Here is a 115,665-nt window from a genome sequence, read left to right as displayed (position 1 = left end):
TGTTATAGCATTTTTCTCAACGGTATAATAAAACACTTATTGAATGGGTTTATTCGGGAAATTGCACTTTTATTGTCCCCCGAGACATAAACTATTTCCCGAGGCTATTTCTCTCATACCCATTCAATAACTGTATATTAACATTTATACCGAGAGTTGGGTTACAAAAACAGTTGATCGGTGATTTGTCCGTCCTCAATGGTCCTAGGACGACAGAAACAGTTGTTTGGTGACTTGTCCATCATCATGGTCCCAGGACAGCAGAAACAGTTGTTCGATGATTTGTCCATCATCAATGGTCCTAGGACAACAGAAACAGTTGTCCGATGATTTGTCCATCATCACTGGTCCTTGGACGACAGAAACAGTTGTTCGGTGATTTGTCCATCATCAATGGTCCTAGGACGACAGGAACAGTTGTTTGGTGATTTGTCCATCATCAATGGTCCAAGGACGACAGAAACATTCATCAATGATCCTAGGACGACAGGAACAGTTGTTCGGTGATTCGTCCTCAACGCTCCTAGGACTACAAAGTTGATCGGTGATTTGTCAGTCCTCAACGCTCCTAGGACGACAAAGATGATCGGTGATTTGTCAGTCCTCAACGCTCCTAAGACGACAGAAACAGTTGTTCGGGGACCCATCAACAATAGTCATATAACAAGAGATGCAGTGCTTTTGTATTGCTAACATTACCGATGGTCCATATAAGCTGCATGTAATAGCTGTTGGGTACAATTTTGTCACTTACTGTCAAGGATGGGTCCCCCAGAGAGACGGACTAGCCACATGACGGCTTTCACCTATCACCAACAAGCTCCACTAAAACCCACTGGGTAGTGTCTCTAATGTTGTAGAAAACCAAATTCCAGAATGACGCCCCTAACATGATTGACGAGGTCTTAAAGGGATGAATACTAACAAGTCCTTAAAGGAGGAAACAACTTTATAGTGTCCTTACATCTTTAACGTGCAGCTTATGTTAAAGGTGTTCAATATCTCGAGTGTTATTTTTCGAAATCCTTGCTGTGTTTCATACTCCTTATTGCTAACGACTGTTTATTATTCAGAGTTCATAAAATGTTTACGTAACTGATGATTCAGTTACTACTTGCTCATACAGATTAAAATGATTTAAAAAAAAATCATTGCATACCGATGAATTCAACAATATATTAACATTATTTATACAAAATCTTCTAAGCATATCATAGTCTAATATTGCGTCTATGTAAACATCAAACAAATTCATTTGATGCATGCAATACACGGCAAAATGTTTCCCAAATATCACAAATATATTTTGAAAGGCATCACCGATCCTTTGGAAGATCAGTCATGCCAATGCCTTCATACTAATTGATGATAACCACTGGCAGAGTTGTCAACATTTAATATGCCGATGACCAGTCTTGTTGCTGATGTGCTGTGATCCCTCGACCGGTCGTACATTGGCTTCTGTTATAGAGGAGGGGAGTATGCCTGTCTAATGTAAAGTCATGGGTTGGGGTGACTTATATAGTGTGACAATAAAAAAATATGGAGGTGGGATAGCACTATACAAGGGCAATAACTTCACATACTACTGTCTACCAAAACACACAAATGCAAAACCCGGCATACACGAGAGGTTGTTATTAACATGAGCCTAGCTGTTAATAGGACGTTCATTAAACCCACTAAATAACCACAACTATTGAACATGCTTGGTATTCCGTCACTTTACGATGCCTTTTTTTGTATTACATCCTATTTACCGCAAGAGTTATCGCTGCTAGAGAACCAGTACAATGTATACTTTAGTGCATCTATAGGCGTGTAGGATTTGAGAAGTGTTTTAGGGGGAAAGTTGATAATCGATAGATTGACGAAGTTCTATGACATAGATTTAATTGCCAATCGAACGAACAAGCTACAAAATCAAACTGATTTTCTATCTTTCATATTTTTTTTTTGCTAGCATGATTTCAAAGACTGGCGTAGCAGCAGTTTGTCTCTCATCAATTACATTATTTGCCACGAATTAGATTAACACATGCCACAAATCATTTAACAAAATAAAATATGAAAAATAAAAAAATAAAAAACCGGCACGAATGACCTGATTTGGCTGAAAGTGTCTATGAAGGAACGCTCTTTTGAAGGAACTATCGATGGTTGTTTTCAGTCCCAAAACAGTCGACTGCGTCATCGACGTGTTAGATTTTATTTCAGACGTGGTTGCTGATGACTTATGATTCCATGGTCATACATTGTCTTCTGTAGAGTATGATTGTCTGTAATGAGACAATCCAAAAATTAATAATATGGAGGTGTGTTGTAAGAATGTAGTGAGACAATCCAAAAATAAATAATGTGGAGGAATGTTGTAAAAATGTAGTGAGACAATCCAAAAATATATAATGTTTAGGAATGTTGTAAGAATGTAGTGAGACAATCCAAAAATAAATAATGTAGAGGAGTGTTGTAAGAACACAGGACGCGTTGGTTTTCCTGATATAGGGTCTTAACTATCTATCTGATGTCTTAGATATATGGAACTTTGTGTGTTTTAATGGCATATATGAGATCAGACGAGAGTCTTAAATATGGCTTCAGACGAGAATGTTAATTGTGACTTTTCATCCACATTTTAGATTAGACAATAATGTTATATGTGACTTTTCATCCACATATTTGATTAGACGAGAATGTTATGTGTGACTTTTCATCCAGATATTAGATTAGATGAGAATGTTAAATGTGACTTTTCATCCAGATATTAGATTAGACGAGAACGTTAATGTGACTTTTGTTTTCCTGCATATATCGGTTCAAACGAGAATGTTAAATGTGACTCTTGTTTTCCTGCATATATCAGTTCAAACGAGAATGTTAAATGTGACTTTTGTTTTCATCACGAAATAGCATCGTGTTTTCACAAAATTTATTAGATCGAACGAGAATGTTGTGTTTTGATGTATTATTTGGGGCAGTGGAATATAAATCGATACAGGTCATTCACCACCGGAACTTTTGCCTGCGATATCGTTATTCCAAGGGCCCGAGAGAAAACAATGACAAATGCTGTTTTTATGGTAATCCGGCATGATGATCCTACTGAAGCAGGTGATAGTGTTACTATATTTAAACGACGCGACGTGATAGAAGCCATGAAAAGATTTTCCCTGACATTTTCAGTAATATATAAATATTATTTTGTATATAAATGATTACTTGGAACTCGTTACTCACACGATCAGTGCGATATGCTTGTTAAATGGTTGGAAACTTGCCATCCACAGGATTCTTCAGATATACAGTACCATTTGAGGATGGTTCGAAATGTATCTGTCGGTTTGGTGCTTGCCACCCACATGTTCAAATATGCATTGCTATATATACGTATGATTGGAATTGTAACTGTTCATTTTGACGTGATGGTATTCTTAGAAATATAACTGTTTGTAAGGATCTACAATGACATTGCAGTAATGTTGGACATGTAACAACCGCCATTTTTGCTTGAGATGTTGAGGACATTGTATGTAGTTGTTGGCTATACGTAGATGGTACTTGTGTGTGGAGACTACAGGCGTGGGAGTGTAACACCTACCGCCCGTACAGGTAGGCTCTAGTGTGGAGAAACAGCTGCTGACACACGCAAGGCAAAACGTCAATGCTGTTTGCTTCTCTGAATGGGGCTGGAGACACGCCAATGTTGACCGTGACTTAGTAGAGACGGAATAACAAAAAATAATCAACATATACAACAGACGTCCTTCTAACACAATGTCTTTTCTTCCTGGTATAGACGTGTGGAGACCTTCTGTTGTGTAGAAGAGGTTCAGCAACCTTTCTCCCCAGTATTGGAGTGTATAGCAGTCACAGTACACTGACATCGTGAAATGTTCTGGGACTAACGAACGATCGACATCCAAGTACTAACAAACCAAGGTAAGCTTTACTATGGGCTTGAGAAGTACTGTGGTTTCATTTTCATTAGGGTTTTACCTCGTACTAAAACAATTAACATATATTTCGTGCTTCATATAGTCAAGTTTCACCTCGCACCAAAGCATTTAAAAATGAATCGGTGTCTTATTTGGTCATATTTTAATTGTTGTTTTCTGTCAGTCATATCGAGTACTATAACAATTTTTCGCAACAAAACAATTAAGAACGAATTGATAGTGTTCAGTCAGGACTTTTCTCACAACAAAACAATTTAAAGCGAATTAGAGTTTTATTTGATCCGGTTCTAGTGTATCTTAAATAGAAACACTAAATATACAAAAATATGTATGCTTCATTTTTGACAGGCGTTGTTGCCAGTTATTAAAATAATCAACATTGAATAGTTTTCCTTAAATCATATCTCGCCACTTATTTAGTTATTTAGCTTTAGTTATGATGACGGGTCTGGTCAGGGTTTACTCTACGGAACATGATTAACATGGAATGGTCGCTTCATTTATTTCATGTTACTCTGTATCAAAATAGCATAAAATGGTGCTGTATTAAGTCTGGTCTTTCAATTATTAAAATCTTTAACATAAAATCTTTTGTTAAAGCTGCTCCACCGCCAACAGAGCATAAACGATACCCATAATTTGAACAATAAATGATTGTACATTGTATAATCGTGTTTATATGTGTCAAATCAACACAAAAATGCATTTGAAATAATTCCTTATAGGGCATAGTGTCATAGGATTTTTCTGGACGCAGTTTTTTTTATCTTGAATTAAAATAAGAAGCTCAAACTTTTCGATGGTGATAATAGTGTAAAGTAAGTAAACTTTTGTAACTGAAGAAAATCCTAATTCGTCTGTTCCTGTTTTTGGTAGAGAAAAATATCATTCGTCGGCGGTGGAGCATCTCAGTTTTCCAATTCAATGACGTAAGATAGATCCGGTGCCGCATTTAGGCAACGTTTTCACGTATTTTCTACGATGAACGGTTGTTATTCTGTGGTATTCTTATTAATATTAGTGGACGGGTGATCACGGGTCTATGTAGGGTTAATGCGACAGTGGACGGGTGATCACGGGTCTATATAGGGTTAATGCGACAGTGGACGGGTGATCACGGGTCTATGTAGGGTTAATGCGACAGTGGACGGGTGATCACGGGTCTATATAGGGTTAATGCGACAATGGACGGGTGATCACGGGTCTATGTAGGGTTAATGCGACAGTGGACGGGTGATCACGGGTCTATGTAGGGTTTATTCGACAGTGGACGGTGATTACGGGTCTATGTAGGGTTAATGCGAAAGTGGAGAGGTGATCACGGGTCTATGTAGGGTTAATGCGACAGTGGACGGGTGATCATGGGTCTATGTAGAGTTAATGCGACAGTGGACGGGTGATCACGGGTCTATATAGGGTTAATGCGACAGTGGACGGGGTAATATATCTCAATGTTCTGTCTTGCTTAAGTGTGTTGGCAAATTGATGTTTAAACGTAGTTTTTAGACAATTAATTCTAATGAAAAGACTTACACTCAGTTAATAATTTATAGTATCTACATTCGTATACTAGACGATTTCTGATTTTTTCGAATAACTATCATGTCTATAAATGGACTATATATATGTAAATCAAGACGCAACCAGAAGGTGTTTCTAAGGTATCACGTTGTACAGTAAATTGGCAGTAGCTCTAGACAATGTCTGAGGATGTAGTTCTGTCTGGAAATGATAAAAGTACACATTGTACACTAGGTTTCATGGAAGTTGGTCCGAAGCTCCTATATTTAGCCAGCCTTATGAAGGTGTTAACAAAGATAGTCCCGATGTCCATGTTTAGACTGATTTGGTACGCATGTACTCGTTTACGTAAGGTGATCGATGGATCGTCGGTGTTACCATCTCTCGCCAAAGGATCCGCTAATTAAAAGCGTATCCATAAACAGATATGTTCGGGAATGATTTTATAATTATCTTAAATCCGGCCTATCAATATACAATCGGATTAAGCTACTCACTGTTTTAATGAAGTTAAATACCACCCAGTAATTAACACTACTGGTACTCACACGTCACAGCTGTGTGAAGTAGGACAAGCACCGCAATTCCATACAGGTAAGGGATAGTCACACATTCATCGGTCGTGTTCTTTATATGTTCAAAGAATGCGGGACCTCAATGTTTTTCGTGTTGGAATTTTTATTTTAGTTTTCTGATTATATATTGTTTAGAAGAAGGTTTCATAAATTCACGAACGAAATACTCTTCGTCTGCTAAAACTCTGCTAAGTATTGACCGATCTCCGGACAGATTGTAACAACACTCATGTATACTTATTTGAATGTCATAGTATTCACAATACAAAATCTAAAGTCACGTGGGATACCTGTGTGGTTTGATTGACAGCTGGCGAACCGTCAATTCTCATTAAAAAAGAAAGGTTTATACATGCCTTGTTGTCCTCAATCAGTTGTTGAATTGTTGAGTAGAGAACCGGCTTACCTATAGAGAAAGGTATGGTGATTGTGATGGGTGATATGATGAGTGCTATTTTGAATTGTGGAGTAGAGAACAGGCTTACCTATAGGAAAAGGTATGGTGATTGTGATGGGTGATATGATGAGTGCTATTTTGAATTGTGGAGTAGAGAACAGGCTTACCTATAGGAAAAGGAATGGTGATTGTGATTGGTGATATGATGAGTGCTATTTTGAATTGTGGAGTAGAGAACAGGTTTACCTATAGGGAAAGGTATGGTGATTGTGATGGGTGATATGATGAGTGCTATTTTGAATTGTTGAGTAGAGAACCGGCTTACCTATAGAGAAAGGAATGGTGATTGTGATTGGTGATATGATGAGTGCTATTTTGAATTGTGGAGTAGAGAACAGGTTTACCTATAGGGAAAGGTATGGTGATTGTGATGGGTGATATGATGAGTGCTATGTTGAATTGTAGAGTGGTGAACCGGCTTACCTATAGGGAAAGGTATGGTGATTGTGATGGGTGATATGATGAGTGTATACATATCAATGAGATCTCATGGTAATGTAGTCATTAACTCAAATAGTAATGCAGACCTTAATGACGTTTAAGTATTGACGATTGAGATTTGTATGCTAAAGTCACTCAGGGAATTCCATATCATGATATACCACTGCAAACCAATGTTTCCCATAAAATCCCAGTCTGATTGACAGTCAAGTCAAGAAAATGTTTTCAGTTTTTCGTCTCGGGCGAGCTGTTTCTATCAATTACCAGGTCATGTCAGTATTAATGTCATGCGTAGTCCAATAGCAACAATAAAAGTTAAAAGCAGCAGTTTGCTTTGTCTTTAGGGCCCGACATTAACCATGATAAGTATTGATAAGTTAAAACTAGAGACCAGGAAAATATCAAAACCTAATAGATTTAAAGATGAAATCGAAATGCGAGCAAGAACAACTAACCAAGAGAATTGCTGCATATCCTTTATAACGCAGGTTAATGATAATGTGATAACGCAATTTCTTAATGTGTATTATATCTAAAAATATCATTAAATTGACCGAAACTTTACATTTGAAATAGAGATAGAATCCATGATTATTTGTACTTTGTTTGCTGAGGTGACGAAAACTGAGCATTCCATGCACATCAGCGAGTTGTTATGTACACGGCCAGCCTTACACAACACACTGCAGCAATTCAATCACGGAATCAATTATTCAAAACCTCTCGTTACGCACCATTTATCAACTGATTATTTACTTCTCAGACGTGTAAGAGTGCATTAATATTTCAAACTGTTGAAATGAAGCTGTTGTTTCTAATTGCAAAGCAAACAAATGGAACCCTCAGACCAGAGTAGCACTTACATCACGACATACCTGCTAGATTGTCCTGGCTTAGCTCCTCGTTCATTACTCTCACATTTGATGATACCTTCAGACCTTCATTTATTGTGTTTTGATATACTCAGGTGTCAACGAGTCTTTTCTCTTGTATTGGATGCTATTCATTCCCTTTGTTTCCCAGGTATAACTAAGCCTTGAATATGCTCTCGACATTGCTGATAATTATCATGCGTCTGCTAGACTTCTTTGTGCACTTGACATTACTAAAAATAATCAAATGTCTGCTGAAGTGTCTTTGCCATTTTCCAGACTGGTTATTTTATCCACCTAATCGTGACCTTTCGTTACGTTTCTATAACATCATACTACGGTTTGACAAATGCTCACAAGGGGTACGGTTCCAAATATTCGTTTTACAGACATTTAATCAGTATGCTTTTTTTTATCTCGATTTCAGTGTCAAAGTGGTGTCAAAACATTTGCTGACAATTTTCATATTTTCCGTTGTAAGCGTTTTATATTGTTCGTCTGCTGACCCTAGAACAAATTCTCTTGTACACAAAAATCATAACCCTATTCTTTCAGATCTGCATAATATGGCAACTATCGAATGGAACCTTTTATTTATCATGTTTTAAAAATATAAATAAAACCCCCTTAATTTCCATGTTTTTATTACACACTTAATACATATTTAAACATCATTTAGAAATTCTTATTCCTTTACATAGTGCCGAGGAATAGTGTTCAAATAATGAACAATAATACATATATACGTAAATGCATTATTTTTAGATTCTTGAATAATTTGACAGCTTAAAATATTTAAAAAAAAATATAAAGTCAATGGTATGTCTAAATTGTTGGAATTGCGACAGGAAGTACCGATTTTGACACCATCAACTTTACATGCAGTCAAGCTATGAAAAAATATATTAACCTGCTTCATATAGGTTTATTTAGGTTTTATTTGTACAAGCTGTACACTTTCGTAATGTACCGAATTCATTAAGGACTTTTATTCAATAATAATAATACAAGAAACATAATTAATATAAGATATTTTAGGGAATGCAGAATTTTTGGCTAGTCTAGACACAACAGCCTTATGCCAGCTGTAACATGTAAAAAACATCACTGGTTCTAGATTCACTTAGACAAGTACAGTTATATGGTTGAAAGCCATAATTACTAAACAGTGATAAACTCAGCCCTGTTATTAAATCTCATATGGACTTGGTTCAAAGAGACTCCGATCGATTGATACTAATTATATTAACAGTACTGGTGCCCGGGGCTCGTGTAAACAAATGATCAGTACCTAATCAAACACAATCAAATTGGGTTGCCCTGTTTAGTGGATTTTCTAGATTTTTGTTAATATTCTCTAATCTTCATGAAAAAGAAATTATGAAAAATGACAACTGCCAACCCTTGTTGATTTTAGCCGACACTGTGTTTACTGTGATTAACTCTGGCTGGATCTGTCAGAATAAAGATCGATGGTGCGTTACACAAGTGACCAAATAATCTATGTTTTCAGTGAGCAGCTTTAAAAAGACGACAGTATAACATGACGAGGGTAATGGGTTTTTATTTTCGATTTTTGTGCTTCACTTGTCATCATGTTAATTTTGATACATTTTTATCATGTGTTTTTATTTTCGATTTTTGTGCTTCACTTGTCATCATGTTAATTTTGATACATTTTTATCATGTGTTTTTATTTTCGATTTTTGTGCTTCACTTGTCATCATGTTAATTTTGATACATTTTTATCATGTGTTTTTATTTTCGATTTTTGTGCTTCACTTGTCATCATGTTAATTTTGATACATTTTTATCATGTGTTTTTATTCCAAAGAGATGTGCCCAACTAAAACACAATAGTGGTTCATTAAACAAGTAACCGAATCCAATTGACAATTTATTGAGCAGATGGAATAGAGCTAACTAGATACTTTGACGGTTTTTGCTAATTACTATACGCTAGATCTTGGTATTAAGATCAGTATCTACCGTGATAATGATAGAATCAAAGAATTAAAATAAAACTGAGTATTTCACGATGATATCACTTATCTACACAAACTGTTCCCTAACCTTACAGTACCCAACTTGCACATATTCAGCCCGTCGTTAGCCGTCTAAATCAACACGTACATTACTATAAAATTACTTTGGCATATAAACACAAAGTATTTAGGAGGCAGGTGTATATTTCTATCTAGCAAAGGAGCATTAAAAATATAAAATATGTTGTTAAACGTTTCAAAACGCTTTAAGCCACAACGCGTATTATTGAGTGAACGACTTGTAATCTTCGAAGTGATAGTAAACAATGCCATGCATCTACAGAACAAACAGGTGGGTAAAATTGAATGACTATATCAAGACACACGTAGTCTGTTCTAGTATGGTTTCAGAAAAACATGATGCTTGGTATGAGACAAAAAGTCAACAGACAGAGTAGTATAATTCATGAAACCGATATATTATGACCTGCTTGATTTGCAAAACTCACCAAAGATAAAACAATCGATCAAACTTTCATAACAACAGGTATATTTTTTATGTTTCATGTTGTGAGTATATGGATAACGAGACAGGAAGTGTTAGTTTATTTATAAATGATATAGTTCGGAGAAAATATAATTAATGAAAAGTTTGTTTTGAAATATTTTCCTTCGTTAAAGATGCTCCACCGCCGACAGAGCATAAATGATATTCATCATTTGAACAATAATTGGTGTTTAATCGTGTATATAATAGTCTAATTAACACAAAAAATAATATAAAATAATTTATTTTGCCTTTGGTGCATGCACATTCAGTACTTCATTCCATATAGGATATAGTGGTACGGAATTTTTTCGGGATGCAATTAATTGTTTTTTATATTTCTAACCTGAAGTTAAATTAGAAGCTCAAACTTTTCAATGGTGGTAATGGTGTAAAGTAAGTAACTTTTGTAACTGAAGAAAAATACTAAATCGTCTGTTCCTGTTTTTGATAGTGAAAAAATACCATTTGTCAGCGGTGGAGCATTTTTAAATATCTTTTTGGTTTCCATATTTTGGAAAACGTATACATTAAAAATATCTTGGTTACATACTCTGAAATAGCATGGTATCAACACTGCGTCGATGCTAACATGACGGCAATGGTGTGCTGACTTAAAATTAATTACTTGGCGCCACATTTTACAAGAGGCCCAAAAGGCCTTAACGGTCATCTTATTACCTTGGCAATAGTGAAATTAATTATAAATGGTGTCACTTTGTCAGGACCATTCCAGGATTATTTTCAATTTCTTTCAACAAATTTTATTTCAAACAAGAGGCCCAAGGGCCTTAACATATAGGAAATTAATTAGATATAGTGTCATGGTAGCCATCTTCGATTTGGGATCAACCAGAGATGTAACAATACTTTGTTGAGACCATGTCAGGATCATTTTATGCAAGTTTCAGCCAAATCGCACCGGTAGAACTCGAGAAGAAGTTCAAAATGTGTTTTCAAGATGGCGGCTGTGGCGGCCATCTTGGATTTCGGATCGACCCGAAATATAAAAACACTTTGTCTGGACCATGTCAGGATCAGTTCATGCAAGTTTCTGCGAAATCGCAAAGGTAGAACTTGAGAAGAAGTTCAAAATGTGTTTTCAAGATGGCGGCTGTGGCGGCCATCTTGGAATTCGGATCAACCCGAAAAATAACAATACTTTGTCGGGACCATGTCAGAATAATTTCATGTAGTTTTCAACTAAATGGCACTGGTAGAACTTAAGAAGAAGTTCAAAATTTTGAAAAGTTAACGCAGGGCGCACGGCGCACGACGGACGGCGGACGGCGGACGGCGGACGACGACGGACGAAACATGACGACTATAGGTCATCCTGACCCTTCGGGTCAGATGACCTCATAAAACATGATGACCATTAGCATCCTCGATACTCCAGGGGTTCCAATCACTTACGATTTGAACATCCCTGGGCTATCCCATAGTAAAAATGGAGGCAACAGAACAGAACAGGTGTTTCAGTGCTTTGATGTACATCAAAAGATCCGTATAACGGTGCACTATGGTCGACTGTGTGGCTTTGATGTAAGGCGTCGCTCTCTCTGTAATGTTTGAAAGAAATCTTTGCTGGCCTGTGATTGGTCAAATATTTTCCGCTGAGCTGCCTCCAATTATGCTATGAGAGTCCAGAGGTGTAGAAATCGTAAGTGATCGGAACCCCTTGAGTATCGAAGACGGATCGTTAGGTAAAGTTGTATTTTTCCTCTTGTTTAATTTTTCATTATTATTCTGGACAAATGATGCTCTTTCACATTTTTCAATAATGGGTTTCCTGATTCATTTTTGAAGCCACGTTAACTTTTGGACAAAACGTTCTTGTAAAGTTTGTAAGCAATTTTAACCGGAAGTTGAATCACCATGCGTAATATTGGAAAAATATTAACATTTGACTTGCCAATCCCTCTAAAAGGTCATCGCGGTCCCCACATTCACCTCTGTCAACGACTCACACAGTGGCCGTCTGTTGACCTTGGGTCACAGAATACTACTACGTCAAGACTAGTTGTTTAATACATTGCGCCTCCTGTATACATGACGTCACAGTGATTGTTTTTGAAATGGCGGACGTCGTATGCAAATCATGACTATTTGCTTACAAGTAAATATATTGTTTCTGCAAAATAATCCATAATTGTTTGGTTTGATATTGAATGATTAAATTATATTCTGTCTGAACTAGCAGCCGTTTATAGGCAAATGATAAAATAGGAAACTTAAAATATGCATAAAATAATTTAGTATGCGCCCGAAATTCATTTATCAAGAATCTTGAAATTTTGACGGGCCGTTTACAGAGGTGAAATGTGGGTACTGCAATGTACTCTGGGAGAGATTGTTGCATAATTTCGTACAGTGGTAATGTAACGGTAGTTAATATAACTGGTTATTGTTAGCGAAGATACACTTTATACGAAGTTAGTGACTTTTCAACTGGGCATATCTATCCTTCATCATTTCAATATAAACGTATATAGTCGTGTCAATGGTTGGTCCTAATGCAGTTCTATATGGGATTGATTAAGCTATTCACCTGCTGTTATTAATATTAACGTTATACTAAGACTAATGGATAAACGGCGTGATATAAGGATACCGGAAGTGAGAGAGGGCGTAGTAAATAGCAGGCCGGCTGACGTGATACGGATTCCTAAGCTGGAGAACATAGGTCTTTAGCATGGTTTAACGTTAGTTAATTTCCGTCTGTCCAACCGTTGTGCAGATTCAGCATAGATTTTCTCACTTTAACGAGAAAATCGTACATTATAAATCACAACATATGCATCGTTAGTGGAGAGATCACTTTCCGAAAACGTCCATAAGGTCAAACACGAATCCAGGCTTGAGAAATATCGTTTGCCAGCTAGACAACATTTGATGTTATCCTCTTGATCTATTAGCGCTGTGACGAAAATAAGTACATTACTCAACACATAGTGTACTAAATGACATAATAACGTATTTTATATTACGATATGCAAATTAATAATTACAATAATTTACACTAATAGCAACATTGCCTTTCTGTATTTATAATTCTTTGAGTGTTTGAACCAATTCGAAGCATGCAATCACAGTTCGGTATATCTAAGTTTATATGGAGACCGTCGTTCTATTTAAATTGTTTATTAAAGCGTAAAACTAAGACCAACAATATAGTATAAAACATTTTTATATCACCAATTAGAATAGGTGATTGTTTGTTTGTTTGTTTGATTAATTAACGTCCTATTAACAGTCAGGGTCATTTTAGGACGACCTCCCATGTATACGGAGTGTAGCGTGTATGAAGTGCGAGGTGTGTTTTGTGTCTTCTTGTATAGTGGAACTGTTGCCCTTTTTATAGTGCTATATCACTGAAGCATGCCGCCGAAGACACCAAGCAACACACCCCACCCGGTCTCATTATACTGACAACGGGCGAATCAGTCGTCCTACTCCCTGTATGCTGAACGCTAAGCAGGAACAGAAACCACCACTTCTGTAGACTCGGCCAAGGGTCAGAACCCAGAGACTACCTCACAGGGGCGAGCGCTACACAAACGGCCTAAAGGTGAGGCGGCGCCAAGGGAGACGTTAGGAAAAATAAAGTCAGTTAGGAAGAAGAGAAACGATAAGATCCTAAATTTAGTCGTCTTTTATGATCATGCAATAGGGGCAGCACGCACAATTCTAACACTCTACCTGCAAGGCAGAATATGTGATACCACTATTCTAACTGGTTAGATCCTCTAATTCATATGAGTGGTATCAGTGTTATCACTTAAAAATGAATAGGTGATATCACTTTAAACATTTTGCAAAGTGCTATCACTCATTCTAAAAGATATCCCTAATTCCGTTTTTCAATTGTTTGCTATCACTATTTGAATAAAAACGGCACCCCATATTGATCACATGTCGACTATCCAAACCACATTGTATTATACCTAGTATGCAAACAAACTCTGACGAGGCAAGAGCTGAAAGGAGAGCATTGCTACTGAATTGACAGGAGAGCATTGCTACTGGATTGACAGGAGTGAAGTATTACATAAGGGGAAGGACTTCCGACGGGGAGCCCGATGTCGACATTTAATCTAATCCCTAGTCTTTTTGGTTACATCTCTCAGAGTCTTATGCTAATATTATATTCATAAGACATATGTTACGTTATGATGATGGGAATTATCTTGAAATTCTACACTATTAGGACAAGTGAACAATAGGAATAACAGATGAAGGGGATGGGATAGGGTTTTTGATGATTAGAATCATGTAAAATAATTACGAAAAACATGATATCATATCGCTGGGACAATTGATGGTTCTTTGACTCCTAATCTATGTTGACTTAAATTTCTGTTTATCCGCGATGATGCAGAGAACGCCGTGCCCTATTATCTTTGTACGCTATCAGGATTCCATGAACAAATTGGTTTATATTTCGCCTTATGTCCCATGTTTGAGTAGCTATGTCAGACTTGTTTTTTCTAATCAATATTTTGTAATCGATAGTTTAATTAAGCTTTAGTACAAGATAATGATCTGATCCATACAGAATTAATACAATGTTAATAATTCATCAACAGAACTAACATGTATTGTAGTCATCATTGTGAATTCATGTGGACACTCCCCGAGCTAGATTTAAAGGGTTTGTTTTGTATAGTATATTCCCGGTGCGCTCTTCTGGAACAGAATTTAAAGAAGAACAAGGTATGGGGTACGCTGGGTGATTGATGACTGCCATTTGCTTCAGTTTCACATTATTTAATAAATGAAGTTAGATGATTTACTAGAATAGAGTACATACATTGATAGGTTTACATCCTAGTATATTTGGCCAGCTGAAGGGGCCTTACTGCACTAGAATGGTCATCACCCGCGGCGTCTGCATCATCTATGTATATGTATGTAAACTGTTATATAAGAAGCTTTGTGGCGATTTTAAAGCCACACCTTCACTCATAGTTGTTGGAAAGATATCATTGTATAGGAAACTTTTAAATGAAATATAAAAAAGTACTCAAACTTTTACATAACGATGAGCCAACTTTCCTTGAGTGAGCAGAGCTTTCTACTTGATAGTTTCTTGCATATAGCACGAACAAGGGATGTTGTTGCCTTTTCGAAGAAGTGGAAATATAACCTTATATCGTTCTCTGTCTCTGCAGGTACGAAGGACTTGTTGTAGACTTTCTGTACAACAATATATATTGACCACTTGTCTCAGTTTGTAGAGTGGTTGTTTTAATACCTGGTCGGGGTACAGGATAGGAATATGTGTTTCTTTGTTCCATGTGGCATAAAATGACAGACAAAACGTACTAAAAACGAAACTTTCAGGTAATATGTCATCATGTTTTCATAGCGAGCATGATGATATCACAATGTGGACTTGAGGATATGATATACACTACATAACGGCACATACAATTGGATTATTTTAAGAGCAAGATAGCTTTTTTGAGAAGTTCGCTAATGCACAAAGTTCATTTACCTAAGGGTAATATGAATGATCCACAGGAGACCGACTCTGAACTTTACGGTATTACGTAAAATAACATTGGTTATTGATGGGTCTACCATCACTTTTCTCCGAATTAATATTGTAGGCACAGCCAGTGTAGATAGCAATGGTATAGTAGAATTGTCATCTATCTTTCATTCTAATATGTACCGCTGTTCTTTAACAGTGAACTGTCGATCCCCCGTACCGCCTCTTCACAACATTTCATATCTCCGGTATGATGATCTATCCAAGACATTGCCAATTATTCACAACATTCCAGACCCCAAGCAAATATAACCCAATTATTGGACCTGGTCTCCACTGACTAGCCATGCCATCAGGACAAAATCTACCCTTTCTTATTGGATTGTACATGTTTTATAAAAAAGACTCCGTATTGACGAACACAAATAAACCAGTATACACCTTAGACCTTGTATTGCTTTGATCCCCCACTAGCATTGTCCTTGGAAGCGTGCTCTGCTGACCTTTCGTATAGATAGAAACTTGACCACTTTATATAAAATTGAATAAGATATAATCAAGTCGAGGTAGACTCTGATCTGTTGGATCTTTGTTCTTAAACGTACATAATGCTACATGCATGAGCTCCACGTTGATGTAAGAACCACCACACCGACACCAATGGTGATTATATAGGTTTGTACAAAGTTACGACTGTTATCGTCAAACACTGGTGTTAAGACGGGAATAGATGGTAATTATCTAAAAATAGCTATGTTCACGGAAAAACTAGTTATATACGTGGAAGTATGTGATCTAAACTTCAAAGCCATGTAATTAACTGTTACCGATGAGGAAACAAACAATTACATGTCATTATGACCTTATATGGTAACAGTTTGTACTGTACAGCTGGTGTTTATAGCGAATGTGTAATGCGATCATCCTTTTGAGGTTATAAACATCGAATAAAGTTCCGACAACACGAACTATCGGTCTGGTAGGCACTAGAGAAGAAGTCCAGATTTGAAGAGGTAATATTAGTGATCAAGATGTCTATGTTTGTTTGGCTACATGTGTCGTCGGCATGGTTCCAGAGAATCAGATTTGCTCTATACCCCCATAGCGAGTCTACAAGTATATTGAATATACATAGAGAAAGAGTGATACAGATACTTCACGATACCAACCTTAATGTAATACAGAAATGTGTTTGATAATGTGTTTATTAAAATGAACTATCAAATTAATATCACATGTTTCAAAGTGTTTAAATATAATATGCATGAATAAGAACAAAGGTAACATATTTTAAATAAGGAAATAAAAGTGGCATAGCAACATGTTGAAACTAAGGCAAGGTTATGTTGGTATGGCAACATGTTGAAACTAAGGCAAGACAACTGTTTGTATGGCAACATGTGGTAGATATATAAGGCAATGGTAACATGTTGTATAATTTGTTCTCTCTCTATTGGTATCGCTATTTCATCCTAATGTAAAAAGAAATCATAAGATATGTGATAACGAATTAATTTGTAAATGTATACTATGGTTAATAAGGGTATAATGTGATGGCGGGAGACATTGCATGTCATCGGTGTGTCTGGTTTGGTATCTAAGCAGCCATGTTCTCTATCGGTATGGCTGATCATTGTCTCCCAGGGGTCCCTTCGTCTACCCTACGGTCATATCATCTCCTTACATGTTGCTAATGCTCGTGATTAATTCCCACAACAACTGTAGCCATCTAGGGCCTGCCAGTGCTTAGTAGGGGAGATAAATCGGAGTGGAAACTTTCAAGCCTCGCATTAATTTAATACTAAGTACAACTATGATGGAGGACACTTTGACATACCTGGGGTAGGGACCGATAGACATCTTGCTATACTGATAGAACTGCGCAGAGCTTTATTGCAGAGATTTAATAGTGGAATGGTTGAATCAGTGACAACTTGGCGTCCACAGTCCAAACTGGACGACTGGTGGAGTGGTGGATTAGTATGTAAATAAACGTCCAGGCTGGAGTGAAACAGAGGTACATAAATGTACTTAAACGTCCAGGCTGGATTGAAACAGAGGTACATAAATAAACTTAAACGTCCAGGCTGGAGTGAAACAGAGGTGCATAAATATACTTAAACGTCCAGGCTGGAGTGAAACAGAGGTACATAAATATACTTAAACGTCCAGGCTGGATTGAAACAGAGGTACACAAATATACTTAAACGTCCAGGCTGGAGTGAAACAGAGGTACATAAATATACTTGAACGTCCAGGCTGGAGTGAAACAGAGGTACATAAATATACTTTAACGTCCAGGCTGGAGTGAAACAGAGGTACATAAATATACTTAAACGTCCAGGCTGGAGTGAAACATTGGTACATAAATATACTTAAACGTCCAGGCTGGAGTGAAACAGAGGTACATAAATATACTTAAACGTCCAGGCTGGAGTGAAACAGAGGTACATAAATATACTTAAACGTCCAGGCTGGAGTGAAACAGAGGTACATAAATAAATATCAGCCACCCCAACCACATGGCACCTAGAGGGATAGTGTTAGGATATCAGACACCTCTCACATATTGAAAATATACGCACGAGTTTGGTCTAGCAATGCTGTTATGAAACCAGTAACATATGAGCAAAAAAATGAGTTGAATTATGGAGCGACGATCCAGTTATATGCATCTACCTGACTTTGATGCTGTGCATTGGGATGATTCGGATAGCGATTGTATGAATAATAGATACAGAACTTCATCACACTGGTATCTCTGTAACAGATCATTGGGACAAAATGTGATTTGTTTAACCGCTGAACAGCAAAGACAACAAGAAAAAACATTTAGGTCACACACGTACGTACCGGAATAATTAGTAAACAACAACCAGGTAAACTTAAGTAGTTTGTCAACATTATATTACATTGTTGGTAATGGGATAAATGGATATCGATACAGCAAACTGTATTGATGTATACGGAATATCTATGCTACATAAATGGCAAATATTATCCCTGCTGGTTAGTGATACAGATTCAGCAGTGACAATTCCCTTTAAGGAAGGACGTGCTTTGGCTTCCAAGGGATCAAATTAGGATCGAAACTGTTAAATAACGTTCAGTATTTTTACCATACACGCACAAATGTATACGACTGCGTAATATTCCTGGTTAGAACATACAGTATACAACTGTACAAGGTGTCCAAAGTAATATTAAATATACTGATATGAAATTAAAGACCGAATCTAAAAACCAGTTACAAATAATATATCAAGTTGTTAGAATTTTAACGGTGTTTTTGTCAATGACATAGCTATTGAGCATGCCTTTTTTAATATCTGAAGTTCAGTAGTATTAAGATATAATATTTCAGTGTGAAGGGACTCTTTTTGTGATAAAGTTAATGCTTCATATTCCTAATCTATCAATCGGATAGAATAATTAACAATGCATTCGGACAACATGTTTATACTGACAACATTAAATCATTTTGATCCATTTTTCAATGAACATGAAATCTGCGGTCCTGCTCAGCAAATGTCCTCTGGGACTATCAGAATAGATTTATTACGTTACGGGTGCTGAGGATGTGTACACAGCCAATGTTTGTATAAGTTTTATTCCGTAATTTAATCTACCATATCTGTCTTGTCCTTGGTGGGACGGGACATCGTCTAAATGTTAACAGGACAAACAAGACGAATTTACATTTATATAATTCGATGTTGGGATTAAGTTTAAACACATATTGACCTGCTTTTATGTAAATATAAATTCCTTTTCATAAAGTGCTTCATTCTGTTTCGTAGTTGACATATCAATAATTGCGATAATTAATCAATACCGTTTCCTTGACAACAAACAAACTATTTATATATTTCGTGGTGCTGTCGGGATTTCCTAGGAATCGATGCTGTATTATATTAGGTAGATTGTGTGTTTTACAGTGTTTCCAATCAATTATGATTAATCCACTCTGCATAACTTCCTGACATATCCCCACAATGTATAAGGTACACTATTGAATAATCTCCAACTGATTAACTAATGAGAAGCCAGGAACAATACAGAAATCGACCAATTCTCACACTGTACAAATTCTAAACAGTTGTTGGTAGGTTTCTGGGAATGAATTATTGCACAAGTCAGTACAAACTTTGGTCCATTAAAATCAATTAGACATAACTTACCCCGGTACTCAAAGGATTCAAACTTCAAAAGAAGATATTTGAAAACGAACAGCTATATGTATAACGAAGTCTCAACCAGGTCGATCTATAGATATCACAATACCTGAAGCCTCGGCTATTCTTAAATGTGTTTTATTCCGTTGATCTCTTGGAGTTACCAATCGCCAACAGGTATTAATGTTTTATCAGAGAGGTATTCAAGAACTCATGAAGCCGTTGTGACCTCAAGCATTGCAAATATGTGTGATAATAGATCAAGAAAACATTTGCTAAAATGGTATTATAAAAGTCATTTTCTGAAAACATAATAACAGCGAAAGTATGACAACATATAGGTTTTTGGTACCTACCATCACAACATAGATACGGTGACCCTCTCGAGTCACGACATGATCCTTCTGCAATACAGTAAGAGAAGTATTAGAGTATCAGAGAGTGTGGTTTTAATCAAATTGGCAACACAAGACAAGTAAAGGTATTTTTTATTGTTACAATCGAAAATAAAACATATCTTGTCACCTTTAGTATTTACCAGTCTCATTGGAGAGCATTAACAACATTTCCTTAAATTCTCTATATTATCTATATAACTTTGGCCCTGGATGTTATATGAGGTTATGCATTTTCTCTAGAAGATGTATAAAGTTGTATCCGGTTTGACTTCATTAACAAGTAGCACACAAAATGGTATTGGTTTTAATTTTGCTGTTTTACACTCTGATGCCACACATGCATTTAGGCCATGCCAATTTGAAAAATCGTTCTTCGGGAATTTGAAATTAAAAATTGGAGTAAGAGGGTGGATTTTTAAAAAAAAAATCATTTGTATTCCTCATTTTGTGAGAAATCAGAGTGAGCGGGTTGTAAATTGCTATATTTTGATATATGTAGGACTTAACATGTCCCAATTCATAATAGCAGGGTAGTTTATAACCGTCTTGTGAATTTTGTATGTTCACATCATATAACATTTACATTGTCGATAATATCAGTTTTATATAGCATCTAATTAGTATGAATTTGAAAAAAAATTAGGATGAGTTGGTGATTTATGTTTTATTGCTAAACATCATTAAATAAATCGGATGCAAGTCATAGGAAAAGAAAGTTGTTTCAGTTAGAAAAAAACAGTAACAACCAAATTAGTATACATGTTATCCTAGAACTCCATGCATGGACTGAAAATGATTCTAATACCACAGCAACATCAAAATATTATGAAAACCACCATTAACTAGTCTACAATTTTGATATTATATTTAAATGAAAAATAGCACAAACAATTAACACTTAAGAAAAAAAAATGTCCATTATACCAGAAGGCTTCGAAGGAAGTGAAATTGTTTTTCGTGCGTTAATCACAATATCAAACGTTGATTTTCTACAAGATTCCGGGCCTAAAAATATAGTTATGGCTTTCTCCCGGTCACGTAATGATTTCCGTATATTCAATTAATTCCATTCCTAATTCACCATAATCATTTAACGCCATATGATGAGAAGCTATTTCGTTACAACCTTTAATTGGTGGTTTTGAAGAATGTAATGTTAATTATGTTTTCAAAATATAACCGTCAACCACTAACGTCGACTCTAACGTTAACTCAAGATATTACAAGACCAATCTCACAATATTCTGTTGCCATGCATGGGACGACTCCTGTTCCTTAATTAACAATCACAACAAACGATTCAAGCGTTTGTGCAACTAAAATGCGAGAAGATAATATTTTAAAAAAACCAACATGTGTGGCCTGCGAGTATGTTCAAATTCACTACGATTCATATAAATATATACAAAAAGGTAATCAAAGGACCGTTAATGCCATTCTATGAAGTTATCTCTTGGAAAACATATCATAACGTAAGCAATATTCGAAATGTGTTAAAAAGGCAAAGACATATAAAACTAACCAAGTATAAAGAAGGCAATAAAGATAACATCGTGTAATCAACAACATGTCCAGGCCCATATAACTTTCTTTGTAGTTTCAACACCAGCTTAAAGGTCTTTTTAACTCAAGTTGTGAGAACTTAATTTGATATTTTACGCTTCACGTTTCCATGGTAACGCGCCGACGATAGCAACAATCATTGCTCAATAGCAACAGAAGCAGAATGACTTATCTACTGAACTTGAAGTTATACAATCAATATAAACAAAGTTTGGTTCCATACAATTATATACTGATAGTATATCGATATTGGTAAGGTATACTTAGGTGTTATTATAGTCTAAACCTAGCCGATTATATTTGTGACATTCTAAATAATTTCCTTTATTAGAATGATATATGTTGTCTTTATAAAGGCGATATAGAAACACTGTTATAATAAAGATGTCGTCTGGCGTTTTATAACAAACCTTTCACCTCTTGCTCGGTGCGTTAGATGGTTATGAAAATGCCTGATATTTTATCAACAGGTCTCCAAATCTGGTTCATTGCTGTGTAGCACTCGTTTGGTCGGTATCTGAAAGGAAATTTTATACCTTAAACGAACATTATAACATGTACTGATTGACTAAAGTCGACATGTTATGCCGAATCTGTTTAGAAGTAGTTACACAATTTTTATATCATTGCTGACTATCATTTATCGTTGTATAGGCTGCCCAATGAAGATGACAGTAGGACCGATTATTCACAGAACAGTAATTAAATGGCGTTTCATTAATGAAAGTGACCTGCGGGTCACGAGTGGGTCTGATATAAATCAGGATATCAAAGGAACGTCGCTGTGTTATAGACATAAAAAGACATCAGTTGTGGTCGCCATTGTAAAATGCACGAACTCTATAATGTATTAAATTGATATTTTGAATGAAAGATCCACTGTATTCTTTTATTTTTGACAAATCGAATTACATTGTGTACAAATTAACATTCATGATGGTCAATCGCATTTAAAAAAGCCCACCCTGCCAAACACTAAAAAACCGTAACATAACATATAAAAGAACTGTCAGACTCATTGCCTTTGAAAAGCAATTGCGTTTTGTACAATATCAACAACATTTGTCGACCTAGTGTCATTTGGACATTAATTGTAGTACTATATGGGATCAATAAGGGATATTTTACTCTCGCACCACAAACCATCACTATTGTCACCGTGAACGATCAACGGACACCATCGAAATATGATATTTAACAGTCAAGTGATTCCAGCGTTTTAGCTGTCATGAAATATTCATGTAAGGTAAGCGCGACATGAAGAGAATGTGGCGTCGATTGATGAGAGGACCCAGTTTCTGTGTCTCCCTCTATTTTCAGCACACTTAACATCTTACTTAATTCCACATTACTGGTAATGGTACTCAAAATGTTCACAATAAAGTAGTTATAGCTGAACTGACATCATTTACCTATTTTGCCTTTCCACAATTTTTCACGGCTACCAAGTTTCGTCCTTTATGTATCATGTGCAGTACGAAACCTTGAAACACACACAGTTGCGCCTCAGTCAAGTCTAATGCACTTTCCATTCAGTCGCTGTGTCAGTTATGGTAGGTACACAACTGATCCATCGTTCAAGAATTTGTCAGTGATATTGGGGAGACACCATACAGTTGTTATTTAGTGGCTCTCTGTGGACTACCCATCACTGATGTTGAGAAACCATACAGTTGTTATTTAGTGGCTCTCTGTGGACTACCCATCACTGATGTTGAGACACCATACAGTTGTTATTTAGTGGCTCTCTGTGGACTACCCATCACTGATGTTAGGTAAGGCATCTAATTGTTGTTTTACGTTTAGACTCGTAAGTTATTTTTTTATACTATATAGTTCGCCTTTGTGGACTTCTCATCAATGAATAGATTTGTTGTGAACCCGTTAACATGTTATCGTTTTGCTTTATCAATAAGTTCCAGATATATCAATCGTGGTTTTGAGTTTGGTGTATTTTATCTAGACCCAGTTGAATGTTTTAAAGACTGCACCAGTGTAAGTACGCACTGGCCTTATTGTTAAGTCTACGTTTTCACAATCGTTTGTGAAGCTGTCTTCATTATTGTTTTAAGGCTGTTTTCACTTTCGATTTTAATCATTCGTCATATTAACACTGACTCTACTTTGTTTGGTAAATATTAACACATTCGTCGGTAAAAGATACATTCGCTGTCGATATCATGTTTTATTCGCAATTGTATGATAATTATGTAGTCGTTTGACAAGGCAGCATTCACTGTAGAAAATACAACGTCATTTAGTAAAAGCAGATTTGAGTTTCAAGAGACTCTTCATTCACGATACATCGGTGGTACTTATTTCACTGACGTTCAAAGGCTGCCTTTATCGTCTGTTACATATACCTCCGTCGTAACTTAGACGTTATGTACTCATTGTAGTCCACGTGATATTCTTAAGAATCCTAATTATCTTAAATCTTCCATTGATGTACTGGGTTCTTTGGCGGTGTTGCGTGAGTGCCTTTGGATGGCCTGAACCTGTGATGTGCAGGTGATAAGTACCTCAATATAGAACAGTGATAAGTCTGAGTCCACGGCTGATCACGGATACTACAACACGGGAACCTAATTAGGCAATAAAACATATGGTACAAGACGAGAAAGTACACACTGGAAAGAAGACATAATCCAAAGCATTTTCCACAAATGCAACAAGACGTATTCGAATTAAGATAAACTTCATCTCGACACGTGTCTGGCTCTGGAGATTAAAGTATAATGATAGTGTTTCACCTTGGTGGTATAAGTATAATGATAGTGTTTCACCTCGGTGGTATAAGTATAGTGGTAGTGTTTGACCTCGGTGGTATAAGTATAATGATAGTGTTTGACCTTGGTGATATAAGTATAATGATAGTGTTTGACCTTGGCGGTATAAGTATAATTATAGTGTTTGACCTTGGTGGTATAAGTATAATGATAGTGTTTGATCTCGGTGGTATAAGTATAATGATAGTGTTTGACCATGTTGGTATAAGTATAATAATGGTGTTTGACCTTGGTGGTATAAGTGTAATAATGGTGTTTGACCTTGGTGGCATAAGTATAATGATAGTGTTTGACCATGTTGGTATAAGTATAATAATGGTGTTTGACCTTGGTGGTATAAGTGTAATAATGGTGTTTGACCTTGTTGGTATAAGTATAATGATAGTGTTTGACCTCGGTGGTATAAGTATAATGATAGTGTTTGACCTCGGTGGTATAAGTATAATGATAGTGTTTGACCTCGGTGGTATAAGTAAAATGATAGTGTTTGACCTTGGTGGTATAAGTATAATGATGGTGTTTGACCTTGGTGGTATAAGTATAATAATGGTGTTTGACCTAAGTGGTATAAGTATAATGATAGTGTTTGACCTTGGTGGTATAAGTATAATGATATTGTTTGACCTTGGTGGTATAAGTATAAAGATGGTGTTTGACCTTGATGGCATAAGTATAATGATAGTGTTTGACCTTGGTGTTATAAGTATAATGATAGTGTTTGAACTTGGTGGTATAGGTATAATGATAGTGTTTGACCTTGTTGGTATAAGTATAATAATGGTGTTTGACCTCGGTGGTATAAGTACAATAATGGTGTTTGACCTTGGTGAGATAAGTATAATGATAGTGTTTGACCTTGGTGATATAAGTATAATAATGGTGTTTGACCTTAGTGGTATAAGTATAATGGTAGTGTTTGACCTCGGTGGTATAAGTATAATAATAGTGTTTGACCTTGGCGGTATAAGTATAATGATAGTGTTTGACCTTATTGGTATAAGTATAATAATGGTGTTTGACCTTGGCGGTATAAGTATAATGATAGTGTTTGACCTCGGTGGTATAAGTATAATGATAGTGTTTGACCTTGGCGGTATAAGTATAATGATAGTGTTTGACCTCGGTGGTATAGGTATAATATTAGTGTTTGACCTTGGTGGTTTAAGTAAAATGATAGTGTTACCTTGGTGGTATAAGTATAATAATGGTGTTTGACCTCGGCGATATAAGTATAATGGTAGTGTTTGACCTCGGTGGTATAAGTATAATAATAGTGTTTGACCTTGGCGGTATAAGTATAATGATAGTGTTTGACCTTATTGGTATAAGTATAATAATGGTGTTTGACCTTGGTGGTATAAGAATAATGATAGTTTTTGATCTTGTTGGTATAAGTATATGGATAGTGTTTGAACTTGGTGGTATAGGTATAATGATAGTGTTTGACCTTGGTGGTATAAGTATAATGATAGTGTTTGACCTTGGTGGAATAAGTAAAATGAGAGTGTTTGAACTTGGTGGTATAGGTATAATGATAGTGTTTGACCTTGGTGGTATAAGTATAATGATAGTGTTTGACCTTGTTGGTATAAGTATAATGATAGTGTTTGAACTTGGTGGTATAGGTATAATGATAGTGTTTGACTTTGGTGGTATAAGTATAATGATAGTGTTTGACCTTGGTGGAATAAGTATAATGAGAGTGTTTGAACTTGGTGTTATAAGTATAATGATAGTGTTTGACCTTGATGGTATAAGTATAATGATAGTGTTTGACCTCGGTGGTATAAGTATAATGATAGTGTTTGAACTTGGTGGTATAGGTATAATGATAGTGTTTGACCTTGGTGGTATAAGTATAATAATGGTGTTTGACCTTGGTGGAATAAGTATAATGATAGTGTTTGACCTTGGTGGTATAAGTATAATAATGGTGTTTGACCCTTGTGGAATAACTATAATGATAGTGTTTGACCTTGGTGGTATAAGTATAATAATGGTGTTTGACCTTGGTGGTATAGGTATAATGATAGTGTTTGACCTCGGTGGTATAAGTATAATGAGAGTGTTTGGCCTTGGTAGTAAAGCGTTGTAGCACCAATTGACGTAATGATTAGAAAGGTTGATCTCTATGTAAGCTTGGTCTCGTCTGGAAAAAGAGATCGACAAGTACTCTCCTGTCCATGACACAAGCTTTCATTTAGCGGAAGAATCTATCACTAAGATAGCAGCCATATTTGACATGGATAATCGAGCACATTTATTAGCGCGTGAAATTATTACGTTGATTGAGAGAGTTCTGCCATGTCATGTTTCAATGGCATTTTCTACCAATACGATTAGTTCCACTTGGAGCCTTTTCGTGTAGTGATCTACGTGTGATACGTTTCTATAGGGAGGGGGTCGATTTCCTATCACTGCCCAGCGGAGGTCGATATCCAGTCACTTACAATATAAGTGTCCGATGAATGTATCCAGATTGATTCAAAGGTCACATTAAACCTGAACAGACCTGGTCGATAGATGGTGATCTCGTACACTTTATCCTCTATATCACGGAAGTATACCGCTGTATATATTATATGGTGCCGAAATTGGCGCATTAAAATGATAATTTTGATTAGAAAGTGATTAAAAGTTACGTCGATCGAAGTGACTTTCTTGAATTCATCTGTACCTTAGAGAATTGACATTTTACACTTTTTTCACACCATAAGATCTTTAGGTACCCAAAGGAAGCGTTTAACAAATGCATACGATATAATTATATAAAAATTTACTGTTTTCACGGTGATGTGACAGATACCAAGAAATGCAGCAAATTGTCTATTTAGTACACCACGTGACAGAGTATTGGATTCTGATTGGCTACACACATGAGTACTATTTGCGGACAATCGGGCACTATCGAAGTGGCGCGAAATTGAACGTGAATGTATTATGACGTCACAATTACATGACGTCATTATAACGTTGCGCTTCGACCAAGACGTCAAGATGGCGGACAGGCTGTTGTGTGTGCGGGGATGTAAACAAAAAAAGTATTGCTTTTATACAAAAGATAGTTCACTCATTGATCTACTTTTAATTTTCATGAAGCTGAATCCCGTTTTATAGAAACAGATTTCTGCGATAATTCATAATGTTGTACTTTTAATGTAACACTGTGGCGTGGAAATGAAGATAACGTTAGTGTTGCGAAGTGTCGCTTGACGTGCTTTTGATAAGAAGACATTAGAACGGGTCCCATGTGAGGGTGATGTACTTCGGCTCGGGCACTATTCCATCCCTCGACAATACTATGAGGCAATAGTGCCCTCTCAACCAGGCCATAATAGACTAGTTATGCATCCTCTATCTTGTCACATAAACAACAAAATTACATTTGTGTGACATGGCCACCGAATTATGATCTACACATGTACATAAATGATATCATAGACAAACACATAAAATGTCATACTAACTATGACATAGCATTATACATGTCAAACAAAGGATACGATTTGTAAAATAAAGAAAAGCATGAGTAGAGTTTACCAGAACTATGCCTTATACAGCAAAGAGGTTTAGGTGTGGATTCACAGCTTTGTTCATCCACACACTTGTGTGGTTTATTGAAGGTACATTTTGTATATGCTTTCGATGGCGATGGTGATGGTTTTTGTGGGCGGCCATGTTAGGTATTAGGGCAGTATTTAGTTGTTGTCCCAGAACAGGAACGGCTCATAGTCCTCTCACTAGTCGTGAGACATTATGCGACCGTAAACAGAAATAAACAGCTCGGAATTACTAACATGTTCCAGGTCAATACAGCTAACCAATAACCAACATTAGGAAACACGTCCTATTGTTGAGGTGATTGTATTGTATAATTTTCTTCGGTGCCATCTTTTCCCCCGTTAGTACAGAAGAAATTGAATACACTATTCCTTTACATACGGTGTCATTCCCACACTACATCATCATCATCTATAATTGACGACAATGTAGCCCCATGACCAAGAAGCTACATTGTACCCGACTATCAGACCGTGACGACGACTCTCGACAGAAGTGAATGATTACTGAACCATTGAACGTAAAGGTTACTATATGGTTATAGAGTAGTAGGGAAAGGTTACTGTATGGCTATCAAGTAACATTTATATATTATTGCCTTCTTTTGAGGGCACTATGGTCTCATAGTGTTGTCGAGAGATGACATAGTACCCAAGCCGGAGGCGAGGGTACTATGTCATCACAGGTGAAGGATAAGGCACTCTGGACCTCTTGTTTTCGTAAACACGGGTTGTTTTATGTTTCTCACCGTCGTTCTAATTACCACGCGTTGGTTGACTATCACTGCGCGAGACGGCAAAAGCAGCGAAATGACTCTCCGTTGTTATCATATATTACGCTTGAAATCTTGAATATGTTTGGTGTTGTAACCTCATCTTAGGCCATCGAGTCAAGTTTATTTCATGTTATTATTGTTTTTAAGAAAACCTTTTATTTTGCTCCGGAAAGGTAGTGGGCCTTTAACGAAAACTGTTAATGAAAAAGATATGTTCATCTAAGAGGACTGTTATGACAATCAATTTCTACTGTAAAGATGAAATGCATACTAAATCCTATAACAGATAAGAATCACATTGGTATCGAGCATGGTTATGGAACTTGACGCGACACAGGGTTAGCGTGTATGATGCTATCCCACAATGCGCAGACATCTCCTGAACAACTACGATCCTCCATTACCAGGATGTCTGCATCGCCAATTTAAATAGCACTTCCGCTTCCGGTACCTTAATCAGTGCATTATGTCAAGCACAGAGTTACAGCTTAGGTCCAGATGGGAAGGGAATGCCTAAAGGATATCAAAGGACAAACATAAGCCTCAATGGTGATGACTCGAGGCAATAGGTAACGAGGTGGTTAACCTGATGTTATCCAATCATCGAACATTGGAATTTACTGCATGTGGTTGTCGGAGAGCTCACTGTGAACGGCGAACTTGGATTTAATCATTTTATATTCAACCTCAGCAACAAAAAGCGGAACGTACAAAAAAGAAAAGTTAAACTAAAAGTAACACTTTTAACAAAACATATCCTTCATGTATAAATGATCAATGATTTGTGTTTAACCTGTATCAGTCCTGCAGGTAGGACATTAGAATATTATACTTGCTGCCCCATTGCATGATCTTACTCCTTCCTTACTCACTCTTTACTTCTCCCTTAACACAACTCACGTTCAGTCTCTTCTGTCTCCTATCATAGTCTACAAAAGTGATACAAGTTTCTGTCCCTGCCTAAAATAAACTATAGCGCGGAGCACAAATGGAGTGGGGCGACTGGTTTGCAAGTTTTCACCAGTATAATCACAGGTTTACGACGCGCGCAAAAAAAAACCTAAAAATACTGAAAGGTTGTTTACTTAGCCCTGTATCCCATTTCTAGAAAATGGGGTAATTAATTTTAAAATGCTCTGAACACCACAAAAATTATCCGATCTGAATATTTTTAGCTTACATTGAAGACAATTCCTTACTGGTCACCATGGTATATGATATGATATCGAAATTTCATATCGAAAGTTGAATTACGAGGATTCGTGTAAAAATCGTTAGTCGAAAAAGTACACGCTACATCCCCAGGTCACGATTCCCTAATGAGGGATACTTATGTGCAATTTTTATAAGTAAGTGAGTTTATATTGAGGATCTGCAATTCAGGGATACATTCGTTGAATAGATGGCGATTTTATTCGGTCTGTATAAAAATATTCATGAAATTCCAATATTGATTATAAAATTACTTTCCCCTGTCAGAAACAGATTTGACAGAATTTTAAATTTTCTTTACATATTTTACATCTACATATATTGCCCAACCCACACATTAAACATTTGTAATTGATGCCCCCTCAGCAGGCTCCGAAACATTCACCTCACTATGAAATCTTTGGTTTGAATCTGCGGTCCCAATATGAAGTTTGAGAAGTTAAGATCTTATAACAATGATAATAAATGGCTAATGACGGAGATTAAATAGAACTACCTGCCGGTCGATATAACGGCAATTTATGTTGACTTTACAGAGCTGAATACCGTGGTACTGGTGTACAGGGTCGAGCACCTCAAGTAACAAACCTAATTAATTATTGTAGCTGTATATAGGGGTTAATTAGTGCGGATATTGTCCAAATACAAGCGCAGAAACTGACAGTAATGTAGACGATTGTAATTTTTACCTGATGTATGAGATGACGTGTGTTTGTATATGCAATACATGTTCATGCGTGTGTCTGTGTGTCGGGCTCGTGCATATGTTCGTATGTTAGGTCTGCGTGTGTTGACTGAGACGAGGTCGATGATTTTATTGAGACCTCATACCTTGTATTGTTTCCAGGTTAAGTAACGAGACCAGTTCTCATGCACTTTGTGTAATAGTTAGCGTCTAGACGTTTGACCAGTAACTCTACACGCCAGGATATATCCGCTTTGGTAAAGACTGAATTAGTACCGGATAATGTAATTATTACAATAAAGAGAGTTTATCGACCAGGCATGCTCAAGCGCTTCTGTTATATGTATCATGACAATGTACATGTATAGTCGTCAGAGCTTCCGACGGAGGCAGACCTCTGCTACGTCTAGGCGACATCAAGGCTTATAAAGGAAATATCTCAGCTACATGTAAGAAGGACAATATAAGGGGGGGGGGGACTTGCCAGATTGTTTTTGCCATTTATTGAAGTAAAGAGAATGCAAATATAGACTTAGATCCCGCATTAAACGCATTAAAACAGAAAACACGGCTAATTTATATTGAGAAAACTGCTATTTTATTATTTCAGCAAGGTCGTATGATGATCGAAGGCAAATTGTGGTCACAGGATGGGATGTGATGTCAGCAAGAGCGTGGAGGTGAATGATGTCAATGGCGCTGAAGACGAGGCTGCAGATTTCTCCGACAACCAAATAGACACTATCCGGAGTACCTGGCCTATCCTGTCACGTGACATGGCTGGTATCGGAGAGAAGGTTTTCCTTAGGATATTTCTGGAGGAACCCAAGATCAAAACGGTCTTTAAGAATTTCTCGTAAGTTGTGTATCCATTTCAGCCACAGAGAGCGATTACATTTAAGACCCGTAAACAAGCACTTCTAACATTTATGGGATTAACTTGACATGCAGATGTAATGAAAAATACTCATGTCATTGCTTTAGTGACATCAAAACAGAAATGGTCAAACATGATAATTGTAAGAATCTTACCATGCAGAAACACTGAGGTAATATTGGAACCAATTTAGTGTTGATGTGCCATTTTATCGTTCGATATGGTTGTTTGCGATCAAAAGCGAGATTAAGGATGATAACTTAAGAGAAAAAGACACATCGGAAGATAGTCACTGACGTTATCATACAAAATTAAACTATGTATAATGTATACGAACTACTAATTGTAATGTATATAAATATAATATATTGATGTCTCACAATGTCCTTTGTGTTTGTTGCAGGTACATGGACGAGAATAATCTAAAACAGTCCAAAGTGTTTCTGGATCACGTAACGAAGTTTATGCAGGTGGTCGATTCTGTTGTGGATAGTTTGGAAAAACCTAAAACCGAAATTCAACAGACGCTGCTGATGCTTGGGGCGCGTCATGCTACTTTTGACGGATTTGACATTGAATATTTTGCTGTGTATATAAAAGTGTTAATGAGCGTCTGGGAGACAGAAATTGGCGAGGAGTTTATACCGGAAGTGCGTGAAAGTTGGAATATTGTATTTACGTACATTGTGCGATATCTCTGCCAAGGTTATGAACTTTTTGTCCTTGAGAGTGAACACGATAAATCCTGTAATGGCAATTCAAGTGTGACGTAACCCTAATATGTGACATCACCATTTTACGTGTGTCTAATTAGGTCTGATTAGATAACTAAGTCGGTTACACGATTAATAAAAGAATATTATTTTTGAGACAAATTAGATTATCTACAAATATATTTCTACGGTATCTCGACGGGCAACAGTATTCTCACATACGTAGTAATTCTGGAGGGCATATTTTAGAATTACCAGAGTCTACCATTCTTTGAATAATTAATATGATGTCATTGTATTGGAGCTGTATAAAGTTTCTACTATAAAATCTGACAATTTCCTCTCTTCTTTACTTTAATTTAACGTTATACTATGTTAATTTTACAAAAATAATTTTTAGCACTTTCTGTAAAACTGTGTACCTTATTTGATGCATTTTGACACATTGGCACAACTAGTACATGCCATGGAAACGAGGCTGATTGTCATTGAGGGAATAACAGTACTCTCCGTATCTCAATGGATATATTGGAAAGTCCATTTTAAAACAAAATCGGTCGCTTGAAACATACAAAAAAGATTAGCGAATCAACGAAAGATATATGGGAGCATCCACGAAAACTATTAGATAAGATTAGTAAAGATGATTAATGCAGTATCTTCACAGTATGAGGTGTTTCTCATAATTAAAACATGACCTTTATAGCTTCAGGTAACCTTCACTACTGCACGGGATAGTCTTTAAAATTTTCAACAGCTTAAGTAAATTCTCACTACTAATTTAATTCTTTAGATCTGTTCATTATGAATTTATTGTCTCAATAAGAGAGAATACATCATGCTTTCCATGAACATTTTGAAATGAAAAATTCACAGATATAAAGTACGAACATTGAAAGCTTTCTCAGTTTAGGTTCCATTGTAATATGGAGGACCATATAGTACTGCATACAATATCAGTGGTAATGCAATTTTCAAGCACTCCAAATACTGGGGTTTTATACGTAAGTTTAAAGATCTTTACAACAAAACAATGTCCTGCTACTGAGGAAAAAAGAAACAAAAGATAAACCTAGATCCGCCTCGAAATCATTGGCACAGTATAATCTGTGGCACGTAAGACTATAATACACATGTATACGGAATAAAATGGGCGAAAAGTGAAAGAAAATATTTTTCCATGTCTAACAAAGGCTTGACTAAGAAAGATGTGTTTAAAGAAAGCACTATTTAAATCAGCTATTGCCTTATTGTAATGAATAGTAGTGACATGGAATGGTTATTAATGACTTTTATTGAAAAAAATAGATAACTGGAAATAATCAAGTATCTAGGATTTCTTTCTTAACATAAATAGAGTTACTGAATAAAGTTACTGCCTCTTGAAATAAAGGGATTTATATTTCTCGCGAATACTTCCATGTTCCTTCTCTTCCTTTTCTGGATTTAATGAATGCGAATTTCCTCATGGGTTGTGATTGTGGATATAGATACCGTGAAGTGCTATTTTTATTGGATGTCTAGTAGCTGCTGACAACTCACTTCACCTTTGACTGTGGAATAGTTATGTGTTTTTTCCTGTGTGGGAATAGTTTCAAACTATTCCACAGGAAGGGTAACTATTGTATAGAAATAGGTGATACAACAACATATTTTGGTCTCGAGAGAAACAGATGGCATTAGAGCCAGGAGTCCCATACCATTTCGTCACGAGTTTCAAAGTATAATGATCCTCCGTAGTTTAAGGTTTCTAGTGGTGGGGCGGCGGAGACCGTGCAACGTCTGTACCTTGCAACTCAACGTACCTTTCATTTAAAACAAGAAAAGGTAGTAGATAAAGGTGATGTGAATGATTTGAATATTTGCTTTGAAATTTAAGTATCTTTACCAGAGCATGAAACATCTCTCATATTGAATTGATGTGAAGAACGGTAACGAAACTATAAAATGTCGCCTTCCTCCATTGGACCCGCAATCGACATGAAAAATTCCAGATATTTAAACAACATTTATCACGCCGCTTGTCCTCGTCTCTCCGTCATTGAAAAGAACGACACTAAACAAAGACAGCAGCCTTGACTTGAAGTCGTTCTAAAACAAGACAGGAGAGAATCTAGAAAATCTAATCCAAACAACTGCCTGGATGGTTAACACAGATTTACATAGATTTGTATACAGAATGGTTAGTATTGTAGTTGATTCTATTACCAATGTACTTTGTCAGGACCCCTACGAGATGGTATTCATGACATCATGATCATTCATGAATGATTCATGAACTTTCAAGAATATTAGCAGATTGTGGTTCATGAAAAAAGTTCATGAATATTCATCAAATGACTCTCATGAACTATTCATGAAGTTTTATGAATCCATGAAACGTTCATGATTGTTCATGATCAATGTGTCAAGAATTATCCATGAAGTTTTATGCATGACTTATATTCATTAAAATTCTTCAAAATGAATGAAAATGACCACATGAGTCACGACTATATATTGTAACGCACAATCGCGTCACGTCCGGATTCTCTCGTCAATATAACGAGTCGTAGTCACAGACTACTACCCTTGAAGATGTACGTAGGACACTATGTCAGCTGGTACCAAATATCAGGAATAGCTATAGAGGTTCTGCATCCCGAAGCTTGTCAACACAGCCTTTAAGGAAAGAGCTCAGTTATCTCCACTTTATAATAACTGTCTCAGCAAGCTATAGGTCAATATTTGGTAGAATGAGAAACTATGTATCTCAATAGCTTCTCATAATATAAACTCAATGCAAGAACAACCAGTAACTCCAATATAAAAGACAAATGTTGATTATTGATAAAACAGTAATAAATTAACAAGATATATTTACAGAATACTCTCACATTCTTATTATCACTCCATAACTATGATTACAGAATATACAACAGATCAATCCTAACTATTCCCACAATATGCCATATACTCCAAATAACAACTGGCCTAGTTAATTCTAAAGGATGCCAATAACGGTTGGTGATGCCACCAATTCCCTTAGTCTGTCCACACTTGGCCAACTATATCGGTGATTACACCGAATGTCCACAAAACAAACACGTGTACAAACGACACGCCCCCAATGAATGTAAACAAACAGTAGTGATGACACCAACTGCCGACCGACTCTCTTGAGATCTAAATTATTCCAAATATACATTAAATAGCATTGAATTAATATCCACAAGACTTTTGCCTTATTAAATGTTTCCTAATAATAATAGAATAATTCCAAATATTGACCACAGAGACCCAGAACCCGTGTGACCCGGAGCAGATCTAATGCAAAACTGATCTCCGGCGCGGAAGTCCGCCTTTTATAGCCTTCGATCGTATCCCTCGCTCCGCCCCTTTTTACCATATATGGAGCATCGTATCCCAAATCGTATCCCTCGCTCCGCCTCTTTTACCATATTTGGAACATCGTATCCCACGAACGTATCCCCGGACCGAAGCACTCCGCTTCTCCAATACAATTCTATAGTAAAAGAGTTCGCTGCCGCTATACAATATAGTTATAACAAATCCATTCTTAATAAACCTTTAGTAAACCATCCTAATCAGAAACATCGTTTCAATACTTATAATAATAGATATAAACAATATTTAAATTTATTTCAGCTTATTAACATGCCGAAATCGACAAATAAATAAGTATGTCACTGGTTCACTCGCTCCGCCATTTCAGAGAGTTGACCGAGGGAACGAGATGAACGCTGTGCAAACCTTCGCCCAATACGGCGCTATTAAACTTATACTGAAAGACAGATTGAAACAGTTATGTTTCTGATAAGGTATTGTTACAATATTAACTACTATACAATATCTAAAACCTTACATTTTCTCTCCAGTGAATGTTCACTCTTAGCCTTCTTGCCGTCAATGACAACAAAGATGGCGGCGATACTAAATTTAGTACGACTCGTCAAAACTACATAAAATACAAGTTAACACAGAAAACCCGTTACAATTTAGCGGAACCTTAGCCAATATGGCAATTACACCTTGTTCTCGCTATTACTTGTTCACATTTAGAATGAATAACGATATAAACTCTTAAAACACACAACGTACATGCCGTACAATGCAGTCAAACATCAGCTGATTTTACGATCAGCTGATCAGCTACAGAACTCGTAAACAAAACCAGGTATTAGAGAACTATAACCGGTTTCTAGAATAACCATTACCAGTACATAAATGCAACATAGAGCGTAAAAGATGCTCTCAATATATTCAAATAATGAATTTACAGGATATAATTAACATTATTTAGCATCATAAACTATATGATCTATAAAAATCCCTGCAAGTGTTGTACAATATTATAACAATTTTCTAAATTCGTTACAATATATTTCTCGCCAAAACAGTCACAATCCAAAATGGCTGCTGTATCTGCTGGCATGTGGAAGGGGATCAAAACATTATTCATCTTAAAATGGAAGTTTTGGCACATTAATGAACGGATTATTTCATTCCTGAATTTCTTTAAGCACAGATGAACATTTTCAGTAAGTTTTGATTTATCTGCAGTTCTTTTTCAACATGAAATTGTTGCACACTGATATTGCCATAGTGATTATGCATAGATATTTGTTTGTGAAATTATGTCAAATGTTATTGAATTAAATTGTCCATATAAAATATCATGCTTTACAACTATAGGTTTATTTTTGACAAATACTAATTAACTGGGAATGTAATATGAAATTGATTGCTGTGTATCAGTGAAAACAGATTTTGTTAGCACTTATCTGTGGCAGTATGAAAATATAATGAACACAGTAAACTGTTGATGATCTTCTGATGTTATATATTAATATATGGATTATACCTAATGCATAAGAATTTGTTTCAACAAATATTGAATTGATTCCAATAGAATTGTCATTGGTTTGATAGAAATTTTCAATTCTGGACCCCCAGAAGAGTAAATAAAATTTAGATGCCATTGACTCCATATTGCATTCATTAAACTTTATGAACCCGACTCAAGTTCATGAATAATAATGAATTGTTCCAGTTCATGAAGTTTCATGAATATTCATGAATTATTTCTGTCAGTTGTAGTATAACATAATAAGTTTTATTTCATAAGATACTGATATAGACTTACAGCTATTCGTGTGTGTCCCAGGTCTAAACGTATATATACTGTCAGTGTCATGCGACAACTGGCCAGGCCTATACATAATAGTCTGGGTTATAGCTATAAGTTTCTCGTTGTTGTGTAATGGTATGTGGTGCCTGAACATCTTATATGTAATGCTAATTATGAAACTGGTCAGTATTAATTGGTTCAGCGTGTTACTTATGTTATGCAGTAGCTATCCATGTATCAGATGTTTCAGGTGTTGGATATCATGGCCAAATACTGATCCCCATGCTCTCGTTGTTATGTATAAATAGAGCTGACCACTTATTGTAGGGAGAGGGAGAAACATAGATGAGCACACACCTTGTGTGTGGTCCCATTTTGGGCCACATGTATCAACAATGACTCTATGTAACGTATGAAGTACAGCAGAATAAAATGTGAACCAAAACATCAGAGTCAATCATCATTTCAACGACAATTCTCAACGCACAAGAAGTTATACGGACCCAACAAACGAAGACTACATATACCTGATGGCCACCAATACAACAGCTAAATAATACAACTTTACAAAACAAGATTCAAAAACCATTTTATCATACTGGCGCTGTGACGTGCGATGGGACCTGGGTTTAGCAGAAGGACACCACTTTATTAATACCAGACCATTGGACACCTCGCGGAGCTACTCCACTATATGATCACCAGCTACAAACAACACATCAACAACAAGTTTTTGACCAGCAGCCATATTCCATTCCATTCTACGATCATCAGTGCCACAAGAACACAGAACACACTTACAATAAGAATCTTCAAGGAACCAACGCTAATGACCACAACCACCATACACCAACCAGTAAGAAGACAGAAGAACGAAGAAAGAAGAAAGAAAATGAACTCTTTATAATAATTGTGATTTCTTAAAAAATTTGCACATTGATCAGTGTTTTGAGATATTGGAATTTAGTGTTCGGTAATGTATTATGTTTATTTTTTTTTCTAAATCTATATTTACATCTTTTCTTAATTCTTAATTTGTTCTTCGTCTAATTCTTACAGGATCTCAATTTAACGTTACTATTTACTACAGGTTTTAAAAACAATGTAAAACTAAGTTTATTATTTGTACACACACGCAAAAGGATGATAGTTGTTCTAAGCAAATATTTATCTAATAATGTAGTGTAATACATACTATTCTAAATTCTGTATGTTTACTATACACTCCTTTCTTTTACTTCACCAAGTTGTTATTACAATAATTCTGTAATTTATAATTTTTGTAATATCATTTTTTTTCCTGAACTTAGATTTTTGCTAAAGTTATATTATGTTAAACTAATTATATTGATATGTTCATGACTTGTGCTCTTCATTTTCATCATTCTCAGAGAAGGTTCCTTAACATACTTTTTGTTTTAAACTATTTTTTATTGACACAAATACAATTTCATAATATAAAACATATATTTAAACGTCTGGAAATGTTCTGCTGACATGGTCTAACATGCAGTTTTAAAAGTAATTGGAACTTCCAGTATGTCTGAGAACAATAGGGTGGTGAGCTAATTCATTAAGGCCCATTTTCTCGATATTAATGACATATTTACGTTTATGTATATTATTTCACGTGAGGAGGAATACCCGATGCAGTTTAATGCCGGGCACAAACAAGTTTTTTATGTTTCTCTCAACGTTTACATGCACACACAAATACACAACATGGAACTTTCTTTGTAAGATGATTTTCATTTCATTTTATTGATTATAAGATCTTAGCCTGATTGGAGTGCAAGATTTCACGGCTTGATTGTTAAGACGGCATGACGTCAGCACAAGCATTTTTTTTCTTTTCATTAACTCCATTTTTATAAAGCACAAGTTTGAACAGTACTAGTTCAGGTTAATCATTTTTTTTATCCTTTTTGGATTTATGAACTAAATGAAATTTCTATGCTAATGAACTCTATCATCCTTTATTTTACAAAATCATGATATTTAAACATTCTTAAAAATTACTATTAGTCTAAGATATTTGAAATACAATACAACAAAATTCTGTTTTACATATGTTGTTACTCTGAGCAAATGTACAATTACTTTTTTATAGCATTTTCATTTTTACTGGTTGGTTATTACTTAAATATCATTCACAATACATTTGTAACCATGCACTTGGTAATTTCTATATATTGGTCATTTTATAATTGATTTATCAACTAACGTTTAACAGATATACAAAACACTGTGCCCAGGTCAAATTATTCAATTAATTATATTGCATCATGTACATTTATAACTGATAACTAACAAGAAACATATTATGTTCTAATGTAGCTACACACTGTAATATAAATACCTATGATTAATTAGAGAATATTTTTCCACTTTATTAATAGTACAGATTTTCTTAAAGCAATGTAACAATTTATTGCTAAATTTTTATATACTCTGTGACTTATCCATGGTTATGCTGTTGTACTATAATTTTTCATATGGAAGTTCTTTTAACATTTTATATTGTGACATTAATATACATGATATTCATATTCACTTAAACATAATGTAAGATATACAAACACATTAAATTAGAATAATTTGGGGAATGCCCAATGCAGTTTTATGCTGGGTTCACATAAGTTGAAATATGTTCCTCTTGCGTTATTTACACAACTTTGCTACATTTATTACTTGCACAACAACAAAGAACTTCCTGTGAATTGTATCATTACATTAATTGTTTACCAGTCTTAGTCTAATTAAAGACGAGGCATCATGCTAGTGTTTTAAAACGATATGACGTTGACCTAGCGCTATTCATTTGCTTTCATTTTCATTTTTATTTTAATAACAGCATAATTATCATGAATATGTCGAAGTCCTGTAATTATTTTCGTATTTTGCTTACACAAACTCTAGCTACAAATATAGAATCAGTTCTTGTACGTTCTTCAAGTTGATTTACATTGTACATCATTTATAATTATTAAGTACATAATCTATAATTATCAAGCTTTATATAAATTCTTCATATGATAATGTTTAAGTCTTGTATCAATTTAGATTGTATTTCGGAAACATAGCGGAATATAATAAGTTTTATTTTAAATTTATTATTATTATTTTCAAATTATAACTAATTTTAAATAATTACTAACAAGGGGACGTAATATAACATAATAAGTTTTATTTCATAAGATACTGATATTGACTTACAGCTATTCGTGTGTGTGTCCCAGGTCTAAACGTATATATACTGTCAGTGTCATGCGACAACTGGCCAGGCCTATACATAATAGTCTGGGTTATAGCTATAAGTTTCTCGTTGTTGTGTAATGGTATGTGGTGCCTGAACATCTTATATGTAATGCTAATTATGAAACTGGTCAGTATTAATTGGTTCAGCGTGTTACTTATGTTATGCAGTAGCTATCCATGTATCAGATGTTTCAGGTGTTGGATATCATGGCCAAATACTGATCCCCATGCTCTCGTTGTTATGTATAAATAGAGCTGACCACTTATTGTAGGGAGAGGGAGAAACATAGATGAGCACACACCTTGTGTGTGGTCCCATTTTGGGCCACATGTATCAACAATGACTCTATGTAACGTATGAAGTACAGCAGAATAAAATGTGAACCAAAACATCAGAGTCAATCATCATTTCAACGACAATTCTCAACGCACAAGAAGTTATACGGACCCAACAAACGAAGACTACATATACCTGATGGCCACCAATACAACAGCTAAATAATACAACTTTACAAAACAAGATTCAAAAACCATTTTATCATAGTAGTTCATGAATAACTCCTGAATTATCAAGAATAAACATTCATGATCATTCATGATAGTTTTAAGTTCATGAATATTCTTAAATATTCATGAACTTTTTATGAACTTCCATGAATAGGCTGTTCATGAATGTTCATGATTTCATGAATAAAAGAGTTTCAAGAACGTTCATGAATTCATGAATGAAATGATTCATGAATGTTCATGAAATTTTTTCCCCTAAATTATTCATGAAATTTTAAGTTCATAAATTGCAATGAAAATATTCATGATTAATTGAAGAATATTCATGAATTTTATTCATGAATAATTCACGAATGTTCATGAATTATTCATCAACGTCTCGCAGGGGGAGTTTTCGTGCAGTCTAGTTGTGTCATTATATTTGAATTCTGTAAGAAAGAAAGAACATAGAAATATGGAAACAATCTTTTGTCACTATTTTGTTGTATTAGTTAAAATGGAGTGTTGCTTTGGGAAATGGTGAGACGACTGGTCTTCTAATATGATCCGATTATCTCAACTAACATCACACAAGGAAATAATATTTTAACCATACAACATCCACACGGTCTTCCACAAACTGTGCTGCTCTTAAGCGTGTCACGTTGCCTTTTCCGATACCATTGGCATGTTATACTGACTTTCATAACCAATGCTTAGATTAACAATCAAACGCAGGACATATAAATATGCAGTATATAGATATAATTAGTCTTTTGTAAGCGACAAGAGGAGGCATATTAATCTAAAATATTTGAACCACAGTTAAGAATTAACAGAGCAGTTTAAGAAAAAAAAATCACAAACATCGACGTCGACCAGAAAAACGAACATATTAATAAACTATTTGAAAGAAGATTTCTGATTGAAAAAAAAGCACAGCTAGACATCCTGATTGAGTGACCATTGTCTTCGTCAACGGCAAACGGTTATAAAAAAAACCTAGTTATTATCTGGGTCAAGTCAAAATATAAATTACAAATAGATGAAAAGAATGATCCAAAGGACACATTGAGAAACACTTGCAGTCTGACCTCATGGAAGAGGTGACAATCAGGAATGTTCTCCGAGAATGATTATATTGGATGATTTTATTTGTTATATCCGTATGATTTTGTACTTTGTGCCATCTGTCAATCACGAATAATTTATTTTATTTGTAATATCCGTATGATTTTGTACTTTGTGCCATCTGTCAATCACGAATAATTTATTTTATTTGTAATATCCGTATGATTTTGTACTGTGTGCCATCTGTCAGTCAGGAATAATTTATTTTATTTGTAATATCCGTATGATTTTGTACTGTGTGCCATCTGTCAGTCAGGAATTATTTATTTTATTTGTCATATCCGTATGATTTTGTACTGTGTGCCATCTGTCAGTCAGGAATAATTTATTTTATTTGTAATATCCGTATGATTTTGTACTGTGTGCCATCTGTCAGTCAGGAATTATTTATTTTATTTGTCATATCCGTATGATTTTGTACTGTGTGCCATCTGTCAGTCAGGAATAATTTATTTTATTTGTAATATCCGTATGATTTTGTACTGTGTGCCATCTGTCAGTCAGGAATTATTTATTTTATTTGTCATATCCGTATGATTTTGTACTGTGTGCCATCTGTCAGTCAGGAATTATTTATTTTATTTGTAATATCCGTATGATTTTGTACTGTGTGCCATCTGTCAGTCAGGAATTATTTATTTTATTTGTAATATCCGTATGATTTTGTACTGTGTGCCATCTGTCAGTCAGGAATAATTTATTTTATTTGTAATATCCGTATGATTTTGTACTGTGTGCCATCTGTCAGTCAGGAATTATTTATTTTATTTGTAATTTCCGTATGATTTTGTACTGTGTGCCATCTGTCAGTCAGGAATTATTTATTTTATTTGTCATATCCGTATGATTTTGTACTGTGTGCCATCTGTCAGTCAGGAATAATTTATTTTATTTGTTATATCCGTATGATTTTGTACTTTGTGCCATCTGTCAGTCACGAATTATTTATTTTATTTGTCATATCCGTATGATTTTGTACTTTGTGCCATCTGTCAGTCAGGAATTATTTATTTTATTTGTCATATCCGTATGATTTTGTACTGTGTGCCATCTGTCAGTCAGGAATTATTTATTTTATTTGTTATATCCGTATGATTTTGTACTGTGTGCCATCTGTCAGTCACGAATTATTTATTTTATTTGTCATATCCGTATGATTTTGTACTTTGTGCCATCTGTCAGTCAGGAATTATTTATTTTATTTGTCATATCCGTATGATTTTGTACTGTGTGCCATCTGTCAGTCAGGAATTATTTATTTTATTTGTCATATCCGTATGATTTTGTACTGTGTGCCATCTGTCAGTCAGGAATAATTTATTTTATTTGTAATATCCGTATGATTTTGTACTGTGTGCCATCTGTCGGTCACGAATAATTTATTTTATTTGTTATATCCGTATGATTTTGTACTTTGTGCCATCTGTCAGTCAGGAATAATTTATTTTATTTGTAATATCCGTATGATTTTGTACTGTGTGCCATCTGTCAGTCAGGAATTATTTATTTTATTTGTCATATCCGTATGATTTTGTACTGTGTGCCATCTGTCAGTCAGGAATAATTTATTTTATTTGTAATATCCGTATGATTTTGTACTGTGTGCCATCTGTCAGTCAGGAATTATTTATTTTATTTGTCATATCCGTATGATTTTGTACTGTGTGCCATCTGTCAGTCAGGAATAATTTATTTTATTTGTAATATCCGTATGATTTTGTACTGTGTGCCATCTGTCAGTCAGGAATTATTTATTTTATTTGTCATATCCGTATGATTTTGTACTGTGTGCCATCTGTCAGTCAGGAATTATTTATTTTATTTGTAATATCCGTATGATTTTGTACTGTGTGCCATCTGTCAGTCAGGAATTATTTATTTTATTTGTAATATCCGTATGATTTTGTACTGTGTGCCATCTGTCAGTCAGGAATAATTTATTTTATTTGTAATATCCGTATGATTTTGTACTGTGTGCCATCTGTCAGTCAGGAATTATTTATTTTATTTGTAATTTCCGTATGATTTTGTACTGTGTGCCATCTGTCAGTCAGGAATTATTTATTTTATTTGTCATATCCGTATGATTTTGTACTGTGTGCCATCTGTCAGTCAGGAATAATTTATTTTATTTGTTATATCCGTATGATTTTGTACTTTGTGCCATCTGTCAGTCACGAATTATTTATTTTATTTGTCATATCCGTATGATTTTGTACTTTGTGCCATCTGTCAGTCAGGAATTATTTATTTTATTTGTCATATCCGTATGATTTTGTACTGTGTGCCATCTGTCAGTCAGGAATTATTTATTTTATTTGTTATATCCGTATGATTTTGTACTGTGTGCCATCTGTCAGTCACGAATTATTTATTTTATTTGTCATATCCGTATGATTTTGTACTTTGTGCCATCTGTCAGTCAGGAATTATTTATTTTATTTGTCATATCCGTATGATTTTGTACTGTGTGCCATCTGTCAGTCAGGAATTATTTATTTTATTTGTCATATCCGTATGATTTTGTACTGTGTGCCATCTGTCAGTCAGGAATAATTTATTTTATTTGTAATATCCGTATGATTTTGTACTGTGTGCCATCTGTCGGTCACGAATAATTTATTTTATTTGTTATATCCGTATGATTTTGTACTTTGTGCCATCTGTCAATCACGAATAATTTATTTTATTTGTAATATCCGTATGATTTTGTACTGTGTGCCATCTGTCAGTCAGGAATTATTTATTTTATTTGTTATATCCGTTTGATTTTGTACTTTGTGCCATCTGTCGGTCACGAATTATTTATTTTATTTGTAATATCCGTATGATTTTGTACTGTGTGCCATCTGTCAGTCACGAATTATTTATTTTATTTGTAATATCCGTATGATTTTGTACTTTGTGCCATCTGTCAGTCAGGAATAATTTATTTTATTTGTAATATCCGTATGATTTTGTACTGTGTGCCATCTGTCAGTCACGAATTATTTATTTTATTTGTTATATCCGTATGATTTTGTACTTTGTGCCATCTGTCAGTCAGGAATTATTTATTTTATTTGTCATATCCGTATGATTTTGTACTGTGTGCCATCTGTCAGTCAGGAATAATTTATTTTATTTGTAATATCCGTATGATTTTGTACTGTGTGCCATCTGTCGGTCACGAATTATTTATTATATTTGTTATATACGTATGATTTTGCCCTCATTGATATTTTATCATCATCATATCGAACCGAGCTCGGTGTTTGATATCTGATACCTTATTGCTAAGTTCACACATGAAATTATCATCTGCATTTTGTTTCGTTGACAGGAGAAATATTTTGTAAATGTCACCATTTAAGCAGTTTATCATCACTTTCAATCATTCCCCGTATCACGCGACTTGTATCATTGAGATGAAATGTCGGGTAATTATTTTCTCATATCTCAGCTAGGTTCGCTTTTAAATGTCACATACTCAATCAAACAAATGACCGATTTAAAATATCACCAGAATGAAACGCTTACCGATATCTTCGCACTATACGTGTGTCTATGCAATCATGGCAAGTATACATCACCTTATCTCCATGGTAATATATCTTACTTGTGTGAGAGTTGTGACGACACGGAAGTCGCCGTTAGCGACAGAGGTGAGTGGGGTTTAATGGCACTACTTGGTATTGTATAGGCGAAATCCTAGACAGTTTAGGAGTTGAGTGTCTTAACCAGATGTAGATAATGATCGCCTAGCATGTATTGTTTCTATTTACTGATACTGCAGTGCTTTCCTGTTATTCAACTCCAACTAATAGCTGCATTCTCATTCATGTCACGATACAATCTTAGTAGTCCAAAGTAAGAGGTGCACACTAGTTTGATATAATTTGATGTGTCTCCACCATGGAACAGATTCAATTTTATTTTACACTACAATGTATCATTACGTTAAAATAAAGTCTGTGTCGCTACAACCAGATAGATATATCACACGTTTTATTCCCGAAATTGTTTGGGAAGAAAAAATACAGGTGCTTCAGTTTTTGTTGATAAATGAAACTTGTGTGGTCACTGTTAATGCTACAACTTTACATATTTAGTTTTTCAAAAAGCGTTTGACACCGTTCCACATAAACGTCTGCTGTCCAAAATGAAAGCTTTGGGAATTAATGGTGAAATGGGCGCGTGGATAAGGCGTTTGTATCGGACAGAAAACAACGGGTTGTTTTAAACGGAACAATATCATCCTGGATAACGGCGATAAGCGGAGTACCCCAAAGTAGTGTGCTCGGACCTGATTTTTTTTATATATATTTATCAATGACCTTCCAGAAACAACAAATTCTATAACGAAACTTTTCACGGATGATAACAAAGTGTATGGGACAGCCAACAACATCGATGATTCGGAAAATAAATACTGAACAACACTGAAAACGAGTATATTATGTTGGGGAATAACGAACAAACCACATTAAGTAGTGCCCGAGAAGAAAAGGATTTAAAGGCGAGATCTGATCCAACGCTCAAATTTAGCATACACGTATCAACTTGTGTCAAAAAAACAAATCGACTTCTGGGGATGATTGGGAGAACGTTTGGACCGCTCAGGAAAGATATGTGTCTGCCATTATACTAGAAAATGTACAACGTTCGACTTGTTCGACTTATCCTCATCAAACCGATTACGTAAACTTGGATTACCATTTCTAGAGTTCAGACGTAAAAGAACTGATGTTTTACAAGTATTCAGAATTAATAATGGAATTGAAATAACCAGTTATAGAGGTTGTAGCATGCTTACTGTGCACACACTGGTGACCGTTATATATATTACGGTCATCAAAGATGGATTGCGGCGAAATCGGTAAGTTGCGGTTTTTGGCTGATTTTGATGGTCAAAGTATGATTTTCAGAAACAGCAGGTTAAACTCTTCCTTCATCGAGCAAAAGAAAACCTTCAAAGTCATCTTAAACCATCAAAATCAGCCCAAAACCGAAACTTACCGATTTCGCCGGAATCCATCTTTGATTACTGTAACTTAACCGAGACATACTGCCACATGTATCACAAATGAAAGAACAACAGAATACAATATTTACATTTATTACAATTTACAGCATAGACTTTAAAAAATATACAATATCCAATAGCCATCCACACTCCATATACACTCCCAAAATACTCCCACAATACTCTTTCAGTGAATCACACTTTAAGAAGTATATATTATATATTTATATTACAATACTATATATTACAACAACTTTAGAATTGCACCTATCTAATATAATAATACAACAACACTAATTTATTCCCTCTATATAAAGTTCATGAGCTCCATACCGCTACACTGTACACTGCTGCTTCCACTAATCCCATACACAATGTCAATGATATCCCGGTGTGTTCCCTCTGTCGTTCCATATACTCCTTATACAGATATGGCAAGTCTTACAGTACAGCGCCTGATGTCAGACCGGCACGGTCTGACATCAGGCGCTGTACTGTAAGACCGTATCCAGGACTAACAACAGACTGTACATGTATTTATACATGTGTAATACAATTTAGTTCTCGAGCGCTCCTAAAGGTATAGGGTCGTGTACCAATCATCAACGACCTAGTACGAATAATCTCACTGCCGCAACACACAGCTGGGCCTCCATAGGGTATAATATATCGTACAAGTAGTCACCATAATTCCTGTAAGGGTCTCAATCCCTCACCAGGAGTCATCTCACCAGGCATCAACACCAAATGTCATATTTCTGGGTAGTTGTGTAGTATGGGGAACACCATATGTATATGGCTGTTCAGGCTCCATATAGTTCACATACAGGTGGTTAGCGTCACAGGGACTTGTAACGTAGGTTGTGAGAAAGTATGTTGTGTATACATGTGTACTAGGCCTATATACTATATAAAAGGACAAGGGAACCAACGGCTCGCTTGGAAGAGGTACACCTGCCTCTACAAAAGTCGCCGGTATTCCGTCAAACATGGATAAATATGTATATATTTAATACTAATGTATTCTTAAATAAATTTTCGATACGGAAAACACAACTTCAGACACGAAATAATATATTAACATACCTTTATTTCACTATGAGCGCGGAAAATGCAGTCAGATTCCCTCACTGTCGTTTTGCTTGTCCACTGAAATCTAGGTCAAAGGCACTCATATTCCCTTGTAACAAATTTTGTGTGCATTCATTTCACTTTCTGGTGATATTTTCCCATTGCAAATACAAATAGGCTATCTCCGATAAGTCTTTCATTAATCCAATCCAACAACCGTTGGTTCCCTTGTCCTTTTATATAGTATATAGGCCTAGTACACATGTATACACAACAGACTTTCTCACAACCTACGTTACAAGTCCCTGTGGTTAGCGTACGTATGTGTAGATGATATGGCGTAGACATGGGCATGGAGCTACAATATATAATTAATAAAACCTATCAGAATACTAACTAACTTTAATATAGTATAATTATACTAGAATAAATACAGGTATTGTATACCAAACACGGCAATACACACCATCGCTCTCTACGTCGCATACGCGTACCTGTTAGCTACTGTCAACAAAACATCATGCACGAGCTTATACACCTTTACGCCCACGGTCGTTCATATACACGACATAAACAGGTAAATAAAACATATATTGACTTACCGTCACGCTCCTTATGACTTTAAGGAATACAAAATACCTCCTAATCCATCAAGATGTCTGCCGTATTGCCCATGCTAAGCTTACCTTTCTGCCTCACGCATGCGTAGTTTCTATTATGAAGTTACGCGTGAGAAATGGCGCGTAATTTAAATGTGCTAACAACTATACTTACCAAATACTTAACTAGACATATGTACACGTCTCGAGGCGGTATGTGACATATGCCCTGGCATTGAGAAATAAAATTGGGTATCAATTTTTATTTCCCCACACATCACATACGCCAAAGACTCATATACAGCTAATAGCTATCCTATAAGTAGGATTAACACCAATGACCAACTTACAGTCTACTCAAACAATCGGCCCCAACGTTTTCTCTTCCTCGGATCGCTCTGATGGTGAACCTGTGTGGTTGTAACACCAACGCCCACCTCATGAGACGAGAATTGGTTCCCTTCAGTTTGTTGAGATACAGGGGTGGCTGGTGGTCTGTCTCAAGAACAAAATGTCGTCCATAGAGATATCTTTGGAACTTCAGCACTCCCCAAACAACAGCTAAGCACTCCTTTTCCACTACTGCGTAGGCGGTCTCTGCCCCTTTGAGTTTCCGACTGGCGTAAGCAACTGGAAGACGATCTCCAGCCTCTTCCTGAAGAAGCACTGCCCCAATGCCATAATCAGAAGCATCAGTCTGTAGGATAAATTCCTCTTCTAAACTTGGCAATTTCAGAATAGGAATTGAAGATAAAACTTTCTTCAACGTCTCGAACGCTGTCACTTGTGCTTCGCCCCAAACAATCTTGTGCGGTTGGCCTTTCCTTGTCAGGTCGGTCAATGGTTCGGATATCGCTACGAAATCCGGTATAAGTTTCCGATAATATCCAGCCATCCCTAAGAACGAACGTACCTGCTTCGCGGAACGCTAAGTATAGCCTTCACCTTGTCTAGGTTTGGTAAAAGACGCTGGTCTCCCACAATGTGGCCTAGGCATTCCAGACTTCCATAACCCAAGGCACATTTAGAAGGTCTTGCTGTGAGATTAGCTTTCCGTAGACGAGTGAACAAATCCCTCAAAACACGTATATGGTCGTTCCAGTTCCTAGAGTAGATGAGAATATCATCAATGAAACTTTCAATGCCGTCCATACCTCGCAGGAGTTTCCTTATAATGCGACAAAATGTTGCCGGAGCGTTTACAAGTCCAAATGGCATCACTGAAAACTGGAATAGTCCGAATGGCGTAGTGAAAGCTGTTTTCTCCTGTGCGGACTTTGACATCGGCACCTGCCAGTACCCTTTGCTTAAATCTAGACGTGAAAAGTATTTGTGTCCAGACAGCCTTGCGAAAATATCATCTGCAATAGGCATCGGCTCTGCGTCAAAAATTGTGACGCGGTTGAGTTGGCGGAATTCGATACAGAAACGGCTGGTTCCGTCTTTTTTTCCGTACAATCACTACGGGCGCCGCGTACGGAGACTGACGGCTCGATGACACCCATTCGTAACATCTTATCTAGTTCTTCTTTAATTGTGTTCTTCATACTGTATGGAATACTATGACTCTTCACTCTGACAGGTTCACATGTTGTTGTCTTTATGTCATGTTTCCCTAGGTTTGTCTTTCCTGGAACATCAGTGAGTACATCTTCAAATTCCGCTAAAATATTCCTGATATCCGTTGTCTGATCTGAGGTCAGTAACTCTGATACTGCGACGTCATCTATCGACTCTGTTCTCGTCGGTGGCGGAATAGTGATGATATTCCCAGGAGGAAAATCATCATCTTCACTTTCGTCCTCCTCTGTTACCATGGCATTACATACCACTGACAGTACTCCAAAATCTTGTCCCACCATCACCTGACATCTCCGCTCAACATACAACTTCAAAAGGTTGGCGTGTAACGTCTTCTTCTTCCCTTCAACATTCACCCTGTAATCCATTGAACCCCTCTTTTCCTCAATCATGTATGGTCCTCTCCACTGCATCAAGAGTTTGTTCCTTTTGGTTGGTAGAAGTAATAATACATTGTCTCCAGGTTTCATGTCACGAGCTTTTGCTGTCCTGTTGTAGTACTTTGCTTGGCGTGACCTTGCTGATCGAAGTTGCTCTTGTGCCAACTTAAAAGTCTCTTCTAACCTATCCTTTAGGTCCACCACGTACTGGTATGTGGTCTTTGTATCTGGGTCTGGAACTTCCTTCGTCCAAAGTTCCCGGAGAATCATCATCGGTCCTCTGACCGTTCTCCCGTAGAGCAACTCAAAGGGCGAATAGCCAAGGCTTTCTTGGGGTACTTCACGATAGGCGAATAAAAGCGCACTAAGGTACTTGTCCCAGTCTCGCGGACGTTCAGCACACATCTTACGTAACATCGCTTTAAGTGTCCCATTGAATCGCTCTACTAAGCCGTTGCACATAGGGTGGTAAGGAGTTGTCGATAACTGGCGTATTGACAATAATCTGCTGACCTCTTGCATCAGTTCCGAGGTAAACTGAGTTCCACAATCTGTCAGTACTTCAAGTGGAATTCCAACACAACTATAAACATCTACCAGGGCCTCAGCCACATGCTCAGACTCGATTCCTTTTAAGGCGACGGCTTCCGGGTACCGGGTCGCATAATCTACTATAGTAAGTATATAGCGATTTCCTCGATCAGTAACCGGTTGTAACGGTCCCACCAAGTCTATGGCAACACGCTGGAATGGGGTATCTATAAGTGGCATTTGTCCAAGAGGTACCTTGCTAATCCTACCTTTGGGAATAGTCCTCTGGCACACATCACAGGACCTACAGAACCTAGTAACGTCTGATGCCATACCCGGCCAAAAGAACTCGGTGCGGATCCTATCCATAGTCTTCTTAGCTCCCAAATGTCCAGCCATCATGGTATCATGAGCGAGTCGCAAAACTGTAGACCGCAACTTCTCAGGTATCACCAACTGCTTGAAAACCCGTCCTCCTTCAACACCTGGACTATGAAACTCTCTGTAAAGCAACCCTCGTAAAATATATACATAAAATCTAGACGACCCACCATCTGTTCCTCCCTTGACACTACTTTCCTTAGCGAAATGCCAGTACTTCGACAGCGACCCATCAGTCATCTGTGTCTCTTTAATCTCATCTGGGCTTCCGATATCCTGCATCACTTTTGGCAGCTTCAAAGGACGATATTGCTGACCATCTCTCTTCACTTGCGCTCTTGTCTGTACAGCTTGTACGACTTCTTTTGGTTTCCAGTCCTTATCTGGTCCATTAGCATGTCTTACCCCTGGCATATTCCCCAGTATTACATCATACACGGGATTATCCATACACCAAGCACATAAACTTCCGACAAAGTATGGCGAGTCTACAAACACCTTTGCAATGGGCACCACCACTTTATCACCATTCGCCACGACACAGGTGTGTCTCACCTGTCAAATCCTCATCAGCCACCAGACTTCTACGAATAACTGCTCCTGAACATCCAGTGTCCCTAAGCACCATCACAGAGTGATTCCCAATGCGTCCCTTTATCACCGGCATACCACAGCTTATATGACGGTCACATGATGTTGACAATATATTCGTCCCTGATGCCTCTGGTTTCACTTCCTTCCCTACCTTCTCCATATCACAATCTCCAGTAGGCTTGACAATAACCTTTTTACCTCTGGCCGAAATACACTGAACCTGGCCTTTCTTCGGCTTCTTAGGACAGTTATACGACAAGTGGTCAGTTTTATTACATATAAAGCAATGCTTCCCTGATCCTGACCGTTTGGACCTAGAACTGTACTCGGTCGATGACTGCTTAATAACTTGGCTGTCTCCGCACTTACCATTTACCCCATTGAACTGCTTCTTATGTCCATCATGACGAAACTTTAGTAGATTTGCCGTATTCCCTCTAGCATCTGCGAACTGATCCGCCAATTTAGCCATCTCGGTAATCGTTGCTGGAATACGCTCCTTCAGGAACAATGTCAGTTCGTTGCCACAAGCTTGGATAAACTGGTCTCGAATTATCAAGTCTTTTACACCCTCAAACGTTTTCGGTGAATTCTCCATCTCCAACCATCTCAAGAAATAACTATCTAACCTTACGGCAAACTGCACAAAAGTCTCACCAGCTTCTGGTCGGCCCGTCTTAAACTTCTTCCTAAATCCTTGCTCAGTTGTCTCAAATCTTTTTAACAAAGCATCCTTCAATACGGAATAATCCAGACTCTGATCTACTGGTAGTCGGCTAAACACATCCAATGCCCTTCCTTTAAGCAATACACTCAAATTTGATGCCCAATACAAAATATACAATATCCAATAGCCATCCACACTCCATATACACTCCCAAAATACTCCCACAATACTCTTTCAGTGAATCACACTTTAAGAAGTATATATTATATATTTATATTACAATACTATATATTACAACAACTTTAGAATTGCACCTATCTAATATAATAATACAACAACACTAATTTATTCCCTCTATATAAAGTTCATGAGCTCCATACCGCTACACTGTACACTGCTGCTTCCACTAATCCCATACACAATGTCAATGATATCCCGGTGTGTTCCCTCTGTCGTTCCATATACTCCATATACAGATATGGCCAGTTGTGCCTGACATCAGGCGCTGTACTGTAAGACCGTATCCAGGACTAACAACAGACTGTACATGTATTTATACATGTGTAATACAATTTAGTTCTCGAGCGCTCCTAAAGGTATAGGGTCGTGTACCAATCATCAACGACCTAGTACGAATAATCTCACTGCCGCAACACACAGCTGGGCCTCCATAGGGTATAATATATCGTACAAGTAGTCACCATAATTCCTGTAAGGGTCTCAATCCCTCACCAGGAGTCATCTCACCAGGCATCAACACCAAATGTCATATTTCTGGGTAGTTGTGTAGTATGGGGAACACCATATGTATATGGCTGTTCAGGCTCCATATAGTTCACATACAGGTGGTTAGCGTCACAGGGACTTGTAACGTAGTTTGTGAGAAAGTATGTTGTGTATACATGTGTACTAGGCCTATATACTATATAAAAGGACAAGGGAACCAACGGCTCGCTTGGAAGAGGTACACCTGCCTCTACAAAAGTCGCCGGTATTGCGTCAAACATGGATAAATATGTATATATTTAATACTAATGTATTCTTAAATAAATTTTCGATACGGAAAACACAACTTCAGACACGAAATAATATATTAACATACCTTTATTTCACTATGAACGCGGAAAATGCAGTCAGATTTCCTCACTGTCGTTTTGCTTGTCCACTGAAATCTAGGTTAAACACGTTTGAGTGGATATTGTGTACCCCATACCCGGACCCGAACTGGAAACCCCATATACACAGTGCCTGTATACTAAAAGCTACAATATTAATGTGGTAACGGTAAAGTAAAACATTAGAGTCTCGACTTATGTTAGATTCTTCAATTAATGATACGTGTATTTCAAATAAAGGTACTTTTAAGAACCTTAACCATAAAACTTAATTTATACAAAGTCTGGGTACAGAATTCCAGTGCAGTATCGGGTAAGGGCGGGTACACTAAAAAGGTACCCATCATCAATTACAATATGGCGGATTATACGAACAAGAGTCGAGTGCTGGATAAAAAAAGTGTGATTCCTCGCTTAGTTGTTGGATTGGATTAATGAAAGAGTTATCGGAGATAGCCTATTTGTATTTGCAATGGGAAAATATCACCAGAAAGTGAAATGAATGCATACAAAATTTGTTACAAGGGAATATGAGTGCCTTTGACCTAGATTTCACTGGACAGGCATAACGACAGTGAGGAAATCTGACTGCATTTTCCGCGTTCATAGTGAAATAAAGGTATGTTAATATATTATTTCGTGTCTGAAGTTGTGTTTTCCGTATCGAAAATTTATTTAAGAATATATTAGTATTAAATATATACATATTTATCCATGTTTGACGGAATACCGGCGACTTTTGTAGAGGCAGGTGTACCTCTTCCAAGCGAGCCGTTGGTTCCCTTGTTCTTTTATATAGTATATAGGCCTAGTACACATGTATAGACAACAGACTTTCTCACAACCTACGTTACAAGTCCCTGTGGTTAGCGTACGTATGTGTAGATGATATGGCGTAGACATGGGCATGGAGCTACAATATATAATTAATAAAACCTATCAGAATACTAACTAACTTTAATATAGTATAATTATACTAGAATAAATACAGGTATTGAATACCAAACACGGCAATACACATCATCGCTCTCTACGTCGCATACGCGTACCTGTTAGCTACTGTCAACAAAACATCATGCACGAGCTTATACACCTTTACGCCCACGGTCGTTCTTATACACGACATAAACAGGTAAATAAAACATATATTGACTTACCGTGACTGTATTTCACGCTCCTTATGACTTTATGGAATACAAATACCTCCTAATCCATCAAGATGTCTGCCGTATTGCCCATGCTAATCTTACCTTTCTGCCTCACGCATGCGTAGTTTCTATTATGAAGTTACGCGTGAGAAATGGCGCGTAATTTAAATGTGCTAACAACTATACTGACCAAATACTTAACTAAACATATGTACACGTCTCGAGGCGGTATGTGACAATTACCCTAATATATAATACGGTCACCAGTGTGTGCACAGTGATGCTGTCCAAAAGGGACCATTACAGAACAAGGGGACAGATACAAGATTACTGAAACCTCACATGAGACTTAACATTCGGAAACATTCATTTACAATAAGAGTAATCAGTGACTGGAACTCCTTCCCTTCGGAAATTGTGAATGCCAAGTCATTTAAAAAATTCAAGATCCCCATAAACAAGTATTGGAAGAACTGTGACATTAAGTTTTAACTTAGCTACTATTGAAGACATTACTATAAGCAGGTTAGAGAACCAAGGACATACCGTTATATGTTATAAATGATGTGTAGTACTGAATGTGTTCAAGATTTTATTAGTTCAAGTTTTTTGGTTTTTTTTTTGAATGAGTATTGCGCAATTATAATTATATACAGACAATATATTAAGGAGGTTAAGAAGCATTGCCTAATATAGACCGAAATCGGGTATATATCGGGTATATAACAGCATCTTTACCATTACGTAACGATATACATGTTTCTAGCAAACAATGGGGGCTGGCAATCACTCATGACCCTAGTTAAAATATTACGGCTTGTAAAGGTTATTGCATGGCTTTCGAGTAATAAGTCCCGAGTGACGAGAAATCATGCAATAACTGACTTACTGCATGCTCGAACAAAAAGACAGGTTGATTAAAAACCCACACTTTTCCATCCCTATACTTTCCCATTGTTCTGTGTTTTGATTTATCTGTACCTATTATGCTTGTGAGTACTTTTCAGTATTAGGGGTTCTTTGCTCAATGTTAATACATCGGTTTGTCATTATCCATCGTAAAGAGCACAAGGAAATTTGCCATGTGAAGAGATAAAAAATTTGATTTTCAGAAATACTGCATCAAAAATGTTTTAAGAGGATATGTATAGTATGAAACAATTGGATTATTATTAAGCTCTGTTCAGCAATTGCAAGAAAAATAAGTAAATGAGAAAAGAACTTGTCGGAAACTTTAAATGTAAGTAAATTTTATATAAAATTAATTCCATCTGTGCTTTTAATTGATAAAATGCATATATATAAAGGTTCCTGAAGTGTTAAAACTTCCTTACAATACGAAGTCGCTATCGTATAATACTTGAATTAATTGAAAGAATCATTAATGGAGTTTTTTGATGTGCATTTAAATAAATGTGATTTTCTTATGGCATTGCATTTTTAAAAATCTTGTCAGCATTAGTTAAAGGGACGATTCACTCAGGCTAATTCTTTTACATAACCAAGAAGCAAAATATGGCTTAAATGTCTTGTTCTACATTTCTTACGAAACATATAACATAAACTATTGACAAAATCCAAGTCATTGTTTAGTATTTCAATTGATACCGTTGTAATTACAAATCGTTGATCAATACGATTAAGCAGGTACAATATGTACGCTGTACCCATATCCGAGTCAAAGTCACGCACGTTAAACAAATGAACTACATAACCACTGTGGAGGTGATAAAATGATAAAATGATTTTTAGGCAATACAATACCCCTAATAGGGTAAACACACTACTGTATGAGTGATTTGAGCAGTTCTAGACAAAAGTTGCATTACTCTACGAGCAAGGGACAGGGTTCGGCATACAAGATGTTCGACCACAATGTGTAATGGCGGACAGCGAGCGAGTTTGAACATTTCACACGCTTTTCACCACCATGGGCTTTTCTGGCATATCACAGTAAAACTGACTGATCTAATTTCCGTTAGAACTGGGTTATGTACAAATCTTAATGTTCTTTTAGACCGAATTGTCCCTTTAATAATAACAATAATTGTAATAATTGTCTTTAAATAAATCGATAACACTTTGAGTCAGAGACTCGTCTTCCAAGTGGTCGACATAAAATTATACAATATTTACGACAAAAACATTGATTAATCATTAGAACAAGATGAGGAACAAAGTGAGTAAGTAAAGGTTATTGCATGGCTTTCGAGTAATAAGGGATTTATTACTCCCGAGCAAAGCGAGGGGGTTATAAGTCCCGAGTGACGAGAAATCATGCAATAACTGACTTAATGCATGATTCTTAACATCGAACAAAAAGACAGGTTGATTGAAAAATACACACTTTTCCAATATACCCCCACTCTCCCATTGTTCTCAGATTTGATTTACCTGTTATGCTTGCGAGTACTTTTCAGTATGAGAGGTTCTTTGCTCAAGGTGAATACATCAGTTTGTCGTTGTCTATCGTAAGAAGCACAAGGAGTTTAGCCATATGTAGAGATAAAAACTTTGATTCTGCAAAATGCTGCATCAATGTGGTTTTATGAGATATGTACAGTATCAAAAAATTGGATTATTATCAAGCTCTGTTCAGCAATTGTAAGAAAAATAAGCAAATGAAAAAAAAAATTGTCGGAAACGTTCAATGTAAGTAAATTTTATTAAAAATTAATTCCGTTTGTGCTTTCAATGGATAAAATGCATATATATATTAATACCAATGCATATAAAGGTTCATGAGGAGTTAAAACTTTTCCCTACAATACGAAGTTGCTATCATATAATAATTAATTGAAATAATAATTAATGAAGCTTTTTGATGTACATTTAAATAGATGTGATTTTCTTATTGCATTATATTTTTAAAAAATCTTGTCAACATTGGTTAGATGGTCTATTGATTAATCTTATCATTAAAACAAGGATAGTAATGGTTATCCCCACTCTCTTACAGCATTTGTTACCATGGTTGACTGCACACATGTCCAGCTCCTTTTATGATCATGTAATAATCCTGATTGGCCATGAATGGAGGATTGAGCCCCTTTCATGGTCAGGTAATCCTTATTGGCCATGAAAGGGGGTTATTTCGGAGTCAGCTGTGGTAGCAAGACATTTATTGGCCACACTTTTCCTTTGTGAGAGGTTGAAAGTATGCAGTAATGATTATCTCCCCTCTCTTACAACATTTGTTACCATGGTCGACTGCACACATGTTCAGTCCCTTTGATCCTGATTGCATGGCCATGAATGGGGGATTCAGACCCGTTCATGGTCAAGTAATTCTGATTGGCCATGAAAGGGGGATATTGTGGACTCAACTGTGGTAGCAAGACAAATATTGTCCATTTAATTTCTTTGTGAGAGGTTAGAAGTATGCAGCAACAGGAATAGTAGAATTTAAACAGCAGTTCCACCATTCAAAATGTTGCTTGCCAGATATGAAATGGGGAAGTCGTTCGGTCATTAGAACAATGTCTACATATATTCATTATTTATCTATTTTAAGCTTGATTTGTTATGGGACAAATATGGAGAGATCAGAGGTCAATTGGCAGTGCTGGAATCACAAGGGATATCGGACAGACAAAAGGTGAGAACGCTTCACCCTGGTATCGTTATTGTAGCTTCTTTAAGTACGCTATTGATTGCTCTATATTTTCTTTGATATTACTGCATATCGGCCTAGTTGCTCTTTACACAGTGTTCATAATCTCATTTGAAATTTTGGCTTTAGTCAAACTAAATTATACATACATGTAATTAGTATTGTTGAACTAAACCTTCACCGCTTCGATGAGACGAAGTCTGATTGCAGGATGAAACAATGGAGTTCTGCATGCACAAACTTATATGTGTTGAAGTATTTATATTTTGATACGTGATGTATATGTCAATAACTCTGTTTAACATAATAAAATAATCACATTTTTCTTACTGTCAGATCGAAGACATTCATCAGTTACTAACAGCGATACAGGGATATGTAGAAGACGCACAAAGGGAGATAACGCAGATAGCAGACGACCTGAGGAGTATTATGACAACAGATAAAGCACAAGACGACGGCGCAGACGTAAATATAGTAAATAATACATTTATAGTTAATTGTATTATATCTTGTATTTCTACAATTTAAAATATACTTGCATTTAAACATTCATTACATACATTTTTGTTTTAAAAGCGAAATTCATGTTTCTTTCCTTATGCGAACTTCAAGTGTTAAAAGTACGAAAAAAGAAAGATTTTTTTTAATTTCTGAAATAGATAAAATACGTAAAACGGTAAAGCCCAATATGCAGTTGATCCCAGCACATACTATCTGAGCATTTATTCTTCCTTTATTTCTGAAGACAGTATTTGGTATTCTATACTCGTTATCAAATGTGTATAATGGTAATATTAAATGTTTGATCTCCACAGACGTCAGAGGGCTGGAAGGAATTCACATTTACCTTAATGAGGGGCGCCGTTAGGATAAATATGTCATACGTAGTGTTCAGTGTAGACGTAGATACCACAACTCAGTTTTCCTACATCTGGTTTGAGAATGGTATTCCTATCCTAGGTATGGCTTTTATTTTTGTAAGTCTGTTTCGGGAATTATAGAGTAAAGATTATTAGAAAATTAGTTGCTTTATTTACGCCAATGTTTAGATGTATTTTCGACATTGGTCTATCTTATTTCTGTCCAATACCTGTGAATTGCCTCTGTCAAATTATTAAGGTTGGTAGGGTCTTAGTGCAACAGTTGCCAGGTACCGATAAACAGGGACATGATCTTTGTTATTCGAAACATTGGCAATTTATTTAAATGTAATATTCATACCGTATGATAGTGTGTGTTTCCCTTTCAGATGACGATTTCTTTACGCGTGTTCAGTCCGTAGCAGGGAGTGTTCACACTTTGGAACTTCAGAGTAACCAGTCATCCACGATCTGGAATGGAAGCAAAGTCGTTTCCCTTCAAATACAAAACCACTTCAATGCTATGTTACTTCAGTTCAGTGAGGCCGAACACAGTGCCGATCATGAATATGGCCACCTTCTTTATTACAGAGTCGGAACATTACATACACAAAATGGCGTTTCCTCGGGTGATGTTGATTTGCGATCTAAATTACTTCTCAACAGAGAGCTGAGGCCATCTTTGGGTTTTCTTGGGGTTAATGGAAGTGACGCTCCCTATGATCCTGTATCGGTCGGGAGTGTGTTTGGGTCCAATGGAGAACCAATAGGACATGGAGACATACTCAACATCACCGGTAATTCTACGGATGGACACATTTATACGATCACCTACGACCTTCTCACAACGGCTCATGCTAACGGAGGTATACTCTGTTACACTGTCACCATCACAAAGTTTGATGACGTTTTCAACAGTGTCAAGTACGTCATTTATGATACTGATGTATTTCAACAGAACGATGCTACGTTACCAAAGGGCTCGATGGCTTATCTCAAAGACTTATTTCCCAGAGAATTTAAACTTAGCGTTGGAGAGAGTAACTTATTGTACTGTTCGGCAATGGGCAACCCACGGCCTAGACTGTCTATCCTACAGCTAAATACAGACGGCCGTGAGACTGTCACTAGGTACCGCTCAGATGTATATAACATGGAGTATATATCAACTGTCATGCTGGTTATAAAACCCACCAAACCAGAAATAGCCAATGTAAGCTTCGTATGTGCAGCAACTTCCGGCAGCATCGAACGAAGACTTTCTCTGCCAACACGAATAGTAGTTCCACCAAAATTTCTCAGATTCGAGGTTCTCAGGGGAATGGATGAAAATGTTGGTATAATTAGTAATTTTATTTTTCAAAGCATAATTGTTTTTTTACACTCCTCGAATAGTAACCGACTGGCAGCAGCCATGCATCGAACAACTCGTCACAACTATGAAACAGTATTAACAATTGTTCTGATTGACTTATGGAGCTATATGAACCATGGCGCTATTATGTCACTATATATTGTTTCAGCATGTTTTTTGTTGTTGTAAACTATGGAAACTATGTAAATTATGAAATCATTGACCAACACATGCTAAGCCCAAGACTATTTGTGACTAATTGTAACCGACGACGGCGTGTACCTCTCTTCATATTTTGATCAAGATGTAATTTTAATTCGAATTATATTCTAATTGATTAAGATATGTCAATGGGAATGAGTACTTAGGTGTTTCCAATACTATTCCAAACCCTTGTCAACTATCAATATTGTATTTTGTTGTATATGGTCATTTGGAAAATATCTTTAGATAAAAAAAATCATTTTAAGTCTGTACTTCAAACTACTATGTTATGACTAATCCTTTTCCTGTAAATGATTTATGTGAGGACATTCTCATTTGTCTTTTATTACAGGTTATAGTGCGTTTGTTCGTTGAACACTCCGGCCTGCCAAAACCTTTCGTCAGCTGTCGGGAAAATGACGAATGGGGAGACTTTATCTGGGGCAAAAGTCCTATGTACTCGGCAAACGAGACTTCAACAAGAACAGGCTACATCGTAACCTTCAGCGTCAACATGGCGGCTACCACTCATCCACCCACAAAATTTGTCTGTCGAGTGGTCAATGTGGATGGAATGGACAGGATTATTGTACCGATCCATATGTGATTCACAACGAACTTCATCTATAAAGTGTTTTGTTAAATTAGACTGTGACATTGGGTCAAGTGATCATATTGCACTAACTGTTAAAGGTAGCGCTATATTATGCATTTATGGCCCCGGTGACAGTGTGATATGAAGGTTTATTTACCCAAAGGTGTGATATTTCCCGAGGGCTTGCTCGAGAGAAACATTGCAGCTAACGGTAAATAAACATTCATATCACACTGCCACCGGGGACATAAATTGTTTACAATACCGAAAATTCACAGAGTAAAAAATGTCGTTTGACGCTTCGTCCGTCATTGTTGTACAGTCGGAAGGAGAGATAACTCCGTGTGAAAGACGGGCGGTCACCATAGGGGTACGCGCCACAGGGAAATAGAATGTTTTATAGGTCTCTCAGTGATCTCCATAGATTGTACTTCCCGGATAATATGTGCTGTGATTCCATGTAACCAAACGAATATATATATATAATTGGTGTGTTGATGCCGTCATCAAACTGTAGTAAAACCGATTACATCAATGCTCTCGAAACGCTAGAATGTCGCTACGACAAATACACAAATGACGGTACCGTACTCATAATAGGAGATTTCAACGCCCACGTCAGTAAAGATTTTGGGACAAAAAACCATAAAAGTGCAAACGGAAAAGGAATTTTATTACAATCATTCATACAACAAAGACAACTGTGTTCAATAAATAGTCAAACTTGGTCTTTCGGACCTGATTACACATATATGACAAAAAATGGAATTTATAGAACATTTATCGACCACGCCTTGTTTCCAAAGTACGAAATGGATATGGTTAACAGAAGTGGAGTAATCGATGAGTGTGTTCTAAATACGTCCGATCATTTGCCGATTGGCTTGACACTTACTCTTCCGCATTATAGAGCAAACGCGATCCCTTACCGATCGGACAGTTTTGTTGTTAACTGGAAACGAGTTTCCAAGGACCAACTCGACACTTTTCGTCTAAAAGTGCAACAAGAAGTCAAAGCGCTAGACGACGCTATATCGGCTGATCTCAGTGACAATGATATGCTTCTGAAAAGGTTTTGTAAACAAATTGATAAGGCTGCGAAGGAGTGTTTACCGCAAAAAACGCATAGACCTTATTTGAAACCATATTGGAAAGACGGTAATGTAAAATCAGCACACAAGCTTATGCGAGAACAACGTATCATATGGATCGCACATGGTCAACCGCGCGGATTCTGCTATGCATCATACGCTAAATATAAAGAAGCAAAACGAAACTTTAGGAAAGAGATGAATAAGGCAAGAGAAGCTTACTTAAACAAGCAATATGAAGACCTTATGACGGCCGCAGAACTAGACGTCGGAACATTTTTCAAGGTAGTGCGCTCAAAGAATATCCGAAAAGAATCATGTAACGAGCTGCGTGTTAATGGCGAGATAGTACGAGATCCTGATACACTCAGATATATCTGGTACCAACACTATAAGCATTTAAGTAGTCCTATAAGCAGGGCTCACTTTGATGAAGAGTTTAAAACCCATATTGAATCAGAAGTGGCAAATCTTCATGTGCAGTCATTTGATAATGTTGATACAATCTTGGATACACCAATTACTAGTGAAGATATTTTGTTTGAACTGAAATCAATGAAAAGAGGAAAAGCGGCTGGACATGACAAGATATCTGTTGAACATCTTCAATGTTTGTCAGACATTACTGTGGAATTATTGACAAAAATATTTAACAACATTATACGAACCGAAGTCTGCCCGGATCATTTCAAGTTAGGAATAGTTATAACGCTATATAAAGGAAACAATAAAGACAGACTTGACGTCAACAGTTATAGGGATATAACCTTAATGTCGGTAATTCAAAAGCTTTTCGAGAAAATAATTTACAGACGTTTATTTATATTTTCGGAGATTAACAATTTTCCCTCTAAATTCCAACAAGGATTTCGCCGGGGATGTGGTAGTATTACGGCAGGATTCATTCTAAATGAAAGTATATCTAGCTATATGGAAACGTCATCTCCGGTATGTGTAGCATTTTTAGACAATCAAAAAGCCTTTAACAGTGTTTGGATAGCAGGCCTCTTCTACAAGCTATACCAGCTCGGAGTCAACTCGAAAACATGGAGACTTTTGTATAACTCCTTTCAAAATATGAAAGCTATGGTACTATATGGCGGGAAAATGTCGGACACCTACTTCGTCAAACAAGGCGTCGGTCAAGGCCGCATCATATCTGCCTGGATGTTTCTCGTCATGATTGACAGCTTAGCGCATGAATTGGACGTCTCTCGAAATGGAATAGTTGTGGAAAATATACATATTCCATGTATACTTCTAGCGGACGACACTTGTGTCATATCTGGAAGCAATACCACACTGCAACGACTCCTCGATATCGTATACAACTACTCACGGAAATGGCGGCTCAACTACAATTCAACTAAAAGTGCAGCTGTAATATTTCGTACAGAGAGAAGAAGAGTCGATTTAGGAAAATGTAAAGTATCACTTGGTGAAGAACAACTTCCTACGGAAAGATCGAAAATATACGCGGGCATTACTTTCAACGAAAACCTCAAAAGCGACCTCGCTATGCAGGAGGCGACTGCCAAGAATAGGAGGAAATTGAACAGCTTCATTTCGATAGGAATCCACAAAAATGGAATGAACCCTATCTCAAGTGTTTCAATATGGAAAAAAGTGATTTTACCATCTCTCTTATTCGGATGTGAACTGTGGAGTAATTTTTCCAACACCACGTTAAACGATATGGAAATATTTCAGCGTCAAGCCGCGCGCAGAATACAAGGATTCGACACCCGCTCTCCGAAAGCTGTAACTATATCATCATTAGGCCTTTGCGAGATAAATGCAGAAATTCAGAAGTACAAGCTCTTCTTCTGGAATAAGCTATATACAGGGGATGACGTCTTTCTATGGAAGCAATTATTTGATGTCAGACTGAAAACATATACGACAAACAACATCAATTCATTGGGATTTATACCGGACGTGCACAATATAATGAAAAATTACAATATCGAGATTTTCTTTGGATTGGACAACACTGACGACGATATTCCTTCAAAGGGACGATGGAAACAGTTCATAAAACGGATAGTACAAAATCGCGAGGAGGGGAAATGGAGAGAATCTTTGGCTGCTAAAGAAAGTCTACACATTTTTGCTAGCATACACACTAAGCTGGATACACATCCACTGTGGAAGATCTCTAAATTAAGTGTTAAGGATACATGGTAGATGAGTGATCTTATACACCTATCCTTTGTCTGGGAAGTTGTTCCTGTTATTTGCAAATTATGTGGTAAAACGGTAACTGATATAGTAGTACATTTTCTGATAGAATGCCACATTCTGTTTGCTGAGAGGGATCTAATCCTGGAAATCATTGTTAATTTTCTTCATGTTAATGACTATGTTACATTTACGAACATGAGTGAAACTGATCAAACAAAATTTATCCTTGGCAGGCGATCACAAGATATCGATTTGTCAGACGAAAACTGGACAGAAATGATGAAATACATCTCAAAATTGATACCAAAAATGTATGCAAAAATTGATGAATATTTATAGTGACGAATCTAAGAAACAACTAGAATATGAACAATATGAACAATCAGTAAACCAGACATAACGTAGCAACGTTGCTCGAACTTGTAAATATTAATGTTCAAGTATTTCACATGAACTGATTCTACACTGCAATTTTTTTTCTATGTTCCTTGCTGTTGTAATCTCATAAAAATGAGGAAATAAAGAATATCTATCTATCTATCTATCGATGGTCAAAGGTTATTACAATCACTAAGCAATTGTAAGATTCCTTGTGCAATCTATGTTATCAATGAAGATTCATTCCGCTGTTTTTCCATCTAGCGCAGTGATAGTCAACTAACACGCGGTAATTAGGATGACGGCGGGAAACATAGGACGACTCGCGTTATGGAACTTGACATTTAATTTATATAAATTATGTTGTTCTGCAAGTGACATTAATCGTAGTATCAACGGGAAGCTCGTGACTTTTGCGACGCTTCAAAATTAATATACTAAACAATGTACAGCTGGTTCAGTTACGGCATTTACCTATAAATCATAAACATGATTTCTGTTATAAAATCAAGTGTAGCATCACTACATGTGTCATAATTTAAGATTGGTCCCCGAGGTTTAAGAGTTTAAACTGATAGAGGATGAAGCAAATGTTTTGTAAACTTAATAGTTCAGACACATAATAAATGAGCAAAATAGCGGAATGGTTTGGATCTTACAACGCCGCAGAATTCGTTATTCCCTCATCTGAAATACATTCGATTAGCCTCTACTTTCCATAACACCAAATACTCGTTCAGTCCAAGATTTCAACAAATCATGATCACTATACCACGATCTTCTTCAGTTGAGAAAGAAACTCGTCGAAAGAATGTTTGGGACCAGTATTTATGACGTCAACGATTAAGCGCGTGATATTGACCGATCAATAGTTTAAAAATGCAACGATTTTCAAGAATTATATTTGCAAATAACCGAAAATATTTCATTTATATTTAAATCGGTAATAACAAATAGTGTTATATAGTACCTTGACGGATAGGTTCAACCCTGAAATAAAAAAAGTGAAATCAGAGCCTTGGACTGCATGGTCGCCACAAGTGATCGCACAGATCAAGTCATGTAACTTAGTGTTATAAAATTACTTAAAAACCTAATTAAATTGATATATTAAAACAGCTTGGTATGATCGCACAGATCTAGTCATGTGGCATAGTGTTATAAAATGACGTTAAAAACTAATTAAATTGATTTATAAAAACAGCTTGGTATGATCGCACAGATATAGTCATGACGCTTAGTTAAATAAAATAACGTTAAAAACTGATTAAATTGATTTATAAAAACAGCTTGTTATGATCGCACAGATCTAGTCATGTAACTTAGATTTATAAAATGACGCTAAGAACTAATTAAATTGATATATTAAAACAGCGTGGTATGAACGCACAGATCTAGTCGTGTAACTTAGTGTTATAAAATGACGTTAAATACTAATTAAATTGATTTATAAAAACAGTTTGGTATGATCGCACAGATCAAGTCATTTGGCTTAGTGTTATAAAATGACGTTAAAAACTGATTAAATTGATTTATATAAACAGCTTGGTATGATTGCACTGATCTAGTCATGTGGCTTAGTGTTATAAAATGACGTTAAAAACTGATTAAATTTATTTATAAAAACAGCTTGGTATGATTGCACAGATCTAGTCATGTGGCTTAGTGTTATAAAATGACGTTAAAAACTGATTAAATTGATTTATAAAAACAGCTTGGTATGATCGCACAGATCTAGTCATGTGGCTTAGTGTTATAAAATGACGTTAAAAACTAATTAAATTGATTTATGAAAACAGCTTAGTATGATCGCACATATCTAGTTATGTAGCATAGTTAAATAAAATGAAGTTAAAAACTGATTAAATTGATTTATAAAAACAGCTTGGTATGATCGCACAGATCTAGTCATGTGGCTTAGTGTAATAAAATGACGTTAAAACTGATTAAATTGATTTATAAAAAACAGCTTGGTATGATCGCACAGATCTAGTCATGTGGCTTAGAGTAATAAAATGACGTTAAAAACTAATTTAATTGATTTATAAAAACAGCTTGGTATAATCGCACAGATCTAGTCATGTTGCTTAGTGTTATAAAATGACGTTAAGAACTGATTTAATTGAATTATAAAAGTAGCCTTGTATGATCGCAAAGATGTATGCATGTATCTTAGTGTAATAAAATTGCGCTAAAAACTGATCAAATTGATTTATAAAAACAGCTTGGTGTCCTACCTAACTAACACATCCAATGATAGGTTTATATGATATTTAACTATAAATTCATACATGCACTTTCTTGTAGGTAAACAAATGCCACGTCGTTTACAATGTTCACTGGAATTTGAGTAAACTCATTATTTTCAATTTTCATATAAATGTCATGACCCCAATTTTGATATATCCGTTTGAAAATGTCAGAGACGTTAATGTATAGGTAGCGTTAGACTGATCCTAACAAGATGATGTTCCGGCTGGTTGTACTGACTATCACATTGATTGTGGCCCCAACTAAGGCTAATAAGTCCGCAGACATTCGGGGCGAGGTAAGTAAAATTCACGTCAACAAACAACCGATAAATATTCTATGAAGAACCGAAATATCAATTGTATATAAATATTGGTGACAAAACAAGTTTTCGCTTTTAAAATAAACAAATGAAATGTAATGATCGCAGTAATTACTCGATGTAATCGACTTAGATTTCTTAGATGAACTATATAGGACAAGGCACTAATACCGATTTGCTTAAATATTATCTACTACAAAGTTAATATACCTACTTTCCACAAAGCTGTCAAAATAAACATGCTTAGTTGTGTACACTATAAAACGCAAAGTAACAAATAGGTATATGTTGACGGAATGTTAAAATTCAAAGTACATTTGGAATTTTTGTGTCAAATACTAAATGCGTTAATATAGTCTATTTATAATATACAAGGTTAATAAGATATGGATGACTTATGGTGAAGTTAAGTCTGGAATGGAAGTTTTGGAGTCACAGGTGGGACCACGGCGGAACCAGGTATAGCTTATGTTACTGTTGTTCAATACTAGTTATATTTGTTAACCTAGAAAGTAATTCAATGTAAACATTTCATGAGTTCTGTCAGGGTAACATCACCATTGCCATTGTCTGACGTTGTTTGAGGAGATTTCCAATGGTATCTATGAGATCCTTAAACAGGCGTTTAATTTCAGAGACATGTAAGTTTATTCATTCCTACTATATTGTATTAATTTACAATAATTACAGATTCGGAATGTTGAAGTGGCGATGGACGACCTTAAACAAACGATAGCTTCTCTCAGGCGTGAAGTGTCTCGTTTCGAGTCTTCAGTAAGACGACTTAAAGGAAAAAGCTCCGTTTAGAGGACAACAACCAATCTAGAGACATTGTTATTATAAGGTGTTAGATAAGTCTATCTACATTTTATATTTCATTCATCACGTAAAGTTAAAACGAAGATGGAGAATGGGTGTGAAGCTATGCCTGTATTTCTTAATTTGTAACAAGTAGAACTTGTTGATAATCATGTTATTACCTGCTAACATTCTTGATAACTCTCATTTGCGCTGTTTTAGAAAAAAAAGTCATTGGTTTCATTTGTTATTAAAATGTAGTAAAATTATTTTATATTATTATTACATCGACATATTTCTCATTACACTGAGATATGTGTGTAGTAATTAAGTTCTGCCATACCTGTCGTGGTAGGGGAAATAAGTCTTACACATCTACCAACACAGTGCTATAGAAAGAAACACTATATATTCTCTTGTTCTAAAATGGGTAAATTGATTTCGATTTACTATTTCTATTTTTTTTTCTATTTGTGCTTTGTGTATGTGTGTCACCTGATTGTAAATCTAATTTTTATTTGTTAATAAATCGTGATTTTATTCGCTTCAAAATTTCGTAATTATTTAATTTTTCAATATAACTGCCATTCATCATGCTTATGTCATTATCAATAAATACTGGATGAATTATAATGAGGATTCATAGAACATTTATAGGTGCTTTTTCTCTTCATATTGTAATACAAGTATTGCAATTAATATCATGATTATTTTTCATCATTTATTTAGCTCTTTGTTTTTCATCGAATTATAACAAAATGAACACGATCGGAAATACTAATAAATACTTTATTATAATGTTTTAGACTAAGTTGAAGAATGCAATGTAAAATGTATAGTTTAAGGCAATTAGTATGCTAATGTTCCTATTATGACGGCACACGAACGTTGTGATATTTACGTTTACTTCTGTGAGGAATAAAACACCTTTCCAAGAATCAGAATGTTGTATTCTGTATCTAATAAAATAATTAATGCATAAATGAATAAAATTGATGACTTAATTGATATGAAATTATACACTTTGGTAGCAAACGCTATAAAATTGAATATGAGTCTATGTTTGTATGACTATATATAACAACTGCCTACTGCCGATCACTTCATTGAGATAGTGTCATTGCTTAACAAGCAGACGACACACGTTTTCACTATCAATACGTACACCATGTTAGGTATACACTTTGGTACAAACTTAAAGGTATGATCAAATCTTAATTGGGCAGACAAAATAATAAGTATTGATGCCTTAATTAAAAATTGGAAAGAAAGAAAACTGTCCATGTCAGGAAAATCTGTTGTGGTGCAGTCTTTATGATACCACAAATTACGTACTTAGCAAGTGTCCAATATGTAAGTAACGATCAATTTAAGGAAATTGAAAGGAAGATTTATCGATTTATTTGGAACGATGGACTAGAACGTGTTAAACGTAGTGTAATGATTGGTGATAAATCGGAAGGTGGTCTATTTATTCGGGATGTTGAATCCCATATTGATGTTTTAAATGTATCTTGGATAAAAAGGTTATTATTTTCTGAAGATTCGTCTTGGAAAGTGATTCCAGATTATTATTTGAACAAACTAGGTGGAACCAGAATATTGTTTCAAATGTTTCAGGGACACATACGCAATCTTCCAAAAAATGATGTTCCAAAATTTTACATCAATATATTGCAATCGTGGTTTAAACTCAAGGAAAGTAATAAACCACTCGTTGATTATAATTATCGAGATATTTGTAGGGAGGTCATTTGGGGAATCAGATACATCAAAATTAATGGAAGTTCCCTTATCTACAATACATGGATTGAATCTGACCTAATCTTCATTAATGATATTATTGGTAATGACGGAATAGATGAATTGAAAATTTATCGAAAATTAAAAGAAACAAGAAATTGGATAAGTGAGGTAATTCAGGTAAAGAAAGCTATTCCAAAAGAATGGAAAGATAAGCTGAAGGGAGATAATGCACGTACGACTGTACAAACATGTTCTGATATTCTGGTGTTTGATAAAGATGTTGGTTTTAAATTTCAAAATGTGAATAATAAATTTCTTTATTCTACTTTTATTAAAAAAAGAAATCTCTTTCGTACTGTAGAGGTATGCGGGAAGGTATTTTTCAGCTAGAAAATACTGGTTCGATTTATCATGGATTATTTGAATTTATCAATAATAACATCATAGAGAATGATGAAAAAATATACAAATGGAAACTATTTAATAATATCCTTCCAAATCGAATTTTGCTGAAAAGGTGGAATATTATTGAGGATGATACATGTTTGATATGTAAAATCAAGGATGATTATAAACACTATTTTATTGAATGTCAATGAGTAGATGCTTTGTCGAATTTAATCCATATATTTTTAGAAAAATATCACTACAATGTACAATTAAGGAAAATGATGTTCATTGTTATAGGTTATAAAATTGCTGATCAAAATTACAGCGAATTTAATGTTCTTTTGTCCTTAATTGGCTATACAATATACAAACATTATCATATTTCTAACATAAGATTTGACAATTGTTCTATTGTCTCCTTATTGAAACTATATCTCGATAGAAAGTTACTGTTACAACGATACAGATATATGAAATTATTAAAGAATATGTCAATGTAATTAAATGAAGAACAAAATAATTAAAAAGATTATTAAAAGAATAAATGAATAAAACATTGTGCAATGATGATAAACCTTGGTGGTCTGAGCCGTTCGTGCTTAAGATTTTAAATGCAAAAGATGGTGGTCGAGATAAGATCGTAGTTGTTGATAAGAGATAGTTGTAAAGGAGAGAAGGTGGTTGAGGTGAAACGGTAGATGAGACGAGATGGTGGTAAAAGTGAGATAGCGGTTGTGACGAGATGAGTCTCGGTAGAAGTGAGATGGCTGTTGAGACGAGATGGTGGTAGAAGTGAGATGGCGGTAGAAGTGATATGGCGATAGAAGTGAGATAGCGATAAAGACGAGAAGGTGGTAGAAGTGAGAGAGCAATATAATTGAGATAGCGGTTGGGACGAGATGGTGGAGTGATATTGCGGTTGAGACGAGATGGTGGAGTGATATAGCGGATGAGACGAGATGACTAAAATGAAATGATGAGATGGTGGTTGATACATATACGAGATTTTAGTTTGGATGAGCGGAGAGAGATAAGTAGATATCATGCTGGGATGTATGCATAATACTTATAATAAATGTGTAAAATCCAAGATTCAAAATGGAAAATATAATACTTTCTTTCTATACGCCTGAGAAGGTGGTTGAGGTGAAACGGTAGATGAGACGAGATGGTGGTAAAAGTGAGATAGCGGTTGTGACGAGATGAGTCTCGGTAGAAGTGAGATGGCTGTTGAGACGAGATGGTGGTAGAAGTGAGATGGCGGTAGAAGTGATATGGCGATAGAAGTGAGATAGCGATAAAGACGAGAAGGTGGTAGAAGTGAGAGAGCAATATAAGTGAGATAGCGGTTGGGACGAGATGGTGGAGTGATATTGCGGTTGAGACGAGATGGTAGAGTGATATGGCGGATGAGACGAGATGACTAAAATGAAATGATGAGATGGTGGTTGATACATATACGAGATTTTAGTTTGGATGAGCGGAGAGAGATAAGTAGATATCATGCTGGGATGTATGTATAAGAATTATATTGAAAATGAATGTGTAAAATCCAAGATTCAAAATGGAAAATATAATACTTTCTTTCTATACGCCTGAGACTATATGAATGAGATTAGATACAGGTGTAATGAGCCAATATCTGAGCACAAAAAAAACAACAACCGTACGCCATGTTACCTATATCAAACACATTTAGACCTTGGTGTTTTTTTGTATTTTGTTTCCATAAAAAACAGGAGCAGACGATTAAGTTTTTTCTTCAGTTCAAAAGTTGATCTGATGCCAGGTTTGACGAATTTTGTATTGTTAGAGATTTATAGGAGCAAAGATAGCTCATCTTTGAAGGCCAGCCTACACGGTTCTGTGTGTTATCTAGACTATGTCTATCCATGGTAGATTCCTCGAGTTGGTATCTTACAGCGTTTTTACGCTGGCAGAGCCTGGCCGAGTGGCTTGATTGTGTTGAGCTATATGACAATTTTGTGCCCATTACGCATGTCTTATATTTCTTATTTGGATAAGTATAGAAAATAAGATAAGATAATAATGTAAAAGAATCCACTGGTATATTTTTCATGTAATAAACATGGTATATTCATAATATCATAATAAACAAAATGAATATATCATATCATAAACATAATTGATATATATTATAAGACTCTTTTATATGTGGATATGAAGGATAGGGATATTCTACCCGAGGGTCACAAAGTGTAGTAAAACCCGAGGCTTGCCGAGGGTTTTGCAACATTTTGTGATCCCGAAGATAGAATGTCCCTATCCTTCATATCCACTTATGAAAGAGTTTTTTTCTTTCATACCTCGACGTTTTATTGCAATTTTAGAACTATAATATCTCACCATTTTAAAATAAATTCGAAGAAATCCACGGCTGAAAAAACATTTTTCATACATGAAAAATTACGTGATATTTAATACAAAAATTCCGTTGTTTGCATCTTTTATAGTAAAACCAGTCAAGATTGTGAAAAAAATGTTAAAAATTTACCGAAGAAATATAATTTTTGTTGACGCCGTGACGTCACGAGGCTTTATTGCATAGGTAGCCACGCAATACAGCCTCAGGCGGCATGACTGTATTGCCCTGGACCAGCCAGTATTACACCCGAAGGTATGAAAGAATAATATATATATCATATGATTCACATAATTAATATATTTATCCTATCATAAGCATAATTAATACTCTACTCATCGCCAATGCTGTTTTATGCTGATGCAGGTGGTACTCATTTCCATTTACCTTTTAATTGCTTATCATTGTAACTATGGTATATGTTGTATCACAAAGACTTTCATATGAAAAAATACTTGATGGCTATATAACATCGATACATTTAATGTGTTAATAATATAATAATCTGGTTTAGTATATTATTATGTGTCGAGTAAAAAATCGTAAAACTGTACTAATTAGTTAGTTGTGACTTTAACCTCCTTCCTATAAACACGATATATATAGCGGTAAATATATATTCTTCTGCAAATAAAGATTTGTCGGTTTTAAAGTCTACTACTCCTTTATATAAAAGCTTACCAGCAACGACTTTATCGACCAAAACTATAAATGAAAAACGGTAACCTTTCAAGTTAACAATAGGCATTGATTTTCATGTTAACGTATCAGTTTATGTAGATACTGAACGCCTAATCATTTTAGTGCCGTAAAAAGTTTTGAGAAGTAGGTCAACGCTTTCAACATGAACTTCTCAATATAACCGAATTATAGCTAGAGGACCTTACATGAGTGGCTATGTAATATGAAATTTATAATGTATCCACGAGTTTAGGATTATATTTAAACAAAACTTTTAATTCACTGTTCGCCAGGTGCCAATCAAACAGTACATCTATTCGTACTTTGTATTGGGTAGTTTGCGACATTTTCCCGACATGAAATAAGTACACGTGCGTGTGCGAGCACGTGCCACGGCAACATACTGCTTGGCGATCTCACAAATTCATTTCTATACTAGAAATTGTCACCGGGACAATTTGACGGGCTTTTCACCTAAAAGCTACTTCGTTTAAGGTCATTTATAAAAAAACTTGATAGCGCTTAGTTTCAACGTACCAAAAGTCCAATACCAGGTCTTAGGCCTTTCAGAACTTTACAATAAGTCATTTGAAGATTTTAGGATTGTTAGCCCGAGTGCCCTTTGATATAGGTCAAGGTCAATCACATTAACAAACTTGGTAGGCATTTATGTCAGCATGCTCCATGCTTAATATTAGGTCTCTAGGCCTTCTAGAAATTGAGGAGAAGATTTTTTAATGATTTTGTCAAAAAATTGCATTTTTGAACTTTGTCCCTTATTTCCAACCGGAAGTTGACGTTTTACAGAAAAGTTGTAATTAAATGAATTGTTTCATTTTCGATTCTACATAACATATCCAAAAATGAAAGTAATTGGCTGTGTGGTTAACGAGCTACCGCTGTCTCAATGAGCTGAATTTTCACAGGATTATTTTCATAACTCTACAATCAAACGCACTCTGTGACCTTGGATGATGGTCAAGCTCGTTTATTTTTTTCAAATCCGATAGTCAACTACCTAAGCTTACTTCATGCAAAACGTGAAGCCTCTATACTATGTAGAACTTGAGAAGAAGATTTTTTCGTGATTTTCACCGAAAACGGCGATTTTGCACTATGAGTCAATAAACAACCGGAAGTTGACATTTTAGAGAAAAATGTACAATTACAAAGTTTCTCAGTATGCTATTCTACACAACATATAAAAAACTGAAAGAAATTGGCTCAGTGGTTAACGAGTTGTGGCTGTCTAGGTTGAACCGGAAGTGACGTCATTTCGGCCATATTTGAATTTGAATCAACACCATATTAACAAGAATTAGTCACGGTAATCAGTTGAAGATCTTGTGTAAGTTTGGGCTTGATCGGACTGGTGGAATCAGAGGAGATGTTTAAAATATAATTATCGAAATTTGCAAAAAAATCTTAGTTAAATATTAATTACGTCATAAAAAATTAATTAGTGGACTAATTTTTAATTTGAAGACATCAAAGCCTTCAGAATGAGATACTGCATCGATGCAATGGAAAAAATTTGGAAAAAATTGAATAATAAAAAAAATTCTAAAAATAGTCACTTTTTTGTAAACTTTGACCTCTAGCGAGCTTTTTAAAAAGACATATTTTGTGGAAACATGTCATGGGTAAAAGTTAGATATGTTCATTCCCTACAATAAAATACTTTCAGATTTGCAATAGCTTTCATATTTTTTGAGTTATAGCAGTTTTTGTGGTTTTAAGGTTTTACGTCATGGCGGCCATTTTGGAATTTTTGACCTACTTAATTTTGTTCATGGAACACCTTCAGATACATGGTTTAAACATACTGAAATCATTTTTATCCTATGTCTTACCGTTTGACCGATAGAGCGTTCACAAAAACAGGAAGAAGAATAATAATAATAACTAGAAATTGTCACCGGGACAATTTGACGGGCTTTTCACCTAAAAGCTACTCCGTTCAAGGTAATTCATAACACACTTGGTAGCGCTTAGTTTCAGCTTACCAAAAGTCCAATACCAGGCCTTTCAGAACTTTACAATAAGTCATTTGAAGATTTAAGGATTGTTAGCCCGAGTGCCCTTTGATATAGGTCAAGGTCAATCACATTAACAAACGTTGTAGGCATTTATGTCAGCCTGCTTCATGCCTAATATTAGGTCTCTAGGCCTTCTAGAAATTGAGAAGAAGATTTTTTAATGATTTTGTCGAAAAATTGCATTTTTGAATTTTGTCCCTTATTTCAAACCGGAAGTTGTCGTTTTACAGAAAAGTGATAATTAAATTAATTGTTTCATTTTTTATTCTACATAACATATCCAAAAATGAAAGAAATTGGCTGTGTGGTTAACGAGCTACGGCTGTCTCAATGAGCTGAATTTTCACAGGATTATTTTCATAACTCTACAATCACACGCACTCTGTGACCTTGGATGAAGGTCAAACTCGTTTATTTTTTCAAACCCGATAGTCAACTACCTAAGCTTACTTCATGCAAAACATCAAGGCTCTATACCATGTAGAACTTGACAAGAAGATTTTTTCGTAATTTTCACCGAAAACGGCGATTTTGCAGTATGAGTCAATAAACAACCGGAAGTTGACATTTTAGAGAAAAATGTACAATTACAAAGGTTCTCAGTATGCTATTCTACATAACATATAAAAAAATGAAAGAAATTGGCTCAGTGGTTAACGAGTTATGGCTGTCTAGGTTAAACCGGAAGTGACGTCATTGCGGCCATATTTGAATTTGAATCAACACCATATTAACAAGAATTAGTCACGGTAATAAGTGGAAGATCTTGTGTGAGTTTGGGCTTGATCGGACTGGTGAAATCAGAGGAGATGTTTAAAATATAATTGTCGAAATTTGCAAAAAAATCTTAGTTAAATATTAATTACGTCATAAAAAATTAATAAGTGGACCAATTTTATTTTTGAAGACATCCAAACCTTCAAAATGACATCCTGAATCGATGTATTGAAAAAAGTTGGGGGGAAAATGAATAATAAAAAAAAATCTAAAAATAGTCATTTTTGGTAAACTTTGACCTAATAGCGAGCTTTTTAACGAGACATATTTTGTCGAAAAATGTCATGGGTAAAAGTTAGATATGTTCATTCCCTACAATAAAATATCTTCGGATTTGAAATAGCTTTCATACTTTTCGAATTATAGCAGAGTTTGTGTTTTTAGGTTTTACGTCATGGCGGCCATTTTGGAATTTTTGACCTACTTAATTTTGTTCATGGAACACCTTCAGATACATGGTTTAAACATACTGAAATCATTTTTATCCTATGTCTTACCGTTTGACCGATAGAGCGTTCACAAAAACAGGAAGAAGAATAATAAGTAATAATAATAATAATAATAACTAGAAATTGTCACCGGGACAATTTGACGGGCTTTTCACCTAAAAGCTACTTCGTTCAAGGTCATTTATAAAACACTTGGTAGCGCTTAGTTTCAACGTACCAAAAGTCCAATACCAGGTCTTAGGCCTTTCAGAACTTTACAATAAGTCATTTGAAGATTTTAGGATTGTTAGCCCGAGTGCCCTTTGATATAGGTCAAGGTCAATCACATTAACAAACTTGGTAGGCATTTATGTCAGCATGCTTCATGCTTAATATTAGGTCTCTAGGCCTTCTAGAAATTGAGAAGAAGATTTTTTAATGATTTTGTCGAAAAATTGCATTTTTGAACTTTGTCCCTTATTTCCAACCGGAAGTTGACGTTTTACAGAAAAGTTGTAATTAAATGAATTGTTTCATTTTCGATTCTACATAACATATCCAAAAATGAAAGTAATTGGCTTTGTGGTTAACGAGCTATGGCTGTCTCAATGAGTTGAATTTTCACAGGATCATTTTCATAACTCTACAATCACACGTACTCTGTGACCTTGGATGAAGGTCAAGCTCGTTTATTTTTTCAAACCCGATAGTCAACTACCTAAGCTTACTTCATGCAAAACATGAAGTCTCTGTACAATGTAGAACTTGAGAAGAAGATTTTTTCGTGATTTTCACCGAAAACGGCGATTTTGCACTATGAGTCAATAAACAACCGGAAGTTGACATTTTAGAGAAAAATGTACTATTACAAAGTTTCTCAGTATGCTATTCTACATAACATATTCAAAAATGAAAGTAATTGGCTTTGTAATTAACGAACTACGGCTGTCTCAATGAGCTGAATTTTCACAGGATTATTTTCATAACTCTACAATCACACGCACTTTGTGACCTTGGATGAAGGTCAAGCTCGTTTATTTTTTCAAACCCGATAGTCAACTACCTAAGCTTACTTCATGCAAAACATGAAGCCTCTATACTATGTAGAACTTGAGAAGAAGATTTTTTCGTGATTTTCACCGAAAACGGCGATTTTGCACTATGAGTCAATAAACAACCGGAAGTTGACATTTTAGAGAAAAATGTACAATTACAAAGTTTCTCAGTATGCTATTCTACACAACATATAAAAAACTGAAAGAGATTAGCTCAGTGGTTAACGAGTTGTGGCTGTCTAGGTTGAACCGGAAGTGACGTCATTGCGGCCATATTTGAATTTGAATCAACACCATATTAACAAGAATTAGTCACGGTAATAAGTGGAAGATCTTGTGTGAGTTTGGGCTTGATCGGACTGGTGGAATCAGAGGAGATGTTTAAAATATAATTATCGAAATTTGCAAAAAAATCTTAGTTAAATATTAATTACGTCATAAAAAAATATTTAGTGGACCAATATTTAATTTGAAGACATCAAAACCTTCAGAATGAGATACTGCATCGATTTAATGCAAAAAGTTTGGAAAAAATGAATAATAAAAAAATTCTAAAAATAGTCACTTTTTTGTAAACTTTGACCTCTAGCGAGCTTTTTAACGAGACATATTTTGTGGAAACATGTCATGGGTAAAAGTTAGATATGTTCATTCCCTACAATAAAATACCTTCAGATTTGAAATAGCTTTCATACTTTTTGAGTTATAGCAGTTTTTGTGGTTTTAGGTTTTACGTCATGGCGGCCATTTTGAAATATTTGACCTACTTAATTTTGTTCATGGATCACCTTCAGATACATGGTTTTAACATACTGAAATCGTTTTTATCCTATGTCTTACCGTTTGAACGATAGAGCGTTCACAAAAACAGGAAGAAGAATAATAATAACTAGAAATTGTCACCGGGACAATTTGACGGGCTTTTCACCTAAAAGCTACTTCGTTCAAGGTCATTTATAAAACACTTGGTAGCGCTTAGTTTCAACGTACCAAAAGTCCAATACCAGGTCTTAGGCCTTTCAGAACTTTACAATAAGTCATTTGAAGATTTTAGGATTGTTAGCCCGAGTGCCCTTTGATATAGGTCAAGGTCAATCACATTAACAAACTTGGTAGGCATTTATGTCAGCATGCTTCATGCTTAATATTAGGTCTCTAGGCCTTCTAGAAATTGAGAAGAAGATTTTTTAATGATTTTGTCGAAAAATTGCATTTTTGAATTTTATCCCTTATTTCCAACCGGAAGTTGACGTTTTACAGAAAAGTTGTAACAAAATGAATTGTTTCATTTTTAATTCTACATAACATATCCAAAAATGAAAGTAATTGGCTGTGTGGTTAACGAGCTACGGCTGTCTCAATGAGCTGAATTTTCACAGGATTATTTTCATAACTCTACAATTACACGCACTCTGTGACCTTGGATGACGGTCAAGCTCGTTTATTTTTTCAAACCCGATAGTCAACTACCTAAGCTTACTTCATGCAAATCATGAAGCCTCTATACTATGTAGAACTTGACAAGAAGATTTTTTTCGTGATTTTCACCGAAAATGGCGAATTTCCACTATGAGTCAATAAACAACCGGAAGTTGACATTTTAGAGAAAAATGTACAATTACAAAGTTTCTCAGTATGCTATTCTACATAACATACAAAAACATGAAAGGAATTGGCTCAGTGGTTAACGAGTTATGGATGTCTAGGTTAAACCGGAAGTGACGTCATTGCGGCCATATTTGAATTTGAATCCACACCATATTAACAAGAATTGGTCACGGTGACAAGTGGAAGATTTGTAGTGCGTTTGGGCTTGATCGCACTGGTGGAATCAGAGGAGATGTTTAAAATATAATTGTCGAAATTTGAAAAAAAATCTTAGTTAAATATTAATTACGTCATAAAAAATTATTTAGTGGACTAATTTTTAATTTGAAGACATCAAAGCCTTCAGAATGAGATACTGCATCGATGCAATGGAAAAAATTTGGAAAAAAATTGAATAATAAAAAAATTCTAAAAATAGTCACTTTTTTGTAAACTTTGACCTCTAGCGAGCTTTTTAACAAGACATATTTTGTGGAAACATGTCATGGGTAAAAGTTAGATATGTTCATTCCCTACAATTAAATACCTTCAGATTTGCAATAGCTTTCATATTTTTTGAGTTATAGCAGTTTTTGTGGTTTTTAGGTTTTACGTCATGGCGGCCATTTTGGAATTTTTGACCTACTTAATTTTGTTCATGGAACACCTTCAGATGTTTGGTTAAAACATACTGAAATCATTTTTAACCTGTGTGTTACCGTTTGACCGAGAGAGCGTTCACAAAAAACAGGAAGAAGAATAATAAGAATAATATAATAATAATAAGAAGAATAAGAAACTTAACGAAAACAATAGGTCTTTTCACCAAAAAGTGAAAAGCCCTAATAATAAGAATAATAATAATAGAAATTGTCACCGGGACAATTTGACGGGCTTTTCACCTAAAAGCTACTTCGTTCAAGGTCATTTATAAAACACTTGGTAGCGCTTAGTTTCAACGTACCAAAAGTCCAATACCAGGTCGTAGGCCTTTCAGAACTTTACAATAAGTCATTTGAAGATTTTAGGATTGTTAGCCCGAGTGCCCTTTGATATAGGTCAAGGTCAATCACATTAACAAACTTGGTAGGCATTTATGTCAGCATGCTTCATGCTTAATATTAGGTGTCTAGGCCTTCTAGAAATTGAGAAGAAGATTTTTAATGATTTTGTCTAAAAATTGCATTTTTGAACTTTGTCCCTTATTTCCAACCGGAAGTTGACGTTTTACAGAAAAGTTGTAACAAAATGAATTGTTTCATTTTTGATTCTACATAACATATCCAAAAATGAAAGTAATTGGCTTTGTGGTTAACGAGCTACGGCTGTCTCAATGAGCTGAATTTTCACAGGATTATTTTCATAACTCTACAATCACACGCACTCTGTGACCTTGGATGAAGGTCAAGCTCGTTTATTTTTTCAAACCCGATAGTCAACTACCTAAGCTTACTTCATGCAAAACATGAAGCCTCTATACTATGTAGAACTTGACAAGAAGATTTTTTTGTGATTTTCACCGAAAACGGCGATTTTGCACTATGAGTCAATAAACAACCGGAAGTTGACATTTTAGAGAAAAATGTAACAATTACAAAGTTTCTCAGTATGCTATTCTACATCACATATAAAAAAATGAAAGAAATTGGCTCAGTGGTTAACGAGTTATGGCTGTCTAGGTTAAACCGGAAGTGACGTCATTGCGGCCATATTTGAATTTGAATCAACACCATATTAACAAGAATTAGTCACGGTGATAAGTTGAAGATCTTGTGTGAGTTTGGGCTTGATCGGACTGGTGGAATCAGAGGAGATGTTTAAAATATAATTGTCGAAATTTGCAAAAAAATCTTAGTTAAATATTAATTACGTCATAAAAAATTAATTAGTGGACCAATTTGATTTTTGAAGACATCCAAACCTTCAAAATGACATCCGGAATCGATGTATTGAAAAAAGTTGGAGAAAAAATGAATAATTAAAAAAAATCTAAAAATAGTCACTTTTGGTAAACTTCGACCTAATAGCGAGCTTTTTAATGAGACATATTTTGTGGAAACATGTCATGGGTAAAAGTTAGATATGTTCATTCCCTACAATAAAATACCTTCAGATTTGAAAAAGCTTTCATACTTTTTGAGTTATAGCAGATTTTGTGTTTTTAGGTTTTACGTCATGGCGGCCATTTTGGATTTTTTGACCTACTTAATTTTGTTCATGGAACACCTTCAGATACATGGTTTAAATATACTGAAATCATTTTTATCCTATGTCTTACCGTTTGACCGATAGAGCGTTCACAAAAACAGGAAGAAGAATAATAATAATAAGAATAAGAAGAATAAGAAACTTAACGAAAACAATAGAAATTGTCACCGGGACAATTTGACGGGCTTTTCACCTAAAAGCTACTTCGTTCAAGGTCATTTATAAAACACTTGGTAGCGCTTAGTTTCAACGTACCAAAAGTCCAATACCAGGTCTTAGGCCTTTCAGAACTTTACAATAAGTCATTTGAAGATTTTAGGATTGTTAGCCCGAGTGCCCTTTGATATAGGTCAAGGTCAATCACATTAACAAACTTGGTAGGCATTTATGTCAGCATGCTTCATGCTTAATATTAGGTCTCTAGGCCTTCTAGAAATTGAGAAGAAGATTTTTTAATGATTTTGTCGAAAAATTGCATTTTTGAACTTTGTCCCTTATTTCCAACCGGAAGTTGACGTTTTACAGAAAAGTTGTAACAAAATGAATTGTTTCATTTTTTATTCTACATAACATATCCAAAAATGAAAGTAATTGGCTTTGTGGTTAACGAGCTACGGCTGTCTCAATGAGCTGAATTTTCACAGGATTATTTTCATAACTCTACAATCACACGCACTCTGTGACCTTGGATGAAGGTCAAGCTCGTTTATTTTTTCAAACCCGATAGTCAACTACCTAAGCTTACTTCATGCAAATCATGAAGCCTCTATACTATGTAGAACTTGAGAAGAAGATTTTTTCGTGATTTTCACCGAAAACGGCGATTTTGCACTATGAGTCAATAAACAACCGGAAGTTGACATTTTAGAGAAAAATGTACAATTACAAAGTTTCTCAGTATGCTATTCTACATAACATATAAAAAAATGAAAGAAATTGGCTCAGTGGTTAACGAGTTATGGCTGTCTAGGTTAAACCGGAAGTGACGTCATTGCGGCCATATTTGAATTTGAATCAACACCATATTAACAAGAATTAGTCACGGTAATAAGAGGAAGATCTTGTGTGAGTTTGGGCTTGATCGGACTGGTGGAATCAGAGGAGATGTTTAAAATATAATTGTCGAAATTTGCAAAAAATTCTTAGTTAAATATTAATTACGTCATAAAAAATTATTTAGTGGACCAATTTTTAATTTGAAGACATCAAAACCTTCAGAATGACATACTGCATCGATTTAATGCAAAAAGTTTGGAAAAAATTGAATAATAAAAAAAATCTAAAAATAGTCACTTTTTTGTAAACTTTGACCTCTAGCGAGCTTTTTAACGAGACATATTTTGTGGAAACATGTCATGAGTAAAAGTTAGATATGTTCATTCCCTACAATAAAATACCTTCAGATTTGAAATAGCTTTCATACTTTTTGAGTTATAGCAGTTTTTGTGTTTTTAGGTTTTACGTCATGGCGGCCATTTTGGATTTTTTGACCTACTTAATTTTGTTCATGGATCACCTTCAGATGTTTGGTTTAAACATACTGAAATCATTTTTATCCTATGTCTTACCGTTTGACCGATAGAGCGTTCACAAAAACTGGAAGAAGGAAGAATAATAATAATAATAACTAGAAATTGTCACCGGGACAATTTGACGGGCTTTTCACCTAAAAGCTACTTCGTTCAAGGTCATTTATAAAACACTTGGTAGCGCTTAGTTTCAACGTACCAAAAGTCCAATACCAGGTCTTAGGCCTTTCAGAACTTTACAATAAGTCATTTGAAGATTTTAGGATTGTTAGCCCGAGTGCCCTTTGATATAGGTCAAGGTCAATCACATTAACAAACTTGGTAGGCATTTATGTCAGCATGCTTCATGCTTAATATTAGGTCTCTAGGCCTTCTAGAAATTGAGAAGAAGATTTTTTAATGATTTTGTCGAAAAATTGCATTTTTGAACTTTGTCCCTTATTTCCAACCGGAAGTTGACGTTTTACAGAAAAGTTGTAAAAAAATGAATTGTTTCATTTTTAATTCTACATAACATATCCAAAAATGAAAGTAATTGGCTGTGTGGTTAACGAGCTACGGCTGTCTCAATGAGCTGAATTTTCACAGGATTATTTTCATAACTCTACAATCACACGCACTCTGTGACCTTGGATGACGGTCAAGCTCGTTTATTTTTTCAAACCCGATAGTCAACTACCTAAGCTTACTTCATGCAAATCATGAAGCCTCTATACTATGTAGAACTTGACAAGAAGATTTTTTTCGTGATTTTCACCGAAAATGGCGAATTTCCATTATGAGTCAATGATCAACCGGAAGTTGACATTTTAGAGAAAAATGTACAATTACAAAGTTTCTCAGTATGCTATTCTACATAACATACAAAAACATGAAAGGAATTGGCTCAGTGGTTAACGAGTTATGGATGTCTAGGTTAAACCGGAAGTGACGTCATTGCGGCCATATTTGAATTTGAATCCACACCATATTAACAAGAATTGGTCACGGTGACAAGTGGAAGATTTGTAGTGCGTTTGGGCTTGATCGCACTGGTGGAATCAGAGGAGATGTTTAAAATATAATTGTCGAAATTTGAAAAAAAATCTTAGTTAAATATTAATTACGTCATAAAAAATTATTTAGTGGACTAATTTTTAATTTGAAGACATCAAAGCCTTCAGAATGAGATACTGCATCGATGCAATGGAAAAAAATTGGAAAAAAATTGAATAATAGAAAAATTCTAAAAATAGTCACTTTTTTGTAAACTTTGACCTCTAGCGAGCTTTTTAACAAGACATATTTTGTGGAAACATGTCATGGGTAAAAGTTAGATATGTTCATTCCCTACAATAAAATACCTTCAGATTTGCAATAGCTTTCATATTTTTTGAGTTATAGCAGTTTTTGTGGTTTTTAGGTTTTACGTCATGGCGGCCATTTTGGAATTTTTGACCTACTTAATTTTGTTCATGGAACACCTTCAGATGTTTGGTTAAAACATACTGAAATCATTTTTAACCTGTGTGTTACCGTTTGACCGAGAGAGCGTTCACAAAAACAGGAAGAAGAATAATAATAAATAATAATTAACAAATAGTTAAAAGTCACCGGGACAATTTGACGGGCTTTTCACCTAAAAGCTACTTCGTTCAAGGTCATTTATAAAAACACTTGGTAAGCGCTTAGTTTCAAGTACCCAAAAGTCCAATACCAGGTCTTAGGCCTTTCAGAACTTTACAATAAGTCATTTGAAGATTTTAGGATTGTTAGCCCGAGTGCCCTTTGATATAGGTCAAGGTCAATCACATTAACAAACTTGGTAGGCATTTATGTCAGCATGCTTCATGCTTAATATTAGGTCTCTAGGCCTTCTAGAAATTGAGAAGAAGATTTTTTAATGATTTTGTCGAAAAATTGCATTTTTGAACTTTGTCCCTTATTTCCAACCGGAAGTTGACGTTTAACAGAAAAATTGTAACAAAACTAATTGTTTCATTTTTGATTCTACATAACATATCCAAAAATGAAAGTAATTGGCTTTGTGGTTAACGAGCTACGGCTGTCTCAATGAGCTGAATTTTCACAGGATTATTTTCATAACTCTACAATCACACGCACTCTGTGACCTTGGATGAAGGTCAAGCTCGTTTATTTTTTCAAACCCGATAGTCAACTACCTAAGCTTACTTCATGCAAATCATGAAGCCTCTATACTATGTAGAACTTGACAAGAAGATTTTTTTCGTGATTTTCACCGAAAATGGCGAATTTCCATTATGAGTCAATGATCAACCGGAAGTTGACATTTTAGAGAAAAATGTACAATTACAAAGTTTCTCAGTATGCTATTCTACATAACATATAAAAACATGAAAGGAATTGGCTCAGTGGTTAACGAGTTATGGATGTCTAGGTTAAACCGGAAGTGACGTCATTGCGGCCATATTTGAATTTCAATCAACACCATATTAACAAGAATTAGTCCTGGTAATAAGTGGAAGATCTTGTGTGAGTTTGGGCTTGATCGGACTGGTGGAATCAGAGGAGATGTTTAAAATATAATTGTCGAAATTTGAAAAAAAATCTTAGTTAAATATTAATTACGTCATAAAAAATTATTTAGTGGACTAATTTTTAATTTGAAGACATCAAAGCCTTCAGAATGAGATACTGCATCGATGCAATGGAAAAAAATTTGGAAAAAAATTGAATAATAAAAAAAAATCTAAAAATAGTCACTTTTTTGTAAACTTTGACCTCTAGCGAGCTTTTTAACAAGACATATTTTGTGGAAACATGTCATGGGTAAAAGTTAGATATGTTCATTCCCTACAATAAAATACCTTCAGATTTGCAATAGCTTTCATATTTTTTGAGTTATAGCAGTTTTTGTGGTTTTTAGGTTTTACGTCATGGCGGCCATTTTGGAATTTTTGACCTACTTAATTTTGTTCATGGAACACCTTCAGATGTTTGGTTAAAACATACTGAAATCATTTTTAACCTGTGTGTTACCGTTTGACCGAGAGAGCGTTCACAAAAACAGGAAGAAGAATAATAAGAATAATAATAACTAGAAATTGTCACCGGGACAATTTGACGGGCTTTTCACCTAAAAGCTACTTCGTTCAAGGTCATTTATAAAACACTTGGTAGCGCTTAGTTTCAACGTACCAAAAGTCCAATACCAGGTCTTAGGCCTTTCAGAACTTTACAATAAGTCATTTGAAGATTTTAGGATTGTTAGCCCGAGTGCCCTTTGATATAGGTCAAGGTCAATCAAATTAACAAACTTGGTAGGCATTTATGTCAGCATGCTTCATGCTTAATATTAGGTCTCTAGGCCTTCTAGAAATTGAGAAGAAGATTTTTTAATGATTTTGTCGAAAAATTGCATTTTTGAACTTTGTCCCTTATTTCCAACCGGAAGTTGACGTTTTACAGAAAAGTTGTAACAAAATGAATTGTTTCATTTTTGATTCTACATAACATATCCAAAAATGAAAGTAATTGGCTTTGTGGTTAACGAGCTACGGCTGTCTCAATGAGCTGAATTTTCACAGGATTATTTTCATAACTCTACAATCACACGCACTCTGTGACCTTGGATGAAGGTCAAGCTCGTTTATTTTTTCAAACCCGATAGTCAACTACCTAAGCTTACTTCATGCAAATCATGAAGCCTCTATACTATGTAGAACTTGACAAGAAGATTTTTTTCGTGATTTTCACCGAAAATGGCGATTTTGCATTATGAGTCAATGATCAACCGGAAGTTGACATTTTAGAGAAAAATGTACAATTACAAAGTTTCTCAGTATGCTATTCTACATAACATATAAAAAAATGAAAGAAATTGGCTCAGTGGTTAACGAGTTATGGCTGTCTAGGTTAAACCGGAAGTGACGTCATTGCGGCCATATTTGAATTTGAATCAACACCATATTAACAAGAATTGGTCACGGTGATAAGTGGAAGATCTTGTGTGAGTTTGGGCTTGATCGGACTGGTGGAATCAGAGGAGATGTTTAAAATATAATTGTCGAAATTTGCAAAAAAATCTTAGTTAAATATTAATTACGTCATAAAAAATTATTTAGTGGACTAATTTTTAATTTGAAGACATCAAAACCTTCAGAATGAGATACTGCATCGATGCAATGGAAAAAAATTTGGAAAAAAATTGAATAATAAAAAAAAATTCTAAAAATAGTCACTTTTTTGTAAACTTTGACCTCTAGCGAGCTTTTTAACAAGACATATTTTGTGGAAACATGTCATGGGTAAAAGTTAGATATGTTCATTCCCTACAATAAAATACCTTCAGATTTGCAATAGCTTTCATATTTTTTGAGTTAAAGCAGTTTTTGTGTGGTTTTAAGGTTTTACGTCATGGCGGCCATTTTGGAATTTTTGACCTACTTAATTTTGTTCATGGAACACCTTCAGATGTTTGGTTAAAACATACTGAAATCATTTTTAACCTATGTCTTACCGTTTGACCGATAGAGCGTTCACAAAAACAGGAAGAATAATAATAATAAAAAGAATAAATAAGAAACTTAAACGAAAACAATAGGTCTTTTCACCAAAAAGGAAAAGCCCTAATAAGACGGGCTTTGACCGGTTCCTTTTCACCTAAAAGCTACTTCGTTCAAGGTCATTTATAAAACAACTTGGTAGCGCTTAGTTTCAACGTACCAAAAGTCCAATACCAGGTCTTAGGCCTTTCAGAACTTTACAATAAGTCATTTGAAGATTTTAGGATTGTTAGCCCGAGTGCCCTTTGATATAGGTCAAGGTCAATCACATTAACAAACTTGGTAGGCATTTATGTCAGCATGCTTCATGCTTAATATTAGGTCTCTAGGCCTTCTAGAAATTGAGAAGAAGATTTTTTAATGATTTTGTCGAAAAATTGCATTTTTGAACTTTGTCCCTTATTTCCAACCGGAAGTTGACGTTTTACAGAAAAGTTGTAACGAAAATTGAATTGTTTCATTTTTGATTCTACATAACATATCCAAAAATGAAAGTAATTGGCTCTGTGGTTAACGAGCTACGGCTGTCTCAATGAGCTGAATTTTCACAGGATTATTTTCATAACTCTACAATCACACGCACTCTGTGACCTTGGATGAAGGTCAAGCTCGTTTATTTTTTCAAACCCGATAGTCAACTACCTAAGCTTACTTCATGCAAAATCATGAAGCCTCTATACTATGTAGAACTTGACAAGAAGATTTTTTCGTGATTTTCACCGAAAACGGCGATTTTGCACTTATGAGTCAATAAACAACCGGAAGTTGACATTTTAGAGAAAAATGTACAATTACAAAGTTTCTCAGTATGCTATTCTACATAACATAAAAAAACATGAAAGAAATTGGCTCAGTGGTTAACGAGTTATGGCTGTCTAGGTTAAACCGGAAGTGACGTCATTGCGGCCATATTTGAATTTGAATCAACACCATATTAACAAGAATTAGTCACGGTAATCAAGTGGAAGATCTTGTGTGAGTTTGGGCTTGATCGGACTGGTGGAATCAGAGGAGATGTTTAAAATATAATTGTCGAAATTTGCAAAAAAAAATCTTAGTTAAATATTAATTACGTCATAAAAAATTATTTAGTGGACCAATTTTTAAATTTGAAGACATCAAAGCCTTCAAAATGACATACTGCATCGATGTATTGAAAAAAAATTGGAAAAAAATTGAATAATAAAAAAATTCTAAAAATAGTCACTTTTTTGTAAACTTTGACCTCTAGCGAGCTTTTTAACGAGACATATTTTGTGGAAACATGTCATGGGTAAAAGTTAGATATGTTCATTCCCTACAATAAAATACCTTCAGATTTGAAATAGCTTTCATACTTTTTGAGTTATAGCAGTTTTTGTGTTTTTAGGTTTTACGTCATGGCGGCCATTTTGGAATTTTTGACCTACTTAATTTTGTTCATGGAACACCTTCAGATACATATTTTAAATATACTGAAATCATTTTTATCCTATGTCTTACCGTTTGACCGATAGAGCGTTCACAAAAACAGGAAGAAGAAATAATAATAATAACAATAAGAATAAGAAACCTTAACGAAAACAATAGGGTCTTTCACCAAAAACAGTGAAAAGCCCTAATAATTAAGAAGAATAATAAGAATAAGAAACTTAACGAAAACAATAGGTCTTTTCACCAAAAAGAATTCGGGCTTTTCACCTAAAACCTACTCCGTTCAAGGTCATTTATAAAACACACTTGGTAGCGCTTAGTTTGTCAACGTACCAAAATGTCCAATACCAGGTCTTAGGCCTTTCAGAACTTTACAATAAGTCATTTGAAGATTTTAGGATTGTTGAGCCCGAGTGCCTTTGATATAGGTCAAGGTCAATCACATTAACAAACTTGGTAGGCATGTGATGTCAGCATGCTTCATGCTTAATATAGGTCTCTAGGCCTTCTAGAAATTGATAAGATTTGTTAATGATTTTGTCGAAAAATTGCATTTTTGAACTTATGTCCCTTATTTCCAATCGAAGTTGATGTTTTACAGAAAAGTTAGTAACAAAAGTTAATTGTTATCATTTTTGATTTCTACATAACATATCCAAAAATATGAAAGTAATTGGATTTGTGGTTTTACGAGCTACGGCTGTCTCAATGAGCTGACTTTTCACAGGATTATTTTCATAAACGCTACAATCACACGCACTTTGTGACCTTGGATGAAGGTCAAGCTCGTTTATTTTTCAAACCCGATAGTCAACATACCTAAGCTTACTTCATGGAAAAACATTCAAGCCTCTATACTATGTAGATCTTGAGAAGAAGATTTTTTTCGTGATTTTCACTCGAAAACGGCGATTTTGCATATATGAGTAATAAACAACCGGAAGTTGAACATTTTAGAGAAATAATGTACAATTATCAAAGTTTCTCAGTATGCTATTCTACATGTCATAATAAAAAATTTGAAGAAAATTGACTGAGTGGTTAACGTGTTAAGGCTCGTCTAGGTTAAACCGGTAGTGACGCTCATTGCGGCCATATTTGAATTTGAAATCAAACACCATATTAACAAGAATTAGTCACGGTAATCAGTTGAAGTTTCTTGTGTGAGTTTGGGCTTGATCGGACTGGTGGAATCAGAGGAGATGTTTAAAATATAATTGTCGAAATTTGCAAAAAAATCTCTTAGTTAAATATTAATTACGTCATAAAAAATTAATTAGTGGACCAATTTTTAAGATTTGAAGACATCAAAGCCTTCAGAATGAGATACTGCATCGATGCAATGGAAAAAAGTTTTGGAAAAAAAATGAATAATAAAAAAAAAATTCTAAAATAGTCACTTTTTGGTAAACTTTGTCCTAAATAGCGAGCTTTTTAACAAGACATATTTTGTGGAAACATGTCATGGGTAAAAGTATAGATATGTTCATGTTTCATTCCCTACAATAAAATACCTTCAGATTTGAAATAGCTTTTATACGATTTTTGAGTTATAAGTCAGAGTTTAGTGTGTTTTAGTAGGTTTTACGTCATGGCGGCCATTTTGGAATTTTTTGACCTACTTAATTTTGTTCATGGAAACACACTTCAGATGTTTGGTTTTAAACATACTGAAATCATTTTTATCCTATGTCTTACCGTTTGACCCGATAGAGCGTTCACAAAAACAGGAAGAAGAATAATAATAATAAATTAGAATTAATAATAAGAAACTTACTTGAAAACAATATTTCTTTTCACAAATTGTGGACTTTTTGGGCACGGGCTTTTCAAAAGTATAAAGCTACTCATATTCGTACAAGGTCATTCATAACACACTTCGGTTAGCGCTTAGTTTCAACGTACCCAAAAAGTCCAAATACAGGTCGTCTAGGCCTTTCAGAACTTTACAATAAGTCATTTGAAGATTTTAGGATTGTTAGCCCGAGTGCCCCTTTGATATTAGGTCAAGGTCAATCACATTAACAAAACTTGGTAGGCATCCTTATGTCAGCATGCTTCATGCTTAATATTAGGTCTCTAGGCACTTCTAGAAATTGAGAAGAAGATTTTTTTAAAATGATTTTGTTCGAAAAATTGCCATTTTTGAACTTTGTCCTTTATTTCCAACCGGAAGTTGACGTTTTACAGAAAACGTTGTATACAAAATTTGTTTCATTTTTGATTCTAACATAACATATCCAAAAATGAAAAGTAATTGGCTGTGTGGTTTATACGAGCTACGGCTGTCTCAATGAGCTGAATTTTCACAGGATTTTTTTCATTAACTCTACAATCACACGCACTCTGTGACCTTGGATGAACGGTCAAGCTCGTTTATTTTTTTCTCAAATCCCGATAGTCAAACTACCTAAGCTTACTTCATGCAAAACATGAAAGCCTCTATACCATGATAGAAAACTTGACAAGAAGATTTTTTTCGGGATTTTCACCGAAAACGGCGATTTTCCACTATGAGTCAATCGATCATCCGGAAGTTGACATTTTAGAGAAAATGTCACAATTACAAAGTTTCTCAGTATGCTATTCTACGATAAACATATCCAAAAAATGAAAGGGAAATTGGCTTCTCAGTGCATTCAGTTAACGAGTTATGGATGTCTAGGTTAAACGGGAAGTTGACCGTCATTGCGGCCATTATTTGAATTTGGAATCAACACCATATTAACAAGAATTGGTCACGGTGCAAGTAAGTGGAAGATCTTGTAGTGAGTTTGGGCTTGATCGCATCTGGTGGAATCAGAGGAGATGTTTTTTAAAGTATAATAATTGTCGAAATTTGAGAAAACAAAAAATGAATCTTAGTTAAATATTAATTTACGTCATAAAAAATTAATTTAGTGGGACTAATTTTTAATTGAAGACATCTCAAGCCTTCAGAATGAGATAACTGCATCGATGCAATGGAAAAAAAAATTTGGAAAAAAATTATTAATAATAAAAAAAAAGTCTAAAAATAGTCACTTTTTTGTACTCAACTTCGACCCTCAATAGCGAGCTTTTTAAACAAGACATATTTTGTCGGAAACCCACTGTCATGGGTAAAAAGTTAGATATGTTCATTCCTACAATAAAAATACCCTTCAGATTTGAAATAGCTTCATATTTTTTGGGGGGAGTTATAGCAGTTTTTGTGGTTTTAAGGTTTTTACGTCATGGCGGCCATTTTGGATATTTTGACCTACTTAATTAATTTGTTCATGGAACACCTTGCAGATGTTTGGTTATAAACATACTGAAATCATTTTTAATCCTATGTCTTACAGTTTGACCGATTGAGCGTTCACAAAAACAGGAAGAAGACATAATAATAATAAGCAATAATAATAAACAATAAGAAAACTTAATCAAAAAATCATAGGTTCTTTTCAGCAAATAGTGTGAAAAAGCTTATTCTAAATAAAATATCCATAAAATGTAATTAATTGAAAAGAGGATATTTTCACACGGAGTATTTTCATTCTTCTACAATCCAATATAACCTTGGCATGAAGGTCAAGCTCGTTAGTTTTTCAAAACCCCATAGTCAACTACCTAAGCTTACTTTCATGCATAACATACCTCTATACCATTTAACAGTAGATTTTATTCGTGATTTTCACATAAAAAGCAGGCGTGATCTTTGCAATGAGTCAAGTGACAGTTAACAGCCCTAATGATGTATGAATGATGCACAATTACACAGTTTTCTCATATTATATCTCTACATAAAACTTAAAACAAATTGAGAAGAAATTGGATTTAAATGGTTTTGTCGTATTATGGCTTGTCAAGGTTAAACCGGATTTGTCGTCTTTGCCGGCCATATTTGAAGTATGATTATTAAAAAAGTTGGTAATAAGTGGAATATCTTGTTTGGATTTGGGTATTGATCGGACTTGTGAAATGTCTAAAAAAAGTCGAAATTTGCTTTAGTTGGTTAAACGTCATAAAAAACTCAATGGAGCAATGAGCTTTTGAACGAGACCATTTCAGATGGACATCGAATCGATGTATGAAAAATTGGAGTAAAAAATGAATAATAAGATCAAGTCTAAAAGTTTATTTTTGGTAAACTTCACACTGATAGCCGATTTTTTTTAAATATTCTTGGAAAACATTCATGCCTCTACCATGTAGATATGTGACATTCCTCTAAGTTACCTTCAGATTTGAAAAAGCTTTCTACTTTTTTGAGGCAAATTTTTTGTGTTTTCTAGGTTTTACGTCATGGCGGCCATTTTGGATATTTTGACCTACTTAATTTATGTTCATGGAACACCTTCAGATGCGATGGTTTAAAACATTACTGAAATCATTTTTATCCTAATGTCTTACCGTTTGAGTTGAAAGAGCGTTCACAAAAACAGGAAGAAGAAGAATAATAATAATAATAAGATGAATAAGATAAGAATCTAGAAATAGGTCTTTTCACACAATAGATGGAAAAGCCCTAATAATATTTGTCACGGGCAATTTTGACGGGGCTTTTCACCTAAAAGCTATCTTCGTTCAAGGTCATTTATAATAAACACTTGGTAGCGCTTAGTTTCAACGTACCAAAAGTCCAATAAGCCAGGTCTTAGGCCTTTCTGAACTTTACAAATAAAGTCATTTGAAGATTTTAGGATTGTTAGCCCGAGTGCCCCTTTGATATAGGTCAAAGGTCAATCACATTAACAAACTTGGTAGCTGCATTTATGTCAGCATGCTTCATGCTTAATATTAGGTCTCTATGGCCTTCTAGAAATTGAGAAGAAGATTTTTTTGTAATGATTTTGTTTTTTCGAAAAATTGCATTTTTGAACTTTGTCCCTTAATTCCAACCGGGGTTACGAGTTGACGTTTTACAGAAAAAGTTGTTGTGACTTGAAATTGACGCTCGTTTATTGTATTCATTTTTGATTCTACTATAACATGATCACAAAAAATGGAAAGTAATTGGACATTTGTGGTTAACGAGACTACGGCTGTCTACATAAAATATCAAAAATGAGCTGAATTTTCACAGGATTATTTGTTTCATAACTCTACAATCACACGCACTCTGTGACCTTGGATGAAGGTCAAGCTCGTTTATTTTTTCAAACCCGATAGTCAACTACCTAAGCTTACTTCATGCAAATCATGAAGCCTCTATACTATGTAGAACTTGAAAAGAAGATTTTTTCGTGATTTTCACCGAAAACGGCGATTTTGTACTATGAGTCAATAATCAACCGGAAGTTTGACATTTTAGAGAAAAATGTACAATTACAAAGTTTCCTCAGTATGCTATTCTACATCACACATATAATAAAATGAAAGGGAAATTGGCTCAGTGGTTAACGAGTTATGGCTGTCTAGGTAACAGTTAAACCGGAAGTGACTGTCATTGCGGCCATATTTGAATTTGAGATCAACACCATATTAACAAGAAATTAGGGTCACGGTAATAAGTGGAACGATCTTGTGTGAGTTTGGGGCTTGAATCGGACTGGTATTGAATCAGAGAAGATGTTTAAAAAATGATAATTGTCGAAATTTGCAAAAAAAAGTCTTAGTTAAATATTAATTACGTCATAAAAAATTTCATTAGTGAACCACATTTTAAAGTTTTGAAGACATCCAAAATCTTCAAAATGGCCATACTCTGCAATCGATTTAATGAAAAATTTTGGAGGAGTTATTGCAAAAATGAATAATAAAAAAAATTCTAATAAAATAGTCACTTTTTTGTAAACTTTGACCTCTAGCGAGCTTTTTAACGAGAAATTTTTTGTGGAAAAGTGATGTCATGGGTAAAAGTTAGATATGTTCATTCCCTACAATAATAAACCCTTCAGATTTGAAATAGCTTTTACATACTTTTTGAGTTATAGAGCAAAAGTTTTTGTGTGTTTTACAGGTTTTACGTCATGGCGGCAATTTTGGATTTTTTTTTGACCTACTTAATTTTGTTCATGGATCACCTTCAGTTACCTGGTTTAAACATACTGAAATCATTTTTATCCTATGTCTTACACGTTTGACCGATAGAGCGTTCACAAAAACAGGAAGAAGAATATAAATAATAATAATAACTAACGAATAAGAATTAACGAAAAAAACAATAGGTCTATTCACCATAATAGTGTGAAAAGCCTTATTATTAATAAGAACTAGAAATCGTTCAAGGGACAATTTTGACGGGCTTTTCACTTAACAGCTACTCCGTTCAAGGTCATTCATATTCACTTGGTAGCGCTTATAGTTTCCAACCATACCAAAAGTCCAATACCAGGTCTTAGGCCTTTCAGAACTCTACAATAATTCATTTGAAGATTTTAGGATTGTTAGCCCGAGTTGCGCTTTGATATAGGTCAAGGTCAATCACATTAAACAAACTTGGTAGGCTGTTTATGTCAGTATGCTACATGCTTAATATTAGGTCTCTAGGCCTTCTAGAAATTGATAAGAAGATTTTTATAATGATTTTGTCGAAAATAAATTGCCATTTTTGAACTTTGTCCCTATATTGAGCTCCTACCGGAAGTTGATGGTTTACAGAAAAGTTGTAAATAAGTTCAATTGTTTCATTGCTATTGATTCTACATAACATATCCAAAAATGAAAAAGTATTTGGCTTTGTGGTTAATCTCAGCTAATCGGCTGAAGTCTCAATGAGCTGAATTTTTCACAGGATTATTATTTCATAACTCTGTACAATCACAAAAGCACTCTGTGACCTGGGATGAAGGTCAAGCTCGTTTATTTTTTCAAACCCGATAGTCAACTACCTAAGCTTACTTTCATGCAAAACAGATAATTGAAGCCTCTATACTATGTAGACCTTTGAACAAGAAGATATTGTAGAAGTTTTCACTGAGAATGAAGAAGAATCCGTTTTCGTAGAGGATAGGTTTAATATGGGACGCGGGGGGAAATGGTGGTGCGGGGGGGGGGTTGAAGAGTTTTTTGGGTGTTGGTGTAAGATTATGAGTCAATGAATCAAAACGGGGAAGTTTGACATTTTAGAGAAAATTGTACAATTTACAAAGTTTTCTCAGTATGCCATTCTACATAACCATATATAAATAATGAAAGAGGGAATTGGCTTCTTAGGTGGTTAACGAGGTTATGGATGTCTAGCGTTTAAACCGGAAGTGGACAGTCTTTGCGGCCCATATTTGATTTTGAATCAGAAACACAATATTAACAAGAATTGGTTCACGGTGTAAATAAGTGGATATATCTTGTGTGAAGTTTGGGCTTGGATCGGGGGACTGGTGCAAATCAGAGGAGATGTTTAAAATATAATTGTCGATAATTTGCAAAAAAATTCTTAGTTAAATATTAAATTACGTCATAGAAAAAAATATTTTGTGGACCAATGTTAATTTGAGTGACTATCACAAAACTTACAGAATGAGTATACTGTTTCGATGTGGACGCTCGAAATGAAAAGTTTGGAAAAAATTTTGAATAATAAAAAAAATTCTAAAATAGTCACTTTTTAGGTAAATCTTTGACCTCTAGCGAGCTTTTTATACGAGACATATTTTGTGGAAAACATGTACAAGGGTAAAAGTTAGATTAAAGTTTCATTCCCTTCTATTACAGTACCGTTCAGATTTGAAATTGCTGTCATACTTTTTGAGTTTGAGCATTTTTCCTGGTTTATGGTTTTTTTCGTCATGGCGGCCATCTTTGGAATTTTTGACCTACTTAATTTTGTTCAAGGAACATCGTAAGATAAATAGTTTAAACATAATGAAATTCATTTTTATCTTGTTAGTTTTTGGAGAATAGAGGTAAAAACAGGAATAATAATAATAATATAATAAATAATATAAGATAAGAAATTAACTGAAAAACAGGTTTTTAAATAGTGAAAAGCCCTTTCAAAAGCCTAAAAATTGTCACCGGGAAAACTTGAAGGGCTTTTTCACCTTCACCTAAAAAGCTTCAACACTTCAAACTAAAACAATTGGTAGCGCTTTTAGTTTCAATACGTACATCAAAAAGTCCAATACCAGGTCTTAGGCCTTTCAGAACTTTTTATAAGTCATTTGAAGATTTTAGGATTGTTTGGCCCGAGTGCCCTTTGATATAAAGGTCAATCACATTAACAAACTTGGTAGGCATTTATGTCAGCATGCTTCATGCTTAATATTAGGTCTCTAGGCCTTCTAAAATTGAATAAGAAGATTTTTTAATGATTTTGTCGAAAAATTGCATTTTTGAACTTTGTCCCTTATTTTCCAACCGGAAGTTGACGTTTTACAGAAAATTGTATTTAAGTTTGAATTGTTTCATTTTTGATTCTACATAACATATCCAAAAATGAAAGTAATTGGCTTTGTGGTTAACGAGCTACGGCTGTCTCAATGAGCTGAATTTTCACAGGATCATTTTCATAACTCTACAATCACACGCACTCTGTGACCTGGAAATTTCAAGCTCGTTTATTTTTTCAAAACACCCGATAGTCAACTACCTAAGCTTACTTCATGAAAAACATCAAGCCTCTATACTATGTAGAACTTGACAAGAAGATTTTTTCGTGATTTTTCACCGAAAAAATTGTCGGTGAAAGAGCTCAATAAACACCTAAAGTACTGACATTTTAGATGTACAATTACATTTCTCAAGCGCTATTTCTACATACATATAAAAAAAAGTCCAATAAATTGGTGGTTAACTTAGGCTGTTTTCAAACCGAAATAAGTCATTTGCGGCCAAGAATTTAGAAGTGGTCAAGAATCAAATTAAACAAAATCAGAGGGTAGATTTATGTCAAAAATGCTTCATGCTTAATATTAGGTCTTTGGTTGATAAAAAGAAGAAATTGACCAAGATTTTTTAATGATTTTGTCGAAAAATTGCATTTTTGAACTTTGTCCCTTATTTCCAACCGGAAGTTGACGTTTTACAGAAAAGTTGTAATTAAAAAATAATTGTTTCATTTTTCAATTCTACATAACATATCCAAAAATGAAAGTAATTGGCTTTGTGGTTAACGAGCTACGGCTGTCTCAATGAGCTGAATTTTCACAGGATTATTTTCATAACTCTACAATCACACGCACTCTGTGACCTTGGATGAAGGTCAAGCTCGTTTATTTTTTCAAACCCGATAGTCAACTACCTAAGCTTACTTCATGCAAAACATGAAGCCTCTATACTATGTAGAACTTGACAAGAAGATTTTTTCGTGATTTTCACCGAAAACGGCGAATTTGCATTATGAGTCAATGATCAACCGGAAGTTGACATTTTAGAGAAAAATGTACAATTACAAAGTTTCTCAGTATGCTATTCTACATAACATATAAAAAAATGAAAGAAATTGGCTCAGTGGTTAACGAGTTATGGCTGTCTAGGTTAAACCGGAAGTGACGTCATTGCGGCCATATTTGAATTTGAATCAACACCATATTAACAAGAATTGGTCACGGTGATAAGTGGAAGATCTTGTGTGAGTTTGGGCTTGATCGGACTGGTGGAATCAGAGGAGATGTTTAAAATATAATTGTCGAAATTTGCAAAAAAATCTTAGTTAAATATTAATTACGTCATAAAAAATTATTTAGTGGACCAATTTTTAATTTGAAGACATCAAAACCTTCAGAATGAGATACTGCATCGATTTAATGCAAAAAGTTTGGAAAAAATTGAATAATAAAAAAATTCTAAAAATAGTCACTTTTTTGTAAACTTTGACCTCTAGCGAGCTTTTTAACGAGACATATTTTGTGGAAACATGTCATGGGTAAAAGTTAGATATGTTCATTCCCTACAATAAAATACCTTCAGATTTGAAATAGCTTTCATACTTTTTGAGTTATAGCAGTTTTTGTGTTTTTAGGTTTTACGTCATGGCGGCCATTTTGGAATTTTTGACCTACTTAATTTTGTTCATGGATCACCTTCAGATGTTTGGTTTAAACATACTGAAATCATTTTTATCCTATGTCTTACCGTTTGACCGATAGAGCGTTCACAAAAACAGGAAGAAGAAAGAATAATAATAAAAAAGAATAATAAGCCCTAAAATAAGAAACTTAACAAAAAGTGAAAATAAACTTAACGAAAAACAATAGGTCTTTTCACCAAAAAGTGAAAAAAAAAAAAAAAAAAGTAAAAAAGAAAGAAAAAATAAATATAAAAATATATTAAAAAATATATAAAAATAAAAAAAAAAAAAAAAAAAATAAAAAAAAAAAATAAAAAAAAAAAAAAAAAAAGAAATATAATAAAAAATATAAATAAAAAAAAAATATAAAAAAAAAAATATGGGGATCACGTAAATGAAAAAAAAAATAAATAAAAAAATAAAAAAAAAGGAATAAAAAAAAAAAATAAAAAAAAAAAAGAAATAAAATAAAAAAAAAAGCCTAAAAAAAAAAAAAAAAAAAAGAAAAAAATAAAAAAAAAAAAAAAATTAAAAAAAAAAAAGAAAAAAAAAAAAAAAAAAAGATAAAAAAAAAGAAAAAAACAAAAAAAAAAAAAGAAAAAAAAAAAAAAAATAAAAAAAAAAAAAAAAAAAAAAAAAAAAAACAAAAAAAGAAAAATTTGGTATAACAAAGAAAATTAAAAACAAAACAAAAAAAAATTTTATTAAAGAATAACAAATAAAACAATTTGTTTATAAAAGAGAAATAAAAAATAAAAAAACAGTTTTAACCGAAAAAGCTAAATTATAAGAAAATAATTACAAATAAACATAAAAAAATATAATTAAAAAAAAAAAAAAAAAAAAAAAAAAAAAAAAAATTATATTAATAAAAAGAAATTAAAAAATAATTGAAACAATAATAACATTTTATTTATAAAAAAAAACCAATTAAAAAAAAAAAACCTTATAAAAAAGTAATAGCAATATATAAAAAAGAGAATGAATAATATAATATTAAAAGTAAAAAGAAATAAAAATATTAAAAGAAACATAAATAAAAATAAAAATAAATTTTTCAAAAAAATTAAAAATATTATAAAAAAAAACCCACCCAAATACTATAATAAAAGAAAAGTACACCATAAACCGAAATAAAAAAATAAATAACCCTTTAAAAACCACCGCCAAAAATTATAAAATATAAAAGTAAAAAATAAAAAACCCCGAAATATTAAAATAATAATATATATAATATTTTACAAATAAATAAAAAAAATAAAACTTTGAAAAACGCAAAAAATATAAATAAAACCCCAACAACATTAACAATATAGATTAAAACAAATAAAAAATATAAAGAAAACCGGCATATAAAAAACAAAAATAAAAAACAAAAATTTTAAAAATAAAAAAATAAAAAAAAAAAAAAAAAAAAAAAAAAAAAAAAAAATTCCACCAAAAATAAAAAAAAAAAAAAAAAAAAAAAAAAAAAAAAAAAAAAAACAAAAAAAAAAAAAAAAAGAAAAAAAAAAAAAATTCTAAAAAAAAAAAAAAAAAAAAAAAAAAAAAAAAAATAAAAATAATAATTAGGAAAAAAAAATCGAAAAAAAAAAAAAAAAAAAAAAAATACAAAATCCAAAACAAAATACAAAAAAAATAAAAAAAAAAAAAAAAAATAACAAAAAAAAAAAAAAATTTTAAATAAAAAATAAAAAAAAAAAAAAAAAAAAAAATAAAACAAAAAAAAACAAAAAAACAAACCTTAAAAAAAAAAAAAATAACGTTTAAAAAAAAAAAAAAAAATTCAAAAAAAAAAAAAAAAAAAAAAAACAAAAAAAAAAAAAAAAAAAAAAAAAAAAAAAAAAAAAAAAAAAAAAAAAAAAAAAAAAAAAACAAAAAAAAAAACATAAAAAAAAAAAAAAACAAAAAAAAAAAAAAAAGTAAAAAAAAAAAAAAAAAAAAAAAAATTAAAAAAAAAAAAAAAAAAAAAAAAAAAAAAAAAAAAAAAGTTTTTCCACTAAAACCCCAAATTTAAAAAACAAAAAAAAAATAAATCAAAATTCCCTGTGTCAAAAAAAAAAAAAAAACAGTATACTTGGAATGAAGTCACTTAAAAAATGGCTGGAAAGCCTCCTCATGAAATTAAAATAAAAATCTAAAAAAAAAAATTGAAAAAAAAAAATAAAAAAAAAAAAATACTGTATTTGTAATGTGAGTAATTAAAATTTCAGTAATTTTGCCTCGTAATTAGTGGTTTAAATTTTAATGAAAAGAGCATTTGTTTTACATTTAACAAGTAAACATTTCATTTAACCGTCATTAAAAAAAAAAAAAACAAAATAAAAACATATAAATTAACATGAAAATGAAGGTATATTAAAAATAAAATGAAAAAAAAAATTATGGTAACATCGTGGTTATAACCTAATATTAGGAAAAAATTAAATTAAACAAAAAAATCAGTATTAAAAAATTCAGTTCAATTAAAAATAAAAAATGAAAAATACAAATCTAAAATCTTGTATTAAAATAATATAAAAAAAAAAAAATAAAATAAAAGTAAAAAAAAAAAAAAAAAAAAAAGATTATAAAAATTACCGAAAAAATTTGTTTTGAAAATTTAAACAAAAAAATATCAAAAATACAAAAAAAAAAACAGTGTAATTTAGGTTTTTCATAAACAAAAAAGGTAAAGCAAAATTCAAAAAAAAAAAATTTTTATAAATTGTTGTTTGAATACTTAACCTTCAAATGTTAAAAAAACATATTTTTTGAAAAGCAACAAGTTTTTCTGAAATCATTTTTTTAAAAAATAAAAACCGTTTTAAAGCCTTTTAGTTATAACGAAAAAAATAAAAAGCGGTCAAAAAAAAAAAAAAAAGAAGAATAATAATAATAAAATTAGAAATTTGAATGTATGAAAAGTTCCTGGGCTTTTGAACCTAAAACAAATAATTAAATTATAAAAAAGGGGAAAAACTAAAAAAAAAAAAAAAAGCGGCTTAGTTTCAAAAAAAAGTAAGTGCCTGTAAAATAAAATTCCTACAATCCCCCCATTGTGATTTCATATTTTAAAAAAAAATCAATAAAATTTCTAAAATTGACAATTTAGGAAATGCCTGTAAAAAAAAAAAAAAAAAAAAAATCAAAAAATTACATAAAAAAAAAAAAAACTGATTAAGTCTTTAAAAAAAAAAAAAATAAGTTTCTATATAAAAAAAAAAAAAAGTCTTTTATAAAAACCGAGATAATAAAATTTTAAAAAAGTCCTTAAAAAAAAATTAAGCAAAAAAAAAAAAAAAAACGAAAAAAAAAAAAATTTTTCGGTAAAAAAACAAAAAAAAAAAATTTTATTAAAAAAATTACCGGGATTGGCCTTAAAAAAAAACTGTATTACAATAATTTTGAAAAAAAAAAAACGTTTGTTGGTAGTTTTTGTAAGCAACCTAAAAAAATTATTTTTTATTGGTTCTAAAAAAATCATCCAAAGAAATAGGAACAGAAAAAATGTTGTACAAAAAAAAAATGAATTTTACACCTTTTTAAATCATCAAAAACAAAAAAAAAACTATGCGGACCCTTTTTCATTTTTAAAAAATAAAAGTACAATACAATTTAAAAATTTAAAAACGAAGTAAAAAAAAAACATGGATTTAAAAAAAAATATCTATGTAAAAGAAAACAAATTTCACAACTGTTCATTTTTTTTAAAATTCTAATTAAAAAAAAAAACAAAAAATGTAATTAATTGTCCACCGATGTGTAAAAAAAATTCAATGTAAAAAAAAAGCTAAAAAAAAATTTTTTCATGCTTGAAATTTTAAAAAATTATAAAAAAAAAAAAAATAATTTACCTAAGAACTGAATAATAAAAATTCAACCAAAAGAAAAAAAAAAAAAACCATGTCTGAAAAAAAAAAAAAAAAAGAAAAAAAAGCAAAACGTTTTTTGGTCAATAAAAACAAAAAAAAACTTTAAAGTTTTTTGGCAACCTAAATAAAAAAAAAAGTAAATATAAAAATAAAAAAAAAAACATTCAACAAAATTAGCTCTCAAATAAAAAATTAAGTGCTTTGGCGGATGAACAACCTAAAAAAAAGTTGACATTTTATGAATCGAAAGTGGTAAAAAAATTCCAAAAAATTTTATCTTATGATATTCTACATTCAACCAAAAACAAAAAAAAAAAAAAAAAAAAGAAATTAATAATTTAATGGGTTAAATTATGGATTGGAAAAAAATAAAAAAATAACGGAAAAAAAAAAATGTTAAGAAAGTGACGTCTGAAATTGCGGCCAACAAAAAAACAGATTTGAAATCAACACCCAATTAACAAGAATTAAAAAAACAAAAAAAGCCGGTGAAATTTTTTTGTATGTATTGTTTTGGCCAATCGTTGGTGGAATCAGAGGTACAAAAAAAAAAAATAAATTAAAAAAATATAAAAAAAAACTTTTATTGAAAAACATGGAAATTTTAAAAAAAGTTGTTTGGGATATTTAAAAATAAAAAAAAAAAGTCATATTCAAAAAATTTAATGCTGACTTAAAAAAATTTAAAAAATTGTCCAAACCTTCAAATGAACAAAAATCGATGTAATTCAAAAAAAAAAAAAACTCCGTTTTACAAAAAAAAAAAAAAAAATAGGGCGGCCAAAAAAAAAAATCGCATTTTGGTAAAACTTTTGACCTACATAGCGAGCTTTTGTTAATGGATCACGAGAACATGATGTTTTGGAAACATGTCATGGCAAACAGAGCATGAAAAGTTAGATATGTTTATTCCCTATCAATAAAACAATAAAAAAAATGACCTTCAGATTTGTAATAGCTTTCGATATTTTTAGAGCGTATAGCAAACAAAAAAAAAAAAAGGTTTTACGTTATGGCGCGCCATTTTGGATTTTTTGACATACTTAATCTTTGTTCATGGAATCACCTTCAGATACATTGGTTAATTAAACATACTGAAATGATTTTTATCCTATGTCTTTACCGTTTGACCGATTAGAGCGTTAACAAAATCAAGAAGAAATTATAATACTACGAATAATAATATTAAGAAGAATAAGAAAAAACTTAAAACGAATACAATAGGTACATTTTCAAAAATAGTGAAAAGCTAACTAGAAATTGTCACCGGGACAATTTGACGGGCTTTTCACCTAAAAGCTACTCCGTTTCAAGGTCTTTCATAAACACACTTGGTGGGGGCGCTTAGTTTCAACTCGTACCAAAAGTCCAATACCAGGTCGTAGGCCTTGCAGAACTTTACAATAAGTCATTTGAAGATTTTAGGATATTGTTAGCCCTAGTGCCCTTTGATATAGGTCAAGGTCAATCACATTAAACAAACTTGGTAGGCATTTATGTCAGCATGCTTCACGCTTAATATTAGGTCTCTAGGCCTTCTAGAAATTTAGCAAGAAAGATTTCTTAATGAATTTTTTTGATTTTGTCGAAAAAATTGCATTTTTTGAACTTTTATCCCTTATTCCAACCGGAAGTTGACGTTTCACAGAAAAGTTGTATAAAAAATGAATTGTTTCGTTTTTTTGATTCTATATAACATTTCCAAAAATGAAAGTAATTGGCTTTGTGGTTAACGAGCTACGGCTGTCTCAATGAGCTGAATTTTCACAGGATTATTTTCATAACTCTACAATCACACGCACTCTGTGACCTTGGATGAAGGTCAAGCTCGTTTATTTTTTCAAACCCGATAGTCAACTACCTAAGCTTACTTCATGCAAAACATGAAGCCTCTATACTATGTAGAACTTGACAAGAAGATTTTTTCGTGATTTTCACCGAAAACGGCGATTTTGCACTATGAGTCAATAAACAACCGGAAGTTGACATTTTAGAGAAAAATGTACAATTACAAAGTTTCTCAGTATGCTATTCTACATAACATATAAAAAAAATGAAAGAAATTGGCTCAGTGGTTAACGAGTTATGGCTGTCTAGGTTAAACCGGAAGTGACGTCATTGCGGCCATATTTGAATTTGAATCAACACCATATTAACAAGAATTAGTCACGGTAATAAGTGGAAGATCTTGTGTGAGTTTGGGCTTGATCGCACTGGTGGAATCAGAGGGAGATGTTTAAAATATAATTGTCGAAATTTGAAAAAAAAATCTTAGTTGAAATATTAATTACGTCATAAAAAATTATTTAGTGGACTAATTTTTAATTTGAAGACATCAAAAGCCTTCAGAATGAGATACTGCATCGATTGAATGGAAAAAAATTTTTGTAATTAAAAAATTCTTAGTGTAAACTTTGACCTCTAGCGAGCTTTTTAACAAGACATATTTTGTGGAAACATGTCATGGGTAAAAGTTAGATATGTTCATTTCCCTACAATAAAATACCTTCAGATTTGCAATAGCTTTCATATTTTTTGAGTTATAGCAGTTTTTGTGGTTTTTAGGTTTTACGTCATGACGGCCATTTTGGAATTTTTGACCTACTTAATTTTGTTCATGGAACACCTTCAGATGTTTGGTTAAAACATACTGAAATCATTATTAACCTTTGTGTTACCGTTTGACGAGGGAGCGTTCACAAAAACAGGAAGAAGAATAATAAGAATAATAATAAATTGTCACCGGGACAATTTGACGGGCTTTTTCACCTAAAAGCTACTTCGTTCAAGGTCATTTATAAAACACTTGGTAGCGCTTAGTTTCAACGTACCAAAAGTCCAATACCAGGTCTTAGGCCTTTCAGAACTTTACAATAAGTCATTTGAAGATTTTAGGATTGTTAGCCCGAGTGCCCTTTGATATAGGTCAAGGTCAATCACATTAAAAAACTTGGTAGACATTTATATCAGCATGCTTCATGCTTAATATTAGGTCTCTATACCTTCTAGAAATTGAGAAGAAGATTTTTTAATGATTTTGTCGAAAAATTGCATTTTTGAACTTTGTCCCTTATTTCCAACCGGAAGTTGACGTTTTACAGAAAAGTTGTAACAAAATGAATTGTTTCATTTTTGATTCTACATAACATATCCAAAAATGAAAGTAATTGGCTTTGTGGTTAACGAGCTACGGCTGTCTCAATGAGCTGAATTTTCACAGGATTATTTTCATAACTCTACAATCACACGCACTCTGTGACCTTGGATGAAGGTCAAGCTCGTTTATTTTTTCAAACCCGATAGTCAACTACCTAAGCTTACTTCATGCAAAACATGAAGCCTCTATACTATGTAGAACTTGAGAAGAAGATTTTTTTCGTGATTTTCACCGAAAACGGCGATTTTGCACTATGAGTCAATAAACAACCGGAAGTTGACATTTTAGAGAAAAATGTACAATTACAAAGTTTCTCAGTATGCTATTCTACATAACATATAAAAAAATGAAAGAAATTGGCTCAGTGGTTAACGAGTTATGGCTGTCTAGGTTAAACCGGAAGTGACGTCATTGCGGCCATATTTGAATTTGAATCAACACCATATTAACAAGAATTAGTCACGGTAATAAGTGGAAGATCTTGTGTGAGTTTAGGCTTGATCGGACTGGTGGAATCAGAGGAGATGTTTAAAATATAATTGTCGAAATTTGAAAAAAAATCTTAGTTAAATATTAATTACGTCATAAAAAATTAATTAGTGGACTAATTTTTAATTTGAAGACATCAAAGCCTTCAGAATGAGATACTGCATCGATGCAATGGAAAAAAATTGGAAAAAAATTGAATAATAGAAAAATTCTAAAAATAGTCACTTTTTTGTAAACTTTGACCTCTAGCGAGCTTTTTAACAAGACATATTTTGTGGAAACATGTCATGGGTAAAAGTTAGATATGTTCATTCCCTACAATAAAATACCTTCAGATTTGCAATAGCTTTCATATTTTTTGAGTTATAGCAGTTTTTTGTGGTTTTTAGGTTTTTACGTCATGGCGGCCATTTTGAAATTTTTGACCTACTTAATTTTTGTTCATGGGAACACCTTCAGATGTTTGGTTAAAACATACTGAAATCATTTTTAACCTGTGTGTTACCGTTTGACCGAAAGAGCGTTCACAAAAAACAGGAAGAAGAATAATAAGAATAATAATAACTAGAAATTGTCACCGGAACAATTTGACGGGCTTTTCACCTAAAACCTACTCCGTTCAAGGTCATTTATAAAACACTTGGTAGCGCTTAGTTTCAACGTACCAAAAGTCCAATACCAGGTCTTAGGCCTTTCAGAACTTTACAATAAGTCATTTGAAGATTTTAGGATTGTTAGCCCGAGTGCCCTTTGATATAGGTCAAGGTCAATCACATTAACAAACTTGGTAAGGCATTGATGTCAGCATGCTTCATGCTTAATATTAGGTCTCTAGGCCTTCTAGAAATTGAGAAGATTTTTTAATGATTTTGTCGAAAAAATTGCATTTTTGAACTTTGTCCCTTATTTCCAACCGGAAGTTGATGTTTTACAGAAAAGTTGTAATCAAAAGGAATTGTTTCATTTTTGATTCTACATAAACATATCCAAAAATGAAAGTAATTGGATTTGTGGTTTACGAGCTACGGCTGTCTCAATGAGCTGACTTTTCACAGGATTATTTTCATAACTCTACAATCACACGCACTTTGTGACCTTGGATGAAGGTCAAGCTCGTTTATTTTTTCAACCCCGATAGTCAACTACCTAAGCTTACTTCATGCAAAACATGAAGCCTTCTATACTATGTAGATCTTGAGAAGAAGAATTTTTTCGTGATTTTTCACCGAAAACGGCGATTTTGCACTATGAGTTAATAAACAGACCGGAAGTTGTGACATTTTAGAGAAATATGTACAATTACAAAGTTTCTCAGTATGCTATTCTACATCAACACCTATAAAAAAATGAAAGAAATTGGCTGAGTGGTTAAACGAGTTAAGGCTGTCTAGGTTAAACCGGAAGTGACGTCATTGCGGCCATATTTGAATTTGAATCAACACCAAGTATTAACAAGAATAAGTCACGGTAATCAGGTTGAAGATCTTGTGTGAGTTTGGACTTGATCGGACTGGTGGAATCAGAAGAGATGTTTTAAAAATATTAATTGTCGAAATTTGCAAAAAAAAACTTAGTTTAAATATTAATTACGTCATAAAAAAATTAATTAGTGGACCCAATTTTGATTTTTGAAGACATCCAACCTTCAAAATGACATCCGGAATCGATGTATTGAAAAAAGTTTGGAGAAAAAATGAATAATGAAAAAAATCTAAAAATAGTCACTTTTGGTAAACTTTGACCTAATAGCGAGCTTTTTAACGAGACATATTTTGTGGAAACATGTCATGGGTAAAAGTTAGATATGTTCATTCCCTACAATAATATACCTTCATATTTGAAATAGCCTTCATACTTTTTGAGTTAGAGCAGTTTTTAGTGTTTTTAGGTTTTACGTCATAGCGGCCATTTTGAAATATTTGACCTACTTTAATTATGTTCGTGGAACACCTTCAGATGCATGGTTTAAACATACTGAAATCATTTTTATCCTATGTCTTACCGTTTGACCGATAGATGCGGTCACAAAAACAGGAAGAAGAATAATAATAATAAGAATAAGAATAAGAAACTTAACGAAAACAATAGGTCTTTTCACCAAAAAGTGAAAAGCCCTAATAAGAACTAGAAATTGTCCACCGGGACAAGTTTGACGGGCTTTTCACCTGAAAGCTACTTCGTTCAAGGTCATTTATAAAACACTTGGTAGCGCTTAGTTTCAACGTACCAAAAGTCCAATACCAGGTCTTTGGCCTTTTCAGAACTTTACAATAAGTTCATTTGAAGATTTTAGGATTGTTAGCCCGAGTGCCCTTTGATATAGGTCAAGGTCAATCAAATTAACAAACTTGGTAGGCATTTATGTCAGCATGCTTCATGCTTAATATTAGGTCTCTAGGCCTTCTAGAAATTGAGAAGATTTTTTAATGATTTTGTCGAAAAATAGCATTTTTGAACTTTGTCCCTTATTTCCAACCGGAAGTTGACGTTTTACAGAAAAGTTGTAACAAAATGAATTGTTTCATTTTTGTGATTCTACATAACATATCCAAAACTGAAAGTAATTGGCTCTGTGGTTAACGAGCTACGGCTGTCTCGATGAGCTGAATTTTCACAGGATTATTTTCATAACTCTACAATCACACGCACTCTGTGACCTTGGATGAAGGTCAAGCTCGTTTATTTTTTCAAACCCGATAGTCAACTACCTAAGCTTACTTCATGCAAAATATGAATTCTCTATACTATGTAGATCTTGAGAAGAAGATTTTTTTCGTGATTTTTCACCGAAAAGGGCGATTTTGCACTATGAGTCAATAAACAACCGGAAGTAGACATTTTAGAGAAAAATGTTTTATTACAAAGTTTCTCAGTATACTATTCTACATCACATATAAAAAAATGAAAGAAATTGGCTCAGTGGTTAACGAGTTATGGCTGTCTAGGTTAAACCGGAAGTGACGTCATTGCGGCCATATTGAGAATTTGAATCAACACCATATTAACAAGAATTAGTCACGGTAATAAGTGGAAAGATCTTGTGTGAGTTTGGGCTTGATAAAACTGGTGGAATCAGAGGAGATGTTTAAAATATAATTGTCGAAATTTGCAAAAAAAATCTTAGTTAAATATTAATTACGTCATAAAAAATTAATTAGTGGAACCAATTTTAAGTTTGAAGACATCAAAATCTTCAAAATGGCATACTGCATCGATTTAATGCAAAAATTTTGGAAAAAAAAAATGAATAATAAAAAAATTCTAAAAATAGTCACTTTTTTGTAAACTTTGTCCTGTAGCGAGCTTTTTAACGAGACATATTTTTGTGGAAACATGTCATGGATAAAAGTTAAATATGTTCATTCCCTACAATAAAATACCTTCAGATTTGCAATAGCTTTCATATTTTTTGAGTTATAGCAGTTTTTTTGTTTTTTTAAGTTTTACGTCATGGCGGCCATTTTGGATTATTTAACCTACTTAATTTTGTTCATGGATTACCTTCAGATGTTTGTTTTAAACCTACTGAAATCATTTTTATCCTATGTCTTACCGTTTGACCGATAGAGCGTTCACAAAAACAGGAAGAAGAATAATAATAAGAATAATAATAAGAATAAGAAACTTAACGAAAACAATAGGTCTTTTCACCAAAAAGTGAAAAGCCTAATAAGAAGAATAAGAAACTTAACGAAAACAATAGGTCTTTTCACCAAAAAGTGAAAAGCCCTAATAAAGAATAATAATAATAAGAATAAGAAACTTAACGAAAACAATAGGTCTTTTCACCAAAAAGTGAAAAGCCCTAATAAGAAACTTAAACGAAAACAATAGGTCTTTTCACCAAAAAGTGAAAAGCAAATTCTTAGTTAAATATTAATTACGTCATAAAAAATTATTTAGTGGACCAATTTTTATTTGAAGACACCAAAACCTTTAGAATGAGATACTGCATCGATTTAATGAAAAAAGTTTGAAAAAAATTGAATAATGAAAAAATTCTAAAAATTCACTTTTGGTAAACTTTGACCTAATAGCGAGCTTTTCAACGAGACATATTTTGTGGAAACATGTCATGGGTAAAAGTTAGATATGTTCATTCCCTACAATAAAATACCTTCAGATTTGAAATAGCTTTTATACTTTTTGAGTTATAGCATTTTTTGTGTTTTAAGGTTTTACGTTATGGCGGCCATTTGGATTTTTTTGACCTACTTAATTTTGTTCATGGATCACCTTCAGATGTTTGGTTTAAACATACTGAAATGATTTTTTATCCTATGTCTTACCGTTTGACCGATAGAGCGTTCACAAAAACAGGAAGAAGAATAATAATAATAAGAATAATAATAATAAGAACTAGAAAATTGTCACCGGGACAATTTGACGGGCTTTTCACCTTAAAGCTACTCCGTTCAAGGTCATTCATAAAACACTTGGCAGTGCTTATAAGTTTCAACATACCAAAAGTCCAATACCAGGTCTTAGGGCTTTCAGAACTCTACAATAATTCATTTGAAGATTTTAGGATTGTTAGCCCGAGTGCGCTTTGATATAGGTCAAGGTCAATCACATTAACAAACTTGGTAGGCATTTATGTCAGTATGCTTCATGCTTAATATTAGGTCTCTAGGCCTTCTAGAAATTGATAAGAAGATTTTTTATTGATTTTGTCGAAAAATTGCATTTTTGAACTTTGTCCCTTATTTCCTACCGGAAGTTGATGTTTTACAGAAAAGTTGTAACAAAATGAATTGTTTCATTTTTGATTCTACATAACATATCCAAAAATGAAAGTAATTGGCTTTGTGGTTAACGAGCTACGGCTGTCTCAATGAGCTGAATTTTCACAGGATTATTTTCATAACTCTACAATCACACGCACTTTGTGACCTTGGATGAAGGTCAAGCTCGTTTATTTTTTCAAAACCCGATAGTCAACTACCTAAGCTTACTTCATGCAAATCATGAAGCCTCTATACTATGTAGAACTTGACAAGAAGATTTTTTTCGCGAGTTTCACCGAAAATGGCGAATTTCCATTATGAGTCAATGATCAACCGGAAGTTGACATTTTTAGAGAAAAATGTACAATTACAAAGTTTCTCAGTATGCTATTCTACATAACATACAAAAACATGAAAGGAATTGGCTTAGTGGTTAACGAGTTATGGATGTCTAGGTTAAACCGGAAGTGACGTCATTGCGGCCATATTTGAATTTGAATCCACACCATATTAAACAAGAATTGGTCACGGTGACAAGTGGAAGATTTGTAGTGCGTTTGGGCTTGATCGCACTGGTGGAATCAGAGGAGATGTTTAAAATATAATTGTCGAAATTTGAAAAAAAATCTTAAGCGTTAAATATTAATTACGTCATAAAAAATTATTTAGTGGACTAATTTTTAATTTGAAGACATCAAAGCCTTCAGAATGAGATACTGCATCGATGCAATGGAAAAAATTTGGAAAAAATTGAATAATAAAAAAATTCTAAAAATAGTCACTTTTTTTGTAAACTTTGACCTCTAGCGAGCTTTTTAACAAGACATATTTTGTGGAAACATGTCATGGGTAAAAGTTAGATATGTTCATTCCCTACAATTAAATACCTTCAGATTTGCAATAGCTTTCATATTTTTTGAGTTATAGCAGTTTTTCTGGTTTTTAGGTTTTACGTCATGGCGGCCATTTTGGAATTTTGACCTACTTAATTTTGTTCATGGAACACCTTCAGATGTTTGGTTAAAACATACTGAAATCATTTTTTAACCTGTGTGTTACCGTTTGACCGAGAGAGCGTTCACAAAAACAGGAAGAAGAATAATAAGAATAGAATAATAATACAATAAGAAGAAATAAGAAACTTAACGAAAACAATAGGTCTTTTCACCAAAAAGTGAAAAGCCCTAATAAGAAACTTAACGAAAACAATAGGTCTTTTCACCAAAAAGTGAAAAAGCCCTAACTAGAAATTGTCACGGGACAATTTGACGGGCTTTTCACCTAAAAGCTACTCCGTTCAAGGTCTTTCATAACACACTTGGTAGCGCTTAGTTTCAACGTACCAAAAGTCCAATACCAGGTCGTAGGCCTTTCAGAACTTTACAAAAAGTCATTTGAAGATTTTAGGATTGTTAGCCCTAGTGCCCTTTGATATAGGTCAAGGTCAATCACATTAACAAACTTGGTAGGCATTTATGTCAGCATGCTTCATGCTTAATATAAGGTCTCTAGGCCTTCTAGAAATTGAGAAGAAGATTTTTTAATGATTTTGTCGAAACTTGCATTTTTGAACTTTGTCCCTTATTTCCTACCGGAAGTTGACGTTTTACAGAAAAGTTGTAATTAAATGAATTGTTTCATTTTTTATTCTACATAACATATCCAAAAATGAAAGTAATTAGCTCTGTGGTTAACGAGCTACGGCTGTCTCAATGAGCTGACATTTCACGGGATTATTTTCATAACTCTACAATCACACGCACTCTGTGACCTTGGATGAAGGTCAAGCTCGTTTTATTTTTTCAAACCCTATAGTCAACTACCTAAGCTTACTTCATGCAAAATATGAAGTCTCTATACTATGTAGAACTTGACAAGAAGATTTTTTCGTGATTTTCACCGAAAACGGCGATTTTGCACTATGAGTCAATAAACAACCGGAAGTAGACATTTTAGAGAAAAATGTTTTATAACAAAGTTTCTCAGTATACTATTCTACATCACATATAAAAAAATGAAAGAAATTGGCTCAGTGGTTAACGAGTTATGGCTGTCTAGGTTAAACCGGAAGTGACGTCATTGCGGCCATATTTGAATTTGAATCAACACCATATTAACAAGAATTAGTCACGGTAATAAGTGGAAGATCTTGTGTGAGTTTGGGCTTGATCGGACTGGTGGAATCAGAGGAGATGCTTAAAATATAATTGTCGAAATTTGCAAAAAAACTTAGTTAAATATTAATTACGTCATAAAAAAAATGAATTAGTGGACCAATTTTAAGTTTGAAGACATCAAAATCTTCAAAATGGCATAGTGCAATCGATTTAATGCAAAAAATTTGGAAAAAAATGAATAATAAAAAAATTCTAAAAATAGTCACTTTTTTGTAAACTTTGTCCTCTAGTGAGCTTTTTAAAGAGACATATTTTGTGGAAACATGTCATGGATAAAAGTTAGATATGTTCATTCCCTACAATAAAATACCTTCAGATTTGAAATAGCTTTTATACTTTTTGAGTTATAGCATTTTTTGTGTTTTAAGGTTTTACGTTATGGCGGCCATTTTGGATTTTTTGACCTACTTAATTTTGTTCATGGATCACCTTCAGATGTTTGGTTTAAACATACTGAAATGATTTTTATCCTATGTCTTACCGTTTGACCGATAGAGCGTTCACAAAAACAGGAGAAGAAGAATAATAATAATAAGAATAATAATAATAAGAACTAGAAATTGTCACCGGGACAATTTGACGGGCTTTTCACCTTAAAGCTACTCCGTTCAAGGTCATTCATAAAACACTTGGCAGTGCTTATAAGTTTCAACATACCAAAAGTCCAATACCAGGTCTTAGGGCTTTCAGAACTCTACAATAATTCATTTGAAGATTTTAGGATTGTTAGCCCGAGTGCGCTTTGATATAGGTCAAGGTCAATCACATTAACAAACTTGGTAGGCATTTATGTCAGTATGCTTCATGCTTAATATTAGGTCTCTAGGCCTTCTAGAAATTGATAAGAAGATTTTTTATTGATTTTGTCGAAAAATTGCATTTTTGAACTTTGTCCCTTATTTCCTACCGGAAGTTGATGTTTTACAGAAAAGTTGTAACAAAATGAATTGTTTCATTTTTGATTCTACATAACATATCCAAAAATGAAAGTAATTGGCTTTGTGGTTAACGAGCTACGGCTGTCTCAATGAGCTGAATTTTCACAGGATTATTTTCATAACTCTACAATCACACGCACTTTGTGACCTTGGATGAAGGTCAAGCTCGTTTATTTTTTCAAACCCGATAGTCAACTACCTAAGCTTACTTCATGCAAATCATGAAGCCTCTATACTATGTAGAACTTGACAAGAAGATTTTTTTCGCGAGTTTCACCGAAAATGGCGAATTTCCATTATGAGTCAATGATCAACC

At 34.2% G+C, this 115,665-nt stretch overlaps 2 protein-coding genes across 3 annotated transcripts; both read left to right on the top strand.

The window, feature by feature from the left end:
* The first annotated feature begins 3,677 nt into the window (after positions 1-3,677).
* LOC138306548 (neuroglobin-like) lies at positions 3,678-33,963 on the top strand. 2 transcript variants are annotated; one of them, XM_069247002.1, is made up of 3 exons: positions 3,678-3,939; positions 31,620-31,865; positions 32,290-33,963. In XM_069247002.1, the coding sequence occupies exons 2-3, from the start codon at positions 31,660-31,662 to the stop codon at positions 32,657-32,659; spliced, it is 576 nt and encodes a 191-aa protein (XP_069103103.1). In that variant the 5' UTR covers positions 3,678-3,939; positions 31,620-31,659; the 3' UTR covers positions 32,660-33,963. The 2 variants fall into 2 exon arrangements, with proteins under 2 accessions (XP_069103103.1, XP_069103098.1); XM_069246997.1 differs by lacking the exon at positions 3,678-3,939 and adding an exon at positions 27,737-27,817 and having other exon boundaries at positions 32,290-33,959.
* A 12,192-nt stretch (positions 33,964-46,155) lies between these two features.
* LOC138306537 (uncharacterized) lies at positions 46,156-62,321 on the top strand. The gene is made up of 6 exons (XM_069246989.1): positions 46,156-46,249; positions 59,192-59,275; positions 59,627-59,767; positions 60,109-60,253; positions 60,543-61,486; positions 62,064-62,321. Exons 1-6 carry the CDS (start codon positions 46,160-46,162, stop codon positions 62,316-62,318), a joined length of 1,659 nt encoding a protein of 552 aa, XP_069103090.1. The 5' UTR covers positions 46,156-46,159; the 3' UTR covers positions 62,319-62,321.
* Positions 62,322-115,665: the final 53,344 nt, after the last annotated feature.

The sequence above is a fragment of the Argopecten irradians genome, chromosome 1, assembly GCF_041381155.1.
Source record: "Argopecten irradians isolate NY chromosome 1, Ai_NY, whole genome shotgun sequence".
Lineage (NCBI taxonomy): Eukaryota > Metazoa > Mollusca > Bivalvia > Pectinida > Pectinidae > Argopecten > Argopecten irradians.
The sequence above is the reverse complement of the archived record's forward strand: the minus strand, read 5'-3'. Positions and strand labels throughout refer to the sequence as shown.

Excerpts from the sequence above, each read along its gene's own strand:
- LOC138306548 (XM_069247002.1), top strand. The coding sequence starts at position 31,660 with ATGGGATGTGATGTCAGCAAGAGCGTGGAGGTGAATGATGTCAATGGC. Across the intron at positions 31,866-32,289 it reads ACGGTCTTTAAGAATTTCTC|GTACATGGACGAGAATAATC; the intron begins GTAAGTTGTGTA and ends TGTTTGTTGCAG.
- LOC138306537 (XM_069246989.1), top strand. The coding sequence starts at position 46,160 with ATGGCAAGTATACATCACCTTATCTCCATGGTAATATATCTTACTTGT. Across the intron at positions 46,250-59,191 it reads AGTCGCCGTTAGCGACAGAG|CTTGATTTGTTATGGGACAA; the intron begins GTGAGTGGGGTT and ends ATCTATTTTAAG. Across the intron at positions 59,768-60,108 it reads ACGGCGCAGACGTAAATATA|ACGTCAGAGGGCTGGAAGGA; the intron begins GTAAATAATACA and ends TGATCTCCACAG.